Below are 144,179 nucleotides of genomic sequence, written 5' to 3'. Positions count from 1 at the left end.
GGATCACTTGAGCCCAGGAGTTTGAGACCAGCCTGAGCAACATAGTGGGACCCTGTCTCTACAAAAAATAAAAAAAAATTAGCTAGTCATGGTGGCATGCATCTGTGATCCCAGCTACTTGGAAGGGTCAGGCTGGAAAATCTCTTGAACCTGGGAGGTCGAGGCTTCAGTGAGCCATGATCACATCACTGCACTCCAGCCTGGGTGACACAGCGAGACCCTGTCTCTAAAAACTAAATAAATAAATGTAAAAAAAAAAAAAAAAAAAGAGAGAGACCATATGGATATCTTCTTTGTTCCCTCTCCCAAGAATGCTGCTTCCTTCCTCTTCATCTCATAGCATGTTGCTTGTACCTCAATCTAGTATTTATTTCATCTACAGTGGACTTAACTGTTTCCAAGTTTGCCTTCCCCACGAGATGTAGATTCTTAGCAGGAAGAGACCTTGTCCTTCTCAAAAGTGTGTTCCTCAGCCTGCGCCACTTCTGCTCTGTACAAAAGCTGCTGCCTGGGGGGCCTTAGCACAGGCCCATCCACTCTTACCCGGAGCCAGCCTGGACTGCCATCTTTCTACTTCCACCCTTTCCTCTCACACTCAGCCAGGCTGGGGCTCCCAGATTTAACAAGTGAAAATACAGGATGCACAATTAAATTTGAATTTCAGATAAACAACAAATAAATTTTTTTAGTGTAAGTATATGCCATGCAATGTTTGGAACATATTTTTTTTTTTTCGAGATAGAGTCTTACTCTGTTGCCCGGGCTGCAGTGCAGTGGCGCAATCACAGCTCACTGCAGCCTGGACCTCCCTGGCCTCAAGCAATTTTCCCAGCTCAGCCTCCTGAGTAGCTGGAACTACAGGCGCATGCCACCACACTTGGCTAATTTTTTTTATTTTTTGTAGAGACGGGATCTTGCCACATTGCCCAGGCTGGTCTTGAACTACTGAACTCAAGCAATTCTCCCACCTTGGCCTCTCAAAGTGCTGGGATTATAGGCATAAGCCACCACGCCCAGTGCCCACACTTATTCTTAAAAAACCATTTGCTGTTTATCTGAAATGTAAATTTAATTGGACATCTCATATTTATCTGGCAACCCTAATCCAGGGCCTCACAGGTAGCAGGTAAGCTGTGAGTGAAGAAGGTGGGTGGTGGGATGGGAAGGGGACGCTGAGATAAATGGCTCTGCTCTGCACAGTCCTAAGGCTTCAAAAAGTGTGGAATGAGCAGTTACTAGGTGATCGGGGCGGGGGTTCTCGCCGTCTCTCCCAACCCTCTGACTTTCCCCATTCCCTGTGAACAGCTCCTCAATGCACCACCAGAATTCTAAGTACCCTGGCCTTAATGCCATGAGTCACCCCAAAGGGACAATGAACCTTCTCCAAGGATAAGCCTCAGGCTCTTGGCTCCCTCCTGCTTGCTGTTCTCAGGGCTGGTGTGTGCCTGAGACTGTTCATTTCCAAGGATCTACTGAGAGCTTCACATGCGGGGCAGTTAGGTCCAGGCAGGAGCTTTGAAGATAATAAGCAGACAAACGCTCTGCTTCAGATCTTAGAATTTGGGAGAAGTTGGGGAGTGTGGGGGTGAGGGGTGGGGAAGGGCTGTGCTGATGTGGAAGCTGCTGTGGAGAGAAACGGAAAAACCGAAGAGTGTGGGGTTTCTGTTCAGATGGCAGAGCACCCTTCAAGTGCTTCCTGGCCTCATGGCTGCGGAGCGTGAAGGGCAGGGTGCAAGTGTCCATCTCTCTGTGTGCCCTCAGAGGGAGAAACAGAGGGTCCATGTGCTGTTTCGAATGAAACTGGATCTGCACATACCCCACGGCCCTCAACTCACGACCAGAGAGGGTCAGGGACCGCTTGGGATCGCTTTGCACGTGGTTCCCGGGCTGTGCGACAGAGGTGAGAACCTAAGGCCGCCTCGTGGGTGCCTGGCCTTCGGGAACAAAGGAAAACATCTGAAGAGGGAGACATAAGGGAGGGGAAGTATGGGGAGACCCACACTGGGGTGCAGGAAACCAACTTGTACAGGGGGGAACCAGGGGTCTATCAAAGGGGTCAAAGGGGTGTCCAGGCCTCCTGTTGTTATCCAAATAGACCCCCAAATGCTGCCCAAGTAGTATCGGGTGTGAATGTATGATTCATGATCTAAACTGGTTTAGCTCAGCAGTTCCTTTTTTTTTTTTTTGAGACAGGGTCTCACTCTGTCACCCAGGCTGGAGTGCAGTGGTGCAATCATAGCTCACTGCAGCCACGACCTGCCAGGCTCAAGTGATCGTCCCACCTCAGCTTCCTGAATAGCTGGAACTACAGGCACACCATCACACCTGGCTAGTTCTTCACTGGGGGTCCACAGGGGGTCTGTGAACACTTGCCACTGTAAGTAAAATTGTATGTATCCACTCTTTTCCTGGGGAGAGGGCTTCCATCAGATTCACAGAGGGGTCTACGGCCCCCAGGAGGCTTAGAACCATGAGTTGGTGAAACCCGGGGAGCAGCTCCCTGGAGGCGGGCCTGGTGAGCCTGGGATTCTCAGGGTCAGCCAAAAAGGAAAACAGCAAAACATTTCTGAGAGCTGCCCCTGGGCCACACCCCAGCTCCCAACGGGCTCCCACCCTGCCCCCTAGGACAGCTTCAGAGAGGAGCCTGAGGCCTACCTGGCTCTGAATATGCCGGCAGGGACTGTGCACAGGGAGCTCACCACAGAGTGATGCCAAGTGAGGGAAGCCACAAAGCAACATCAGTGAGTGGGTCTCCAGCCACTAGACGCCCCCCAGCCATGCAGCCCAACATCCCTGCAACCTGGCAACACCAGGCAACTCACTAGGCAACTAAGTGTTGGGAGAAACGTGGATTCACTCATTCGTTCCTCCTAACAACCCTACCGCGCAGGCAATTCGAACCTTCACACTACAGATGAGAAAAGCAAGCCTAGAGAAGTGATGAAGCCTGTCCGGAGTTACATGGTGACAGCAGTAACTGGTCCCAGGCAATGTGCCCCCAGTGCCTAAACTCTAAGCTGCTCTCTTACACAACCTCTCAGGGACATGAGTTGTGAGGTGCACCAGTGACCAGAGACGGAGTTAGTAACTCCTTTTGTTCTTCCTCTATAGGATCCACCATACCAAAATCAGCGAACTGATAAATAAGCAAGGCTTTTCAAAATGAACGCCACTAAAACTCATCATGGCAGGTAAAATGGGTTCGTAAAGATGCTATGCTTGGCTCATAAGTTAATTTCCAAAGAACAATTCCAACCCCTTCCCAAACTGCGTCTACAGGTCAGCAATGACCCACATGGCCAAGCCTGGCCAAGCTCATGGCCATTGCCAAGCTAGGGCCAGCACACTGCACTAGCTGCTCCCTGCTTGCGTGTCCCCTTTCCACACACAGGGAATGAGCCCTCCAGGCAAGGGAGGTGGTGGTGGGGGAGCAGCATTCCTTTCTCCTGAGATTCTGCAATGCAGGGTGGGTGGGGGACCATAAGGGAAGAGGGGGAAGAAAAGTTCTGATTTGGAAGTTTCCACTGGCTTTCAGGCCCCTCCAGCTCATCAATGAGTCCTTTCAGGGTTCCCTCTCCCCAGCTGAGTTATCACTTCCTGTCCAGCACACTGCACCCATTGATGGGGTATCAGCAAACCCCACCAGATTACACCGGAATTAAGGAGACTGGACATGAATTGAGGAGGGGAGAGGAAGAAGGCTGGAGGGTAAGGAGTGGCTTTCAATCCCATATTCAATGGGATATTCAATCCCACATTGTTGGATTAAGAGAGGATTTGTAATACAGGAAGCTAGCTCACCCTTGGCTTGTCTCATAGGTAGGGCAATGAGCACAATGAGATAGAATCAGGTATTGGGGGCAAGCACACGGCACCCAAGATGACCTCTCCAAGATGACCTCTCCAAGATGACTGACAACCAAAGGCCTGCCAAGAAAGGAGTGGACCCTGGCTGTGAGGGTAGAAGTGGGTGTCTCTTTGCATTCTTATTGGCCTAAACCAGGCTCACAGCCCCGAGAGGAATCTAGAACATCTTGGCTTTACCTGAAAGGGCTGCTGCTCAACTCACATTGATTCTCCCTTCTCTAGTACTTGCCTGTGATCCACAGAGGTGGGCTCCCTAGTGGCCATGTCTGTGCTAAAAGACCCTCAACTCCCAGTCATACTGATTGGTCCAGAGAGGGCACCTGACCCAAGCCAGACCAGTCAAAATCGTCCCTGGGATTTTTCAACTTGGAACTGGGAAACAGTCAATCTCCCCTCTGTTGGGAGCCAAAAGATATAAAATTCTAGAGCTGCTGACAGCCATATTCCTCAGGGTGTGAGGTAACAGAAGCTGAGGGCAGTGCCAGAGGGAAGCAGAGACAAGACAGAGGGAGAGCAGATCGTGGTTTCAGGCATTCCTGAAGCCTCTGCCTCACTGCCCTTCTCACCATGTGGTCGGCTGCACAGGCTTCCCTGGTCCCTCCTTCCAATCACGTCTCCTTTGTGTCTAAGCCAGTGCAAGTGTAAAACAATCACTTGCAACCCAAAGAGGCCTAACTTAGCTGGCACCAAGGGGGTGTCTGCAGGGGTAGCTGTGGAACTCACTACCATTCCCTTGTGAACATGCCTTTGTGTCTTAGAGACACACACTTACCACGTACACGTACAAACTGGGTGGCAAGTGCCTCATTCGGTTAGACAGACACTGTGGTATGTATGCCTAGTTTGTGCCTGTAGTTGAAAAAATTGCTTATTTTCTGTTTCGGTCTTCCCTGTGTGTTTGCTTTCTTTGCCTGCAATGATGTGGTGGCTTCTGTCTCACCCTGGATGTTTATAGACACACGTCTGTTCAGGCACACAGCACCTCCCGCCATCCTGCCACCTCTCCACCACAGTTTCCTACCCTGCAGGCAAGGGAGGGTGACAAAGCAGGACTGTTAAGACCATCAGAGGAGGCCAACAAAGCCCCGAGTGTCTGCCTGCAGTATGCAAGATTGAGACGCGCCCAGCTCCACCTTCGAGCTTCCCTCCTCTGTCCCTCTGCTTCCACCTGGACTCTGACCCTGACAGCTCTGTTGGGGGCTCCCTGGATAAGCGAGGGTATGAGAGAGGCCAGCCCACCAGAGAAACTCGGGCCACTGTCCGAGCTCTGACCAACTCACCTGCAGGTCAAAGAACTTGCTGTACCTCCGGTAGATGGTCTGGGAGGTGGAGTCAGACCAGGTCACATTGATTATGTATACCTGTGGGAAAAAGGTAAGAGCAGGTGAGCAAGGCTGGATTTCAAGCTGTCTGTGCCAGGCATCATGTAACATGACTGCAGGTGTTCCATATGGCAGGACCACTCTTTTTCTCATCTCATCTGTCCCTAGGGGCTAGCACAGTATCAGTTACCATATAGATGCTACAATATATGTCTAAATGCACACACACACACACCCCTAGAGGGATATTTCAGCAAATGCCAACGATTATCTTAGGAAAGTAGGATTGGAATGAGTGGTTTTAATTTCCTTCCTTTATTTGTATATATTTCATACAATAAACATAAAATTGAGGTTATTACATTTTTGTTTGTTTGTTTTGGAGACAGAGTCTCATTCTGTCGCCCAGGCTAGAGTGTAGTGGCGTGATCTCGGTTCACCGCAACCTCCACCTCCCTGGTTCAAGCAATTCTCCTGACTCAGCCTCCCGAGTAGCTGGGATTACAGGCGCCTGCCACCATGCCTGGCTAATTTTTGTATTTTTAGTAGAGACGGGGTTTTGCCATGTTGGCCAGACTGGTCTCGAACTCCTGACCTCAGATGATCCACCTGCCTTGGCCTTCCAAAGTGCTGGGATTACAGGCATGAGCCACCATGCCTGGCCTTTTTAGATAGCTAATTTCCAGTGGTTCACAAACTTTAGAGTGAATGAGACTCTACAAGAGGCCTTCCGAAATTGCAGGCGGACCCCACTCTCTGAAATTCTGCAGACCTGGGTTTTGAGGGCTCGGATGTTTACACTTTTAACAAACCCCAGCTTATTTTGCTACAGTGGATCCTTAGAACTCACTCTGAAATGCCTTTCAGGGGACCAGAAGTGCTCAGAGATGTGTGATTCATCTCAGCATCCCTGTCTTTGCTCAGTGCCTGGCACAGAGCAGGTGCTCAGAAAACACTTTGCTATGTTGAACAAACACACTGGCCTTCTGGATGAGAAATGGATTTGAAGAAGAGGCGTTAGCACATGGGAGACTGGAAAACTTTTCTCTTTGGGAGCCTCACAATGAAGGCATTTCAGGGCCAGGCTGTCACCCCAGTTCCCAAGTCTCCATCAGGCTCTGCAAGAGCTCATGCCACTCTGGAAGGCTGAACTGACTTAGGAATCCTTGGAGAAGGAGAGAAAGCCCCCGGTCCACACAATCTGGCCTGCTCTTCCCACATTTCTGTCTCTCCTGGGAGAGGCCTGAGTTAGAGGAATGGGTGCCCTCCCACAGCCTCAGGGCTATTCTGTTGAACTTCTCCCTTGGAGGGACACCTGCAGGGGTGTCTCCAGAAGGACAGTTAAGGGAGGACACTGATAAGACACAGGTGAGACCTCTGCCTCCCTTCCTCCCTCAGGAGAGAGGCAATGGCTGTAGGTCCTCAATGGTGGTTCCCAGGCCAGGGCGCCCGTTAGGATCACCTGGGGCCAGAGGAGGGCTTCATAAAAATTCAGATTCTGGGGTCTCTGACCTACAGTCACTGTGTCCTGTAGGTCTGTGGGGGTGGGGCTGGGGGGATTCTACCAGTAAGAACAAAATAGCCAGTGAGGTCAGGGACCTGGGCCATGATGAGGAGGAACGTTAGCAAAGAGAAGTGGCATTTAGACACCTTGCCATCAGACTGGCCCACCTCCCAGGTGCCTGGAACAGGGTTTGCCGCAGGCGTGGTGAGGCTTTGTGCTTGGCTGCTCAGGTAATACACAAGAAAATGAGCTGAATCCAGTCTCTTCTCCCTTCCTATCTCTATGACACAGAGGCAGCCTCATGCCATGGCGAGTTTTTTCTGAAACGCAACCAAGGAGAGGGCCATAAAGCCAAAGCAAACAGGCCTGAGTGCTGCCACCCAGAGATGGGGCATTTATGACATGTGACCCTGATACAGAACATAAGGTAAAAGGCCACCCCTATCTTCATCAGCTCAAAATAGACTATTGGCTATTATTATAATAAATGGGGGTATGCTTTGCTTTACATCATATGTAAATAGGTATCACATGATACATTGTAAAACCATTTTGATAACTTAATGTTACCTAATGTTTAAGCAACTAAACGCAACTAGTTATCAGTACAGCATAAAGCATGTATATGCATTAGCTCATTTAGTCTTCAGCCCAGTGAGGTAGCTGCCACTGTTATTCCCATATTGTACAAAAAGAAGGTGAGGCTCAGAGAAGCTAAGTAACTTACCTGAAGTTATACAGCTAATAAATTACAGAGCAAAAGATTTGAACCCAGGTCTAGCTGAGTTCTAATACCTATGCTCTTAACTGAACTGGACTATCTCCCTGTGTGTAAATTTATCTAAATTGAACTACTTTGATCAGGACTGAATGACACTGTCAACCAAAAAGTATCTGAAACAAGTCTCAATCAGTTCAGAAAGTGTATTTTGCCAAGGTGGAGGACACACCTGCGATACAGCTTCAGGAGGTCCTGATGACATGTGCCCAAGGTGGATGGGGTACAGCTTGCGTTATACATTTTAGGGAAATACTTCAATCAATACACATAAGATTTACATTGGTTCCATCTGGAAGGGTGAGACAACTCTAAGCAGGGGACGAGGGGCTTCCAGGTCATAGGTGGATTTAAACACACTCTGATTGGCAATTGGTTGAAAGAGTTCCTACCATTGGAAAGGAGTGTCTGGATTAAGTAAGGGTTTGTGGAGATCAAGGTTTTATCATGCAAATGAAGCCTCCAGGCAGCAGGCTTCAGAGAGAACAGATTGTAAATGTTTCTTATCAGATCTTAGGTCTGCACTGATATTGATGCTGCGGGAGTATAATGAATCATGGCTGATCCCCACTTCCTGTCATGGCCTGAACCAGTCTTTCAGGTTCAATATTAGGGTGCCCGGGCTGAGGAGGGAGCGTATTCAGATGGTTGCAGGGGGCCTTCAAATTTTATTTTTGGTTGACATCATCTTTTTTTTTTTTTTTTTTTGAGACGGAGTCCATCTCTGTTGACCAGGCTGGAGTGCAGTGGCGTGATCTCGGCTCATTGCGACCTCTGCCTCCCGGGTTCACGCCATTGTCCTGCCTCAGCCTCCCAAGTAGCTGGGACTACAGGCGCCCGCCACCACGCCCGGCTAATTTTTTGGATTTTTTAGTAGGGACAGGGTTTCACCATGTTAGCCAGGATGGTCTCGATCTTCTGACCTCGTGATCTGCCTGCCTCGGCCTCCCAAAGTGCTGGGATTATAGGCATGAGCCCCCACACGTGGCCGGTTGACATAAGCTTTTTAAATAAAGGTGTGGGTGGTCTGAGAAGCCTGCGGTGTGCTTGCTGAGGGAGTGCACCTAGAGGAACATCCAGGAACAAAGGCGACTCCGAGAGCCCGAGACCAAGAAGACACAGAACTGGGGGCCCAGACAGAAGCAAATAGTTAGGAATGCTACAAAACTGACTGACGCCGAGGACCCCCTCAAACTCAATGCTGTGGGATTTTCCTGGGGGTTATAACCTACCTGGGTCCCCCTGTTGACTCCTAGCTCCATCTCCCCTCCCACCTGCATCTCTGCTTCCCACAGGTCCTGGGGCAGGAGCAGAGGCTGAGCCCGCACCAGGTGCTGTCTCTCTGACCTCCACCCCAGGAGCTAAATGTGAGGAGGCCCAAGTGGCCAATCCGCCCCTGGAGAGATGGCTGCACTCGCCTGCAGGACATTAGACATCGGCCTTTCTCCAGAACCAACCAAGCGGAGCCCAGGGGAAGGGCTTAACTGAGGCTTAACACACATCCTCCATCCCACTAGCAATTAGGCTTCCCTTCACCTCCCAGAGAGAATCAATCACAGGCTCACAGCCCCTGGCAGCTGGGAGGATCCAGGGAGGCCTCTCCTTTAGCAGAGGAGAAGCCCAGGGGCCAGGGCGGTGATTTGCCAAGGAAGGGGCATGGCCAGGTAGGAAGCAGCAGACTCTGGAGTCAGCCACATGTGGGTGCAGCACCCTCCTTATTGGCTGCAAGACCCCAGCCCAGCCGCTCAGGCCTTCAGACTCCTTCTCTATACAAAGGACACACCATCAGGGCTGCCAGTACTGATGCAAACATGGTTATCACTGGAGTGTGCTCACATCCATTGGTGGCATAGCTGGGACAGGAACCCAGATGTCCCACTTCCCAGCCTAGCCTAGGACTACTCTGCACGTGACCAGAGCATCCCCCCTTGGAAAAGTTCTTTGCCCTCTACTCTTCAGAAATGTTGAAAACTGGCAGGGCATGGTGGCTCATGCCTGTAATCCCAGCACTTTGGGAGGCCAAGGCAGGAGGACCACTTGAGCCCGGGAGTTTGAGACTGGCCTGCACAACATAATGAGGCTCTGTCTCTATTTTAAAAATAAAAGGGCAGGGCGCAGTGGCTCATGCCTGTAATCCCAGCACTTTGGGAAGCCAAGGCAGGAGGATCGCTGGAGCCCAGGAATTTGAGACTGGCCTGGACAACATAGTGAGGCTCTGTCTCTATTTTAAAAATAAAAGTTGAAAATTCACACGAAGTCATCGCTGTTTAACCCTTGGCCTAAAACCATACTAAAGAAACACCCCGCTGGAGAGCCAGCCGGAAGGAAGAGCTGACAGAGAGCTGTCCTTGTGGCCCTTGTCGGCCACAGCCACTTGGCTAGGATACAGCCACGCTTCCCCCCAAAAAGCAGCTCTTTCCTTGTTTGGCAAAGGATTGTTCCTGTTAACATCTTGCACCCCACTTTCTATGCCCTGAGCAGCCATGAATGTGACTCAGTGTGAAGGATGGGGAAGCGAGCCCCATTCGCAGGTTCTCCCAAACTTCGGGGATTTGCCAGAGGCCCCTCAGCCTACCGCCCTGGACAGAGTCTAAATCTTGGGTTGAGGAAATAGCAAGAGACCTCCCTGGAGATAAGCCCAGAGATACGAGGACAATCTCCAGACCCCTCTCTCTCGTCTGCTTTCTTCCAAACCTTGGACATCCTAGATTATCACTCCAGACAGGTGATGGACACACAAAATTCCACCCCAGCCCATGCCTAGCTCCCTACCTCAACACCAGAGCTTCTTAAGTCTCCCTGAGCTGGCCTTGCCAGCACTGGAAACTTCAGAGAGAAACCGCAGAGAAAGAACAGGTGACAGGGAAGGGGGACAGGGCAGAGGTCATCCAAGAAAGCCAACTCTGTTTACAAGCCTGCATTGGGGGCCCAGATAGACTCTCCTCTGGCCTCAGGAGCAGTCAAGATAACATTACCCGGCAGCTGGGTCTCAAGAAAAGTTTGACAATTAAACATCCCGCTTCCAAATGCTTTACTTGGGGTTATGTTTCACGGGTGGAGTTTCTCTTCCTTCTGGATTTTAAAAACCCGTGGATTCTATTTCCCCTGTCTCCAGCCATTTCAGGCAGATGGTCGGCGTCTATGAAGGCTCGCTAGAGGCCAGCAACTGCTTCCAGCTTCCCCTGGGTCAGCCCAGACTGAGGGGACCCAGGGGCTCAGGCCCTCCCACCATGCTCACCCTTGATGGAGGAGTGGAATCATCACCACAGACACCGCGTGGGAACTCTCGCTACACACCCAGCGCAACGCTCTGGCCCAACCAGTCCCACCCATCCGGAGGTCATCTTGGGCTGCCTTCTGTCTGCTCAGCTCACGAGGCCCACCAATGTCTGAGGCTTCCAAAATCGCCTTCCCAGTGGGTGCTTCTGTCCTCTATTAGCCTTGCTCCTTTCAACAAGAAAATGGCCTTGATGCAAACCAGACTTACAGCCCAGCTCCAGAGCACTGAGAATGAAGCCTAGCCCGTTTCTGTGGAGGGATATCCATGATTTGATCTGGTCTGGGACCAATTAGCAACTGCAAATGTACAGCCCAACCATTCCTAGAAGGCCTAGGACCCGCCTTGTGTTTAATTAGAAAGTGCTGGTAGGTACCTGTTGCCCCCTTGGCTACAAAATGTACAACGAGAGGCAAGGAGTTAGGAGCTATGGAGGAAATTGCATATCTCCATGGTACTGTGGTCCCATTTACTGAGGAAGGCCTTACTTTCCCTGGACTCCTACCAGCTGCCCCTGGCCCCAGGCCCCAGGCCCCAGGCCAAACAGAAACTCAAAGGCAATCTTCCTTCACCTGCTCACATGACCGTGGGGCTGGGATCAGCTGGCTGCACTAGGGCCATTGTATATGGTTGGGCAAGTTGTTCACCGCCCAGTGGTTGCCTGGTCAAGTGGACTAGTAGGTGTGAAATCTAACCTATACTTCACACCCCAAACTGTGCACCCTGGCTCAGGACTGCAGCCACGCCGAGAAAAGCGTGCCTTATTCTAATGTACATGCGCCTTGTTCCCCTGGGTGGGCTGTCAACGCTCTCTAGGGTCCTTGAGGTCATCCGATCTCTTCAGGACCCCCAGCTCTTTAACTTACCCAAATCTTCAGAGTCTGGGGATGCAGGGATAGCTAACATTTGGGACTGACTGCTAAAGCATATGGTCCCAGAAATCAAAATGAACACGATCAAGCAGCCAGAAAGAGGGAGCTCACGTGTGGGGACACGATCACTGCTCTGGCTTCCTGGTGGAGTTCATCATTGTCAGGCTCTTACCCAGGAAGATGCTGCCAGCCCGTCTAAGGTACTAATAGGCTCTAACCTTCTGTTCAAAGTGCCCCATGTACAAGGTTCTATCAAGGGGGGTTGGTAAGAAGAATGCACATATACTCCAAATTAGTCCAGGCTGGTCCCCTAGATGCAGACCACCCAGCAGAGCAGAGGACTCCAGGGCTGCGGCTCCCCATGAGAGTGCCTACACCAAACGCCGGCCCAGTGCCCCATCTCCTACCTGCTGTGGCCCACTGCATACCACCGGGAAGCAGTAAAGGCCCTGGTGTTAAAGATCCCTCTTTTTCTTTCTTTTTTTTTTTGAGACAGGGTCTGGCTCTGTTACCCAGGGTGGAGTGCAACGGCGTGATCTCAGCTCACTGCAACCTCCGCCTCCTGGGTTCAAGCGATTCTCCTGCTTCAGCCTCCCAAGTAGCTGGGATTGCAGGTGCCCGCCAACACACCTGGCTAATTTTTGTATTTTTACTAGAGACAGGGTTTCACCATGTTGGCAGGCTGGTTTGTAACTCCTGGCCTCAAGTGATCCACCCACCTCAGCCTCCCAAAGTGCTGGCATTACAGGTGTGAGCCACCGTGCCCAGCCTAAAGACCCCTCTTGACATGGCTGCACCCAGATAAAAATCTCCCCAGAGTTCCGACATCTGATCTGGGTCCCTACTAGCCTAGCGAGTCTGTGACCATCCCTTGTGGCGCTCATAATATGCTTTCCACGATTAGTCAATTATTATATCTGCCTTCATTTGCTAATTGTTGGCTCAGAACACCCAGCTTGACACAGGCTGTGTTGGTCTCTATTTAACATGGGTGAGTCTATCTTCCTCCCAAGTCTCCCTATCCGCACAAACTATCTTCCTCTTCTCCCCCGAGGCTCTGCCAGTCTGCTGGACACACTGAGATAATGACTGGCTGATTTAATGCCAATCGAATTCACTGGCTCTGAAATGCCAAAGAGGTGGCTAGTAGCAATACTTGGAGACTGTCTCCATTCCCAGAAGCAAATCTCTGGTGGCCTAGGAGCAGAATACAAACACATCTTTGCCAACCCAAAACCCTGCCAGCAAAATCAAGTTCAACAGCCTGTGGCCACTTGGCTAAGGTTTCTGAGCTCAGCCTGAGAATGATGAGGACCCTCAGGGTAGGGCCCTATTAAAATTCCAACCCCTCCTCTAGAGTGGGTGTTCATTCTCAGGGTGGGGAGAGAGGTGATGCTGCAGATTTGGGGAACAACCACCACTTAGAAGCCTGGATGTGGCGGAGGGTGACCTCCATGGTAATATGCATTCACAGGTTGACTATAGGGCTAATGACCAGGCAGCAGGACTTTTCTAGTCCTGAGACCATCTGACAACAGGACTTTGTATTCAGAAGCAGTCATAGTAAATGCAGCAGAAGTGAACCCCAGAAGGGCTCTGGGAGTTGGAGGGGGTATAATGTGCTAGGAGAAGGTTCCTCCCAGAACCACACATCCACCAGTCGCCTCCAAAACACAGATGCTTCCACTGCAGACCTGGGCCAGATGGACCTTCTCTGGGGAAAAGGGTTTTTAAAAGAGACTCAGAGGAGGGGACAATGGCAAATACCTCTGCAGTAGGGAGCATCCTTCGAGAGTGTGCAGCAGGTACCCATCACACCCAGTGCCTGCCTTTGTTTGCAGGAATCATGGGTCTCCTTTCCTCCCTCCCTCTCTCCCTCCCTCCCTCCCTTCCTGCCTTCCTTCCTTCATTTGAGAGAGAGTCTCGCTCTGTCATCCAGGCTGGAGTGCAGTGGCGCCATCTCAGCTCACTGCAACCTCCACCTCCCAGGTTCAAGTGATTCTCCAGCCTCAGCCTCCCGAGTAGCTGGGATTACAGGCATGTGTCACCACATCAGGCTTTTTTTTTTTTTTTTTTTTTTTTTTTTTTTTAGTATTTTAGTAGAGACGGATTTTACCATGTTGGCCGGGCTGGTCTGGAACTCCTGATCTCAGGTGATCCACCCGCCTCAGCCTCCCAAAGTGCTGGGATTACAGGCATGAGCCACCCCATCCGGCCCCACTATTTACTTAAACGGGAGGGTAATGAGTAGGTGAGAGGGTCTGGAGGAAGCCTCCCTGTTGCTGGAGCCTCTGTTTATTACCCTGCAGAATGAAGATCACAGTAGTTACCTTTTGGAGGCTCTTGTGAGGATTCAGGGAGCTGACCCTGTGTCTCCTTGTTAGAATGGAAGCCTCCTGAAGGTGGATCATGGCATGCTAGTGCCCAGCACCACACTTGACACCTAAGAGATGCTCACTTATGGTTCCCTTCATCAGTGAAAGAACAAAGCAACCAACAAATACCCAGTGAGTGCTGACCTCGCGCCTGGTTTAGAGACAAGCTAAAGAGAAGATGAGGCAAAGCATCCAACCTCCAGGCCCTTACACCCCAGCAGGGGCAGCGGGACTCACACTGACAAATCATGGAGGGACAGTGCAAGATGGGTAATGGAGTGCCAAGAAGTGAGCCTCAGAAGGGACCAGAGGCTGTCTTGGCTTCACACAGGAGGAAGATGACTTGAAATTCAAATCTATCCACTTGATGGATTTGAATTTCAATCCATACATGTCCCTGCTCTGTGGGCTTAGGCAAGTGTCTTAGACCCTCTGAGTGAGGGTTTCCTTTGCTGTGAAGTGTGGTTTCTGATAGGAGAGTCCCGTTAAATGTGGTGATACGCATGGGGCACTCAGCACAGGGCCTGGCAATGTGCAAAGTGGCCCAATGAACATGGGCTATTTAGACACTCAGGAAGTGAACTGACTTCTTCCCATTTGCCGTGAGGCTTGGATCATGACGCTGTGACTAGAAATAGGAGGGGAACAGAGAGTAGGGCACAGGGACACGGACATACACACAACACACACAACACACACACACAGACACACACACAGGGACACAGACACACACAGGGAGACACACACATGGACACAGGCACACACACACACACGGCAGTGGTGGAACCACTACTAATACCAAGGCCAGCCTGGGAGAGCAGAGGAGTAAAAAACAGCTCTGCTGCCCAGGGCTGGGAAAACAATGACGGTCCCCAGGAGCGTCCGCTGAAAGGATGAACGTGCTGTGGCTGGCCCCTCTGGGGCTGGACGCTTTTTCTTTTCTTCATGTTTCCTGGAGGGGAAATGAGTGTATAAACTAGGAACTCCCAGGATTCACAATCCTACACGGACCTTTCAAAAGTTAGGCAGTCACAGCTCTGTCTTTACAGCCTCCAGAACGAGAAGAAAAACAGCCCAAAGAGTCAGCTCTGCCAAACCTTCTTACACGCACAATGGGATTGATCGATCAGGAGTAACAGAAACACTAACGGCCATGCCAATGTATTGAGTACTGACTATGTTCCAGGCATTGCTAAGCACTTTGTTCGAATTATCTCACTTACTCTTTACAATAGTCCTATGAGAAAAGTGTTGTTATCGTCTCCAGTTCGTAAGTGAAGAGACTAGGGCCCAGAGAGGTAACTGGTCTACCCAAACTCATCATATCTGTAGCAAGTAATGAAGCTCAGATTCAAATGCAGCCATTCTCTCTATATCCTGAACTCTTTGTCCTCTTTAATAACGACAGCAGACTGCCTGGAGCAAGACAGAGTCCCTGCCACAAGATTTGCCTTGGTGGCTTAATTAGCTCTGTAAATTGGTGACAGAGACAATGATCTATCTGTCAATACTGAGGCCGCCCATGAGGCAGGTGGCTAGGGATCCTTGTGGGGACCAGCACTCTATTTTGCATAGTTTAAAATCAATCAGATCAATTTCATGAAAAGTTATGATTCTCTCTGAGCCTCCATACCCCATAAAATAAACACATAAAATAGTGTTAAGAATACCTGCCTCACAGTGAAGATTAATGAGAACACAAGAACAACCACAGTGCCTTGGACACTGTAGGTGCTTAATAAATGTGACTTCCCTTCCCCTGCAAAGTGCCTAGCACAGTCTTTTGCACTCGATGAATTTTAGTCTCTTCCCCTAGAAGATTCTGGGGCACCCATAAGTGCTGGGCCTGGAAAGGAGCCCACTTTGCAATCACAGAGTTCTGGACATGTCCCCACTGGGACGTTCTCCAGAGTACTTGAGAGCATGCGCTTGGACCTTTGTACCTTCCTCCTTCCAATCCTGCCACCACCCTCTGGTCCCAAGCCAGCTTGGCAGAACAAACAAGTCTGATCACCTCGAGCCAGCAGGCACTCCAATGGAGAGGCCCAGTAGTGGGCAATGGACATCTTGGGTAATGCCCAGGAGCCCAGAGAGGGCGACGGTGTGCCCAGGCTGAGGTGATAAGGCTCACCTTGCAACAGAAATCAGGGGGAAAAGCTCAATGCTCCCGGACATTCAGGAGCCAGAGTCCTAGAAATTAAACAAATATGTCCTCTCCTGAGCCATCAAAAAAATTACACTCTTGGGCTTCCAAGGGGCTTGGAAACAACCCAGTGGGTCTAGGAAAGGGTCAGAAAAGGGGATTCTCATTCCACACACTCCCAAATCAATGACTGACCCAGGCCTACTGACCCCGACCCACACATCCTGAAAATGTGCCCCACTCCATCGTCACACCCTGGAGAGAATGGCAAAGGTTAACACACACAGCTTGGTTTCCTTTTCCTGGGAAACACAGCAGTCAGAGGCCAGCAGCTGCCTCCACACACAGCCTGCAGGGGAAATGACCCCTGGGCTTCCTCTCCACCATCTGACACACTCACACCTTCCTCTCTGCTGTGCTCAGCAAAGCTCAACTTTTGACGCAAGGCAAACAGCTGTCATTAGAAATTTCGTTGCATGAGAGAGATGAGAACAATCTCTTTGGAGAACGTTTTGGCAATTTCTGTCACCAAACTTGCATTCCCTTTGACTCAGCAATTTGACCGCTAAGAATTTATCCACACAATTGTGTGTATGCATGTATGTGTGTGTATATATGTGTGTGTGTATGTATATAAAGATAAGGAATATTGAATGTCTCTCGATAAAAAAGGTCAAATAAATTATGGTTCATATACCTACTAAAGATAAGGTGGACTTTTCTATATTATTACGGGAAAAGGTTTATCGTACATTGAGAAAAGAAAAAAAAGATTACATTGCTATGTATACCATATGATTAAATCTATCTGGGGGATGGATTGTATGGGGGGAAGTTTGCATATGTGTGTGTCTATGCACATTAAAAAGAAAAAAATACAACAAACTGATAATCATGGTTATTTGCACGGAATGAGAGAGAGGAGAAATGGGAACAGTTTTGCTTTCTACTTTATAGATTTCTTTTTTTCTTTTTCTTTTTAGAGACAGGGTCTCACTCTGTTGCCCAGGCTGGAGTGCGGTGGCACAATCATAGCTCAATGCCAGCCCTGACCTCCTGGGCTCAAGAAGTCCTCCTGCCTCAGCCTCCCCAGTAGCTGGTACTAGCGGCATGTGCCACCACGCTTGGATAATTTTTTAATTCTTTTGTAGAGATGGGGTCTTGCTATGTTGCCCAGGCTGGTCTCAAACTCTGGGCCTCAAGCAATCCTCCTGCCTCAGCCTCCCAAAGTACTGGGATTACAGGTGTGGGCCACTGTGCCTGGCCAAAGTTTCTATATTATTTCATTTCTTTTGAACACGTATAGCTTTCATAATTTCCATCTTAGAAAATAACTGAGTTCTCTTAGCCAGTCCTCTGGCTCATGCCAGCTCCTGGATGTTGTGCTGACGTCCAGCATTTGCTCATTCTTGGGGGGCCGTAGGGAATTTCAGGTTCAATGCTGAGCTCTTGAAGCCAAGGTCTACAACCCTGGCTCTACATTACAATCACCTGGGGTGCTTTAAAAACACTGCAGGATTTAAATCAGAATCTTGGAAGGTGGGGTAGGCACTGATAGTTTTAAGAGCTCCCCAGGTGGGTCCACAGGTTGTCCCAGCAACCTGAACCAACATCAAAAAGACCACTGGACTAGCTAAAAAAAAAAACCACAAAAAACAACAACAACAACAACAAAAATACCCTTTTAATAGAAAGCAATATTACAGAGTAATTTGTACTACTAAAAGTCAGCTCTGCCTTTAAGATATCTAGTTAGGGAGTTTGTACTGGGTGCTTTTTCTCAAAGTTCTGCTTCCAGTTTTGGAATTCATCAGCTCAAAGTGGGGAAAGCAAACAAGGAGACTCAGGTTCCTTCGTTCTGAGCTGTGGCTGTGCTGGGGCTTTCTTTGGCAGCCTGTGCCCACCCCATGTCTGGGGGCCTTCATCAGCGACTAAGGGGTCAGAGTCCAGCCCTTCTTGGCTCCAGAAGGAACAGCTGAGAGAACTAGAGGCACTCAGTCCAGAGGAGGTATTTAAGAGACATACGATAGCTGGTTTCAAATATTTAAAGGACTATCAAAATGCGAAGTTCAACTCCAGTTGTCCCTAAAGGAAGGCAGTGAAGAACAAGTGCCAGTGATGGAGAAGCAGGTCTCTGCCCAACATCAGGAAGAATTTTCTAATCATCAGAGTTGTCCAGGGATGGAAGGGGCTGTCTTGTGAAGTAATGGGATGGCTGGGGCAAGGGACGAGTGACCACCTGTGACTGTGATGCTGGTAGATCCCCTCCCACTCAGCACTCCAAATCCATGAGGCCAGAGACACTTACAAAGTCTTAAGCAAAATCCGCTGGGAATACAGCTCGTTTGACCAAAAGAAGCTTTCTGCTCTCAACAAATAATAGTCTGAGCACTGGCTAAGTGTCAGGCACTGTGCTAGGTGCTAGAAATGAAGGCAGTGAGCTAGACGGGGTCTGTTGGCACGGAGCTTACACGGGAGGCAACAGACAACATGTAAGATCATTTCTGATGGCCCCAATAAAATGGGGTGCAGTGACCGAAACTGCAGGGAGGCAGCTGCTTTAGACTGATGGTCAGGGGAGGCCTCCCTGGAGTGAGGATGTTTAAGCTGAGACCCAAATGCAGAAGGCAAAGTGCGACAGGCCAGCTGGGGAGGTGGGGGGCTCTTCAGTTTGACTCAGTACAAAATGAGAAGGACCTCAGATCATACACAAAAATTAACTCGAAATAGATGAGAAACCTAAATGTGAGAGATAAAACTATTAAAGTCTTAGAAGAAAACATAGCACAAATCTTCATGACCTTGAATTAGTCAAGGGTTTCTAAGACATGACACCAAAACCACAGCTCAGAGACAAATAAACAAACTGGACTTCATCAAAATAAAAAACTTTTGTGTTTCAAAAGACATCAGCAAGAAAGTAAAAGGACAATCCCTAGAATGGGGGAAAATATTTTCAAGTCATTTGCAAATATTCTAGACAAAGAACTTATATCTGGAATATACAAAGAACTCTTAGAAATTGTGGTGTATATATAATACGTATTATATATCATGTATATATTATACGTATAATATAATATATATAGTGTATACGTATAATATATATAGTGTATATATTATATATACACACACACACACACACACACACACAAACACACACAGTGGAATATTATTCAACCTTAACAAAAGATATCCTGCCATTTGAGAACATGAATGAACCTGGAGGACATTATGCTAAGTGAACTAAGCCAGATACAGAAAGAAAAATACTGCGGTGGCTCATGCCTCTAATCCCAGCACTTGGGGAGGCCGAGGCGGGCGAATCATGGAGTCAGGAGTTCGAGACCAGCCTGACCAACATGGTGAAACCCCGTCTCTATTAAAAATACAAAAAGTAGCTGGCTGTGGTGGCACACGCCTGTAATCCCAGCTACTCAGGAGGCTGAGGCAGGAGAATTGCTTGAACCCGGGAGAAGGAGGTTGCAGTGAGCTGAGACTGTGCCACTGCACTCCAGCCTGGGCAACAGAGCAAGACTCCATCTCCAAAAAAAAAAAGAAAAAGAAAAAGAAAACTACTGTATGCTCTCATATATGGGTTCTAGAGCCAAATATATAGAAGCAGAGAAGAGAAGGGTGGTGACAGGGGTGAGGAGAAAGGGAAAATAGCAGATGTTGGTCAAAGGATACAAATTTGCAGTATGTAGAGTGAATATGTCTGGACATCTAAGGTACAGCCTGAGGACTACCATCACTAATACCGTATTGCATACAAAAGGTATGCCAAGAGAGTAGAATTTAGTGCTCTCACAACACACACACAAAATAAAGAACTATGTAAGGTGATGGAAGTGGTCATTTGCTTGACTGTAGTCATCATTTCATTATGTATTGTATATTAAAACATCATGTCGTAGACTTGAAATACATGCAACTTTAATTAAAAAAGAACTCTTACAACTCAATAATAAAAATATGTAATCCAATTTTAAAATGGGCAAAGGATCTGAATAGATTTTTCTCCAAAGAGGAGGTACAAATGGCCAATAAGCACATGAAAAGATGCTCAAAGTCATTAGCAATTAGGGAAATGTAAATCAAACCACAGTGAAATATCATTTCACATGCACTAGGATGGCTATAATCAAACTCGCAGATAATAAATGATGGTGAGGATGCAGAGAAATTCACACCTGCGTACACCGCGGGTAGGAATGTAAAATAGTGCAGCCACCTTGGAAAACAGTCTATCAGCTCCTCAGATGGTTAAACATAGCATCACCGGATGACTCAGCAATTCTATTCTGAGGCATCTACCCAAGAGAAATGAAAACTTACATCCACACAAAAACTTGTATGCAAACGTTCATAGTAGCATTATATTATAAAATATTATATACATTATGTCATGTTATGTAATAACTAACATGAAACATGAAAATAACCCAACTGTCCGCTACATGAGGAATGGACAAATAAAATGTGACTTATCTATACAATAGAATATTATTCTTTTTTTTGAGACAGAGTCTTTCTCTGTCGCCCAGGCTAGAGTACAGTGGCGCCATCACTGCAACCTCCATCTCCCCGGTTCAAGCAATTCCTCTGCCTCAGCCTCCTGACTAGCTGGGATTACAGGTGTGTGCCAACATACCCGGCTAATTTTTTTTTTTTTTTTTGGATTTTTAGTAGAGACGGGGTTTCACCTTGTTGGCCAGACTGATCTTGAACTCTTGACCTCAGGCAATCTGCCCACCTCCCAAAGTGTTGGGATTACAGGCGTGAGCCACCATGCCCGGCCTATTCTTCTTTTTTTTTTAACTTTTATTTTAGGTTCAGGGGTACATGTGAAGGCTTGTTATACAGGTAAACTTATGTCGTGGGGGTTTGTTGTACAGATTATTTCATCACCCAGGTATAAAGCCCAGTACCCAATAGTTGTCTTTTCTGCTCCTCTCCTTCCTCCACCCTCCACCCTCAAGTAGGCCCCAGTGTCTGTTGTTTCTATCTTTGTGTTCAGAAGTTCTTGTGCTCTGTCACCCAGGCTGGAGTGCAGTGGCACCATCTCGGCTCACTGCAACCTCTGCCTCCCAGGTTCAAGCAATTCTCCTGCCTCAGCCTCCCAAGTAGCTGGGATTACAGATGTGCACCACCACACCCGGCTAATTTTTGTATTTTTAGTAGAGACATGGTTTTGCCATGTTAGCCAGGCTGGTCTTGAACTCCTGGCCTCATGTGATCTGCCTGCTTTGGCCTCCCAAAGTGCTGGGATTACAGGCGTGAGCCACTATGCCCTACCTGTGTTCATAAGTTGTTATCATTTAGCTTCCACTTACAAGTGAGACCATGTGGTATTTGGTTTTCTGTTCCTGTGTTATGGAATATTATTCAGTTATAAAAAAGAATGAAGTTCTGATACATGCTACAACATGGATGAATCTTGAAAACATTATGCTGAGTGAAAGAAGCCAGACACAAGCAACCATACATTATATGATTCCATTTATATGAAATGTCCAGCAAAGGCAAACATGTATAGGGAGAAAGTAGATTTGTGGTTGCCTAGAGCTGGGGGATGGGTGGGTGGCTGTCAGGGATAAGGAGACTGCTAATGGGGCCTTTTTCTGGGATGATGAAAATGTTCAAAAATGACTGTGGTTGACAGTTGCACTATCTGCGAATGAACTAAAAACCATTTAATTGTACGCTTCAAATGGTTGCATTGTATGATATGAATTCTATTTCAACAAAGCTATTGTTTAAAAAATTAGAAGGGAGAAAATGTACCTCTTGGTTAAGGGGTTCTTGTCAGAAAGAACTCTATCCATCTTCTCAGCCTGTCTAATTCCTGCAAGAGCCAATCACGACCCACCACCTCCTAGAAACCTCCCTGGGCTGCCTCAGCCCTGGTGCTCCCTCTGCCCCCTCCTCCGGTGCACAGCATGCTTGTGTGGGTAGACATCATGCTATGTCCATTAATCTTGGGGAAATGCATGCTGGACCTCTGCAGTCATCTCTGCAGAGATCACATTGTCCATCACCAACTCTGGCACACAGCAGCAGCTGTGCCTGGCTGGTTAAGGAGAAAGCCTGACTTTAAGAGAACACACCTGGTTCCCCAGGCTCAGCAAGAAAGAAACCGGCTCTCTAACACTGAGAATTGGAAAGAACTGATTCCTAAAATATCCTGCTCTCTTTGCCTGGAGAGATCACTGGCCCCAGTAGACCCTGATGTGCAGTAAAAATTTCCCAATCATGCGGCAAAACTGGGAACGCCATCAGCTCCTGTTTGGCCTCCAGGATAGAGAAACTGCACTTAAAATCCACTAACCCTGTTCTGACACTAGAAGATCCCATGACTAGGTGAAATCGGCTCACCTTCTCCGGAAACATATTTCTCCCCCAGTTCCCAGTCCTGACTGTGGGTTTGGCCCAGCCTTCTTCCATGTGATCTCACCCACCCTCCACCCCTTCTCCAGACCTCACTGGGTCCCCCTCTACCCACAGTTCTCCCCTTCTCTGAAACCTTTACAAGGCACCTGAAACCATAGTGCCCACTGCAGCACTGGAGACTCAGATGGCCAATTTCATGCCTGACCGGGACCATTCTCAGAATCATTCTCAACTGGATTACAAAGTCCTTGAAAGCAAATATTTGATCCGGGCTTCCTTTGTTTTCTCTACAATGTCTAATGACTTGGTAGATCCTCAGTAAAGCCATGTTACTTGTCTGATAAAATTCAGTCCAGTCCAGTCAAGAAGGACTGGGCGCTTACTATGTGCTGGGCTTTGTGCTAGACACTGGCAACACAAAGTCAAATAAAATACAGCTCCAGTCCCGGGGAGCTCTGGTGTGGTGAGAAAGAGCAGTACTAAGGGACAATGTGCTGTAAGGCTAGGTCAAGAGCTGTGCATGTTCCCAGGGAACCCCAGGAGAGGCACCGCGCTGGAAGGCTTCCTAGCAGAGGTGATGCCAGAGTGACAGATAAGGAAGGTAGGCTGGGTGAAGAGGTGAGGGTTGTGGTGGTGGAAGGGTACCCTAGGCAAAAGAAACAGCATAGGCAAAGGCTGAGGGCTAGGGGAAGGGGCATGACACAGCCTGAGTTCGCTGGGAGAGCCAGGGCCAGCTGGGGTGGCCGGAGCCTGGAGCCCAAGGCAGTGAGAGGCAGGAGGTAAACTGAGTCCCAGCTCTGAGGCTTGAGGGAATGATGGGGGCAGAAGAGGGAGGAGGGCAAGGGGGCGAAGAAGCACAAGGTCAAAGCCAGCTAAAGTGTTTCTCCGGTGGAAAACTTGGCATAGTTTGGGATTGGAGAGAGAGGCGAGAACAGGCGTCGGGGAGAACTAAGGACTGAAGGAGGAATAGATGAGGATGAGGGAGCCCAGAAGGAGCCAAAGGGCCCCAGAGCAGGGGGCAGTCAGGACGATGAAGCAGGCTTGGAAATGAGAGAGAGTGTGGGCAGTGAAATGCGTGGGGTCCCTAGAGGAGGAGGGGGAGATGGGAGCCCAGGAGGGGCTGTTTGGAGATTAAGCAATCCCACCCCAAAGGCTCTGGGCCCCCAGATGGTCTACAGTCAGTATGCAATGGAGTGACTGGAATAAACTGGGAGTGGGTTCCCCAGGGAGACCCTAGTTCCTGGAGGGGCACAAGGTGCTCCACCTGCTCACTTTTGGACAGTTCAGAGTGACTAAGACCCTGAGGCATTCAATGCAGGGAGCGTTAGTGACTTGAAAAATGAGAGAAACTAAGTGCCAGAAGTCAATGACTTTGTTTTACGCTCAATTCGCTCCCAGGCACCGGATCTGAGAGCAAACCTTTTAAATCTCCCCTCCTGCTCCCAAACTTGGCTCAAAATGTGGAGCAACTGGAATGAGGGAAGGGGATTCTTTTGAGCCCCCAACCTGCTTCTCCCTGCCCCTTCCTTCCGTGTGGCCAGAGGGGACCCTCCTCTCTGCCACAGCCAACTCCAGGACATCATCTGCTCCCAGGTCCCCTCGGGAGGGGAAGAAGGGACCTGCCAAGCTGGCTGGAGAAGAGTCCTGCACAGCGGCCAGGGCAGCCTGCCAGGGGCTGCATCTGGTCGGGCTTCCCGCCCCAATTCCCCGGTTCCTCATCAGGCTGAGGTTGAGGTGAGAGGAGAAATACACAGCCAGCCCTCCTCCTCCAGTGCCCCCTCAAAGTCACGTCATCCAAGCATTCCCTGGGGAGGGCGGCCCCCTCCCTCTGACCTCAGCCTGTTTCGCTTGGCCAGATCCCACCCCCAGTGAGCCTGTCCCCTCCCCACACCCTTGCTCACAACCAGGCCCATGCAGGGAAAGGCGTGAGCTACAGATTCCAGCCCTCCCAGGCTGTGTGCACACCAAAGCCCCCAGATAAGGGGCGGGGGGTGTTGGGCGCCCCTCCCAGCCATGTCTTCTGAGATGCCAGCTGGGCTCCAGAGGGTGGCTGGTGGCTGGGGCACATGGCCAGAACTTCCCTTGTCTTCTACCCTCTAAGTGGCATCTCCCCCAGCTTTAACCAAGGGGTCAGGGACGGGGAGAAACACAGGAAAGCCCAATGTGTACAACCTAAACTAATTCAGGGATTAAATCCTAGCTTTGCCTCTTAACTGGTATAAGATCTTGGACAAATCAGCTAATTTCTCTGACTCTGCATTTCCTCGCCTAGACAATGAGGGTAATAAGAGGGTATGCCTCTGATGGTTTGAGTGAGGATTAAATGGGATAATGCATCCAAAGCACTTAGCACGTGCCTGGCTCACAGAAAACACTTAATATATGGTAGTTCATTCTTTTTTTTTTTTGAGACAGTCTTGCTCTGCTCTGTCACCCAGGCTGGAGTGCAGGTGGTCTCGGCTTACTGCAACATCCACCTCCTGGGTTCAAGCGATTCTCCTGCCTCAGCCTCCCGAGTAGCTAATTTTACACACCCAGCTAATTTTCGTATTTTTAGTAGAGACAGGGTTTCACCATGTTGGCCAGGCTGGTCTTGAACTCCAGACCTCAAGTGATCCGCCTGCCTCAGCCTCCCAAAGTGCATGGATTACAGGCGTGAGCCACTACACCTGGCATTCATTCTTTTTATTTCCTAGATTTCCTGGGAATTCTAACACCAGTGGCAGTGCCAAGGGAGGCTTAATCCCCATCTTTGCAATCTCCATCAGCCAGCTCCAGACACAAGTGGGAGATCTGTTGTTCTTCTTATTATTATTTGAGACAGGGTCTCGCTCTGTCACCCAGGCTGGAGTGCAATGGCATGATCTCCACTCACTGCAGTCTCCATCTCCCGGGCTCAAGCCATCCTCCTGCCTCAGCTCCCTTGCCCCCCACCACCAGTAACTGGGACTACAGGGGCGCATCACCATGCTGGTTAATTTTTTGTATTTTTTGTAGAGATGGGGTTTTGTCATGTTGCCCAGGCTGGTCTCAAATTCCTGGAGTCAAGTGATCCTCCTGCCTCGGCCTCCCAAAGAGCTAGGATTACAGGCATAAGCCACTCCACCTAGCCCTGTTGTTATATTTTATTCTTTATTTCATCCTTCTTTTTTTTTTTTTTTTTTTTTTTGAGACAAAGTCTTGCTCTGTCACCCAGGCTGGAGTGCAGTGGCACAATCTCGGCTCACTGCAACCTTTGCCTCCTGAGTTCAAGTGATTCTCCAGCCTCAGCCTCCCGAGTAGCTGGGATTACAGGCATGCACCACCATCCCCAGCTAATTTTTGTATTTTTGGTAAAGACAGGGTTTCACCAGGTCTCAAACTCCTGATCTTAGGTGATCTGCCTGCCTCGGCCTCCCAAAGTGCCGAGATTACAGGCATGAGCCACTGCGCCTGGCCTTATTTCATCCTTCTCATTTGACTTATTTGTGTAATTATTTCTCTTGAGTAATAGGCCACTGACTTTTTCTGGATGTTATACATACTGTGCACAAAAGCAACTTTATTAAACTTGCTATTTTTTGTTATTTGGAATACACACTCTAAGCAAAGACAGGGTGCTTCCTATGCAGATGTAACCCCTAGCCGTCCAAGTCGCCCGCAGAAATTCTGGAGCTCTCACACAGCTGCACACATACACAGGTTTTTCCTTGGCATCTTGCCATGGCCCCCCATTCCCTAAATCTAACACCAAACTCCTTGTTCAGCCTCACACAAGCTCTGCCCTGATGCACTGCTCAGCCATGAGGGCGTGGTCGGGGGGAGCAGCACTTTCATGCCTGTTAACGAGGACCCCAGGAAGCCTGGAGCAAGCTCAAGGCAGCCTCTTCCCAGGGAGGGTGAAGAAGCTTACTTCTAACTAACCCACAGCCTCAAAGGAAACTGATCTGAATACCACCACCAAGCCCCGTTACAGAATATCCCCTCACTCCAGGGAACAATCCTCTAAACCCAAAGTAATGAGCTGAACCACCCAAAAGAAAAATTTTAAATAGACCAAGAATATAAATAAGCATTTACCAAAGAAGAAATACACATGGCTAACCCATACATGCAAAGACACTCCATCATCTCATGTGTAACTGAAAAAAGCCAAATCAGAACGACAAGATGTTATTTCTTTTCTATCTGGCTGGCAGAAACAATCAGGTTTGGTCAGATCAGTGCTGAAGTTATGAGGAAATAGATAGGTCTCAGACTTCGTGGGAGGGAGCTGAATTCTTTCAGGAGGGCCATTTGCCAACATATATCAAAATGAAAATGCAAACTGTTTGACCCACCAATTCCCCTGCTAGGAATTTACTTTGGGGAATAAATTCACAAAAGTGTGTCAAGTTATATGTTCAAAGATGTTTTTGGCAGGATCCATCAAGTTGTCCTGGGAATCCTCAGAATAAATACTTTGCAACTATCTCAAAATCTAGGTAGCCTAGGTTTGCTGACAGCGATGCCATGAGAAAAGCAGTGTGCTGAAAAATCCGTCTCTTTTGCATAAGCCATCTTGAAGGCAATGCTTTGTGTAAGAAGGTGGCATTCCTGATTCAGGCCAGAGTCGACCCTTAACCCCCACCTTGATTGAGACTGGCTTTAACCACTGCCCTTACGGGGTTGGGAGCATCATTCTGGCTGGCCTCATCACAGGGCGCCACCATTTCATGGCAACCAAGGCACAGAGGGAGGCCACCCCAGCAAGTTCCATGTGCTAGGCTCTGCACTGGAGGCAGCCATACATCATTAAGCCCATGTAACCCATATGCAAATCCTCGGGATGGGTACAAGCCCATCTAACAGAAGAAGATGCTGAGGGTCCGAAAGGATCAGTGACTTGTGCAAGGTCACACAGCTGGGATGTATTAACAGTAGAGCTTGGATTCCAATCCCAGTGGGACTGATTCCAAACCCTGTGTTTTGTCCCTGCCTCATGGCGTGGCCTCACACTACAACTCACAGACTTTGGAAAGCTGAGGGAGCTTGGTGAGCCTGGGGAGTGGGAGGCAGGGAGGTGCCTGCAGACATGGCAGAGATGAGGGAAAGAAGGGCAGCAGGCAGGGGACAGGCTTCAGCTGGGACAGCCATGCCAGGCCAGTCAGCGTGTCAAGGCCGCACTCACTCCTGCAGAGCAATGAAAAGAGACATGTCAGCACCCACACCCTAATGCCCCACTCGAGAGTGTCCCCTGGGATGTGTCCCTCATGTTGTCCCTTGCCAGCTGACAGCCACTCCCCGACCCCTGGGAGGAAGTGTATTGGCTTGTGGGGCTATTTTGAAGCTCTGAGGAATGTGCCTGACCTGGCACTCCCCTGGGAAACCCCTCATCCACTGACTGGCTCAGACCGAGCACCCTCCTTCTGCAGAAAGCTCCAGGCGGCCCCAAGGGGAGAGTGGGCAGGCTAGGAGTTTGGTTCTTTCCGTGGCTTGGAGCTTTGATTTCCTCGTATTTAAAATGGGAATGCAGGAGGAAGGGCAGAGTTGGGAAATGACTGCAGGCTCTCCCTTAGCTTCTAGTATTCTCTGTTCTCTGGGCTTTTCTGCGGCCAGGGGAGGTTTATTTGGAGGAATGCTGAAGCAGTCCCGAACTCAGCCCTTGCCCAAGCAAGTCCAGCTTCCAGCACAGAGGCTGGGTCAACCCGGAGGGGAAGCCACACAGCGTCCACCGAGCCTCTGAGAACATTTTCCTTATCCTGATCTGAATCTACTTCCTGCTAATGCCCGCCCATACCAACTAGTTCTGCCTCTGGGGCCACAGAGAACGTATCAAAATCCTCTCCTGAAAGAGGACATTTCACATAGCCCCTCTCCTGGCATCTCCTCGGCTTGAGGATAACCGGCCCTGCTTCCTGTGGCTTCTGGTGACCAGTCCTGTGTCTCCACCATCCAGGCTGCCCTCCTACCCTGCTCTCATAAAAGGTACACCAGGAGCTGAATCCAACCTTCACCTATGTAGACCAGGTGGAGACAGGCAGAGAGGGCAGAATGGAAGCAAATCTTGCCATGTTGTCTCTCTATTTTTTGAGATACAGTCTCACTCCATCACCCTGGCTGGAGTGCAGTGGCACGATTTCTGCTCACTGCAACCTCCACCTCCCGGATTCAAGCAATTCTCGTGCCTCAGCCCCCAGAGTAGCTAGAGTTACAGAAGTGCACCACCAAGCTTGGCTAATTTTTGTATTTTTGTAGAGATAGGGTTTCGCCAAGTTATCCTGGCTGGTCTTGAACTCCTGGGCTCAAGTAATCCACCGGCTTAGGCCTCCCAAAGTGCTGAGCCATTGTGCCCAGCCTCTCTCTAAACTTTCTAAATCCTAAACTTCTGCAAATGCATTCCAAGAAATGTGAATTCTGTGAATGCATCCCCAGGATTTGGAGAGGCATTTATACTGCTGGCTTCTGCTGGCTCCCAAACAACCCCAACCCTGACACCTCACACACCTGCTTCCATGAAAACCAAACCTCCTGCTGCCTGCACTTGGGCTGCTGATTTCATCAGGGCCCATTACATTTTTCTTTTTCTAGGACAGTATCATTTGTTGAGAATTTACTCAAGGTATAATGGCCGTTAATAGGTGTTGCGGGGAGGAGGGAAATGGGAGTTATTATTTAATTGATACAGAGTTTCAATTTAGCAAGAGGTGGGTGTTTTATTCTTTTTGATGCTAATAAAAATGGAACTGTTTTCTTAATTTCCTCTTTTAATTGTTCATTCAACACTCATTACATTTACACCTGTTCAGTTCTAAGCACTCTCTTTCCTTCCTCCCTGGTCACCTGTAAATGTGAACAGGATGCCATCAAAATATCATCCAAGCCACTGACCAACATTCCAGGTCAGAGACAGAGGATAGAGTCCTGTGGCACGCCCCTAGAGACTCTCCTTCCGGACAGCACTGACACACTTGGCTTAGTTCTGTATGAAGCTAAGAACAGGGTGCTCCTGGGTAAAACACAGCAGCCATAACAAATTTTTTTTTTTGAGACGGAGTCTCGCTCTGTCACCCAGGCTGGGGTGCAGTGGCGCGATCTCGGCTCACTGCAAGCTCTCCCTCCCAGGTTCTCGCCATTCTCCTGCCTCAGCCTCCTGAGTAGCTGGGACTACAGGCTCCCGCCACCACGCCCGGCTAATTTTTTGTATTTTTAGTAGAGACGGGGTTTCGCCATGTTAGCCAGGATGGTCTCGATCTCCCGACCTCATGATCAGCCCACCTTGGCCTCCCAAAGTGCTGGGATTACAGGTGTAAGCCACCGTGCCTGGTCAATTATTTTATTTTTCAAACCATAAGAGGAGCTCCCAATATGAAAGTATTGTCAGCAAGGTTTTTCATAAAATGAGAAATCGTATAAATTAAATCACAAATTGGCCTGCTTTGCACATCCAGAGTTTCATGACCTCTAGCTAATGAAGATGCCCATGTTTGCTCAGGTCACCATGTGCTGGGCTCCTGCCTGGGCATTTCAGGCACATCCATGCTGTCATCATCCCTATTCTCCAAGTGAGTACACTTGGGCTCAGAGAGGTTCGGTGACTTGCCTAAGGTCACACAGATATAAACCCAGATGCATGTCCAGGTCTGTTGGACTCCAAAACTGTTCTTTCCACTATGTGGTGCTGCCTCTCAGGTTTCCTTAAGGAGGCTGCACCTGTTTACATATTCTCTCCAGACTGAGCCCAGAACTCCATCCCAGGCCTCCAGCAGACTCCCCAGCTCCTGCAGGTGATCAAACAGCTTAAGATTTATTGGGAAACATGCAGACCCTAGGAGACAGAGGATCCTAGGATTCTGATGGAACTGGCTCTCAATGCTAGAATTTTCCCCCTAGTGAGTGTAATTCCTTTCAGGTCCCGGAGCACACTTTAGAGCCGGGCACTTCGTAACTCTGGTTAATATCAGTCGTCCCAGCTACTTTGTAACCTCCCTCCTCTCCAGGCATGAAATTGTTTTGGTTCACCCATGAATCTTCAGCACCTGATATGGTGTGTGGCACACAGTAGGCACTTAATAAGTGCTGACTGGAAGAGCAAAAGATCAGATGAGATAACGGACATGGCCGTGCTTTTCATAAGGTTGGCAAGGGGTAGCATGGTCACCATTAGGATTAGGAACCCCTGCCTGGAGAGGGCTTCGGGGCTAATGGAGGGGTAATTTGTAGAATGAGCAAGAGGTAGGGAGATGCACAGGGCATGGAAGTGATCAAGGGATGAACCCAGTTCCTTCCACAGGAGGATGTCCCGAGGCGAATCTGTCATCCTGACAGGTCCACATCCATTGCAGAAGACCACACTGAATAAATTAGCCAGGGAGCTCAGGGTGGATGAGGAGTGGGAGGGAGATGTCACCTCTTCGGAGCCATGGAAACTAGGCCCTCAGCAAGTTCATGTATACCAAGGCGATGTATTTGGGATGGTGATAAAAACTGGGCCACTTGTGGGTGGGGCTGATGGAATTCCTGCTGCTCCTCAGGCCCGCTCCTCTTCCTTTCCCTCAGCCTGGAATGCCCACTCCCTTCTTTCTCCCTTCTCACCTCTCACCCTTCCTTCAAGGCCTTCACTCCCTGGTAACGCTACTGAAGAGGAGTGTCTATCATGGTATCAGGCAAAGAGAATGTGGTTTGGAGTTAGAAAGACATGTGGGTTCAGGCCCAGCTCTACCACCTATGAGCTGTGTGGTGTTGGGCAAGCTACATGACTCTCTGAGCCTCAGTCCTGTATTTGTAAAGTGAACCTCACAGGAGTGCTTTGAGAATTAAAGAGGTCACGGACACATAGGTACATAGCACACCACCTGGCACACCACATGCTCAGTGCACCATGAGTTCCTTCCAGTCCCTTCCTAGACATCCCATGCGGTTTGTGGTACCCAGTTCTGCTGGGCCTGGTGGATTATTTGTCCATGCAAGGAGCTCTGCTCTCTACAACTAGACTATGAGCTTTTGAAGGTGGGGCTATGCCATCTCTGCACAGTCCTCAGATAGAACAGTACTGAAGTCACGGGGCCTAGATTTGAATTCCAGCTCTGCCACACAGTCTACGTGACCATGGGCAGACGTCCCAACACCTGCCACAGCCACTGGTTCCTCAGCTGTAAAACAGGGATGACAAGAGTGGATGAGAACAGTCGTGCCCCTCAGAGGACCACTGTGAGGTTCCAGGAAGGTGCACAGAGCCTGGCCTGGTTCCCTGTGCAGAATTACAGCTCAGTAAATGCTGGAGACCATGATCATCATCCCTGCAGGGCCTGGCATGGCAGGCAGGGGAACTGGCACATCTTTTGGGAGAGAGGAAAGTCTATGTAATAAGATGCTACAGTTCTCTGTTGTTGCATTTTGAGTAATGGAGATGATGGGTAGGTAGCCAGACTCTAGGCAGGAGGTGAATGCTTATGCTAGGGAGAGAAAGTTAGTAAGTGAGTATGAGTACCAGGTCCCAAATCAGCTGAAGGAACAAGAGTCCATTCTCCACACCTGGGAGTTCTTCCTGATGATTCATGAACAACATTCTCATGTTGCAAGTCCAGTGAGCGATTTTACCACCACTCCTCAAATGAGCTTCCCCAAGCTCATTAAAGTGGGCAGCTCAGCAGCTCAGAATTTGGTTAGCTTGGAAGCATCACCCTCCCTGGGGGTGGCCCTGAGATAACCCAACCTAACTTTTTAATTAAAACAAGTTGACTCCTGGGTCTCTTTCCATGAGAGTCAGGCTGCCTGGCCCTATAGACTTTTCAGGCTTCACAAGCTCTACCTGGTGGTGGAAAGTGGGTGGAAGAAGCCAAACTTCTTATCACTTGATATTCCACTTCCAGAGTCAGAGAGCCCTCCTGGCTGAGATGCTGCCTAGACCCCAAGGGCAGGGCCTCTGCTAGAGCCATCAGCCCTACGGCCAAGTGTCTATCTTCATTTCAGACCAGAATGAGGAATCTCTTCCTGTGAATCTGCCTTTTGGATCTTTGGAGAACAAAGAATGTTTGTGTTCTGTACTTCATCCTCTCTCCTCCTAACCTCACGCCCAGCCCGAGTCACAGTTGGATGATTGCTGGGGTGAGCCATGATACATACATTGGTGCATTCATTTATTTCCCAGTTGAAAGGTGGTGTTGGGATTTCTGCAGCTGCATTTGGAATACACACACACTTGCTTTTTTTAATGGGGCAGTCACCCGTTGCAGCTCAAGCTGTCTTGATGGTTCTTCCACCCTTTTGAAGTCTCCACCACATCTTTTGCCTACTGAGTGGGAAGTTCCATGCGGCTGGGTTCTTATTTTCTTAACACAGTGGAAATATTTGGCCTTTTCCATAATATTTGGCTCTCCTGGTACAATACATAGACAGCACTTTTTAATGTTGTGATTTCAAGGGACTGTTTATTTAATAGTGATCTGTAGGATACCACACACTGCTGTGGGAGGCCAGCCCTGCAGACAGGGTGGGGTGCAAACAAAGGAGCCATCTAGAATTCTGTGCTCCTAACCCACTTCTGGGAGGCATGCAGGCATCCGATCTTCTCTTAAAGACTGTAATTTATTATGCCTCTTTTAAGTTAAAGAGGCTCTCTGAGTTACTCCCTTAAGACCCCCTACCCCAGAAAGCAATAAAGGAGACTAAAATGAACATTTGTGAGGGTAGGAAGGTAATGCCACTTTTAAAAGGAAGGATTTTGTTTGTTTTTTTAAATAGGTCTGGTTCTAGCCTTTGAAGATGATGGATTAACATGTAATCCTGTGTCAACCACCCAGCAAGTATTTACTGAGCACCTGCTAAGTGCAAAGCTCCGTGAAGCAAGGCAGTGGAAGGACGGAGGGAGACAGGCCCCGGGAGAAAGGGCAGAAAGACCGTGATGCCGCCTGTACAGAGTTTATAATGTAATCAGAGAAATCAGACGATCACATAACATGCGCATAACACAGGACCTAAAGCTATGCTTAAGCCTTGCTGGAACAAGGCAAGGTAAAAGCAAGGACAAAAAAGGTAAGACTTCAGTAATGGTCCACTCCAGCAATACACGACATCATAGAACAGTTAGGATTAATTATCCATTGAATGGCTCAGGCCAAAAGTCGGTCGCATTAGGTAGGATTCTTTTTCCTATAATTATCCCCAGCAAATAAGACTAATTACTTCCATTTGCAAGCAAAGCTACAGGTCCCAATTTAAACAGAGCTAAATCCCAAAACTGGCTTCTGTGATTGGGTGACATCCAGGGAAGGTCTGCAGCTCCGTCCCCACCCCAGGTAGACTCAGGTGAAGCAATACCTCTCAGGGGCCATTCCTGGAGCAATCCACAAGAATGGCCAGTGAGGCTTCCAGGCCCTGAGCAAAGAGGGGAAAACAAGATAAGAGAGGTTTATTTCGGATTAAGTTAAAAAACAAAGGAGGCTTAGTTTTGAAAAGCTGGCTGAGTTCTTAAGATAATGGAGGAAGGTTTCGGGTTTCTGGTCCTATCAGTGAGAACTGGGTAGGAAATTATAAAAAGAACTTTCATTCCAGACAAGGGAGACAGGCCAGGAAGAAATGATAGGAAGAGATTAAAATTCACTATGTCTTCCAATGTAGGCTGAATCGGTCCTTAGGGAGAAGTGCCAACGGCCTGGAAGGTCTTCCGGGTATTACCAAGTGTTGATGAGGATGTAGGAGAGCTGGGAACCCTCATGCACACAGACTGCATTTCAGTAAATACTGTCATACTGCTTTTCAGTAGCAATCCCACTCCTGGAGAAACCTTTGTGGAGGTTTTAAGGGCTGCAATATATCAGGATGTCTGCTGCTGCAATGTTTGCAGTAGAGGGTGTTGGAGGCAACTTAGCGTCCATCAAGAGGGAGAATGAGTAAGTGTGGTGGACATGAGTATGGAATACCATGCAGCAGTCAGAAGCAATAAAGTAGAGGCATATAACCACTTAAATGGATCTTATAAATATAGTATTGAGTAAAAAGGGAGATCACCAAACAAAACCAATAGCATAACACCATGTATATAGATTATCAACCACACACACCAACAGCACACAACCTATTTTCTGAGGACACACAGGCTTCGGTTAAACAAACTAGAGAGGATGGCTAAAAGGAAAAAGGATAGGAGTGAGGATTAGGGCTAAAAGAAAAAATAAAAATAAGTCAGGATTAGGGTTTGCAATGGTGAAAGTATGCAATAAATTGAAAAATAGGATGAATTTCACCAGTTGGTCAGAAGAACCAACACATGATCTACATTTTTAGGTGGGAACAGCCATAATACAAGACAGGTGCGAAGCATCCTTCCAGTCTGTGTTTGCATGCTTTTACTACAAACATATGTAACCATACATTACACACTATTGTTTTGTGAATAACTTTTAATTTACATAAATTGATCGATATTTCCATAAATAATATTTACATAAATGGTATCAGAGATAATATTCTACTTCTTGCTTTTCATTCAATATTGTTTTGGAGATCTTTTCATGTTGACACTTATAGATCTTATTCACATTAACTGTACAGAATTCCATCAGTGAACATCCCATACCTTATTTATCCATTCATTGGCATTTGTACTGTTCCAAGTGGTAGCCATTAGGGCTGTTCACTGAATATGCCAATTCTTTTCCCTCCCAGGCACATGGTAGAATTGTGCTTCCTCAACTACATGAAGGTATGTGTGGCCAGGTGACCTCTTTGGCCAATGGAATGTGTTACTTTTGGACAGAGCATTTTTTAAAAATTGAGGCATAACTTATATACTATTAAGGTCACCATTTTAAAGTGTACAATATGGCTGGGCAGGGTGGCTCAATAATCCCAGCATTTTGGAAGGCCAGTGTGGGAGGATTGCTTGAGCCCAGGAATTCAAGACCAGCCTGGGCAACATCATGAGACTCAGTCTCCACAAAAATAAATTTAATTAATTAACTAATTAAAGTGTGCAATTCAGTGTTTTCTAGTATATTCACAGAATTATGCAACTAATACATCACCACTATCTAATTCCAGAACATTTTCAACACCCCAAAAAGAAATCTCATGGCAGTTAGTAGTTATTCTCCATTCCTCAATACTTCCAGCTCCCGGAAACAACTAACCAACTTTCTGTTTCCATGAATTTACCTGTTCTGGGCATTTCATATGAATATAATCATACAACCCGTGGCTTTTTGTGTCTGACTTCTTTCACTTAGCATAATGTTTTCAAAGTTCATCCAGGTTGCAGGATGAATCAGCACTTCATTCCATTTTTATGGCAGAATTGTATTTCATGGACAGAAGCATTTAATTGCCACTGCCAGACACTGCTACGCTCTCTCCCCATGCCCCAGGGACCATGGAAGCACTCTAGGCCTTTGCAAGTCTCAGTCTCCAAGTGCCTACAATGAGCAGCAGCCCCTAATGATTCCAATGGACACGGAGTAAGAGCAAGAAATAGAATTTGGGGGCTGTTTGTTCCTGTAACATAACCTATCTCATTCTGACTGATAAACCAATTTGTCTGTCTTACAAATACATAGCAATAAAAATCATTGCACATGTTTTCTCATGTGCACTTGGGAGATATTCTCTATACCCTAGAATCTAAGGTATATGCTTAGAAGTAGAACCTAAAAAGAAAAAACAAAAAAGAAAAGAAAACAAGGTTCAACCAGCTGATCTGGAGGAAATAATAAATTTCTATCTACTCTCTAAATAATATCTAAAATACTACACGCTATTCACAATAGCAAAGACTTGGAACCAACCCAAATGTCCATTAATGATAGACTGGATTAAGAAAATGTGGCACATATACACCATGGGATACTATGCAGCCATAAAAAAGGATGAGTTCATGTCCTTTGTAGGGACATAGATGAAGCTGGAAACCATCATTCTCAGCAAACTATCGCAAGAACAAAAAACCAAACACCGCATCTTCTCACTCACAGGTGGGAATTGAACAATGAGAACACTTGGATACAGGAAAGGGAACATCATACACACACTGGGGCGGGGGGTGGGGGAGGGAAAGCATTAGGAGATATACCTAATGTAAACGACGAGTTAATGGGTGCGGCACACCAACATGGCACATGTATACATATGTAACAAACCTGCACGTTGTGCACATGTACCCTAGAACTTAAAGTATAATAAAAAGAAAAAAATAGAAGTAGAACCACCAGGTCACATGATAAGCACACCTTCAAATTACTAGATATTGCCACATTGTTTTCCAAAGTGGTTAAACCACTTAAACTTCTACCAGCAGTACATAAGTGTTCCTACTTCCCCACATTCTCACCAACACTTAGCATTATTAGGCTTTTCATCCTGTACTTTCTAACACAGAATCACAAACTCTCTTGAACAAAATTGTTAACTATGGCACTCAAGGGTATAGAATATTCTAAATATCTGGTGGTTAACCAGGAAGCCCTTTATGTTACATCTTTTCCATCTAAGCATTATTTTAGCCTGCTGCCCAGCCATAAATGGGAAAAAATGCAAAATAATACAATGTCCATGAAGCGATTCCATAGGTCTGAGGGATCCACAATGGTCTTCACTGTAAACATCACTTCTCATTTGGTGGATTTAGATACAGATGGTATAGGACAATGGATTAAATGTGAACTGACCTATCTGACATAAATCCTAACCTGTCTTATTTATTAATGTCTCTTCAATAATTTATCCTACAAAAATAGTAGCTCTAATTCCCAAAGACATATATATATTTATATCTATATATTTATATTTATATATGGATGTTTAGAGCAGCATTGTTTGAAGTGGCGAAAAAAGTTAGAGACAGTCTAAATGTTCATTAATAGAGAAATCTTTTTTAAAAAATTATAATTCCTTACTGTCTACCTGATCTGCCTTGCAAGTGAGATGATAAATTTCCACATGGCTTGAGATTGTTTCAGCTGGGATTTTGTTACTTGCAACTGAACGCCTCCCAACGATTCACTGGTTTTGCACTGGATCTGCTTTGCTAGAGGAAAAGCAAATGCAGCCTGACTCTTGTGTGTGGAACACTTGGCCACTTCCCTATTAGCTGCCCCCAAGAGAGAAGTCCTATGACCCTGTGTTTTGAGGGAAGACAGCGTGACCAGGAACCCAGCAACTTTCACCAGAACTTGGTAAGGGGACTGGGGAGTTAGTCAACATTAAAAACAAATAAAGATGCTTTTTTGTCTCTCTCTCCCCTCCCCCTCCCGGAAAGAGAGTCCCTGGGGGACGGATCAGTAAAGGCTCTGCCCAGTTTCCACCCCTCCCCCACGTCTCTAACCAGGCCAGAGGAAGCAATGGGAATAAACTGCAGGAGAGTTCAACACTTCCTGAAAGACCCAGCTCTGGCCAGCTTTAAGGTGCTGGGGCAGGGGAGAAAATCCACACACTCTGCAAGGTGGCAAGAGGAAATGCTCTCATGGAACCTGAACTCAGAAGCAGAAGCCAGCCCTGCAAGGGTCACGGGGAATGGCTGTGTCCAGGACCCCTCGACCACCACATGGAAGGAATCCAGCTCACCCTACAAGCCAATGAAGGGGCTGATGGTAGATGAAAACGTTATGCTCGTGAAAGAAGCCAGTCACAGGAGACCAGGTAGTGTATGACTCCATTATATGAAATGTCCAGAACAGGCCAGTCCACAGGGACAGAAAGCAGGTTCATAGCTGCCTAGGGTGGTGGTCACAGGTGATGGCTAAAGGGTACAGGGTTTCTTCGGGGGACATGAAAATGTTCTGAAATTGACTGTGGTGGCTGTGCAACTCTGAATATACTAAGAACTCTGGAATCATACTCTTTAAGTGAATTGGTCCTATGGTATGGGAATTATATCTCAATAAAGCTGTTCCAAAAAGGGAGGGAGCCAACTGCTTCGGCATGGGCCACCACTCAGGGAGCACAGTGGGGATGCCAAGCACCTGCTGTCTCTGGTATTTTTACCACTAACATTGCTTTTATGCCAGCCACCAACTCTAGGAGTTGGTGCTACTTTATCATCCTCATTTTAAAGATGAAGAAACTGAGGCCCAGGCAGATAAGTAATTTGCCCAAAGTCACATGGTCAGTGGTGAACTCCAACTCTCTCCAGCAGCCCTGCGGCCTGTAACCACTACGTGGGCCGCTACATCCTAATCTAAGTCAGTAGACAGCTGAACCAACATGCAAGTTAATGCTGTATTAGGTTAACACTTATCTTAATAGTTGTGGGCCTCGGAATTTATTGCAGGATAATTTTTCAACATTTGTGCTGCTCAGGCTGCCTTGAGTGAGTCCGCCTGCCTCCCAGAGTTCACCTTGGCTGATGTTGGAGCACACAGGTGGGGCAGAGGTGGCCCTTTAAGGTTCTTGGGGACACTGGCAGAAGCTGTCTGCTTTCAAGCAGTTGTTTGGAGTCACAAGCTGGCTAGGTACCAGGAAGCCCTCTCCCAGCAGCTCTGGAAACCAAAGGGTAGGAAAGGCCCAGGCTGGGAGTAAATCCCAAATGCCCCATGCAGAGTTGCATCTGGGATTGCAGCTTCCGTGGGATTTCCCACTGCTCTGACGTGAGCTCGCAGGGGTGGGAGCAGCCAGGCAACTCGGGTGGCCCCATTGCCTCTGTCTGCCAAGAACTCACAATGACGAAATGTCCACCCGCGATCTCTTCCAGGAATCCAGACTGGGAAGGTCTGTTTCTCTGCCATTCCCTTATTCGAAGTGAAATCGCTTAGCAGACAACTGATGGATCTGCATTGCCCCATCCTCACACACCTGGATATGGAACCTCCGCACGGTGGAGAAATCAGACCACACAACAAAAGGTTGACAGGATGCTCACAGGGTATGAAAACTAGACATAAAGTTTTTTACCCAGCTAGAATTTTCTACAGTCTCTTCTCCTGGAGGCCCAGTGGGGTGAACTCAAGGACGTCCTGGTCTTTTGGCCGCCCCCCAAACCCCTCACCAAGTCTTCCCTGATTTTCCACAGTCTCCCTTGCAGCTCTACCCTCCTCTGGGTCACAACAACTTTTCCCTGAAGCAGGTCCTCACAGCACACCTGCACCACTCTATAGTTCATGCAGCCGGGCCTCAGAGCCTTCCGCTCCCTACGCCTCCTCCTTGGCCTTCACTGAAGCCAGAAATCACATTTCTAGAGCAAGTGCCCCGAGTGGAGAGGGAGGCCCCTTTCAGCATGGGCAAAGGCTTGGCCGAATCTCACCAAGCTTCCCCTTCACTGGACGAGGAACCAGTAAAAGATGGACTAAAGGTTGGTCAAATCCCAGTTCCGCATCTTCCTATTTGTGTTACCTTGAGTGAGTGACTCAGCCTTTCTGATTCTCAGGCCCCTTATCTATAAAGGGGAGAAACACAGTCTCTTTTGAGAGCATAAAATGAGGTCTATGGGCACCTGCCTGGCACCAAAGAGGCACTGGAGGAAAAGATCAAAGGTGGTTATTGTAAGTATATGCAAAGATCTATGAGACCCTTTTATACTAAAATCTAAGTATTCTTGGACCCCCTAGCCTGATCATAGGGAGCTCTCAAGGATAAAAGATTGCCCCAGGAATATGCCAACAGCTTTTATTATACACACACACATCCTCCAGCACACACATGCACACACACACTGCACTCACAGCTACACACAGACATGTCCATACACACACAACACATCCCCCAATACACACATTCCACCTTCAAACTCACATACAGACACATCCATACACACATAACACATCCCCCAACACACACAGTCCACACTCAAACCCCCACACAGACATGTCCATACACATGCAACATTCCCCAACACACGAGTGCACACACACTCTACACTCACAGACATGTACACACACACACACACACACACCCCTTCTTTTCTCCCTTTGTTTTCTTAAAGATATTCTCACCATATCTAAAAACACACTAGTGTCTCCACAATTCGAAACACCGTCACAAGAAGCTTTCATGTTCATAATGTCCAATGCTCTGGCAACTAGCCCGATTTTACAGAGGGAATTTTACTACAAACAAGCAGAGTGTCTTGCTCATATATGTCACCTTGCACCTGGGCACAGGAGCTGGCAGCCCCTCTTGGTTTCCTTGGACACTTACTGATGCTGCTCCTCCCAGCCTGACGAGTGATGGATGAAGGTATTAGATTTCTATTATCCCTAAGTCTCTCATTTGTTTCCTGAGCCAAGTCTACATAAGGCCGGGTTCCCTTGTTTCCAAGGCCCGCCCATCATGTTTGCACTGACTGAGCCCCTCCCTGGTGGGCCCCTAGAAGCTGTTGTACTTATCAAGTATTCTTCAGCCCTCTATTCTTTTACCTACTCAGGAAATTGCCCTCTTATTAGCAAGAAGGCCTCATCAAACAAGTTTCTTGTCTGACTCCTCTATAACGAGAAACCCATAAACCTCCAGACAGGCAGCGTGGTGTGGGGACCTGGGAGTCCCAGACAGAGGTTTTCAGTCCTAGCTCCACCACTTGCTAGCAGGAGAAGTTTGCCATCCTAGTTGGGTTCTTCCTGAAGCCGACCCTAAGACAAGGCCTTGGATCCAGGCTGATAACTCCTATTCCCCACCACTTGAGGGTGGGTTCCAGGGATGACAATTGGCCCCCTACCTTCCCCAAGTCTTTCTCAGGTGCACCCACTTGGGCAGAGCAAGCTTCCCTGGGGCCATGGCCCAGGAGGGAGCGCTCACACAGACAGGTGAGGTGGGGAGCTGTCAGTGTGCTGGATGCCACAGCTGGGGCACTGCAGGTGAACTCAGGTGAGCCCAGGAGACATGGGGCGGGCATCAACAGTGCCCACCATACTTCCAGGAGTCATGGACCCTCTCTGAGCCTTTCCTTGTCTGTGAAATAGGCAGGAGAACTGTAGCACTTCCCAGCAGCACCCCTCAGAGAAGGTGTGGATGTGAGGAGCTCTGCAAACTAGGACACAGACAGTACCTGCAGAAGACACCGTCACCTGCCGCACCCACAGCCCTGCACAACTCGGGGCTGCTCTCGAGAGGAGAGTGCAGGAAAGAGCGGGAAAGGCCAGAGCCCACTGAGCCGCCTCTCGAGGCCCTCGCCAAGCCTCACAGCTGTTTGAACGGCCACCGTGAAGGAGAGTGACTACCGGATGCTTCATGGTGTCTCTGATTCCACAGCCAACCAACAAGGGAGGCATGGGCATGGTTAGCTGCGGAAACTGAGCCCCCAGGGTGAAGGACTCCTCACAGACACTCAGCTAGGAAATCCCCTGCTGGCCTGAATCTTTATACTCGCCCTTCCTCTAGAACATGCCACAGGCTCCATCCAAGACACCTCTGTCACAAACACCATGTGGCCCTCTCAAGGGCTCTAAATATATACCTGTCAGGCCCCAGGGGCTCTGGGCTGATAGGAAGCAGACTCACCTGCGGTGTGGGTGCAAATCACGGCAGGAACATGGAGCACTAACTCTGCACCAGGCACCTTAGCAGGGCTTTTGCCATCATCGGCGTTTAATCCTCCTAACGACCCTATGGGGAAGGTACTATTATCCTCATATTAATGGAAGAGGAAATCCAAGCACTGAGGGGGTAAGTGACTCGCCCAAGGCCACACAGCAATAAATGGCATAGCTGAAATTTGAACTCAGGCTGTCTGGTTTCAGAACCCCCACTCTGAACTACTTTGCTGCTTTCCTCTCTAAGGTTCAGACCATTCTCTTCACTTATGTGTCAGAAGGCAGCACCCCAAATATTGGGAATGGAGCTACCATTGCCCTCTCTCCTTGGACAAGGACTGACAAAGGCCAGGGAGGCAAAACAGCACAGGTGGCCACCTCTCCTACAGGACCAGGCTCCTGGGGAGACCGTGTAACAGCTCAGTCCTAAGTGGGGGATCTTTACCAGGCATCGGTGTGCCCACGGCGGCACCTGGCACTGTGGCCCAACACAATCAGGGCCAATGACTTTTTTTTCCTTTTGAGAATAAAGATTTTTCCATTTGGATGTTATAATGGGGGTTCCCAGTATAATCTTTCCAAAATGGAGAGAAAAAGCAAGGAAAAGCCAAAGACAGCAAGAGTTTCCCAGATTACAGAGCCAGGGAGAGGCCAAAATGAGCTGGCCCCAGCTGCTAGCCCACAGGGAGGGTGTCCAGAACATCAACATACATACTGATCTAGAAGAATGTCTTGGGGCGTGCACATCAGCACAGATAAATGGTCAACCCTGCGTGGGATCTGCTCAGCAGCTCTGAAGGCGGCCCTTGGCTGTGGACATAATCTTTCCATTTCTTACATTACATCAGCAGAACCACTAGCAAGTAGAATAGAAATCCCAACTCTCTTTTTTCATGCCTCCAGCCTCCTTCATCACCAGCTCCACCACCACCCCTACACCCTGAAGTGGAAGTTCTAATCACAGGTTCGACACGAGGCCAAGCAAATTAGCTCAGTAGTACAAGACCCAAAAGTCAGGTCAGGAGAACAGCAATTGTGTCAGCTCTGGACATGCACATGCGAAGGATTCTTTCGGGGGATGCTCCGCCTTCTCTGACGGAGAGCATATGCTATTCCAGTCACTGAGCTCTTGCTCTGTGCCTGGCAGTGTTTTGAGTGTTTTCTGTTTTCCGCTAATTAACCTGTGCCATCCTCATCACCAGCCTGAGAGATGTTTTTATTATCAACGTTTTACAGATGAGAAAACCGAGGTGCAAAGAGCTGCAGCCCCTCCCCCAAGGCCACACAGCCCCTCCCCCAAAGCCACACAGCCCCACCCCCAAGGCCCCACAGCCCCTGAGTGGCAAGGCTGGGATTACCATCAGGCAGTCGGCCTCCCACTGGCTGCCTCGACATAATCTTCACAACATCCTGTGATACAGATACTAATAGCTGCCCCAACAGAGAAGGAAATTGAGGCTCAGCATTAAACAACCTCCCCAAAGTCACCAACTAAGCAGCAGAACCAGGGGGCAAATGGATGTCAGATTCTGGAATCCGGTTTGCAACCGCCATGCACACATGCCTCACTACAGGGCCGGAGGGGACAATGCCAGTGGGCAGCCACCAGGCCTGGGAGAGGGCATGTTAGGGCACACCAGCTGGTCAGCAGGGCAGGCTCCGTAGGGCAAAGCTAACGGGCTCCCAATGCCCAGTGCCATCAAATCAAAAAGGGCGAGGCCAGGCAAGAGCCCGGCGCTGCTGACAGACTGGCAGAGGCAGAAATGATGGCGCCAGCAACAGCTGCTGTTTATTTTGGGGCCAGGGAAGAGAGGAAGGACTGGTTAGGACCCATCTCATTCCAACAATAAACTGAACAGGGCAGGGTGGGGAGGTTGCCCCGCTTCCAGCTAAAGCAACAGCCTGGCCACCTGTTGGGTTTCACTGAGTGGAATGGTCTAGGTGTCAAAAACATCTTGCCAGACACCCTAATCTAGCTTCCACCAATAAACACATCGCCACCCCCGCCCAGCCCCTCCCCAGCCCCATGTGCTGCACTTGTAAATGGCCCAGGAGGGCGGCCACATACACCAAGCCCACCCCCTGCAGTGTCAGGTTCCAGAAACAAATGGCTTTTCCTGTCTGGGAGAAGAAAGAGAAACTGCTCATACTGGCCACCCGTGGCTTTTGTTCCCTCACCCTGACACTTGTTAACACCTAATGACAAGTGTCCTGAATGTAAGGTCTACAGACAGCCACCCTGGGCTGTAGCAAGGCTGGCTGGCGGGATTCCCGGAAGGCCAGGAAGCAAGAGGTTTCGCGAAGGACTCTGGAGTCCCACTGCCTGGCTCTGAACCCCGCTCTGCCCCTTCCTAGCTTGTGACCATTGGTAAATGCATCTCATGCATCTCTCTCTGCCTCTGTTCTCTCCGAGTAAAGGCAGGACTGTAATAGTGCTTTTCTCATAGTCTGTTGCAAGGATTAAATGAGTGATGTGCTTAGTCGCGGGCACTTCATTCATGCTGCTGTTGTTATGGTTGTTATTGTTATGTAGCCTTAGGGTTTCCTTCTCACTGTGAACGATGGAAGACAGTTTCCCTGGATGTTACACACAGCGTTTAGGCTCCCAGGTTAGCCTATGCTGCAGGTGAACTAGAGATACCTGGTTGTCAGGAATACAACTCTACTCTGAGGATGAGAAAAGTTTCGGTGGGCTGACTTGAGAATCTTAACACCATTTCCGATATAATACTGATAGAAACATGTGTTTCGAGTTTCTAACAACCAACTTCAGCAACTGTAAGTTAGAAGCTTCGGTAAAAATAGGAGTGTGAGGTCGGGGGGGAAGGGGCTTTATTTAGTAGAATGAAGCCTTTGTCCAGGTATTTATCACACTGATCCAGGACACACCATGATCCAGACCCTCTGCTAGCATGAGGAGGGGGCATTAAAGATGAAAGGATGTGGTGGTCGCTGCTTTTGCAGGAATTCACCCCCCCCACCCGCCTCCTGCCTCCCAGCTGGAGCACTGCTTTCAACACAGCACCTTGCACACAGTAGGCACAAAACTAACGTTCAGCCAGTGAAGCTTCCTGGTGTGTACCCTGCCTTTGGGGCCCTGGAGTTCCTACCCATGACACTGCTGATGGAGACTGTGTTTCCCCAGGAGGTGTCTTTTAGGGGGTCAGGGTCAAACCCCAAGCAGTCCTTGAAGCCACCTCTCTGGCAGTGTTTTGGCCAGTTTCAGTCTCCAGTAGGTCATCATGAGGCCTCACTGCTGAGCAGAGCATGCTGTGCAGGGCGGGGAGGGATACAAGGCTACACGTGACCCTTTTCCCTATCTGACCCCATGACCTGCTGTTCTCCCCTCTCTCACTCCACTCAGGCCATCATACCAGCCACCTCGGGGCCTTGGCGCCTGTTGTTCCCTCTCCCTCAACCACTTTCCCCCAGATAGCCACAGGGCTCACTTCCTCACCTCCATCAAGTCTTACTCAAAAGCCACCTCTACAGTGGGGCTGTCCTTGGCCACCCTCTATAAAATAGCACAGCAAGGCCGGGTGCGGTGGCTCACGCCTGTAATCCCAGCACTTTGGGAGGCCGAGGCGGGTGGATCACGAGGTCAGGAGTTCGAGACCATCCTGGCCAACATGGTGAAATCCCGTCTCTACTAAAAATACAAAAAAATTAGCTGGGCGTGGTGGCAGGCGCCTGTAGTCCCAGCTACTCGGGAGGCTGAGGCAGGAGAATGGCGTGAACCTGGGAGGCAGAGCTTGCAGTGAGCCAAGATCGCACCACTGCACTACAGCCTGGGTGACAGAGCGAGACTCCGTCTCAAAAAAAAAAAAAAAAAAAAAATAGCACAGCAACTCCCACCATCACCAACATGCCTGTCTCCCTCACCTGGCTTTAGTTTTCCCTATGCCATTCATCCCCCATCTCACACACTATGTATTTGACCTATTTTGTTTATTTTATTGTATTCTTATTTTTAAATGATATGTAATAGTTATACATATTTTGGGGGTACATGTGATAATTTATACCTATATACAATGTGTAATAATCAAATCAGGGTCATGGGGATATCCACCACCTCAAATGCTTATCTTTTATTTGTACTGGGAACATTCCAATTCTTCTAGTTATTGTGAAATACGCAATAAATTATTGTTAACTACAATTTCCTTACTGTACTATCAAATACTAAAACGTATTATTTCTACCCAACTGTATTTTTGTATTCATGAATCAATCTCTCTTTATCCCTCCCACCTGGCCTCTGGTAGCCGCCATTCTACTCTTCACTACCTCTGTGAGATCTACTCTTTTTAGCTCTCACCTATGAGTGAGGACATCAATATTAGTCTTTCCGTACCTGGCTTATTTCACTTAACATAATGACCTCCAGTTCCATCCATGTTGCTGCAAATGACAGGGTGTCGTTTGTTTGTTTATTGTTTCCTTTCCCACACCAGAATGTAATCTCTAAACGGGCAGGGATTTTTATCTGCCCTGCTGTGTTCCCAGTGCTTGACACATAGTAAACATTCAAATATTGACTGAATGAAACAATGAATGAATGAATATGAGTAAGTATCAGCTTGCCAAAGGCTGAACAATCCAAGGTCATTCTTGGTAAGTGTTAAATGAGAGGTAAAACAGTTAACATTATAAAAATTCATAGACTGGAAATGTCATTTTAAGATGAGAGGTCAGGGAAGCTTCCAGGAGATGGCAGAAACTGAGCAAAATCAAGAAGGATGATAATGCTGCTGATAGCAATAGTGCCGTTTATGGAACAGTTATCATATGAGTAACAACCATATGGGCTAGGTAGTAGTATTATTATACCCATTTTACTTAGGAAACTGAGGCCCACGGAGGTGAAGAAACTTGGCCAAGTGAAACAAGCTAATGAGTGGCAGGGCTGTGATTCATAGCCAGCTTCAGAGCCAGAGCCCATGACAGCAGCTGCCAATGCTCTGCCCCTATCCTTTTGCCCTCAACTTCCAACTGCTGGCACCCAAGTCCCTCTCTTAGTGCTTACTCTGGTTTCCAGAGCCTGGTTTTGCCTAAGCAAGCATGGGGCTGAAAATACCAGGAACTTAAACTCCTCCATGCTCCCTACCACAATGCCATGCTATCCACCATCCCCAAGAGGAGGATGTGGAGACTCTGGCAGCTGAAACCTCTGAAGGGCCAGGCCTTCAAAAGTGGCCCTGGGCAAGAGTTCAAGGGGAATACAAATTGGAACCTGCAAATAGAGGCCAGACCTTGGCACAGATCTGTTCCTATAGCGAGCTTGTTATCATATCCTAACGTCCGCTCCAACCACATCATGTTTTCAGGGAGGGGCTTAGAGGGAGGGTCACATGGGCAGGTGACCTGGGGTTTAATTCAGCCCCTTGGAGTTTTATCCAGGACCTATCTGACGAGCTCCCTAGCTCCCTATCCCCTAGGGAAGCTGTCGGGCAAAGCCGTCTGTAGCTACAGTCTCTGTTCCTGAAGAGATCTGGGATGCAACCCTGGCTCCCGCCATTGCTGCCAGTGATGGGGCAAGACGCTGCACCTCCCTGAGCCTCAGTTTCCTCCCCTATAAAACACAGATGATGACCAGGGTTTGCTGTAGGGATTAAATGAGACAAGTGCCTGCATCTAAAATGGACTCCACCCATACATTCTCTAACCTGACATCCCCACTTCCCCTGCCTAGGAGCTGCCACGTTCAGAAATAACAAAAAACATGAGGCTGCTTGCTTCAAGTTGCCAATGAGTGATGACTAAAGTCAGTAATTAATCCCAGCTTGAGACCAAAGTGCAGACATTGTTCTATGACGGACCTTAACTCTGCAAGAGAAGCATCAGTTTGCCAGCCCACTGGGGCTGTGACCAGCAGAAATCCCTGGACTGCCACCTCTGGGAATCTCACACTCATCAAGAAGTGATTCTATCCCTTCTGGGTGCCAGGCACTATGCTGAGGGCTCAACTAATCTGTTCCAGCCCAGGAGGCAGAATTCAGGACAGAGTTTCACCCTCTCGGAGCTCCACTGCCAGCCCCATGCCAGGCCGGCCAGGCCTCCTCCTCTGTTGTTTCAGAGAGAAATTCTCCCACACAGGCAAGTCCCTTAAAATAGCCTTTTGGGTCTGGGCCATCAGGAAACGGGATAACACTGGGTCAGAATTGGGCCTACTATGGAAGAGTTTACAAAGCAGCCACTTCAAAGGACAGGGACAATCCCTATACGCTCTGAACACTTAGATGGGCAAAAGCAACCAGGGCAAGTTCCCCACGAGGGGCACCTTCTCACAGAAGCCCCTGTAGCCCTGGATGCCCTGAAAAGGGACCAAGTGTGTAAGACACGGTGATGGTGTAAAACCAGGCGCAGGCTGGGGAAGGGGAAGGAGGTCACATCTGCCTTGGTTTGTGCTTTCTTAACAATGCTAACTGCACTCTCCAAACCTCGGGTTCCATATGAGTCAAATGGGGTTAAAAATGCATACCTTCATGGCCACACTGGGGCCAGAGGTTATAAATCAAAGGCCAGGCAATGCCTGGCACAAAATGGGAATTCAATATGTGGTAGCTGTGTCAGAGACATGTGAATCAGAGCAACTCCATCTTGAATAGGGGCTGGGTAAAACAAGGCTGAAACCTACTGGGCTGCATTCCCAGATGTTTAGCCATTCTAAGTCACAGAATGAGATAGGATGTCAGCAGAAGATACAGGTCATAAAGACCTTGCTGATAAAATAGTATGCAGTAGGCTAGGTGCGGTGGCTCACACCTGTAATCGCAGAACTTTGGGAGGCTGAGCCGGGCAGATCACCTGAGGTCAGGAGTTCGAGATCAGCCTGGCCAACATGGTGAAACCCCGTCTCCACCAAAACAAAATACAAAAAGTTAGCTGGGCATGGCGGTGCGTGCCTGTAATACCAGCTACTCGGGAAGCTGAGGCACGAGAATCACTTGAACCCAGGAGGTGGACATTGCAGTGGGCCAAGATTGCGCCACTGCACTCCAGCCTGGACGACAGAGCGAGACTTCATCTCAAAAAAAAAGAAAAGAAAAAAAGGGAAAACAGCATGCAGTAAAGAAGACAGCTAAAACCCACCAAAACCAAGATGGCAACGAGAGTGACCTCTGGTCATCCTGACTACTACACTCCCACCAGCACCATGACAGTTTACAAATGCCATGGCAATGTCAGGAAGTTACCCTATATGGTCTCACAAGGGGAAGCATGAATAATCCACCCCTGGTTTAGCATATCATCAGGAAATAACCATAAAAATGGGCAACCAGTGGCCCTCGGGGCAGCTCTGTCTATGGAGCAGCCATTCTTTTATTCCTTTACTTTCTTAATAAACTTGCCTTCACTTTACTCTATGGACTCGCCCTGAATTCTTTCTTGCTGGAGATCCAAGTACCCTCTCTGGGGGTCTGGATTGGGACCCCTTTCCTGTAACAGCTCTATGATGATGGTGATACAATACAGGCCAAGGTCTCCTTTAGTGAGAGTACTCCTCAAAAAAGGAAAACAACGTGGGTTCTCCATCAGGGACCACACAGTGATGGGCAAAAGTGCAAACCAGCCCACACTCCATCAATCCCTACCCCACCTGGTACACCCTGCAAGTTCATTCTCAACATGGGGCATTACTTCCGCTCCTGACTCCCTGAAGTTGTGGTCAGATCTGATAAGAGTAATCAGTTTCCGACAGGAAGTTCATGCTCCAGGGATCCCAGAAACAGGCTAAATGGTCCCACACACCCCACTGCATAATTTATGCTGCATTGACACACACACACAGAGTCTACCCCGACCCAGCCATGGGCCTCCGCCCAGGCTTGAGGAGGGTGGTTTCCTCGCCAGCCAAAGGGAAATGACAGCACAGGGACAGAGAAAGCAGCCCAGTGGAGGGGCAGAAACCACAGCTGTTTCCCCTTTGCTAACTCAGCCACTTACATATCACTTCCTCCGCTCAGATAACAGCAGGGAGAGATGGGACTGGGAATAACTCCGTCTTTTCCTGTTCACAAAAAAAGATTGGTTTGGAAAGAAGGAAAACCAGAGGCCGTTTTCTAGAAGAGATCTTCACTAAGAGCCTAAGTACTCCTGAGTCAACTCTGTCTATGAGGCTTCTCAGGAGAGGTGGCTGGGCAGGTGAACCTTGTTTAAAAATTCCCTGGGGTCAGGAACAACTCGTTTTGTATAGCATCCCTGCCCTAGATAATTAACCCAGACTGGGGGATCAAGGGACCCCCTCACACAGCTGTCATCTCTGGGTTCAGTGCTTTCCAAAGCAGCTTTTATACCTGCCCTCCCCTCTGCAAGGCAAGCCTGAAAAGAAGCAGTTGCCCCATTTTCTAGATGGGCGAATGTAGTTCTAGAAGGGGGAGGTGACATGTGGAAGATCTCACGGCTTGAGGAGCCAAGCAACTAGGCCTAAGGTGGAACCGTGGAGCCCAGGCATCCTGGGCGTGCAATGTGTCATTAAGCAGTCTCTGTGGGGACAGGGCAGGCTTCGGAGCCAGCAGACCTGGGTCAGTGCAGGCCCCTCCACATGCAGCTCATCCTGCGTGGCATCTGGCAATTCATTTGAGCTCTCCGAGCCTTTGTGCTCTCACCTGTACGGTATGGATGCTGGCGGCAGCTACATGCTGCATGGGGCTGTTCTGAGAACATCCATATGAAACGCTTAGCGCATAGAAAACATTTAGAAAGGTCAGCTGTTATTTTTATTATTACATTTTCCCTAAGAATAAGGTTTACTAGACTATCTGGGAGTGTAGCAGAGGTCAAATAAATGAAGAGGTAGTTTGAAGCATTGCATTTATTTATTTGTTTTTAGAGACAGGGTCTTGCTGTCACCGAGGTTGGAATGTAGTGGCATAATCATAGCTCACTGCAGCCTCCAACTCCTGGGCTCAAGTGATCTTCCCACTTCAGCCTCCCGGGTAGCTAGGACTACAGGTGTTCATCACCATGCCTAGCTTTTTAGAATTTTTTTTTTTTTTTGAGACAGGGTCTCACTCTGTCACCCAGGCTGGAGTGCAGTGGTGTGATCACGGTTCACTGCAGACTCAACCTCCTGGGCTCCAGCCATCCTCCCATCTCAGCCTGCTGAGTAACTGGAACTACAGGCACATGCCTCCACACCTGGATTATTTTGCCTTATTTAAAATTTTTTTGTAGAGATAGGGTCTTGCTACATTGTCCAGGCTGGCCTGAGCTCCTGGCCTCAAGTGATCCTCCCTGCTTTGGCCTTTTGAAGCACTGGGATTACAGGCATGAGCCACCATGCCCAGCTGAAGCACTGCATTTAAAACTAAAACAAGTTCAGGCCAGGCGCAGTGGCTCACACCTGTAATCCCAGCACTTTGGGAGGCTGAGGTGGGTGGATCACCTGAGGTCAGGAGTTCGAGACCAGCCTGGCCAACATGGCAAAACCCCATCTCTACTAAGAATACAAAAATTAGCTGGGCGTGGTGGTGCATGTCTGTAATCCCAGCTACTTGGGAGGCTGAGGCACGAGAATCGCTTGAACCTGGGAGGCAGAGGTTGCAGTGAACCAAGTTCGCACCACAGCACTCCAGCCTGGGTGACAGAGCGAGACCCCGTCTCAAAAAAATAAAACAATAAAATAAAATAAAAATAAAACAAGTTCAGAAAGATCCTGAAGTAGAAGGCAACATTAGTGTGGATGGTTCAGAAGACACAGACATGCTGGGCTCCCCTCAGGCTGTGAGGTATTGGCCCCCAGACCCTATGAGGATAGGCGCATTCTCGTTCTTGCCACTGGGGGAGTGTGGATGGAAATTACTCCACCTGAAACACTGCTGCATCAGGCCCTCCCATACAGGGCCCTATGCTAGTTAAGACCCAAAGCAGCTGACACCTCACTTCCTGTTGCTCCCTCTTCTCCTCCTCCTCCTCCTCAACCCTTCCTCTCCAAGAGCCCAGGTGCAGTCAACTTTTTATGGGGAAGCCAGACCCCTAGGAGTGAGAGCTGTAAACAGGAGGGGTGGGACCCAGCTGGCCAACTAAAGAGTCCCCCAGGCAGAGCTAGAAAAAGGTTCCAGTCCTTACCTAGCTCTGTTCCAGGCACAGTCGCAAAAACAGCCCTGGAGCCCACCAGGAGGACCTCAAAGTGACTATTTAGCTCCCTCTCCCTGCCACGCCCTTGGGAGAAAAGGAAGATTCCAAGGCGTCTACAAAATAAACTGAATTCCCTCTGCTGCCATCGGAGGCTCTCAGAGCTGGCCCTGAGCTTTCCTGTCATCCTTCTCTCCCTCATCCACCCTCGGCTTTGCCCAGCTTTTCCTTGCACGTTCCACCTCCAGCACCTTTGCTTTTCCCTTTCTTGGAATGTCCTTCCCCAGTTTTCCTATCTAAATCCTACTCTTTCCCAGCCAAATCCTAATTACACCTCAAGGTCCATCATGAAGCTGCCTTCTCCAGTCGGTCTTCCCTGGAAACTCCAGTTCAGAGAGTGCTCTCCCTCCTCTGAACAGCTTCAGGACTTAGTGATTGTGATAGCAAATACTTATGCTGAGCTCCATAAGGCGCCAGGTACTGGTCTAAGCTCTTTACAATTACAAACTCATTTCATCGTCATCATAACCCTAAAAGCTAGGTCCAACTTTCCTCATATATTCTTTTTTTTTTCACTGATGAGGAAACTGAGGCTCAAAGACATAAGTAACTTGCACTGTATCCCACGGCAGTGAGTGGTGGGGCCAGGATATCCCAGTGCTCAGCCAAGGGATATGGCACACAGGTGCTCTGGGACAACACAGCCTCCCAGGTGCACCCCTCATCCCCAGGTAGTGCTGCCTGGACTCGCTGGTTATTTTCTCTCTCACCAAGCCAGCTCTGACGGGAAAGAAGTGGCACTCATAGATGTGGGTGTCAGAGACCAGGGTGAGAATCCCAGCCCTGCCACAGAATTCCTCTGAGTAGAATGACACGAACCCTCCGAGCTTCAATTTCCCCATCTATAAAATGGGGACAAAAACACCTACCTAACCACATGGGGTTGTTATGAGGTTCAAGTAAAATCACCTCTAAAGGCATCTTCTGCATTGCCTGGCACATAGTAGGTGCTTGTATGTTAGTTCTCCCCCTTCTTACGGGGTCTTGACAGCCTTGCCGGACTCTGACCAGCACCATGCACACAGCAAGGGCTCAGTCTCTGTGGCTGATGTGGTGACTTGCCCGGGGGTTACCCAGAGGCACAAGAGGGATCCTCCTGTGACCCCCATCCCCTTCACAGCTAGGCTCCTGACCTTCCATTCACCTGCCTGCCTGTGACTGGCTGCACTACAGGCAGCAGAAGCCCAGGCCAGGCAGGAAGTAGCACGCTGCTCTGGGAATCCGCCTCTGGAAGCGCTGATCACTCTATTGGGCGCTTCCATTATTTTTGGCAATTGTTATGGCAGAGAACACCTCTGGCCCTCACTCAGAACCTATTTCCAAAGCCAGAATCTCCACCTCATTTCCCACACACACCCCTTGTCCTTCCTGTCCCCTGGGTCCCTATCCTCATCCACTATCCCTTTCCTGGATTCTCAGAACTCGAGAGGAGTAAGTGGGACTACCATGTGTATAACTCTATTATTTGTTTCATTTTGTTTAATTAAGAGGTAAAAGAGAACACAGTTGCCCGTTAAACTTTTTCTGGCCAAGAAATAGTCTGGTCAGTGACTCAGGCTAAGGCAGTTAGAAGGCAATTTACAGGGAACTGCTGTGCAAACCCAAAGTCAGAAGTCCTAACAACACTTCCCTAATTCATAGCCTCCACGGTCAGTTAACTCATGCTGGCCCCGGAATATCTCTTTGGAAAACGCAGCAGCTGGGGCTTGTATTTCTGGGCTGGAATCGGTCTCCTCTGACATCAGATAGGTTTATTTTTCCCTTCTCTTCCCTTCCCCTCTGCCTGCCACCACACATGGTAATTTCTACCCTGGTTTGCCCCCCAAAAGCCCTCACTCAGCTCGACACAGGGTTGTGATAAATGGCTGGCTGTGCTCCCTGTTCCAACGGCCTTGAAGGATGTGGTTGGTTGTTCCATGAGCAGGGAGCCTTGTCAGACCCGTGAATCACCCCTCAATCACTTCCCTCCCTAGAGAAGAAACCGTTCCCATGTTTGTGCATGTGTAAGAGAGACACAGGGACAGAGAGAGCAGGGAAGAGTGCTAACCCATGTGTGGTGCTGACCTTGGGGCTAGGATCCTATTTGACCTTGCCCTTACCCAGAGCAACCTCTTTCCTTCTCTCCTAACCTCTGTTTCTTCCCAGCTTACCAGAAAGCCACCACCAGATCCCAATGCTCAGCTCCAGGAAACCCTCCAGGTCTGAACAGCTGCTCTGTGTTTATCTGTTCCTCTTGGAGGCTGGGTGCTTCCCATGGGGCGTGTAACCCACTTCCCCATCAGGCTGTGAAAAGCTTGGCCGTCCTTCTTGCCTCAGTCTTTCCTTTTCTCTCAGATTCACCGATTGGGTCCTAAATCACCTGCAGTGCCTTGGTGATCAGGAACAGCAGATGGCAACTAGTATATAGTGCATGCTCATGGTGGGGTCAGGCACTGGGTACACACTTTACCCCAAATTATCTCAGGCCAACTTCCCAAAAGCCCTGTGAAGTTGTAGGTGAGGAAACTGAGGCTCGGAGTCACAGCCCAAGGTTGCGCAGCTAGGAAGTGCCACAGGTAGGATTCAAGCCTGATCTGCCCAACACCATACTCATTCCATAATGGAACTGGCCCTGAAAAAGACCCTTGCAGGCTGTGGCTGCACATTCTCATTCCTGTGGGGCTGGAGTCACAATCTAAGGGCTGAGAAAAAAAAAAAGAAGAAGAAGAAGAAGGGCAGAGAAATGAATGAGTTTGGGGCCAATTCCTAAGCATGTAGCTCCCAGGACCAAGAATAAAATCTGGGATGATCTAAACAGAGGAAGAATGTATTATTTCCACAGGGTCACCCCTTAATTTATTACCCTAAGCATTACTGGGGACCAGATACCAGCCTGAAGTTGCTCTACTCCTCCTGCCTCACAGTGACCCACCTGCGTTGCCCACCACGAACTCACCTGCAGGGCACATGTTAGATGTCTCCACAGTGAGGCAGTCCTAAAGACAACCCTGCACTGCTCTGTCACCATGCAACAGGGCTGAGCCTGGCGTTCCTGCCCGGATTCTAATTGAAGAGAAGGGCCTCACCTTATATCCACATCCTCCTTTGGGGCTAACCTGACCTGCATTGCCCCAGATCTGCCCTGTGCTAGCTGCGAGACCCTAAGCAAGTTGGTGAATTGCTCCAAGTTGCAGTTAATTCATCTGTAAAACAGAATCCAAAAACCTACCCCATATTAGGGTACATTCAATGACCTGCAGGAATCACACGAAAACACGAGTGTTAAGTATGTTTCACCATCGATGGTAACTGCTAAACTGGCTATTATTTGCATTCCCTAAAGAGTCCTGCAGAGGATCAGGACATTCATGATTGGTATTTGCCTGAAATAAACAATCAGGAAATAAAACAACTGTAAAAGTACAATACCTCCCAAATCCAAATAGATATAATTTCTTGTTTGTTTTAGATAAACGAGCTTTTCTCCACCACCATATGAATTGATATACACCTATACCTGCCTGTGAGCACAAAGAATCTGGTGGACCTGAATTCAAATCTTTACTGAAAAACTTTCAAATGAAGGAATCTGCATTCTGCATCCAGCATCATCAGGACCATTTTCAAGACAAGCGGTCGGATGCCAAAGCCAGTTTACCTAGGGTCTCCCCAGGCACAGCTCAGAAAGCCAGGAAAGGAGCCTAGCTTCATGCCAGGGAGCCTGACCTTAGTAGCAGCTGCCTGCCCTTCTCAACCCCACCCCAAGCAGGGGCCTGGCAGAGAGGAAGGAAGCCAGGGCTGAGTGCCATCCACATGATGGAAGCTACTTGCGTGCCTTCATGAATGGACCGAAAGCACAGGACCCTTCGTGTTCAGGCAGCTCCCCCTCCCCATGGGGATGAGCAAACTCTTTGCAGAATGTCCTGAGAGAACCTTTGCAGTGTGTTCCCAGCACTCTGGAGCCAGCAGAGCTCCTCCTGCGTGGGCCCCAGGCCTCTCATCGGCTAGCTCTGGCTAACACGCACATCCCGTAAAACCTCTCTGCTCTGCAATTTACCAAACCACAGACTCAGAATTCACCAACAGCAGAGGAGAGGCTGGAAGGAGGCTTGCTCCTCCAGCGTACAGGGTTTCCAGAACATAGGCGATGGGTGCAGCATGTCCTGCCGGCTGACCACACCAGAGGGCCTTACCCACAACACTTGAGCTTCTGGTGTGAGGTATCCACCGTGCAAGGGCCAGGAGAGGAAGAGGCTGCAGCCTCCCCCAACCCACTCCTCCTGCCCCTGTCTGTGCCACCAGGCCCTTTCTATTACTTTATTTCCCCCTTTCTATTATTGGATATGCTTATGTTATGTATTAATATATATACAATGCCCCAAATGGGTAGAAACTTTTTGACCACCAGTTATTTGTCCTCTTAGCCAAACCCAACCAGACTTAGGGTACATGCAATGAAAAAAACCCACATGGCGGGCAAAAGGCCAGTTAGACCGAGGTGCTGTGAGTAGCTGTGTTGCAAGTTACTTTACCCAATCTGGCTCTCCATTTCCTCATCTGCAAAATGAAGGAGTTGAGCCAGATGAGTCTTCGGGTCTCTGCCCGTTCCACAATTCCACAACATATAACACTTTCTCCTCTCAGTGTTTTCCAGAACCCTAGTTCAGAACTCTGTATGGCCCCATCTGTTCAGAGACATCACTCCCTGCCCCAAATATAATGTCATCGATTCTTACTCGGGAAGCGGAGATGTCCCGGGAAACACTTTGCCTGTAAAAAGGAAGGAAATGATCATTTCGAGGGAACTGCACAGGACTTCTTTTGTGTTTTCCACATAGAACAAGTTATTATCAATCTTAAAACCCAAAATCTTTCTTCCTTTTTGCCAGACCATTAATAGCTGCTTTTCAAAAATACTTTCTTAGTCAGAATCTCACCAATAATAAGCTACCATTTAATAAGAGCTTACTGCATGCCAGGAACTGGGCTAAGTGCTTTACATAGATGATCTCATTTAATTCTCCCGACAAGTACATACTATTATTATCCTTACTTGAAATTGAGTAAACTGAGGCTGGGGGAGGTTTAAATAACTTGCCAAGGTGGCACAGCTAGTTAGTGGCTGCGTGCCAGGCTTTGAGCAAGACCGTTTAACTTCGGAGCCCCAGCACACAATCTTGCCTTTCAATCCTGTCTGCAGCGGGCCCCGGTTCTAGTTTGTTACCAGTGTGTCCTGCATCTGCAACCTTGGGCACCATCGGTGGGAGCTGAAATGTGATGTTTCATTTAAAATCCAGAGTTGGAAAGGGTCTCAGGGCAGAGAGTGCCATCTGTTGAATGCAGTGCCAAGCTCAACCGAGGACTACAAATGAGAACACTTAAAACTTAGCCTGCAACATTTGAGAAAAATAAACCCTGGGATATACAAAGGGACATCTGTCCACAGAGCAGGTTGACCACTTGGTGACCCAAGCCCTCCAAAAAGAGCTTTCTTGTAACAGCATTAGAAGATGCTTGCTGGACCAGATGACACAAAACAACTCTCTAAGGGTGTCGGGGACTGGACCCGACAGGCACCCACCTCCCTGCCTAGTCAGGAACCTGCCTCCACATTTACCTCCTCCCCAGCCGCATTTGCTTAGCTGTAAAGAAACTCAAAGCTCAGAGCTACACTGGTGACAAAGGCAAAAAGAGTAGCCCGAGGCTGACATTGCCACAAACCCCAGTCCCTTTGCAACAGTGGAAGAAAAGGCACTTCAGAGATCAATGTGCAATCCAGGGCAGCAACCAGCGTCTGTTTTAACTGTTAAGATTAATGCTTTGAGCGCTGGAACTGCTCCTCTAAATACACAATTTGCAAATAACATGCAGTCCTCTGTGCTTGGGTCTCTTCTATCTCAAGTACAGGAGCACAGACGCTCAGAGGGGTCAAGGACACCGTGTTTACTTCCTAAGGTGTGAGGGATGGGAAGACAGGACCGGCTGAGATGAAAGGGGAACTGTCACATAGGCTCCGGAGCCGGCGCAGTCAACCTTAACCCCTTCTCATTAAAGTTTGGGGGAGGAAGGGGGAGGGGCGGTTCCTCGGAGACCGCAGCAAACATTCGCCTCCTCGTGTCTGGAGATGGAGCATCACTTAAGAGGAAATGAACCCGGTTAAGGGTCACGTCCAGAGGAGGGATAAAAGGAAAAGCCACAATTCTCCTCACACCGACGGACACAATGGCTTTAAGAGAGAAATCAAAGCTCAGCGCGGAGGGTGGAGGTTGGGCAAGGGGGCAGCGGCTTCCTTCTGCCCCCAGCCCCAGGCCTAGGAAGGCAGAGACAGAGCTGGCGTGGGAGGCAGGGCGCGAGGCTTCCCTCCCCAGAGCGAGCTCTGAAAGCATCTCGGGCTGTGTGAGCGTGAGCGCCCAGGGCCCCTGGGGAGGGCCGACGAGATGCGCTTTCCCGACGGGGCTGCTCTGCTAGGGGTTGACGAAAGCTCCCCCCACCATCCATCAAAGGCGGACAGATGACTTCACCGTTGTAACAGACAAGGGCAGCCACTTGCCAATTCCAATGCCAAAAAAAGAAACCGGGGAGGGGGAAGGAGGGACAGAAGAGGCTTCCCTGGAGATCACAGCCCTGCGAAGAAACTCCACCGCTGCTGGCTGCCCAGTGAGCGCTTAGCTTCGGGACCTCACAGCTGGGAGGGGCGAGGGGCCATCCGGGGCCCTCCTGGGACCTCGGGCCAACCCCGCAGGGTCGGCGGGGGCTGTACTCACGTAGTGCTTGGAGGGGTTCCTCCGCTTCTCCACGTCCACCACGGTGGCATCCTGCACGCAGTAGGCGAGCATCTTCCCCCACAAAGCGAGTGGCGCCCCCTGCGGCGTCACCTTCTCATCCCGGCCGGGCTCCGGCTCCTTCTCCAGCTGCCCGGGTCCCGGGGCCGCCCGCCACCCCGGCCCGGCGCGCCGAACGCTGCCCGGACTCCCGGCGCCCACAGGTCCGGGCCCAGGGACGGGGGAGGGTCCTGGAGGGAGCGCGGGGTCCGTGCACCCCGGGGGGCTCCCCGCCGGCCTGCCGCGCGCCCCTTCACTCCCGCCCGGCCGCCGCGCTGCGCTCGCCCGCTCGTTCTCTCAGCCGCCCGGTGGGTCCGGCGGGAACTGGCGGAGCAGAGGAGGGGCGGGGGTGTGTCCCGCCGGCGAGGGGACGGGGCGGGGGCCCCGGAGCCTGCTGTCAGCGTCCTGGGGAGGGGCCGGCGGCTCCCTTTCGCCGCTCTCCGGCTTGGGCTCCAGGGGGATCGGCGCTGGCGGAGGCTGTGGGCGCAGGAGGCGGAGGCAGGGCCTGGCAGGCAGGGAAGGGAAGGGAGGGAGGGGAGCGAGGGGAAGCGCGCGGGGAGGGGCTCCGGGCCGGGGGAGGGGCTCGGGGCGACGGGGAGGGGGCTGCAGCCCGGCCCCAGTGGCAGGGGCGGGCCGACGAGCCCCCACCCGAGCCCAGCGCGCAGCCAGCGGCCTGGCGCGGCACCGGGCTGGTTCGCCGGGCACAAAAACTCAGGGTGGCTTCGGGGGGAGAGGGAGCGGGGAAAGTGAGCCCAGCGCGACCCCATCCTGGCTTTCCGCCTCGGAGTGGATTTGTGCCTTTTTGTCCCCACTTTTATGTCCCCCTACCACTTCCACCCCCAGATCTCCTTAATGAGAAGTAGTTTATTACCCGGCTGTTACTGCCCAGGCCCCCGAGGAGGAGATGGGAATGGGGAAAAAGTCAGCTTTAAATCCTTTAAGCTAGAGCCTCTTTGGACGAACCACCTGACCCTCTGCAGGTCATAAAGGGTGAATTCTCCCCGGAAATGTGATCGATTCGTTGCCTGAGTCGTCTATCGATCTGGGCTTGTGTAACTACCCTGTGCCATCATTTACCAATGACAAAGTTACAGACTCTGCATAACATCACTGCCTTAAGCCCAGGGCTCCCCTGGGCACCCTCCCCAGGCTGGCGACAGGGAAAGGAGCATACAATGGTGGGAAAACCCACCCGGTTGGAGGCCAGCTCACCATGAGCCCCAGGCTCTGGTATTCTCACCCCTCCCTCTAGTCTGGAAAACCCACTTTCCAAGCCACTTGTCCATGGTCCCTGGACTTGGAGCACAGTTACTACTTAATTCATTGTAGCTTCCCCACTTCTAGTTCAACATTTTTTTCCCATTCTGCTTTCAAACATTTAAAGGGTAGTGTTTTCACAACTACTCCAGTTGTTTCACAATCACAATCAAGCTTTGTGACTGTGGACCAATGTGAAACATCTGAAATAAGGACAAATAATTTTATGACCTAATTGCATTAATACTTTCTTCTGTGCGTTCTCTAGACTGTCAGAACCCAGGCACAGATCTAAGGCTTTATTTATTCACATATTTGCTCCGTACAGAATAACCCACTATTCCTCCAACCTTCCTGGGGAAGGGCACCAGGATACCAAACGATGGCACAGGGCAAAGAAAAAAAGATTGATGGGCCTAGGGGGCTCAGACTGTGAGAGATCTTGGCACCAGGCCAGAGCTTCTTGGTCAGAGAAGATGACAGAAAACCTTTGTGAATGTTGGAGCAGGAGTCCTGGGGGAAGATGCACCTGGTAATGTTGCTCAGTTGATGGGAAAATGGGAGGACAGGGCACTACCTCCATGAGCAAGGATTATTCCCTGAAAGGATGAGAGGTAGACCTGGAACGGGCCCTCCACATTGAGCCCCCGAACGTGGGAGGGTGCTGGCCAGCTCCAGGTCCTCTCTGATGATGGATCAAGACAGCCTGTGAGTTTGTGAGGAAGAGATTCATCATGGCTCTCGGATAACTCATCTTCTGTGGATGGCAAAGTCTTCTTGAAGTGCTAATAAAGCCTGAGAAGCCACCAGTGAGGGGAGCTGGTGTTTAGCTGTTGTGGGGGGAAGAAGAGGAAGGGGTTTAGTTTGACTTGGGTCCCCGTGTGAATCAAAGCAGTCAGCTCACCTAAAACAGCACTAGTGGTTTCCTTATTACCCTTCTTTCGGACCCAGATCCACAATGAACACACCAAGCACAATAAATTTGTAGGCGAGAGGGCCCAGGTCTTCCCCACTTCCTAGTGGCCTATAAGGTGGTAGCCTTTCTCCTGCCTAAGAAACTCCCTGAAACTTAACATTTTATAAATTCAGGCCTTTAAGCCTGACTTGAGCATACCCCCAACTTCCCCCTTTGCTCCATAATTATCTTTATTGGAGGGAGCAACTGAGTGCTCCCCACTCAACCCCATGGTGCCAAGATCTGGGCAGAAGTTATTTCTACCTGTGGGAGAAAAATGTCTTTTCTGTACTGGGGCCATATGTCCAAGGAGATTTAAGTATGAAATGGTGCAGGCTATCTCTTCTCTGGATACATTTCAACCTCATGCAGATTTATTTCCCACAGTGCCTTGGGAATTCCTTTCTGTTCAATACACATTTATTGAATGCCTCACATGTGCCTGGCAATCCCCCAAAAATGACAGAGACTGGGGGAAGTTTCCTTGGAAACAGGGACTGTGCAGATCATTCATTAAATACCCCAACTATGCGTGGCACACAGTAGGTATATAGGATGGCCTGTGTTGAAAACATCCGCTCAAAGAGCTAGTGCTAGAAAGGATTAGAGAAACCCCAATTTTGCCACCTCCACCCGTGAACTGGAGATGACTCCAACCCAAGGACAGTGTGTGAGTTAAAAATGGAAAAATATAATTGCAAATTTTTTGTTTAAGTTTAGGATAAGTAAGGGAAAGAGAAGCCAACATAAAGATGCAAACTGATACCTGAAAATCTGATTTTCGAAAACAGGTAATTGTAGAATGCTTAGAATCAAAGAACTTTCCAGCTAGAAGGGACAAGAGAGGTTATTTATTTCTCTTATTTTACAGAGGAACAAACCAAGGCCAAGAAAAACTAAGCAAGTTGCTTGATGCCACATAGCCAGTTAGTCCCAAAACAGCTGTCTTTCCCCTCCACGTTTATGTGCCTATACTAGGGCAAGAAGAGCTTGTTTAAAGAGCACACTTAGCACACCTGCAGGTCTAGAATGTTGCATTCACTCAAACCCTGGAGTCCCTGGTTCCAGTTCTCCATTCACACAAGCATACGAACTCGTGATGCCTGGACTTCTCAATAAAGCGGACTGTACACTCCTTTAGATAGAGGCCGTGTGTGTCTCCATGATCCTCTGTGTGCGTGCGAATTCCATCAGCTCCCCTAAAGCAGAACCCGCCCTACCTCCTCTCCCGTGTAGGGTCTTTGTGACCACCCCAAAGAAGACAACATGCAGGAAAGTACTGGAAACCACAGCATGCTATATGAAAGCACAGGAGAACCTTCTCTTCCTCTTCAGAAATTGAATGACAATTGCTAATCATACATTTGTTTACTAGTCATACATCACCCTATGACAGCTCAGCCCTCACTATATTGAACCTTATTTATATCTTTTATTGTTATTTAACTTTCCTATGCTTTAGGTTGTGCCTTCTAAATCAGTAAGAAGCCTTTGAAGGCCTTGAGGACCATGCACTTAGACTTGGACACTACCCTTTCCCTCCCCACCCCCATCATCCAGCACCTCTGCCACCTGCCACCTGCCACACACACCTGCCCACCCAGTGCAGAGCTTTATACATGCCAGGCCCTCAATGAATGGTTGTCTTTTTAAGTTACTGGGATCTCAGCAGATATTTGTAGATAACTGCTGGGGCTAAGTGATGCCTAAGAAGAATTGGAGGATAGAGTCTCAGAGCAGGAATTATCCAACCTGGGTTCTGGTCCTGGCTTAACCACAAACCAGCCTGTGACTTTGAAGTTCTTTCCCACGTCTGGGTCTCTGGTGCTCTTTCTGGCCCTTTCCATGCTGTACAATGGTGGATAATAAACTGAGGTCTAGCCAGAGTCTCCCCCAGAGTTGTGTAAAATTGAGTGAAATTTGGGGCCCTCTTCTGGCCAAAGTGGTTTTAGCACTTTTACCTCCTGCCACAGGGACAGGCAGGAGGGCCTAGGATGAATAACCTGCCATTCTACAGACTGTAACCAGTCCAGCGCTCATGCTTCTCTCTCTGCTTCTTCTCATCCTCCTCCTCCTTTTTCTTCTCCCTCACTCCCTTTCTGTCTCAAATCAGCCCTGATATATTTATTGACTTATGTTTGGGGAGTGTCTTGAGGATGGTCCCGCCTGAGTGTGGAGCAGACAGCAAGGCCAACTGCGCAGCGAAGTAAATTGCTTGTCAGGCTTCTCCTCTCCTTGCTGGGGAACAGGACCAGGATGTGGCCCCAGAACTGCCCCACCACCCAGCCCCACTGTTCACGAATTCTAGCCATACTAACAGGCCCCTCCTGTTGCCAAACCACCAGATGGTGGAAGCCGCCTCTGTCTGACACCCGGCACAGTAAGTTCATCAGCGAAATCTCAACATGCTTCTTTACATGGTCCCTTGAGAGTCTCACTCTCCTGTCTTAGCCTGGATTCTGGTGAGGGTCCGTGTGCAGCAGAAGGTTTTGATAGAACCACTTGAAATTCCAGCCTTAGCAAGTGGCCATGCCCCTGGAATACCAGAGGGAAATCTGGGAACTTGCACAGCCAAAGAGGCCAAGGACATAATTAGATTCACAGAGGAAAACAATATTATTCCATAACTCCAGGCTGCATCCCTAACCCTGACCAGACATCTGGCCCCCAAACTAGTGCATTGTGTTTTAAGACCTTCAGGAATGAGTGTGGATGGTTTCATACAGTCTATCTCAACAATTGAACATAACTTGACGTGTATTCCTGGCTGGGAGGGGGTTGCCAGCATCATCTGGGTATAAAAGATCAGCCTGTATAGTTCTGTTTTAGTGATAAACCACCACAGATTTTCTTTTTCAAAATCCCCTGGATTTTCCAGAATCCAGCAAAACCTGAGTTGGCCTCTGGAAGACAAAAAGAACAGAAAAGAAAAATACCATGGGGAATTCAAAGGCAGTTTCTTTAAAAATAGCCTGAAGCCACAAATAACCAAAAATATGAGTCTGGTTTTGGTTTTATCCTCTCTTTTTTTTTTCAGTTCTCTATTCAGAAATGGCATAGAAATTACTGTTCTTTGTCCTGTTTGAATCCACACGTCTCTTTCAGGTGAAAGATTCAAGACTCTCAAGTCCAGCTTCAGCTCAAGCCCTGCCCTATCTAAAGCAGAAGATATCCCCCTAGTTGGTTCTTTTCTTACCCAATGGGTGAGAGACAGAAAGCCTTAGCAGGCTGGGTTTTGCCTACATGGGTGAATCTGGCTGGGATTTGGATGGTCATCAACAAGGTATTGCCCTAGGCAGATTGCTATGATCTTACCTCCTAACATATGAACAGTGTATGTCTTAGTTAAGACTCGTTGGTTTACAAATACTAAAAATTGAGCTAAGTTAGCTTGGAAAGGGGGAGAGGGCTTATTTCCAATATATAGTAGTGTCTCATGGAATCCACACACATCCTGGCTTCTTGAAGTAGTAGAACCAGGAAGTATCAAATCTTCAAGAACATGAGCAATAATAATTTTCTTCATCTCTTATCTCTGCTTAGCACTGTGTGCCTGATTTACTTGTTTGACTGCAGACTTTTCCCCGTTTCTTCACTCATGTAGCAGGAGCCCCCCACAACACATAAGTGTCTGCGAGTCTCTCAATTCCAGACACGCCTAAAGACTCACTGGCTGCCTCTGGAGTTCAGTTCCCCCAGTTTGCTGGGGAAAAAGAATCTGATTGGCCCAGCTTGGGTCATGCATCCACCCTGTCCAGTCAATTACCATGGGCTGGAGTTCTGTGAATTTGATCATAAACCAACATATTTGTTTAGGGAATCAATTCTAAGAATGAGGGCCACATTGGGGCCCCTTCAAGTTACTATTCTTTAAATATTTATTCAGCATTAATTTAATGAAGCCTGGGAGAAATAAGTGTTCTATTAAGTGTGTGCCTCTTCCTGTACACTTAAAGTAAGACATTTATTTATTTGTTTTTGAAAGCTAAAACAGTTTTATTGGATAGTCTAAAGTGGATTATGTATTGCTACCAATTCATGTCAAGACCAGTTCTTATACAATAGTGATCTTTGTAAATACCTGTGTACTCAAGAAATAATAGTAGTCCTAAATTTGTGCTCAGATGTGAATAATAGCACACTTGTAAGTTGACTTACAATTCTGAAATGATGCTTCATCAGACAGTGTTCCTATATCAAAGACAAGAGTCATGAGCCTGGAAGGGAATAAATAAGGGACAATGACGCAAACATTAGCAGTATTGGTGAGTCATTATCATCCTCTAGGCTGACCAATCCAAGGAGAGTTGGAATCATGGAGGAGAGATTTTCTGGAGGAGCTATAGTTTCGGGGGATGCAAAGACTTAGGATGGGGTGGGTGGGTGTGGTTAGCATCTAAGAATGAGTTTCTCCTTAAATTTCAATGTAAAATAAGGCATTTATTACATGGACTGAAAACAATGTTTTCTGAATCGTTTTTTACTTCATGGTTTTTCACACCTGGATAATGTTACTCACTTGCTTACCATAGATAGATGTAACTTACATGAATACAGCTTCAAAGTCTTTTAAAAGATATCTTAAGGGTTTTTGTTTGTTTGTTTTTACCTTCATGGAGGTGAGATGTTTCCTGCATTTTTGGAGTTATTGCTTTTTATTTTTTATTTGTATTTTTTGCAGGGGAGAGGAATCAGTTTTCTGAACAGTTAACTTCTTGGGAGGCATATTAATAGGTTTGAACTTACTTAAAATGAATCATTCCTTCCAAGTAAGCAGCACTAGCCCATGCATTTTTGCACATTGGCCTTGCAGCTGAGGTGATTGCTGCTGATTTAAAGGGCTATTTGGGGCAGGGGTCAGAGCTGATGGTCCAGGTCAGTCTACAAGTACAAAGCATCCTGCACATGCACACTCCAAGAATACTCCCTGGAGCAGGGCATAGTCACACACACTTGGACTCCCAGCTACTCCAAAGGCTGAGGCACGAGGATTGCTTGAGCCCAAGAGGTTGAAGCTGTAGTGTGCTATCATCGCACCTGTGAATAGCCACTGCACTCTAGCCTGGGCAACACAGACAGATCTCATCTCTAAAAATTAAAATAAATTTAAAAAAGGAAACTCCCTGGAGATGAGAGGTGTTTGTGAGGAAAGATTTTATATTTCCACTTAAGAGTGTTGTTTACTGTTTTGTGCCAGGAGACCCTTGGAAAAATCCCTGTCTTTTGGGCCAAGACTCTTGGCCATTTGTCTATCTTGCCTAACTCATGAGGGGTGGCCACTGCTCAGAAGTTTAGAATTGAAATAGAAAAATCTTGTCGATGGAGAGCCCAGAAACCATGTAGACGATGTCTGATTATTAATTAATGATTTTACTAAAACATAAGAATGCAAACTCTGTAAGTACAGAGATGTTGGCCTGGTTTGCTCATCATGGCACACCCCCAAGTGCTGAGAACAATGTCTGACACATAGCCAGTTTTCACTCAGTGTTTGTTAAATGAATGAATGACTGAAATAGGACATAAAGATAATTATTGAAAAACCTTTCAAATGAAATCTGACTCTTAGAGTTCTGAATCTTTTGCTCATTGCCGTATAAAAAGCGCCAATAAGCCGGCTGCGGTGGCTCACGTCTGTTCTAATCCCAGCCTTTTAGGAGGCCGAGTCGGGCAGATCACTTGAGCTCAGGAGTTCGAGACTAGCCTGGCCAACATGGTGAAACCCCGTCTCTACTAAAAATACAAAAACTAGCTGGGCATGGTGGTGGGTGCCTGTAATCCCAGTCACCTGGGAGGCTGTGGCAGGAGAATTGCTTGAATCCGGGAGGCGGAGGTTGCAGTGAGCCAAGATCGTACCACTTCACTCTAGTGTGGGTGACAGAGCGAAACTCCATCTCAAAAAAAAAAAAAAGAAAAGAAAAAGAAAAAAAGTGCCAATTAATTACTTCTAGATTCTGTAAGGAGAAGAGAGTGTCTCCTGATCTCCTCCCAAATTTCTGCAGCACCAATGTATTATTTCACTAGTTACAGAGACAGAGGTACATGTGTGGAACTCAAGCCACCTGTTATCATACTTCCAGTTTATTTATCACAGTGGTGTTTTTGCAGGCCTTGTGGATTGATACCGCAGGGAACTGACCTGGCTTTGTCCAGTTCTGATGAGTAGTGCTCCAGAAGAAATACAGGGAGCCTCAGGAACACAGAGCAGAGGCCCCATCCTAGGCCGAGGGCAGGAAAGACTCCCAGTAGACACTGACCAGCAGCATGGAGGATGAGCATGCTGCCCCTCTCCTCTTGTTGGATGTTAAGGGTGGGCTGAAAGTCCCAACCCTCTAATCCTGCCTTGGTCTTGCCAGTGACCAGCCCCTATCCTGAAGCTACCCAGAGTTACTGGCCACCAGTCAACTCATTTGCCTACAAAAGGACACATCACTTTGAAGATACCAAATATTTTAGGAGTTTTATGTCAAGAACAGAGGACTAAGGCCAAGTATACTTCACAATATCACAAATGTTATATTCACACAACAGAACACTATATACCCATGACAAAGACAAAACTACTGCTTCATGCAACACACTGGATGAAGCTCACAGACACAATATTGTACCAAAAATAAAAGACACACTCAAGGGTACATACCGTGTGATTCCACCTATATAAAGTTCAAGACAGACAAAATTAATTGATGGTGCTAGAGGTCAGGACAGTGGTTGCCTCTGAGAGGTATGAGCTAGGAGGGGCACAGAGACTACGGTGCTGGAAATGGTCTCCACCTTGATCTGGGTGGAGGTTTTGAGCTGGGCACTGGAGTTGTGTATTCAATGTATGGATGTGATACCTCAATAAAAAAGAAAAGAATGAATGAAGTAAAACTAATCAGCAAGGATAAACGTCTTAGATTCTGGTGAGTAAAAACAATGCAAGCTGCAGAAAGATATGGACAGTATACCGTTTATGTAAATGTTAAACATAAAGAACAATACTATACATAATATAAATATTTTAGGGATACATACATCTGTGGTAAAAGTATTAAGATGAACAGGAAAAGCTGGCATGGCAGTGAGCACCTGTAATTCCAGCTACTCAGGATTGCTTGAGTTCTGGAATTCGAGACCAGCCTGGGCAATATAGTGAGATCCTGTTTCAAAAAATGAAATAAAATTGGCCAGGCACGGTGGCTCATGCCTGTAATCCTAGCACTTTGGGAGGCCAAGGCAGGTGGATCACGAGGTCAGGAGTTCGAGACCATCCTGGCCAACATGGTGAAACTCCGTCTCTACTAAAAATACAAAAATTAGCTGGGTGTGGTGGCGTGCGCCTGTAATCCCAGCTACTTGGGAGTCTGAGGCAGGAGAATTGCTTGAACCTGGGAGGCGGAGGTTGCAGTGAGCTGAGATCACGACACTGCCCTCCACCCTGGCTACAGAGCGAGACTCCGTCTCCAAAAAAAAAAAAGAAAGAAATAAAATAAAATGGACATGAAGGACAAACACCAACTTTAAGGTAGTGCTTTCCCCTGGTCAGAGGGGACAACCGGAGAATTCTGTAATTATAGTATTATATGTCCTTTTAAAAATGGAATTGAATTTGGTAAAATGTTAATATTTACTGTTAAATATTAGCATTATTTAAAATTGTTAAAACTGGGTGGTGAGAACTTATTTTTTGTATTGCTATCTGCACTACGAAGTGTTTGAAATATTCATAATTTTAAAATAATTTATTATTAATAAAAATATAAAATCAATTGGTGGGAACAATTTTGTAAGTGTAGAAATCCGAAGTGGGTGGTTATGGATGTCAGTTTTATGTTAGTGTCAGCAGTTAATTTCCATATTCTATTTTAGGTTCACAGCATCAAGGAAGTGGACTCCCACAAAAGTCCTTGCAAATAGCAAGAATCTTTAAGCAACTTGCTTTGCAGTCTTCTGACACTCGACATTGAACTTATACAGAAGCTTGAAAAAATAGTAATAAAAATTTTCTCTTTCAGAGTTTTATTAGTAATAATGTCTAACAACTGCTCACATTCTCACACTGATTCCATTTCAAGGGAGTCAATGAAGGATTCCCTCTGCTAGTTTTTACCTTCATTGTTTAGGGAAAAAATACCTTTCAGATATACTTTGTTGCCTTATGAGACATCCAATTATGCCATTTTAAAAATTGGGTATCTTAGAGTCATAATGTGTCAGATAGCTTGCAAAATTTCAAATCAGAATTATTATTTTTTAATATGGAATCCAGTCGGTCGCAGTGGCTCACGCCTGTAACCTCAGCACTTTGGGAGGCCAAGGTGGGTGGATTGCTTGAGTCCAGGAGTTCAAGACCACCCTAGGCAACATGGTGAAGCCCCGTCTTTACAAAAAATACAAAAATTAGCCAGGCGTGGTGGTGCATGCCTGTAGTCCCAGCTACTAGGGAGGCTGAGCTGGGAGGATCCCTTGAGTCCGGGGGGTGGGGGTGCAGTGAGTCGTGATGGTCCCACTGCAATCGAGCCTGGGTGACGCAGCAAGACCCTGTCTCCAAAAAAAAGAAGTCAACATCTGCAGAAGAAAATTAAAAAAAAATAAAAATAATACGGAGTCCAGACTTAGCTTTGATTTTGTCACCAACATTTTATCTTAAGTTGTTAATACAATAAAATTTCAATACTGCAACTTTGGCTGGCTTCGGTTTGTAAAACTATCAGCTGAAGCATTCAATTTAAATTTAACTCATTTAAATAGTAGAAAAATTTAGCTAATAAAAGGGTATTTTTTAAACCAGATAGTGAATAATTTCTTATAGTAATTTCTTTCCTCATTTGAAATGGCCATACCAGCATGTTGGTTTGGCCTGAAAAGTAAAGTTAATTGTGGATCTTGCTGTCCATATTATTAATATTACAATAACCCTAAAACACCTGAAGGGTCTGCAGTGTGAAGACTGCACCTCGGCATCATTGAAATGCCATATCCAATGCATTTTAAAATGTAATCTTCTTTCACAATGGCTAATGCTTAATGTGTGTATTATACAATGCGCTTTAACCCTGCTTGGCACAGGTACAACTAAAGAGAAGTCACTACTCCCTTACTTTCCTCCCTCCTTCTTTTCTCACCATTTGAACATCACCACTACATTTTTGCCAACATTTCAGGGTGTGGGAAAAAACATCTTCTTAATAGCTTTTGTGAATGCATAGTGGCAGAAGAGTAGAGTGGGGAAACGTGTGGGCTCTGGCTTCAGACTGTCTGGGTTTGAATTCCTGCTATATTGGCAAGTTGTTTAAACTTTCTAAACTTCAGTCTCTTGTCTATAAAATGAAGATAATAAAACTTCCCTTACGGGCTGACTGCCAGGTGAACATGAGGTAATCATGCCAAATGGTCAACACAGTGTAGGCACATGAGGAATCCTCAGTAGATGTTAGCCATTATTATTATTATTCTTTACAAAAATAAGTACTAGTTGTTCTCTGCTTTTTCTGAATTGTAAAGATTGAACATGAATCTTCAATCATCAAGTTGGAATCGTTCATTCACTCAACAACTATTAAATGCCTATTCTGTGAATATGGTAGACCAGAACCCCACTCTCGGGGAGCTTGCATTTCCAGTGAGATTTGTGCATTTGCGTATTCTTCTCTGGGCTGAATGATCAGGCAGTGGTTCTTGTTGCTCTTTCACAACAGCATGCTCATTCAATGTTCTTATTGCCCTGAGACTATTGAGTCCTCTTAATAATAGCTTCAAGCCTATGGAACACAGAGAGACCTCACCGCTACAAAAAATAGAAAAATTGGCTGGGCATGGTGGTGCACACCTGTGGTCCTAGCTGCCTGGGAGGCTGAAGCAGGAGGATCACTTGAGCCCAGGAGTTCCAGGCTGCAGTGAGCTATGATTGTGCCATGTACTCCAGGCTGGGTGACAGAGCAAGACCCTGTCTATAAAAAAAATTATATATATAATAATAACAATAATAGTTTGAGGTTTCCTAAGGTTTTTCTTGGTACTATTTTCTTCTCCTTCATGTGCAATGTGTTATTTATGCACGGCACTCTAAGTGCATTTTCATCACCAGGCTTCTTTACATATATATTTTTTAAAATATTAAGCTGTTCATTTTCCATGGTTAGAAACAGAAAGCCTTGTTTCGATGCTCCATTGTGTTTAGTCTAAAATGGCACTGCAACTTGGCAGCGTGTATAAAACTAATTTGCATATTTTACTACACAAAACATTGAGGACTTGGGTAATTTTTATTGCCATGAAAAGTGACTTACACAGAGGTTCACAGAGGCCAGGCAATAAGAAAAAAAAAGGTGGAACAATTCAATATCATCATTCTCTTCTCTTTGAGTGGCTTTGCACGAGCATTTCTGGAACATTGCTTCATAAGCTATTGTCACTGAGACTGATATTTTGAAGAGCTGGCCCGAGGTAGAGATATTTGCTATTTTGTTCTTGATCAAACTCATCATACCCATCATTACATTTTCTTCTTAAATGTCCAATTTCTCACCCAGAGAAAGCCATCTTTAGTTTTCAGGGTAATTGTTTAAGGCCACTTGAAGACAATATTACATTAATATACATTAACTACTCAGACACTCATATCTAATGGCTATACAGCAGGACCTTAAAAAACATCATTTCGTTCAATGTCATTTGGTTACAACGTTGATGAAGAAATGAATCAATTCCAGGCCAGGGCCACTGTCTGTGGAGTGTGCATCTTTCCCCATATCTGTGTGGTTTTCTCCAGGTCCTCCCGTTTCCTCTCACATCCTACAGATGTGCCTGCGAGGTGACTTGGTGTGTCATGGCCGCGGTCTGAGTGAGTGTAAGTATGAGAGTACGCCCTGCTGTGAGATGGCATCCTGTCCAGGGCTGATTCTTGTTTGGTGCCTTGAGCTGCCCGGACAGGCTCCGGCCACCCTTGACCCTGAACTGGAAAACTCGAGTAAATAATGATCTTAACTTGTTTTTATGAATCTTTCTTAAAATAAAGCTCACATTTATTTCAATGTTTAATATTAGAAGTGTTTTGGTCTTCATTTGGAAGCTTGCTGATATTTTTGTGATCTGAAATATGCCATAGGAACTTTTTTTCTTTTCTTTTTCTTTTTTTTTTTGTTTTGAGACAGGTTCTCACTCTGTCACCCAGGCTGGAGTGCAGTGGCACAATCTCAGCTCACTGCAACTTCTGCCTCCTGGGTTCAAGTGATTCTCGTTCCTCAGCCTCTCAAGTAGCTGGGATTACAGGTGTGCACCACCATGCCTGGCTAATTTTTGTATTTTTTGGTGGAAATGTGGTTTCACCATGTTGGCCAGGCTGGTCTCGAACTCCTGGCCTCATGTAATCCGCCCACCTCGGCCTCTCAAAATGCTGGGATTACAGGCATGAGCCACTGCACCCGGCCTCTGCCATAGGAACTTAACTCCTGTTTGTATCAATTAGCTTATGGTTAAATTGGTTTTGTTATTTGTTCTTCTGCTTGAAGTAGCAGTTTCTAAGAATCTGTTGATGATGTTAAGTGAGGAATTACTGTAGTAAGATAGTGCCCCAGTGAGAAGTGTAACAAGCAGACTAGTTCTTGCAGGACTGTTGAAATGTGATGAGTGCATTAGTCCTACTGTCACCCATGTGTTCCCATCTGGCATTAAAACCCTTTTGGATGTGGGTAATGTCGTTTGAGGGTGTTTGCTTGTTTGTTTGTTTGTTTCTGAGACAGGGCTTTGCTCTGCAATCCAGGCTGGAGTGCAGTGGTACAATCACACCTCACTGCAGCGTTGACCTCCTTGAGCTCAGGTCATCCTCCCGCCTCAGCCTCCCAAGTAGCTGGGACCACAGGCTTGTGCCACCATGCCTGGCTAATTTTTAAATTTTTTGTAGGAACGGAGTCTCGCCATGTTGCTCAGACTGGTCTAGAACCCTTGGGTTCAAGCGATCTACCCACCTTGGCCTCCCAAAGTGCTGGGATTACAGGCGTGAGCCATCATGCCTGGCCTTGTTTGAGTTTTACACATAGCATGTTTAAACAAGCACGTTTAGTTTTGAAAAACTGATTTTTACCTAATAATATGTAACACAATCCCGTTTGTGTAAAGAGATTATGGACATGTATTAGGTGGTGTCCTGCCCATTCCCCCTCAGCCCATCCCAGAGAACTGTGGCTTCAGAAGAGTTTCCTTACCCAGTGGGGGCTCTGCCCTCAGGAACCTGTGTCCCCATCATGGTTTTCTCTGGCTGTAGGAGTATGTTCAGGAAGCTGTGTCTCAGGAGCAACCCACAACCGTGAGGGATGAGTTGGTGCATACATTTCCCAACTTCTTTGTCCTTTGGCAGGACAATTCTGAGGTTTCTTCTCTACCATCTCTCAAAGGGTCACCATGGGATTGAGCCCCGGTTGCCTAAAGTGCTAACCTTCACTGGATCTCTCCTTTCCTGTCTCACTTCTCTATCCCTCACCATGCTTCTTTACATCATAGCCCCACAAAATTACTTGCAACCAAATCATTGACATGGGATTGCTTTGATGGGATCCCACAGGTAGACACTATTTAATACATATACAAATAACGTGGAAGGATTCCCACTTACTGCTAATGGAGCAGCAGGCACATGTTTGGCTGTAGTTCTCCCATTTACCACGTATAGGCTACTCTCTCCTTTTGAAGAATTGTCCCCCTACCAAATAGGAACTGTCTCCCTGACCATAGTGATTGGTTGGGGTTGGGCATTTGATCCAAGCCATTAATAATACCCCCACCTCAGTCCAGACACAGTGGCTCATTTTGGGAGGCCGAGGCAGGTGAATTGCTTGAGGCCAAGAGCTCCAGACCAGCCTGGGCAACACGTTGAAACCCTGTCTCCACACACACACACACAAAATACAAAAATTATCCAGGCACAGTGGCGTGCGCCTGTGGTCCCAGCTACTCGGAAGACTGAGGTGGGAGGATCACTTGAGCCCAGGAGGTGGACATTGCCGTGAGCCAAGATCATGCCACCGCACTCCAGCCTGGGTGACAGAGTGAGACCCTGCCTCAAATAATAATAATAATAGTAATAATACTCCCACCCCTGGCAATTGTGATTGGTCCATAGAGAGAATATAACACATACTGGACTAATCGGACACCCTCCTTGGGACTTTTCTAACTGGTGCTGTGGGAAGAGAACCTCTTTCCTCTCAGAGCTGTGAAGCTATGAGCCCAGAGGTGACCCCAGCCATCTCTCTGACCACACAGAGGATAATGTTCACAGTGAGAGAGGATACAGCCAAATCTCAGAGGCAGGAAGAGAGAAACAAGAGCATCTTCCCAGCATTTGGATTCCTAGGGCCAATTGACCCTAAACCAGTGCCACTCTGTCCCTCCCCACGGTTTCATTAGGTATTCTCTCCTACACCTTACCACCTTGGCATAAGCTAGAGTAAGATCTTTATCATTTATAACCAAAGACTACTATAGATGTTTAACTCCAGGGCAGAAGGTTGGAATGGCAGTGAAGATGTGAAGCAGGAGATTCACTTTTCAGATAGTATGTTTTTCAGTTCTAGGATTTCCATATAGTTCTTTTTTTTACAGTTTCCTGATCTCTTCTAAATTTCCCATCTCTTTACCCAGTATATGTATCTTTTCCAAAGACTCTTTAACACATTTATCAAAGGTATTTTAAAGCCCTTCTCTGCCAGTTATGACATCTGAGTTGTCTGTGAGTCTGTTTCTATTGACTAGTATATCTCTTGATTATGGGTCACATTTCTTTCTTCACATATCTAATAATTTTTATATAGTGAACATTGTAAATGATGTGTTGTAGAGACTGGATTCTGTTATCTTCCTCTTGGATTCTAATAAACACTAAAGTTCAAGAATGGCTGCCCTTAGGGGAAAGTCATACAAGTGTAGATCTCACCCAGAGTGTCTTCCTTCTTTCAAGGAACAAGTCCCCTTCCTTTAGTCTGGTCATTGTCCAGTGGCATCAAACAGGTTTTTATTTTCACCTTGTCCAGAGTTTGTAATTATGATCTGTAGGAGGGGTTAGCCTTCTACAAATCACTCTACCCTGTTAGACCAAAATTTGGGTATTCACATTTTAGTTCAAATACTATATTAAATATGGTTTGATGTTGTTTACATTCTTTGTCATTTAAAAATAAATTTAAAATGTTTTTAGTTGTACTGGGCATGGTGGCACACACCTGTAGTCCCTGGCTACTTGGTAGGTTGGGGTAGGAGGATTGCTTGAGCCCCAGAGTACAAGGCTATAGTGTGCTATGTTAGTGCTTGTGAATAGCCACTGCATTCCAGCCTGGGCAACACATCAAGACACATATATTTAATTGCTATTTGAATAAAATGTTTGTGAAACCCTGGAAGCACCTTACAGTTTTATGAGACACGGCTTGAAAATCTCTAGTTTAAACCATATGATTGACCATTATGGGTATGGATTAGCATCAACCAGGCATAGGAGTATCTCTATGGCAACTGTCGCCATAGCATCAGGCCTATGACAGAGGTGGAAAATGGGCTTGTGAAGAGTGAAGAGGAATGCAGGGTAGTATCTTCCTGATCCCCATTCCAGGAAATCCAAGAGACTTGCTTTGCACCTTAAAAGAGGAAATCTACAGATGGTGATTAGGTAAAAATGAGCTTTTTGCTAAAAGCTGCCACATTTCCAGCATTCCAACCTATTTTCAGAAGGAGGCTCCTCTTAGCTCCTATGGGCTGATTCATATCCACTTGGTTCATCAATCTGTACCTGTTAACCTGCTCACATGCCCCAAAGTGCAGAGGGTCCCTGCTCCGCAACAAGAAGCAGGGACTCCCACTCAGGAGGAAATTGGCCTCAAGTTTCCCAGTATTTCCACCCTCTCAGACCTATGGATTGGAGAGAAAGTTCATCTAAATAAATCATTGCAGCCTCTCCTTTCTCTCCTCCCCAATCCTAGTCGGACCCACTAGTGTTTTATTCACCAGGGAGCAGACCTGGACCAAGCTTCTCCAACTTTTTGTTTGTTCATTTTTTGAGACAGGGTCTTCCTCTTTCACCTAGGCTGGAGTGCCGTGGTACGATCTCGGTGTGCTGTAGCCTCGGCTTCCTGGGCTCAAGTGATTATCCTGCCTCAGTCTCCTGAGTAGCTGGGACCACAGGCATGCACGACTACACATAGCTAATTTTTTTTTTCTTTTAGAAATGGGGTCTCACTATGTTGCCCTGGCTGGTCTTGAACTTCTGGGATCAAGCGATCCTTCTGTCTTGGCCTCCCAAAGGGAGGCCTGGGATTCCAGGCATAAGCCACAGTGCCTGGCCCTTCTCCAACTTTAATGTGCACACAAGTCCCTTGGGGGTCTTGTTAAAATATAAATCCTGATATAGTAGGTGTCATGGGCCAAACTGTGTTTACCCCTCATTTTTCTTTTTCTTTTTTTTTTTTTTTTGAGACAGGATCTGGCTCTGTTACCCAGGCTGGAGTGCAGTGGCAGGATCTCGGCTCACTGCAACCTCCACCTCCTGGGCTCAAGCAATTCTGCCACCTCAGCCTCCTGAGTAGCTGGGACCATAGACGCACGCCACCATGCCCAGTTAATTTTTTGTATTTTTGTAAAGATGGGGTTTTGCCATGTTGCCCAGGCTGGTCTTGACCTCCTGAGCTCAAGCGATCTGCCCGCCTTGGCCTCCCAAAGTGCTGGGATTTCAGACATGAGCCACCGTGCCTGGTCATACCCCTCAAAATTCATATGTTGAAATCATAATCCCCCACCTCATAATGTGACTGTATTTGGAGACAGGATCCTTAAAGAGGTAATTAAGGTTAAATGAGGTCATAAGAGTGGGTCCTAATCCAATAGGACTGGTGTGCTTATAAGAATAGGAGATGAGGCTTGGCGTGGTGGCTCACGGCTGTAATCCCAGCACTTTGGGAGGCCGAGGCGGGTGGATCACCTGAGGTCAGGAGTTCAAGACCAGCCTGGCCAACATGACGAAACCCTATCTCTACTAAAAGTACAAAAATTAGCCGGGTGTGGTGGCGGGCGCCTGTAATCCCAGCTACTCAGGAGGCTGAGGCAGGAGAATCGTTTGAACCCGGGAGGCAGAGGTTGCAGTGAGCTGAGATCGCGCCACTGCACTTCAGCCTGAGTGACGAGAGCGAGACTCCATCTCAAAAAACAAAAAAAGAGGAGATGAGGACAGATACAGAGGGAAGACCATGTGAAGACATAGGGAGAAGGTAGCCATCTACAAGCCCAGGAGAGAGGCCTCAGAAGAAACAAACCCTGCTGACACCTTGATCTTGGACTTCTGGCCTCCAGAACTGTGAGAAAATACCTTTCTGTTGTGTAAGCCACCCAGTGTGTGATACTTAGTTATGGCAGCCCTAGCAAACTCATACATGTGTGTGGGAAGGCACTGAGCTTTCTGCATTTCTAACAAGCTCCTGGATGCTGCTGATGCTGCTGATTCGAGGACCACACTTTGAGTAGCATGGACCTAGAGAATCTGATTCCTTTTTATTTTATGACATTGTCAGCAGCTTCCTAAGTCATTAGCAGGTGGGGAGGAGGACACTTTTTCTCAAACTCTGCCTTCCTAAAGATAGCTAAGGTAATTGTTCTCTACATTTCTATTTGTGGCACTTTCGAAATTTTACAAATAGAGTGGCACCTTTCAGGTTCTGCAAGTGAATGCAATGGGCTGGATATACCCACAGGGTGTGGCCGGCATAATAGGCAAATTGCGGCACTCACGCCGTGTCTACAGTGGGCAGTTGCCACTCTGTCCCCATGCTAGAATGTGAGCTTAATGTGGTCATATTTTCCAAAACTTCACTTGAAGCCAGAAATTTGAATTTTTATATTAAATCTCTAGATTTTAAAACTTTCAAATGTTGGCACCTCCATCTGCTTATTTTTGAAATAATGTGAAGCAAAGGAGCTCTCTGAGGTGGTGCTGGACATGTTCAATATCTTGACCTCTACTTTGTTTTAGGTGTATACACATATAAAAATTCATCATCCAGGTATAGCATAAGCAAAAATTCATCAAACTGTATCATTAAAATTTGTACAACTTACCACTTGTAAGTTATGCCACAATAAAAAAGAAAAAATATCTGCATGGGAATGATACACATGATAGTTATTACCTCTAGGGGCAGAGACAGGAAAGGAACAGGGTTGGCCTTATGTGTATTTCTAACATGTTTCTTCAAAGAGATAGAGGGCTGAAGCATATAGGCGGATTTCTTTCTTTCTTTCTTTTTTTTTTTTTTGAGACAGGGTCTTGCTCTGTTGCACAGGCTGGAGTGCAGTGGCACAGTTATAGCTCACTACAGCCTTGACCTCCCAGGCTCAAGTGATCCTCCCACTTCAGCCTCCCAAGTAGCTGGGACTACAGGACCATGCCACCACGCCTGGCTATTTTTTTAAATTTTTAGTAAAGATGAGTTATCACTATGTTGCCCATGTTGGTCTCGAACTCCTGGGCTCCAGCAATCCTCCTGCTTTGGCCTCCCAAAGTGCTGGGATTACAGGTGTGAGCCACCTCGCCCAGCCAGGGGAAAATATTAACAGCTGTTTCATCTCAGTGATACTAGGTATCTGCTTTATTATTTTCTGTGTATTTGAAATATTTCATAATTAAAATCAACTATTTTTTAATATTAAAAAAATAAAGCCTAGGAAGATCAACACTGTATGAACCAAATAAAACTCCTCAGAGGCTACTGCATCATTCTCTTGGTCTCCCTGTGGGACTGCACAGTTGTTTATGTAGGAATGCTTACTGCCCTGACCCAGGGCTCCCGCATCTTCAGTAAATACCTGCTCCCTCTTTGTCATGGGTGTGATGTGATGTCACCCCACCCACTCAGCCCAGCGCCCTCATATGCCATTCATCACCAGAAGTGTGTCCTCGGTGCAGCCTCAACTGCGGCAAAAATAACGTTTATATATCAACCCAATTTGAAGACACTTTGTATTGGGTTCATAGTTTAAAGCTACCAGAGAACAGACTTCTCTGATCCTGAAAGCAATTAAAGCCTAGTGGTTGAACTCACGGGGTAGAAGCCTGGGTTTTCCAGTTTACTAAATATATGCCCCTGGGAAAGTTAGTTTCTCAGCTTCTATTTCTTCACCTGTAAATTGGGAATGACGATAGTATCTACTCAGTTTGGCTTATGTGTAGATTTAAATTTGCTGAGTTATTGGTGCATAACTGTTCATTAGTTATTATTAAGTAATTAATACTGGGTTGATTTTACTTTAACTATCTTTCTTACATCATAGATTGTCTGAGGCCACGCCAGTATGAAATCAACAGCTGGCCACCAAGTCTCAAAGGGAAGATATTTTCAGCTGGGTGTGGTGGCTCATGCCTATAATCCCAGCACTTTGGGAGGCTGAGGTGGGCAGATCACTTGAGGTCAGTAGTTTGAGACCAGCCTGGCCAACATGATGAAACCCCATTTCTACAAAAACTAGCTGGACATGGTGGTGTGCTCCTGTAGGCCTAGCTACTCAGGAGGGTGAGGCAGGAGAATAGCTTGAACCCAGGAGCCAGGAGGCGGAGGTTGCAGTGAGCCGAGATCATGCCACTGCACTCCAGCCAGCCTGGGGGATGCACAGCAAGACTCTCAAACAGAAAAAAAGGAAGATATTTTCAACTCCGATTCAAGTGGCAAATGTAATTAAATATTGTCGAGTGCAGGGGCAGTAAAAACTTCTTTCTGCCGTCAATGAATGGACCTGTTTCTGTCCTTCATGAAAAACCCTAAACAGCCAAAGCAACCTTAAGAGAAAATAGAATTGCAGAATCTCCAGGTTGGTTCTTTTCCTCTGGCCTCAAACCTCAGGGGTAGGGCGTTGGCCTCTCCCCTTGGACAGCAGTGTTGCCAGGACAGCCTCCCTGCTGACATGCTCACCTGGGCTGCTTCTGGGGGCTTGTTACTCAAGGTAATCCTCCAGGAACAGCACCCTGCTGGCAGCTTTGCAACCCCAAAAGGGCTTTCGCAATGACTAATAAAGCCATAAAGGATGAACACAGATCCAAGAAAATTCATTCCCTGAAGGAATATGATTTCGACTACTTTTCACTTGGTGCTTCTTTGTCTTTTAAGCCACATGCATTCAATGTCTGTCTGAAATTCCAGTTCTCTCATGTTGCAGTCTCCGGAGGCCATTTTCTCTGGTAAACGGGTGAAACACTCTCGGAGCCTGGAAAGGGGTAGAGGAGCCAATTACTCATGAAAGCCCATTTTCTCTGTGGGTTTTCCCTTACATTTCAGGAGATGTATTCCTTTAGCATTTCTGCTGTCACCAGTTCAGACCCCCAGAAATCTCCTGAGCCCCCTTTTCCCCTCCCATTAATTTAAAAATCCTGTAGCCCTTACTGTGGTCTGCCTTGCAGAACCTGGCAGTTCACCTGACCTTTTCCACTCTCCCCCAAATTGGTTACCTACCTGTTGGTTCTCTTACACTAATGTCCCCTGCCACTGTCTGGTTCGGGCCCTCCCCACCCCTCCCTGGATGACGGCAGCAGATGCGTCTCTCCGGTCTACCCGCCCCTGACATCGCCCTCAAGCAGTGCTCCTCCACTCTGCTGCTAAAATACTTTCTAAAATACAAACCTGATGCCCCCTCTCAGCTGAAAATCCTTTAATGCTGACCTCCCCCAACCCATTTCCAGACGAAATGTTCCCAGTCCTGCTAGAGCTTCTGCATTGTCAAGAATAGCCAGATACCTGGATTTTTATGTGAATTCCCCAATCCTTTTTTATTTGTAAAGTTATTACATTTTACATTTAAAAAAATTATAAAACATTGCAACAAGTCTCTCACCCATTCCTGCTCCCAGGTTCCCTATTTGAAGAGGCCATCACTGTGGCCGGGTTCTTCTGCAGTGCTGCCTTACATGCACACACACCCTACAAACATACACATAAACAAGCACATACTGCCTTTTTTTCCATATAGGTGGTAGCCAATTTTTAAATGTTGGAATAAAGTTTTAAAACCCTGAGGGTCAAACAAAAAACACTTTTGTTCCCCTGAGGGTCAAACAAAACACAGGCATGTGCCTTATGATCTACTGGGTTATAGATCACAGAGGCATGTGTCTTTTGATCCACTTGACTGACAGTTCCCTGAAGACAGGAAACTTTGTCCTGGTATCCTCTTCGGTACCTGGGATGATGCCTTGCACACAGTTGGCACTCAGTAAGCACACTGCCTGTCCATGGAAACTTTTCTTAAGCACCAGCACTGTGTCTAATGCTGAGTCTACCACAGACTACGGGGTGAACTGTGGCGTGGCCACCCAAGAGGGAACACTCAGGAGAGTTAGTTGTCTGGTTAAGTCTCAAGTCCTGTGGAAACAACCAGAATCTGCCTGCTTCCCATATTTCCTGGTTACCTGGGTCAACAACAAATGGACAGAAATAGCAGATTACAGTCCCCGTTCTCAGTTCTCAGTCCCACCCTAATGGGGCATCTGCTCGTGCTGACGGCCTAAGCCGTGGCAGAGTGCTGAAACCAGTACCTCCATGCCAGCTGTCATTCCCAGGAGTGGAGCTTCTAGGTCTCGCCCTCCACCAGGACAAGTCAAGGCGGGACAGAACCAAAACCACAGGCGCAGGCAGAGCTTGCTGATTCTTCCCGAGGCACTGGGCTGGGCAGGGCAGGGCAGGGCTGGGCCAGCCACTGTGATGAGTAAGGCGTTCAAGCTTCTTCATGTTGGGAGAAGACTCATTGCTCAGGTGGTTTTGGAATCTCCTAGAATAGATTCTATTTGCTCACTCTCCTGAGTCCCCTGCTTGCTCCCACACAGCCTGGCAGGAACAGGGCCTGTGTTCACAGGTCACTCTTCCCCTCTGGCAACAGGTGTCATGGTTGTGGAACAAGGTGGCATTGTCATTCATGATGAGGTGGACCCCACTGAGGAATCGCAGGAAGATCTTACATATCTCTCCCCCATCCTTCGAGGCAGCGATGTCCAATCCTGTGTCAGCAGTGATTCAGGACAGGTGGTTCCTGTCGCAGCACACTCCTGAGGGAACGCCATAGGCAGTGTCCCTGGAACCGTACGGTGACATCCTCCCCTTCTCTCTCACTCGAGAGCATTCTGGCAGGGAAGGCCACGGGGAGCACGACCTTAAGGTTCACCTTGAATGTTATTCTAATTGTGGTGCAGTATGAATCTTACTACCAAAACGCAGGTGGGCGAGACTTGTCATAGTCCTTTTTTTCTTTTTCTTATTTTTTTGAGACAGAGTATTGCTCTGTCACCAGGCTGGAGTGCAGCAGCGCGATCGTGGCTCACTGCAACCTCCGCCTCCTTGGGTTCAAGCGATTCTCCTGCCTCAGCCTCCCGAGTAGCTGGGACTACAGGCGGGTGCCACCACGCCCAGCTAATTTTTGTGTTTTTAGTAGAGATGGGGTTTCACCACGTTGGCCAGGATGGACTCAATCTCTTGACCTCGTGATCCGCCCACCTTGGCCTTCCAAAGTGCTGGGATTACAGGCATGAGCCACCACGCCTGGCCCCTTTTTTTCTTTATTTCAAGTTACCTCAGCCTTGATGCCCTCACCCTCGAGCCTGGCACGAAAATTAGATTTGTAGTAACAGGATGGAGCAGGCTCCCCTTCCCTGGAAATATGTGAAAATCCAGGAGGTTACAGGGTACCTGGAAAACAGGGACAGGCCCACTCTTCTCCTGAGACCAAGACCGCTGTGGAAATCCCCGGGGCTCCAGCCTGCATGCACCTCCAGGGAAGGGCTTGTGGCCGCTTCCTTTCCAAGCTGACACACAGGAATCTTGGTGAAGCTGAGAAGCCTAGGCTAAGGCTCTGACCTTCTGAGAGACACCACAAAACCGCTCCACAGAAGTCCTGCCACATTGGCAACTGCCACGGGACTGTCACAGGGAGCACATTCCCATCCGCGATGCCTGGGGGCCATCAATCAATCCTTCCCCAGGCTTCAGGCTTCCAGAAAACATAAAACAGATTGTCAGGCCAGGCGCAGTGGCTCAGGCCTATAATCCCAGCACTTTGGGAGGCTGAGGTGGGCGGATCACCTGAGGTCAGGAGTTCAAGACCAGCCTGGCCAATATGGCGAAACCCCATCTCTACTAAAAATACAAAAATTAGCCGAGCGTGGTGGCACACGCCTGTGATCCCAGCTACCTCAGAGGCTGAGGCAGGAAAATCGCTTTAACCCAGGAGGAGGGGGTTGCAGTGAGCCGAGATTGCACCATTGCACTTCAGCCTGGGTGACAGAGCGAGACTCTTGTCTCAAAAAAAAAAAAAAAAAAAAAAACAGAGAGTCTGTGCAAACAACTTCTGAATTCAGCCCCCAAGCCAAACCTCCCTGAGGCAAGGCCAGCTTCCAGCTTGGAAAGAAGAAGTAAGATACAGGAAAAACAAAACCCACACCAATAGCTCAATATATTATCCTGCCACCTAACTTATATTAGAATAATCATTCACAATTTCAGTACAGTGTAACATTCAGCCCTTGTCACAAATGCCTGTGCCCCACATCAGAGCTCAGGCACCCTGCTGCTGCTTTGCTCTAAAGCAGAGCTGAAGAACTGAAGGATATTCTGTCCTCACCCTGCTTTATTTCCTCCAATCACGGATTGTCCTCAGAATAAAAAATAAATGCCCTCCTCCCCGAGGGAGCAATTTCTAGCCAAGAAGATGATCAAAAATGGTGTTGTGTTGCCCAATGCCCCAATTAACTGTACCAAACCCAGTAAATGATGAAAGTGAAGCCTCAGCTTATGATGATAATTAAGCTATGTTGAGTCAATGGCAGCTGCTGTAAGACCACTTCTATTACTAAAACTACCTTCTCCACTTAATTAGCACTTTCTTAAAAACATCCTTAGTTTTTCACATTAATCTGACCGCGGACAGTGTCACTGAACCAGAGCTAAATGGCATCTAGTCTATGAGAGGTCTGAGTCAATAATATGGTGGCTGGTTTTAAAAAGATTGCTGTCCTTTCTTTGCTTGATGACTTGTGATATAGAAAAAAGAAAAATAAATAAAACCATCGGTGTTGTAATACATTATTATTTTTAATATTTGGGTGGGCATGGGACCAAGCACTTGGAGTGGCAGGTTTGGAATTTTGAGTTTTGAGTTCTTCCGGATGTTTATTCCAGCTGCGTATTAACTGGCACCTTGGCAGCTGCGCTCTGGGCTGGTTCCGCAGTAGATACCACTGCTAGAACACGTGCCTGGCCATCTGCAGCCCTTGCTGGAAGCAATGGCTACTGTCCAGGGTAAAACTTTATCTAAAGGCTCCCATGATGAACAGATGCTCAATACTACTCATACTAAAAAAACATAAATGCAAACAGAAACCAGAAATCATTTTCACCTATCAGATGGACATGGACTAAAAATACTGATAATACAAAGTGTGGGTGAGCTCATGGGCAAACAGTAGACGCATAAATCATTGATAGGAGTCTCTTCATAAATCATTGATAGATCAGTCTTTTTACTGGGTAATTTGTTAGTGCCTAGGCAAATTTTAAAATGCCCATGCCCCTTTTCCTGGCAGTTCCATTGCTAGAAATTTACCATACAAACATACTTTAAACATATACCAAGAAAAGAAAAATGTTTCCTGCAGAATTGGTTGCAATAGCAACAAATCGGAAACCAATTAAATGTTTTTCAATAGGGCCCTGGCTAAGTGCATTATGGAACAGCAATACGATGGAATTATGTCACCATTTTAAAAGATGCTGATTTTGCATGCTAAAGTGAAAAAGAAAAAAAGACTTCCAAAATATAGTATTAATAAAAATGTGAAGTGCATATAAAATGCTGACCTTTTTTTTGGAAGGATACACAAAAATATTGTTAACATGGTTATTTTCCTAACAATATACATATAATCTCAAAAATATACACAGTAAGCCGGGTGCAGTGGCTCACACCTGTAATCCCAGCACTTTGGGAGGCTGAGGCGGGCCGATCACCTGAGGTCGGGAGTTCGAGACCAGCCTGACCAACATAGAGAAACCCCATCTCTACTGAAAATACAAAATTAGCCAGGCATGGTGGCACATGCCTGAAACCCCAGCTACTCGGGAGGCTGAGGCAGGAGAATTGCTTGAAGCCAGGAGGTGGAGGTTGCGGTGAGGCAAGATCACACCACTGTACTCCAGCCTGGGCAACAAGAGTAAAACTCCATCTCTCTCTCTCTCTCTCTCTCTCTCTCTCTCTATATATATATATGTATGTATACATACATCACCTAAAAATATATATATACACACCCACACACACACATATATATATACACACACACATATAGAGAGAGATATATATGTATATACATACATATATACACACATACATACACACAGTATTTGGGAAGTGGTAGACCATTCTTTCCCCTTCTTTGTATTTTTTTGGTATTTTTAAGACTAGCTCTTTACAGAATGATGCTGTATTTATATAAAAGCTGAAAGATATCTGTGAGAGACTGTATTTTCCAACATGACCAGGGTAATATTCCCGGACCTATGTGACCTTCTAGAACCTCGTTACTCCCCATCAAGAGGTGGGGTTTATTCCTCTCCTCTCGAATCTGCATGGGACTGTGATAGCTTCAACAATTAGAAGGCCATGGAAGTGAGGCTGTGGCTTCTGGGGCCACAGAAAAAGGGCCATGTGGCTTCCATGTGGCTCTTGCTATCTCTTGGAAAGCCCACCCTGGAAACCCAGACACCATGATGTGAGGAATCCCAACCTAGCCCATAGTTCTGAGTCTGTTCACAGCGTTGTGCACACATCAACACTATCTAATTCCAGAACATGTCCATTAACCCCAAAAGGAGCCCTGTACCACCCAATCCCCACCCTCCCCATGCCTGGCCACACCATCTACTTTTTTTTTTTTTTTTTCAGACAGTCTCGCTTTGTCACCCAGGCTGGAGTGCAGTGGCATGATCTTGGCTCACTGCAACCTCTGCCTCCTGGGTTCAAGCAATTCTCCCTGCCTTAGCCTCCCGAGTAGGTGGAATTACAGGTGCCCACCAGCACGCCTGGCTAACTTTGGTACTTTTTAGTTGATACAGGGTTTAGCCATGGCCAGGTTGGTCTTGAACTCCTGACTTCAGGTGATCTGCCCACCTCGGCCTCTGAAAGTGGTGGGATTACAGGTGTGAGCCACTGCACCCGGCCTCATCTACTTCTCTGTGTATGTGCCTATTTTCTGGACATTTCATTTAAATGGAATCACACAATATGTGGCCTTTTGTGTCTAGCTTCTTGCACTTAATTTCTTCAAGGTTCACCATGCTTTAGCATATATCAGTACTTCATTGAGTAATATTGCATTGTATGGATAGCCCACCTTTTGTTTATCCATCCATTGGCTGATGGACATTTGGGTTGTTTCTACTTTTTGGTTATTAGGAATAATGCTGCTGTGAACATTTCCTTACAAGTGTTTGTGTGGCCATGTTTTCAATTCTCTTGCGTTGAAGTACTTTTACATCACCTAAATATTAAATGGTAAATACATAATAATCAAATGATACTAATAACTGATACACAATTAATTCTTATTAAAGCAAATTTCCTAAGAGCAGAAACCTGTTCCTTCGTGGTATTTCAGGTTTAATGAAGACCACTGGGTAGACCTGAAGTAATAAAACAGCACTATTTCCAACCCAGATTTTTCACCAATTCACACTGACATTTTCTCAAATCAGTCTGAAAACTGATCGTCTGTTTATTATCTCTATGCAAAAACCCCAGGGCTGTGCTGTGGTCTTCAAAATCCCTCTTTATGTTACAAAATGAAAACTTATCATTTAAATGTGACATACAGAAAAGGACTAGAGCCTTTTCAGGAATTTGGAGTTTGATTAGAATTCTGGGGAACACAGAACCTTTTGCTGTACTGTGATTTACCTATTTAGATTTATTTAATAAATACAGTAGAGGTGAACAGATGATAGTGCAAGTTCAATAGAAGTAGGGTGATTTAAAAAAATTCTGGATTACAATGAAAACTCACTTATGTGGGAGTTTGAGCTCACATTTACACCAGCAGAAATCATGCAAATAAGAACCACTGCAGAGTTCTTTGTCCACAGACACCATCTCCCTTCAGGATGGTCCTGCTTTTCCCCCAGCACCTGTGCGGCATCTCTGGCGAGCCTTATCACAGTCTTTCTGAGTTTGCCTGTACGCTTCACATAAATGTAGTAAGAAAACAATGAGACACTTCTTTGGGGCAACTGCTGTAGAGGCCACTAATGAGAAAGTGTAGATGTTTCCATCACGGAAAATTACAAGTTTACTTGGTTTCAGTCCTTGGCACTAAGTCTTAGGTTCCTTGTCACTGAACAGCCTTCTTTCCACTTGGCTTCTCTCGGCCAGCGTCCTGGCACACCATCAGAGGAGAAAATAATGAGAAAGAAGTGTCTTACAGGGATGGGGAGCACTGGTAGCTTACCATATGGGCATAATCATGGCTCTTCAAACAAATCCTTGACCAGACAGTAGCACTATTTGTCTTCTTGCCTACACAAGCTACATGTGGGGTTCACACCTCCTGAAACGTGCACACTAAGAGAATTGGAGAATGTTTGCTCAGTTTCCCTCCTTTTCAGGGGAACCCTCTGGCTGGTCTTCAGTACATGAGCAGTGACCCAACTGTGGTTAGTTCCAGAGAGTTTTCTAAGAGTCCCTCATGTTCTTAGAGTTCTGATGTTGCTGTAGAAGACAGAGGCCTACCTCATTCTTGGTTTACTCATCCTTCAGGTTACATGAGTGTGGGGTAGGGAGTGGGAAACAGCTTTATAATTTTTGTAGAAATTATATAAGGAGTCAGGAGTTTGAGACCGCCCAGGCCGGTGTCAAACCGCCAACACATCAGTTGAATTCTTGTCCAGCGCCCAAGAAGAATGAGAATGTACTGACAGTGGAAGAGTGAGCACTTGCTAATTATAAAAATGCCAAAGGATAGCTATGTTGGGTAAAAAGTACCTGAGATCTCACCATGCAGAGGTAACATGTGCATCCCTTTGGTGAGCATTTCTAGTAATCTGTCTGATGTGTATAATTATTCATCCAGCATTTCCCAAATATATTTGTGAACATAGTGTTAGTTTGTGTTCATCCAGGAGCCAATCCTGAGACAGAGACTGGAAAGCAAGAAATGCATTTGGGAGGTCAGCATGTGGTAAAGGGGAGCAGGGAAGTAAGGCAGGGAGGGTGAGGCTGGTGGTTATCAGGTTAGCTGCTCCTGTGAGTGGATGGATGGTGCTCAGTCCCACGGAGGAACTCTGGAAGAGAGTATGGAATGTGTGCCTCAGCAATGCTTACCTGAGGGTGAGGGAGCTGGGGCATTTATACCCAAGGTGCTGTTGGCTGAGGCTGCTCCCTGGGGGTGTGACTTCTGAGCACTTCCTGCCTGCACAGCCTACTAAGACGTGTGAGAAAGCACCCCCCCAACCACTCCCCCTAGGAAAGAGGCAGACACTGGCAGCTGGAAGGCAGCCAGACACATACTTATTGGTCGTATTGCTTAGGAGATGTGTCAGGCACTGTTCTAGGTGCTGGGGACATGGAAGGAAAAAAAACAAAGAATTCTGCCATCATGGAACATTCTGTCTATTGGGGAAAAATAATAAACAGGGCAAGTAAGAAACCATGGAGTGTGTTAGGCAGTATCAAGTACTGTGAAGAAAAATGAAGTAGGAAAGGGAGTTCTGGGAAGAGGGACGGGAGGTGGGTTACAAACAGTGAAAGAGGAATGAGGGCAGGCCTCGCTGAGAAGGTGACACTCAAGTAAAGGCTGGAAAGAGGGCAGAGGGAGGCACTTCACATGGTTAGCTGGGAAGAGGAAATAGCAGGAGCACCGGCCCTAAGGCAGGAATATGCCGAGGCACGTGTGCAGCAAGGCCCATGCGGCTGGGCTGGGAGGGCTGGGAGGGCAGGGCAAGCCGGGCCGTGCTGACCTCTGTGCAGCCTCAGGCTCCTACCTGGGGCAAGACCAAAGGCTGTAGGACAGTGGGAGTGTTAACAGGGTGGCAACAGCTGCTGTGCTGTGAACAGTCCAAGAGGGGCCAGGGCGGAAGCAGGGAGGACTGAGGAGGCCGGGAAGGAGGGTGAAGCAGTTGGATTCTGGAGATATTTTGAAGATAGAGCCAAAAAACTTGCAGACAGATTGGATGTGAGGTATGATGGAAAGAAAGAAGCCAATGGATTTGGTTTGAGCAACTGGATGGAGCTGCCTCTTCCTGATTCAGGGACATTTTTCCAATGGAGTGGCACAGGATTTTTTTCTCAGTCACTTTGCAAGCCAGGGACCTCTGGCTGGTGACGCCCCGCCTGGGCCTCGCTTGACCATGCTGCCTGCTGCGAGAGACGGCCCGCCCACTTCACCCGCCTGGGCCAAGTATGGCTTCCACACTGGTTGAGTTCTTGCCCAGCAACCAAGAAGAATGAGAATGTGCTGACGGTGGAAGAGTGAGCAAAGCTGGGAGTTTATTGAGTGATGAAACAGTTTTCAACAGAGAGGGGACGTGGGGGTGGTCCCCCCACCCAAAGGCGGGAAAGTCCCCCTAATATGGCTGAGTCCGGGTCTTTTTATGGGCTCAGAATGGGGGAAGGGCAGGCTGTAGGTATTATTGGAAAAGGCAACATTCAATTGGTTAAGGCGTTATTCAGAAAGAATCAATTGGGAAAGGGTGGGCAAACAGGAACAGAAGTTCCCACTCTGGGTGGCGGGTTTCATCCAGGACCAGTAGTCTGGTCTTTTAGCCTTCAGGCTGTTCTTTGCATGAATGTGGGGTGTCATTTGGGACCCACCCCTCTCTGCCTAGGCATTTGGCTGCCTCATGTCACTATCAGGAGCAAGCCTGGGGTCAGGAGTAACTGGGAGGCTGGCTTTGGGCCTAAGAAGTTTGAGATGTCCATTAGAGACCTAAGTGGAGATGTCAGTAGCAAACTGAATATAGGGGTCTGCAGTTCAGGGAAGAGGCCCATTCTGGGTTTAAATTGAGGAGTTGGACAGCATATAGATGGTATAATCCATGTGGCTGCTGGAGACACCCCAGGGAGCAAGCCAGACAGAAAAGAGGTCTGGGACTGAGCTCTCAGGGAGGCAGAGCACTGAACAAAGGAACCTGAGAAGGAGCAACCAGAGAGCTCGGTATCCTGAAAGCCAAATGCAGAAAGTACTTCCAGGAGAAGGCAGTGGTCGACTGTGTGTGTGTGTGTGTGTATATATATATATATATATATATACACACACACACACGTGCTACATTTATAAAGACCTCCATGTAGACATATACACTCTCTCTACAGATACATACATACACACAAGGAGCTGTAGATAATGGTGTTATACTACAGAAACAGATCTATAACTCTTATCTACTTCCCACTAAATCTACTGGGGACAGTGTGCCATGGCAACACTGTGTGTCTGCTTTCATCATTTTTTTTGTGGCTGCATAGTATTTCATTGTGCCAGGAACCGTAATTAACTTTTTTCCTATAGATATTTTCCCCAATATAGAATTCTAGATTATACAGCAATGAACATCTTGTGCAATCATCCTTTCACACTTGTGTGGCCATCTCCTTGAGATAAACCCCTAAGAGCAGAGTTGCTACAGGCAAGGGTATGCCCCTTTTACCTTCTGATTCTGGACTCCTTCCTGGGCAGCCCCACTAATCAGACGCATTCAACGTGGAACAGCTGCTGACCTCAAGGAAGAACGGCCCAGGACATCATTCCAGGCAGACTCTATTCTAGGGACCCTTCTGTACACACAGAAGATGCAGGGCAGCCGCTACATAATCACTGTTAGAAATCAGCAAAGGTTTGCATCATCACACAAGTCTATGACAGGAGGCAATCTACTGGTCCTAGCTCTCAGCCTGACATATCAAGCTGCAGCGGACTTCTGCATATAAAGACTGTCCTGTTTCCGCGGAGAGAGGAGCAACTCTCCAGGCCTAAAGGATCTCCGGCTGAGCCACGAAGAGCTTATTACATCAAGAGCAAATGCGGCAGACAAAGACAGTGCCTTCTGTGAAATGATTGTAATTAACTCCAAATCTTTCTCCACACTTTATTTTTGCTGGCTAGATTTGTCATTTTGCTGTCAGAACAGGCCTACAACATAGCTCAGATGTTTTTCCTTTACCTTGTCATTCTGAGCAAAAGCATGACTCCATCACCTGTCTGGGCACATACCGAGTCTTTGTCTGGATGGTGTCAGCACATCCTGCACACTCAGCGGCAATCTTGAAAATAACATCTATCGCCTGCCAGGCAATTGGCTGACTGCCTCCGTGATCTTCAGGGGCATCGAGGGACAATGTATTTAGTCATGGACCTCTGTAAGTGCAGGGAAATGTACTGGGACATCTTTTGATTCCCAAGGAAATAAAAGGAAAATGACAAACACATAGCCATGCTGTGGATCCCTGTTTATTCCTATCTCTGGGCAGGCCTGTAAAGAGCATCAACCCAGGTCTCAACCCCACTGCTGGTAACTGAGCCACAGAAACTGTAAGCAAGTGACACTCATCCAGGGAGAACTACTCCCCTAAACCAGTTCTTAGCCAGCAAGAGAGGCCCATAGGAAGGTCTCTGATAACCTGAAGTTTTGAAAAGCTTAGAACTGTGTGATCAGGCCATATGCTCCTCAGTTCCTGAACGTTCATTACCCTATGGTGTCCCTTTGCCATGGTAGAGACTCCAACCACACACGCCAGTTAAGCTGCCAACACTGTTTCCTCCCCATTCTGCTCTGCGAGCAATGTGCAGTCCAGCCAGGAGGTCAACAGGGAGGGTTTTCTTGTTGTGTCATGGCTGAGATCAAAATCATTGTACTCCAAGGACACAGTGGACAGAAGGGAGCCAACAACATTTATGCCAAATCCCATTCCCAAGATGACCATATTTTATAGTTTATTATGAGGTAACTGCCTCCAGACAGATAAGCCCCTGCATGATGCTGAAAGTCAGAGCCTGGGGGTGAACGTCACCTTATCTTTGTCCTCCTCAGCTGGTCTGCGTGTCTCTGCTCAGAACGCTGTGTAGTAGTGCTCCATTGTGCTGACAATGTCACTCTGGTCCTCCAGGAGCTCCAGAACTTGCTGCAGCACAGCTTCACTCAGACCCGGGCGGATGCTCAGGCGAGCGCAGGCCAAGATGTGCAGGAAGTGACAGCCCTTCTCCATGTCTGCAGGAAAAAGGCAGGTGGCTGAGTGTGGACACAACTGTCGGGCCACCTGCATTCTGACCAGATCCCCAGATGATCTTTATGCACATTAAAGTCAGAAATGCATGACCTACATGATCACAAAAACAAAACAGAAACACCTGTTCTCAGGCCCCTGATGTCACCACGGTGACATGGAACCACTGCTCAGGGACTCTGAACTTCAACCTTCAAGGATTCCCAATCAAAGATTTTTTTATCCATAACCTACTGGATTTTTAGTGCTTGATAAACTTTTTTCTCTGGGGTAATTACATGTATAAGTGTAACCTATTCAGTGCCAAACCTCTAGCTTCTCAGAGGGGAGCCCTCTCGAGAGAGACTCACAGCAGAGCTGGTTTGCTGCAGCCACCATATGCTTCCCCCTAAGTCCTGATTTGATGCGGCTGCCTGGTGAGAAGGGATTCCTACCTTCGGCCTGCTCTCATTCCTCTCTTCCTGGCTTCCAAAAGTCTTATCTGTGATGGCTGTATTCCTAATAACCTCTTACACTCTGCCCCAAACTAAGACCATCTAGTAGACAACAATACAAATTCAGAGTTAGTAACCTCTTTCCTAGTTGAAATCAATGACTTAAACATTGGTAATGAGAAAATAAAATAACTTTTATCTGAAGAATGCAAGTCCTTTTAATTATCAGGCCCAGAGAGACAAGACGATGAAACGGCAATCACGCCCTACTCCTACGTATTCACCTCGGAAACTGCTTGCTATTGGCACAAGTAGTTATAAATTAGCCTAATCATGACAAATTGAACACTATAATCCACACCCTATGGCTTAACAATGTATAGCCAGTCCCCAATCAATGTTATCTATAAACCAATGAGAATTCCTGACAAACAACTTTGTATCAGCCCACTCCCTGTCCTCCTTTTTGGCTTTTAAAAATCCACTTATGGGCCAGGCGCAGTGGCTCACGCCTATAATCCCAGAACTTTGGGAGGCCGAGGTGGGCGGATCACCTGAGGCTGGGAGTTCGAGACCAGCCTGGCCAACATGGTGAAACCTCGTCACTACTAAAAATACAAAAATTAGCCAGGTGTGGTGGCGTGCACCTGTAATCCTAGCTACTCGGGAAGCTGAGGCAGGAGAATCACTTGAACCCAGGAAGCAGAGGTTGCAGTGAGCTGAGATTGTACTCCAACCTGGGTGACAGAGTGAGACTCCATCTCAAAAAAAAAGAAAAAGAAAAAGAAAAAAAAATCCACCTATCACTGCTGCTAATCAGAGTGTATATTCGGTGAAACCTGAATCTGTGCTCCCCAGCTGCAATCCTGAAACTTGGCCAAAATCAACTCTCTACTTGTATTAATTTTGCCTCAGCTCCTTCCTTTTAGGTTGGCAGTAGTCAAACTGGGGGTTGTGCCTATTAGAGGATCATGAAACCAATTTTTATAGGTTGCGATCAGCATTCTTTTTCTTACCAAACTAAAAGAGAGCAGAAATAGAACATTACAGAATGTCTTGCATTGTAATTTGGATACATATTAATTCATGAAACTTTATTTCATATATATCTTATGCATTAGAATTATATAATTTATTGGGTCATAATGTAAAATGTATTTCTAACTTTGAGTCAAAGTCAAACTTCTTTACCAAAAGCAAACCCTCTCCAGTTGTCACAGTTTAAAACTCCATGGCAGGGCCAGGCGTGGTCTCTCTCTGCCGTATAGCCAGTATCTGGCACACAAAAGGTGCTCCACACAGTTACTGAAAGTTGTTTTCAGATGAAAAATGCTTTAGGCTTCAGGAAGGTGCTCGAAGAGGTATTGCGGTGTAAGGCAAAGCACGGTTCAAGGTTTGGTGCACTTCTGTAGCTTTGGGCAAGTCATCCCTAGGCCTGAGTGCTCTCAGCTGTGGTAAAAAACACTTCCAAGGCCCTTTCCAACCCTAAGGCTCAGAGACTGCGCCTGGGGCTAAGAAAGATTTGCTAAATTCTGACCTCTAGTGGCTGTGTCCACTCATTACTCCTCCCGACTGGGATTGCTGGCGTCTATACTTCCAGGCTGTTTCTTCAACATTCACTCCACAGACTTCTTGAACACCTACTATGTGTGCAGTGCTGAGCAAGGAGGAGCAAGTAGAGCTTGGAAGACTGAGAGCTGCCACTGGAGTCCACCACACCAGAATTCAAGCCCTGTCTCTACAACTGGGACAAAGTCATTCCGGGGAACAAAACCACCTCCTTCTCAGGGTGGCTGTGTGGATGAGAGACCGGGGGGAACTACTATGATTTGGTTCATCATATCCATAATACAAGAAGATGAATGTAACTTAGTTCCTGCTCTATAGAAGCTTCATCCCTTCCAAAGAAGAAAAGCCTCTCAAGGAGGAAGAGCTGACCAGCAAGCGAGGATAGGTTTGATGATGGAGGGTGAAGGGCTCCAACCACACAGACCTGCACACGGTAGGGAGGAGCACAAGGAATTTAGTGCTGCTCAGCCTTTAGTTTCTGCAAGGCCTGGATGCTTGGACCCAGGGCTCAAGATGACTTACAGGTATCCGTGGGGCCCGAAGCAGTGATGCTGACTGTCTCAGAGGCCTTCAACTATTTAGTCAGAAAGGCTGTTCTGCTGAGGGTTATCTGGTGAGGCTGTTCAAAAGTGATCTCCAGTCACATGGGTAATGTGAACTTAGACTCCTCTCTATTTTTAATTTTTATTTTTTGTAGAGACAGGGTCTTGCTATGTTGCCTAGGCTGGTCTCAAACTCCTGGGCTAAGCAATCCTCCCAAGCATTGGGATTATGGGAGTGAGCCACTGTGCCTGGCCTTAGATTCTTCTCTAGGTGAGAAATTATTAGAAAACAGTAAAAGTAGGAAAGGCCAGCAAGGAGCTCCCCAGTGGTTAGTACAATTACATAATTCGACTCTTCTGGAACAAACCCACAAGCCGAAGCAGACTTTTCTAAAATGTGTTTGCCTGGCAGACATAGTTATCTTATGACGGATCGCTATGAGTGGTGATAACTGTGCCTTTTATTTTCCCAAGAACTTTCACATGCAGCCTGATTCATACTATACCCCATCATACCTCCACCAGAAACCACAAAGGCTGATGTTCTAGAGACCCAAATGACATAAAGATACATTTCAGATATAACCTACTACTATAACTACAAAAAGTTAAACTTCTTTAAGTCTTTTTAAAAAGTTTGTCGTAAGTTAAAAAAAAAAATCCTCCAGTATGAGTAGTGTTATATGGTACTCAGTTTCTACCAAAAGCAGCAGTTCTCTCCAGCTCCGGGATAGTAAAAAACGAACCTGAGCTAAGTACATGGGAGATTTTTGAAAAGCTAACGGTATAAAGTAACATTTAGTGAAAGGCTGCCATTTTGGAACTCATCAAATGTTAATTTTCTTAGGTGTGAAATGATTTGGTGAGAAAATAGGAGAATGTCCCTATGCTTGGCAAATACAAACTGAAGTTTTTAGTCAGTCTAGGTGAAGGGTATATCAGTGTTTATTGTACCAGTCTTTTAATTTTTTTTTTATAAATTGGAATATTTTCAGAATAAAAACAGATAAAAACACGTGTTCAACATAGAGCTCTTTTGGATAATTTGCCATTGTTGTACCCATACTGAAAGCCAAAATCCAGATTTTGTCAACTTTATTCCAACAATAATACAGCAATAATCCACATACAGATTCTATCTGAAACTGCTTCCTTCCAGATCAATATTAAACCAAGTAGAGGGTGAGCCTTCAGGCCACCAGGCTACAGAATTAGGGGCTACCACTTGTGCCATTAGGATAGAGAACTTCACTTTTATTTAACACTTTTCAGATCATAATTAAGCACTGAGTACTCCTCTAACTTTCTAAATGCCAATTCATTTACTTCTTATAAAAACCCATCATGTAGGTATTATTATTATCCCCACTTTGCATTTAAAGAACCCGAGGCACTTGCCCAACGTTACACAGCTAGCAAGTGGCAGAGCCGGGATTCAAACCTAGGCAAGGTGGCTCCAGAGCACAGCTCCTCACAATGCCACCACATTGCCCGTCTTCAGAAAACAAATATCAATCCTTCAGGGAGCTAAGACAGGCTTGATGTACACAGTCCTTTCATCATTGAAGCGTTAGCCTTTGTGAGACACTCAGAAATGACTTCAAGTCCTTCTACCAATCATCCTGAGAAGGAAAAACTCCAGGCTATATTCTGTATGAAAGGCTAGAAAGGAACTAAAGGCCCAGTAGGAATGGTTAGATTGAGGGTCGGATATTTACCTATACGTATAACAGCAAGCTGTCCAGCTAATGAAAAGACGTAGGCACTTTCACGTGTACTGTTGACCTCTAGAAGGCAATGTTAGATCTAAAATACAAGGTGTAGAACAATGTATATCGTCGGCTAAACTTCACTTGTGTTTTCTATCAAGGATAAATAATACAATATGTTTGTAAGTGCATATCTGTGTAGTTTATCCTTGATAGAAAACACATATCCAACAGGATATGCAAGTAACTAATAACAACCACTGCCTTTGGAGAGGGGAACACAGAAGCTGGGGCTCAGTGCTGGGAGGGAGTCTGGCTTTTTGGTGTGGATTTTTGCACTGCTTGGCTTTTCATGAGGGGCGTACATTACTATTCTGAATTGCTATGTTATGACATTATGAAGCGGGGTGGTCACAGCAGGTTCCAAAACAGTCCTTATAACATCTTTTATCAGCATTCTCAGTAACTCAGGCTTCAGAATTCAGCTCCTGGGAGTGTAGTAGTGCCAGGTGATTGGCTAGTGGCTTTTAGAGGCTCCCATTCACAGACTGAGTGGCAGGGCCTGTCCATTTGATGAGCTGTGGGTAGATGTAGATGTTGAACCTGCCACTTTCAGGACACTTCAGAGAGCCAAGTCCAAATGAAATGTGAATTCTTTTCATGTGCTTTACTAGCCCTAGGGTTCAATCCATTCTATTCCTAATGCAGATGAAAATAACCTGGCCAGGAGGCCTGAGAATATGGTGACTGCAGCGATGTTATCTTGGGAGCATCTTCTCATCCCTTCTTGGCTGAGGAATCCCACATTGCACTGCTCTCAAAAGCTCCTTCATTTGTGGACAGATGGGCTTTTCCCTCAACTAAAGGATATTTGCTTTTATTGTTCTGAATGAAGTGAACAAAGTCCATTCACTTACACTAAAATAATATATTGCTTTGAGTTTATTTTAAGAGCTGCTGTCACACCACTCTGGGATCTGACCTCATGGTTTCTTAAAGGCTAACTAGGGCTATCTACCACCATAAACACCGGCGCTGGAAACCTGGCCCAGCTTCACCCACTGACTCAACCTGGCGCAGGTCCAGGCCCCAGGGATGTATGGGCCGAAGGACTGGAGGTGGAGTTCACTGGCAGATCAGGGACCTGGGGTCATTAACAAACCTTTCCGACACTTCTTATTATAGTATGTGTTTGCAAAAGCTAGACTTTGAAAAGTCACCTTTAAGACCGGTCAGTTTACATAGGATTTAAAGATAGACTAATGCTTCCTTCTCTTTCTAACTAGTGTGGAAATGGTATTGTTCCTTGTCAGAGTAGCTACAGTTTCAGTGTCTAACCACTAGAGGCTGAACTAACTCTACCAAAACTATTTTCTAAACCATGTCTTTTGCAACTTAACAGTTTCCAAGATGACCAAATTACACCGTTCATAAACTGTCATGTCTAGAACCATCCCTTCCAACACTGAAAAGCTGTGATGTTAGAATAGAGGGAAATGTCATGTTTGTGTTCAAAGGAAAGGGGCAAGCATGAAACAGGAAATAACACAAATCAGAGAGAACATGAGAAGCAGAATGACATCAAAACGTCCTAGTGTGGTGACCTCACTGTATCAGAATTCCCTGTCTAGCCCCCACCTCATCCTCTATGGAAACAAAATCCCCAGGGTAGAATCTGGGCTCTGACTGTTTAGAGAGCTCCAAGGTTGAATCTTATGTACAGCCAAGGTCACAATAACTGTGCTAGCCTAACACTCCTTTAGAGAGGAGATGGAGGCTCAGGGAGGGCAGGTACTTTGACTATCACCTTTCCAAGTCACTACTGGGAAAAGTCCCGGGTCTCCTGACTCTCCATCCAGTGCTCCCCAGGAGACAGTATCCCCTTCCAGGGCACCAGGGCGTCAATTGTACATTATACCACTTACGATTTGGTTTCTGGCAGTCCTGCTGAATGATCCGGTGGATCTTTCTGTGCAGGTCTTTGTCTTCTCTGGTTACCTAAATAGGAAAAATAGTTGAGAGAGAGAGTGTTCTTAGGTAACACAGCAGTTGTGTCATCCAGACTTCCAAATTAGTATTCAGGATAGTTTCTAAAGATTACATAATAATCATCTTCCCTACACCATTAATGTGATGTTTGATACTTGGCCTAGTGTCAAACCAGTTCTGCCCAGAGGACACGTCCTTGGGAGTTGGTTCACTGGGGCAATGAGGTTAAAACAAAAAAAAAAGCTAGAATTGCATACCTTTAAGGAGCAACTAACTTTCTTCTTCAACACTCATAATACATTTCTCTTATTTGTTATTATAGTTTTGAGCGAGGCCCAGTGATCAAGGGCTCTGATCTCCACCCCATGACTCCTTCTGGGCCCTGACACCTGTCTTGTGTTGCATCAGTTTTCTTGCTTCTCCCAACCACAAGGAAAAATAAAAGGAGAAAAAAAAAAAAAAACAACCCTGCAAGGACAGGCTAGCATGAGAGTAAAGCTAGCCTACCCACTGAAACACATTCTGCTCTCAAAGGCAGACATAACTTAGTCTTTGTCTTTTTCCATTTTTTTTTTTTTTGAGATGGAATATCACTCTTATCGCCCAAGCTGGAGTGCAGTGGCATGATCTTAGCTCACTGCAACCTCCGCCTCCCAGGTTCAAGTTATTCTCCTGCCTCAGCCTCCCGAGAAGCTGGGATTACAAGCGTGTACCACCACGTCCAGCTAATTTTTGTATTTTTAGTAGAGATGAGGGTTTCACCATGTTGACCAGGCTGGTCTGGAATGCCTGACCTCAAGGGATCACCCGACTCGGCCTCCCAAAGTGCTGGGATTACAGGCGTGAGCCACCACGCCTGGCCAACTTAGTCTTTTTCAACCAGCTCAGATAAGAGGGAAGCAGCACACAACGGGTTTCACCTTCATGTTCCACAGTGAATCTACTAACAAAAAAAGAGAGAAAAAAAAGAAAGAGAAAAAGAGAGAGGAAGAAAGGAAGAAAGAAAATAGGCATGCAAACAAATAGCTGTAAGCTTCTTCCTTAAAGATAGCCCAAGAATGCCTGTCTGACCTGCCTTACTGGAGGGGGCATCCTGAGAACACCTGCCTTCTCTCAGCTTACAAGGTTATGACAAAGATTAAATAAGGTCATGTGTGAGAGCTGCTGAACCTAGGAAAGCACTAGGCAAACAGAAGTGTTGACTTATTTTAACCATTTCCCTGAGGTAGGGCTTCAGGAGAAAGGTGACTACAAAGCAGTGGAGGGGTGAAGTCAGAGATGGCGACAAGAGATCTATTTGTGCTTGATCACAATGATTCACAGGAGGAAGTGCCCAGCCCCACCACGCCTTGCCCTGGACTGCTGCTCCTCAGGAAGGGCTGCTCTCTAAAGGCCTGGGAGGAAATGTGTGTCCCAGAGCGGGGCTCAAGGTGAGCTGCCCCCATGAGCATCTCCAACTTCCAGGAAGCAACCAACTCCCACCCAGCCTTCCCATGCCAGGACTCCCAACCTGGGACGGTGTGGGAGGCACTCGCCCTTATGTAGACCGGGATACCTGTTTCAAAAGTTATTTAAATGGTATTGTAATTTCTAAAATCTCTCTAAAGTGGGGAGTCACTAGGGTAAATCAATATCAGAAAATGTCCTATTAAGAAAAGCTCCCCACCAGGAATCTTGCCTGTAAATAGTGAGACTTCTGGAATACCACAGAATTTGATCAGTCTCTGGGAGAGCTGCACATAACGGAGTCCACACCCACTGATGTCAGTGGTCCTGAGAAGGCCCGTTTCCAGCTTAGCTCCTCCAATATTAAAGGTATGCGGCAAAAGGTGAACTTTTAACTTGAAAGAGTGAGGCAAACAAGCACCCATACTTCTGCTGGCAGTCAACTGGTACAGCCTTCAGGCAGGCCCATCACACTGTGTCAGCCAAAAGCTTAAATGGCTATGCACTCTGCTCCAGCAGCTCTTCTTTTAAGAGTCAATCTTACAGAAATACTGACATGAGTTCACAAACATAGCTGTGCAAAAATAGCCACAGCAACACTATTTGTGACAGCAAAAGTTAGAAATACCCTAAGTATCCATCAAAAAGGAATGGCTAAAAAATACACAAGTACCCATAGTATGGAATACCCTGAGGATGTTAAAAAGAACGAGGTAGATTTATAACTACTAATGTGGAAAGGTGCCTGTGATGTGTTATCTTGGTACCAAAAAAGGTACAGAGCATTATTTAGAGTAGCAAGTCTCAGTGGTCCCAGGAGACATCTGGCAATGTCCAGGGACATTTTTGGTTGTCACAATTGGGGTGTTGCTCCTGGTCTCTAGTAGGTGAAGGTCAGGGATGCTGCTAAATATCCTGCAAAGCACAGGATAGCTCCCATGACAATCAATCACCTAGCCCAAATAGTGTTCAGATTGAGAAATGTTGATTTAGAAGATGATCACATTTTTCATAAAGCAAAAAGGCTCTTGCATAAGTCAGGGATTTGAAACAATTAAAAAGCCATAGGAGCACATTTGTATATGTATGCATTTGTAAATGTACAGATAAATGTCTAGAAGGATATACAGTTGTCTCTCGGTATACTCAGTGGATCAGTTCCAGGACCCTCAGGTATACCAAAATCCACACACACTCAAGTCCTAAAGTTGGCTCTGTGAAACCTTTATGTACAAAAAGTTAGCCCTCCTTATACGTGGGTTTCAAATCTGCAAATACTGTACTTTCCATCTGCGTTTGGTTGAAAAAGTCTGCATATAAGTAGACCCAGGCAGTTCAAACTTGTGTGGTTCATGGGTCAACTGTATTATTAAAAGAGATACCTTGGGGAAGGAGAAGGGCCAACTTTCACTTCTGATTTTATGTACCTCCTTAATGATTTTTAAGAATAATCAAGTGGTTATTCGTAAGTAATAAATACATTTGTAATTGAAGCTACGAAGGAAAAAAGTTAAGTTGCAAGTGTCTTACATAGTATAGGTTATCGAAACCATCATCTTTCTGGAAAACAAGTCCTTTTTCCTGCAGCAGTTGTATAGCATTCTTAAATATACTATGAATTGCCTTGGAAGTGGTGTCCTTCTTAAAATTCACCTGTGTAGAGAGGAAAAAGAAAAAAAGAAAAGAAATAAGTCTCACCTTACGGCACCTGAGAACAACTCCTAGACCAACTGGTTCACGAATTTGTCCAACAGGCCTTTTAACTGCTGAGTCAAAAAGATCCTGGTATGTACTGGCCCAGCAGGATGGTATTTAAGGAGGACTAAGAAGTGTGCCCTGGCAGGTCACCTTTCATAACTGTTCCATACCTTAGTTGTGATTTTTTTTTTTTTTTTTTTTAATGAACTCAACACTCTATAGTGCAGAATAAAAAAAGCTACCCTCACTGTTGGACAATCTTTGACTTATTTTTTATACAAAACCAAAACACTGTATATATATATATATATATATATGTGTGTATATATATATATATATACATGTATATATATATGTGTATATATATATATATTAGCCCCCCCATATATATATATATATATTAGCCCCCTTTTACATTAAAATTGAGGCTGTATACAACCTCTTCCTAGGGACTTCAAAGAATTTTATGTATGTTGGAATAATTTGGAGATTCCAGCATGAAGTATTAAATAGCCTCATTATTTTAAATGGAGGACAACAGAGGCTGTGCAGAGATCCACCAAGGGGAGTCCACAAGGCTGAAGGTAGACAGCAGTCCTGGTGAAGCACAGTTCCCACCTAGAAGGGACCTCTGCTGCTGTCAGCTCTCCCCCTCACTTTCAGTGTTTCTTCCCTTCTCTGGAGACAGGTTTGCCTGGGGAGGGTCATCCAGGTCATCCCGCTTCTTATCCCCGAGGAAGCTAGGCTATCAGCTATGTCCCCCCATGCCTGACCAGATGGGATGCTTCTTGAGTTAGGGACTTTGTTTCATCTTGGCCACCTCCTCCCTAGCACATGTTAGATGACTGATAAAGTATCTGTGAGACGAATGGAAACAAATACACATTAGAGAGTGTGTATTCTTCTTATTATTCCATTGGGGATTTTCCATTCCTTCCTAAAACAAAGAAAATGGCGAACAACAATTGCTCTTCAAAGTACAGATCCTTCTTTTTTTTTTTGAGACAGAGTCTCACTCTGTCGCCCAGGCTGGAGTGCAGTGGCGCCATCTCAGCTCACTGCAAGCTCCGCCTCCTGGATTCACGCCATTCTCCTGCCTTAGCCTCCCGAGTAGCTGGGACTACAGGCGCCTGCCACCATGCCCAGATAATTTTTTGTATTTTTAGTAGAGACAGGGTTTCACCATGTTAGCCAGGATGGTTTCGATCTCCTGACCTCGTGATCCACCCGCCTCGGCCTCCCAAAGTGCTGGGATTACAGGTGTGAGCCACTGCGCCTGGCCTACGCCTGGCCTACAGATTCATTTTCAATGTGACAGAAATTTGTCAAGATATTGAAAAGATCAGAGTTCCAAACAAATGTGGCAAAGCTTCCAGAAAAGCATTTGAAGGCCAAGTCCTACCTCTATTGAAAGGTACTTACAAAGGCTATGTGGGGCAGCACCCAGAGGTGCTGAAAAAGAGTGGCTGAGATTTGCTAATGACATTTCCTCAAGGGGAGAGGAAAGAGCCTCCACAGGGTCTCAAGTGTTCACATGTCCATCCCAAGGTAACCTTCTCTTTCTAGAAGAGGCCTCCCAAACAGGCTTTTTGTTACTCTAATAGATCCTGGTGATGTTTCACAAATGTGTTCTCCTGGGCTAACGATAACAGCCTAACACTCTAATTGAATTAACAGTCTAAGTTTTTCCTTAAAAGAACAAGCTGGAGAACCTCGTTATTAGGTCCCCAAAACTGACAAACATTCCAGGTTATGACAGCTTCCATTCGGAAGAGAGAATAAGGCTGAGAAATATTTGACAACTCCCACAGGCAGAAAAGCTCTCTGGGTGTGTTTAGAATAAACACCACACCTAGCAATCCTCAGCCACACATCTTTTTATTCACGAGGTTAGGGCAAAACTGTTTTTAATTTCATACATGAGTGCTCTTAGGGGATGCACCATCAGCGCAATATAGACTCCTTTGCAAACCTTCATAACTACTTAATCTTTATAATTCTAAGGAGATCTATCTTCTTTAGTCAATTTAACATAAGGATTCTAAAGGTTAGGTTTATTACCATCTCTTAGCAAGATAGAAATAAATTGGAAACTAACTAGAGATAATTGTTACATGATTATTCCTGTCTTTGAAAATGACTCTTGGTTATCCCCAAACCATATAAAAAGCCTAGTTCCTCCTCCCAGATTTCAGTCAGATCAAGCAGCAGGAAGTGACAATGCTAGGCCTGGGAGATTAAAAACACAGTTTCAGCTGTGAGCAAGGACTCACCAGAAACGGCTCTCTGTAAATTTAAACAATACTTGAAGCTTCCTTTCCAAAAACATTTGCCTCAGCTGACCCTGGGACGTATTTCCCTGGCCTAGTTATAAAGGCCATGGTCTCAAGGGTAAAGCCACTAATCGTCTCTTCCAGCCAGCAGCTTTTCCTGGACTGGGATCTGTGTCTTGTCTTTTTCAAGAGCAATGACAGACTCATCAGATTTAGGAAACCGAAATTGCTCACAGACAAAAAAAACCAACCAAACAAAAAAAACAGTGACTAGCTAAACGTGCTGAGCCTTACCAAGCCTCGCCTCGTCTCAGGTCAGGAACTGGGTGGATCCCTGAAATATATATAGTCTTCATTCCCAAACAAACTCAACATTCATCCAGCTGTCAAAGAAACAATGGTTTTACAGGCCTTGCTTATCATGTTTCTGGATTTGCTAAGAAGGACTACTATGAAAAAAAGGAGGAAACATTCAAGCCTGCTCTCTCTCTGCCTCTAAACTATAACACCATCACAATGATTTTTTTCTGTTAAGCTTTCATCTGTATGACAACAGAAAGTGCCAAAGGATCTAGGGTTTCAGTCTCATTGTAAAGCACCTTTAGTCTCCCAGGAATCTATTAAACAGAACTCAATTTAATCACACTGACCTCCCCAACCAAAGCAATGTGAGGGACTAATTCATAATTGATAGAAAAAAGAGTTTCCAAAGACAAAACAAATATAGTGCCATATTTGATTCTTTTTAAACATATAGCACTAGGCAGACACAAGTTTCTGCTGTAAGCATTTTCAAAAAGATATGCCAAAGGTTCCCCACAGATCATTTTGAATGGAGGAGTCTTTTAGTCCTCAAAGAGTCCTTAAGTCTCTCTCTTTACTTAATTATAGCTATCACAGAAGAGCTGGCTTCATGTGAAAAATATGGTCTTCGCTAAGCTTTAAAGTTTCTTTCCAAACATGCTGATAGAATCATCAGAAGTCCTAGGAGGTCAATTTGGCTTTGAGCCGCCTCTAAATGATTAAGTGGGAAGAAGGTCAATCTTGCTGTCAGCCGACAGCTGGAGCACCGCAACTGTTTAGAAGCAACCTTGGCAAAGAACAAAGCAGCCAGTCATGACCCTTTCCACCTTGGTGTTTTCTGAAACGATATCCCTCATCTCCTCGTATGAAACCATGGGTCACTGGGCACATCAGGCTGTTGCCCAGAAGAGATAATTAGGAGCATAAACAAAACTGAGAAGCAGTAGTTATGCCCAGGAGTTCAGGATGTGACTCAGTATCTATTCCACCAAAATCAAGAACAACTTATGTTACCTAGCAAGGGTGTTCACAGCAGCCTTGTTGGTAATGGCAAGAGATCAGAAAACATCTAAACAGTCCAGGAACGGAGAGACTGGTCACATACATGATGGTACATGTGACAAAAGACTGTAGGGGCCAACCTATATGTATGGCTAGGAAAGAATCTGTAAGACATACGTCAATGAAAAGTGTGGTCTCTCATAGTATACTACGCCATGCTACCATCTGTGTAAAACAGAAGGGGCTACAGTGACTTAGAGTACACATAAGCACAGACTATCTCCAGAAGGATACTCCAGAGACTAGTACTGGTGCTTGTCTCAGGGGAAAGGGAATGAGAGGGAGGATGGGAAAGAAACTGACCTTTACCTTTACACTTTGTGGGACAATTTGAATTTTTAAAAATCATTCATTCCTTCAATCAGCAAATAATTAGTGAGAACCTGCTTTATGCCAGCCCTGTTCTAGGCCCTGGGTAGAGAGCAAAGAATAAGACAGACAAGGCCTCTGCTCTCACAGAACTTAAATTCTGATGGAGGAACAGGCAGGCAAACAAATAAAGACCAGTGAAGTCAGATACAAAAACAGGGTGTAAGGGTGAGGGGCCACGTGGCAATCAGAGCGGCTAGACGGCCAGGGAGGGCAAGGAGGGACATTTAAGCTGAGATCATTCCCCGGTGGGATAAAGAAAATAAATAAATGAGCCACGTTACAACAACAACAAACCTAAGAACTGTAATGAAAGGGAAAGCCTAAAACCGATGTCTCAAATAATTCTTAATTGCAAGCAACACGTCAACACTAAGCAACAAAACAAGTTACCCAAGTAACACTAGGGGTAAAAACATGGAGATAACTTTTTCTTTTTTTGTTGTTGGGACAAGGTCTCACTCTGGGTGACAGTCAGGGGTCAGGGTCACCCAGAGTGAGACCCTAATTTTTGATTTTTAGTAGAGACAAGATTTTGCCATTATGGCTAGGCTGGTCTTGAACTCCTGACCCCAAGTGATCTGCCCACCTTGACCTCCCAAAATGCTGGGATTAGAGGCGTGAGCCACTGCGCCTGGCCCCTCCTTACTTAATCTTATTATGCTTAATATTTGAGTAGAAAAAGATAATAATAGTCTAAGGTCCATAGTAGTAGGTTGTTAGTATTCATTGGGATGGATGTTTAATCTCAGCAGAAGCCAAGTGACAGGGAAGTAGATGAGAGGAGATAATTATCCATCCAAGATGATTTATTCATCAGCAAAATGATTCGTGAACTTGAACCATGGTTTTTAATGACTTGCTCTGTCTTTTTCAGAATAAGATTAACCCATTGTGTTTTAGGAGTTTAAATAAAGACCGAGTTGTATTCAGTCTTGTTTGTAAGTAAAATTTCAAGGAACACTTAAGTAATTTTTTATTCTTTAATTTTTTATTCCTCTTAGAAAGTTATCTTGGTTAGCCAGGCGTGATAGCACATGCCTGTGGTCCCAGCTACTCGCGAGGCCAAGGCAGGAGAATTACCAGCCTGGGCGACAGAGTGAGACTCTGTCTCCAAAAAAAAAAAAAAAAGATTAAGTAAGGAGGGGGAAGGGGCAGGCCCAGCCTTATGCCCCATTTCAAGTTCTTAGTGGTCAATGACCGTTCCAGAATAGAAATAATGTGTGACAGAACCATTCCCTCTGTTCCCTGGGTCAACTCTGTGAATCTTCATGCCACAGTCACTTTCACCCACACCTGCAGTTGCAGATCTGGGGCAGGGAACCAGAATTTTCACATGGGCATGCTGCACTCACTTGGTCAGAGCAGGCACTGTGAATCACAGGCTGATTGGCAAGGGACAGCAAAGACTCCACCATTTCCAGCTCCTGCTGGTAAAAGCTCTGCACTCTGTTCTCCATGAGGAATTCTTTGGCTTTTTCACTCAGCAAACTCGTGAGACTGGGGAGATCCAGGGCGCCTGGATTGCTGCGGAGGGAAAGTTTTAAAGAGCTCTGCAGAAAACCATCACCTTTGTTCCTTTTTGGTGCCTAAAAACCAGAAATTAGCTAGAAAATGCAACACTATATTGGGGTTTGTTTTTCATATAAAGAGTAATTCATACAGTGAACATCATGTGGTTGTTTAAAATGATGAGGCAGAACTACAGGAACTAAGATATTCATGACAGATTAGGAGAAAAAAGTCAAACTGCAGAACAGCATGTAAGGTATGGTCCTATTTTTATATAAAAAAAATGGAAACCCCACAAAATCTATGGGTGAATATTCATGCTTGTGTAAGCACAGAAGAAACTAATTTAAAAAGACACACATTGGCTTATGAACATTGGTAATCTCTGGGGAATGGTGCTGAGGCAGGAGACAGGAAAATGGAGAATTTTCACTTTTTATATGAGTCTATAGTTGTGCTTTTAATATACTTTTTTGAATATATAATATATTCATGTTAAAAAACATTAAAGGATACGCAGTGAAGTCTCCTTTCTATCCCCTTCCTGTCCTATCCTCTGGTCCCCACCCCCCAGGGAGCTGCTAGTACTGGTTCTCTGTGTCTCCTCTCAGAGTTCTTTTATGCATATATTAGCAAATATGCACACATTCTCATTCCTCCTGGATTGTTTTTCTCCCCTATAAAAAAGTAAAATCATCCTTGGTTGAGAATGACCGGTGTAGGTTTTTTTAAAACAGGTTTTTGATTATGACGTGCTATGGTATCATATTTTGATTATGAGGTGACTTGGTACATTTTTCTTCAGGTTTCTTGCCTTGGGGTTCATTGAGCTTCCCGGATCTGTGAGTTTAAAGTTTTTATCAAACTTGGAAAAATGTCAGGCATTATTATTTTTTCAAAGTGTTTTTCTCTGCTCCTGCCTCTACTCCTCCTTCAGTGACTCCAATGACACACATAATTTCCTCACGACAACCCTAGGACATCTGTGCTATTATTCTCTTCACATTACAGTTGAGGAAATTGAAACATAGAGAGGATTAGAGGGCTTGCCCAGAGCCCCACAGTGCATAGGTGGATGATTTGGGATTTGAACCTAGGCTGGACCCCAGCATCTGGGCTCAGCTGCTTCGCTTTTCTGCCGTGGTCATGGCACTGCTCAGCAGTGATAAGGCACCACTTACCTTAGTGCCTCTTCTTTCTCTAGGGCTGAGCTGCGAAAAGGCAGGTCATAAACTTTCCTGTAGATAGTGGGCAGCTCAAGCATCCTTGCAATTTGAATGTTCCATACTGGGTCGTCCACTTTATCTAACAAGTGACCGGAAAAAAGATGCCACAGAAATTGCAAATTACATTGAGATCAGTTCTTTCCCAGGCCCAAACTGCTGCTAGGACAATAGTAAATGAGGTGCTGGGTGGGCCTCCTTCCTTGTGAGTGCCCAGGGATCACAGTCTAGATGCACTAAATGGCTCCCAGTCATCCTGCATGAGGGAATGAGATGTCCTAAGTGTCATGGGCTTGGCCAGGGCCAAGGAACCAGGAAAGCACATCAATGTATTGATTCGTCTGCTCCTCTGGTGGACAGCAGGGGCTGTCCTTGAGATTTCCAAATGAAAACCAGCCAGCACAGTGCAAAGGGAAGATGATGGGGAACCGTCATATTTCTGATTAGCTGTTTTCATTTAAAGTTAATGGACTTAATGGTGTTCAAGAAATTTCTGGCCAGGCACAGTGGCGTATGGCTGTAATCCCAGCACTCTGGGAGGCTGAGGTGGGCGGATCTCTTGAGCTCAGAAATTTGAGACCAGCCTGGACAACATGGTGAAACCCCATCTCTACAAAAAATTAGCTGGGTGTGGTGGTGCGTGCCTGTAGTTCCAGCTACTCAGAAGGCTGAGGTGGGAGAATCTCCTGAGCCCAGGAATTTGAGGCTGCAGTGAGCTGTGACTGTGCCACTGCATTCCAGCCTGGGCAACAGTGTGAGACCCTGTCTCAAAACAAGAAAAAAAATAAAGAAAAAATAAAGAAATTTCCATTATTTTGAAGAATATTCATATTTTGCCCTAATGGATTGACACTCTGAACTTGAAAGTGCTTTGGAAACTCTATATGTCACCCAAATAAACTTGCCAACCATATATAAAGTAAATAATTCATTTTCTCTCCCAACTTATAATTAGCTCTCTTCAAAATAAAATTAAGAAATGCTGATTTTCTAAAGAAAGCATGTTAAACAATGTAATTCACTCATTAAATAGAGTTATATCTTAACTGAACTTTTTGAAAGTTTGACTTCCAGCTGAACAAGAGGTTTACTGGACGCACATCCAGAAAAACCACCAATTTGGTAGAAATATCTTGTGCTTACAGTAAGTGGTGGCATGAATCTCTCGCTCTTCTCTGTATGTGCGGATACTGCCTCTGACTCGGATTGTGTCCCCAATCTCTATCTTTGTTCTCTGCTCAATGGTTTCTTGTAGCTTCTTAAGTTGTGAGGTTAAGCTGAGCTCTCTTGCTGCACTTGGAGCAGCTGTAGTTGTTTAGAGCCAGAGGGAAAAAGAAAAAGTTATAACACAATCACTCTACCACATCTGTGAGACAGTTTTAGGGTAAGACCAACACAATATGCTTATTTATTCTACTTCTGAGTAATTGTTCTACTGTTGGAAATCCACATAACCTTTTGGAGTCCTCCACTGAGAACAAGGTATAAACTGTAATTATTCAAGAGCGGGGTGAAGGGAACAAAGTCTAGACTGAGGTCCAGCGGGCAAGTTCCGACAGGCTCCAGGGACTTCTTTCCTGCCCTGCATCGCCAGTGCAGTCAAAGGGCTCTGCATGGCCTTGAGACGAATTCTGTACAATGAGTTCAGCTGGGCGTGGTAGCAATAGCTTTAAACAACCTTTCAAATGTCCTTGCGAGGAGACTTGTCCCACCTGAGTGCTCAACATCCCAATTTCTCACCTCTCATCTCTATTGGGAAACGAGGCTAATCTCTGTCTCTCTCTCAAACACACACACACACACACACACACTCTCTCTCACACTTTCTCCACTTTCTCTCTCTCATACCACTTAAAACTATAAACTCGAGCAACTTCATGATGAAAAAAACCCAATGTACACTCAATTCTAAATAACTTCTATCACTATTTTACTTCCAAATTGTATTAGTTAAGTAAGAAGAATCATCACGAATGTCTGGGTACTATAGATGCTATCTAAGGAGTTTACAATGTATTAGCACATTTAGTCCTCACAACCCCTCCTGCTCATTACTGGCCCCATTTTAGAGAGGAAACTGAGTCACAGAAAGGTCAAGCAACTTGCCCAAAGTAAAACAGCTAGTTAGAGACAAGGCTGGAGTTTGAACCCAGGCAGTCTCTAGCTCCAGAGCCATCCCACTTATCCTTTACTCTCTGCTGCCTGCCCCAGGAATATACTCACATTTCCCAGTTATGGCTGGTGGGTGTAAAAGACTGTGTGTTCTGTTTTCCTGTCTAGCATAATTTCAAATACACATATGTATCCAAAGAAGCTACACAGCCAAGCATTTTATGTTTATTAGAGACAGGGTCTCGCTATGTTGCCCAGGCTGGAATTGAACTCCTGGCCTCAAGCAATCCTCCCACCTCAGTCTCTTGAGTAGCTGGGATTATAGGTACAGTTTTATAATTTTTTACTTTGGTTTTTTTCACCAGCACTGTATGGGAGCAGTACAGCTTAGCCATCAGCATTCTGGCTGCTGGAATCAGAAAGACCTGACGTGAATCTCAGTTTGCCTCCTACTAGCTGTGTAACCTTGGGCAGGCTGCTTAACCTGCTTAACCTCACTGTGCCTGTTTCCTTTCTACTCTTACACTTCAGTTTCCTCAATTATGAAATGGAGATAACAGTAGTGTCTACCTCATACATACAGTTGTTGTGCATGATCTAATTGAACACTTACATTCTGCACTTAGCACAATTCCATATTTATAGGAAATACTCAATACATGTAAGCTATTTGTGATAATGAATAATTAAACTTTCTAGAAAAAGTATCTTGTTTTTTGGAGGTCTTTCTTTGGAGATTATTACTGGATAAAAAATTACAAACTGGTTTACAGTTCATTACATATTGTCAGAATGCTTGCCATAAAAAAATGATCAAACCTCTCTGTTTTTAGACAACGTTGTCAGCAATGCATGAAGGCTCACAACTCCTACACCAGCTTCAGTCATTCGGATTTTTAATACCTTAACAAATACATAATTATTCCATACATCTTATTTTGCTTTTAAATTGCAGGAGAGGCTGTGTTTTTACACAAGATGATCTACTCTCTGTATTTCTTTATAGAGAAGCCCTTCATCAAAATCAACCTAATACAATTTTGACAACTGTGGCTCTGTAATGTACAGAGGCATTAATTTTCCTTGAACACACCTACTATACCCAGGGAAATAGCAACATAGGGAGCACAGAGAACTCTGTGCATTCAGTGAGTCCAGGTAGGAACCTGGACGCAATCAGCATTACCGCTGCTCAGAGCTTACTGGGTTTCTTCAAAAAATCCCCAACTGCTACTTTTTCAAAAGGCTGTCCCATCTGCGTTCCTATCCCCAGGTCCTCTTCTACTTAGGCTGAATTTTAAAGGTATTTATAAATCTCATTGTCATTATGCAGACATTATAGGGTCATAATAAATGCTTCACATAGCACCACTGAAATGATCAGACTGATGGTTGGTCTGAGAAAAAGAGGCCCACCTTTCATTTAAAGGGTGAGCCAAACTGCCGAAAGGAGGCTCAAGCTGTGTAATTAAATGAATATAATGAGAAGACTGGAGCCTGACAGAACTTCACTTTCAGTGTCTATTCCATCATGAAAGATAAATCCCCTTTAACATTCTAATACTCAGGGCCAGGAAATCTTAATTTTGCTCATAAGCTAAGTCCAAATGGTACATTCAATGTGACATTTATGGGAGCTAATATTATATTCTTTTACTTGAACTGACTGGAACATGATTTTGACTCAGACTAAATTTTGTTTAAAAAATTAGTCTTTGCTGGCCAACTTCCAATGGAAAGCTTTTAAACTAAGGGCAATTAAATTAAAAGGAGAGAATGGGCTAGTTGGGAACAATTTAAAGACAATGAGAATGATTTTTAGGTTTTCTCCTCCTACTCTTACCTTCTCATTATATTTGCAAAGCAATCTTAAGGCTACCTACTGTGATTGTTCATTTATCTACTTATTGATATTTTAAAAATCTGACTCTCAGTATTAATAGCCATTTTGTTGATCTAAAAAATTACAAAGTATAAGAACTATATATTCCTGATGACGCTATTTCTTTAAAAAGAGTTAATTTTGAAAACTGAAACAATGGCTAAAACAGGGGTCTGCAAACTATAGCCCATGGACCAAATCCATCCACAGCCTGTTTTTTAAAATAAAGTTTTAATGGAACACAGCCATACCCATTTGCTTATGTACTAGCTATGGTTACTTTCTGTTATAATGGCAGCATCGAATAGTTGGGACACACAGACCATAGGGTGCACAAAGCAGAAAATATGGCCCTTTACAGAAAAACTTTGCTGACTCTCCATCTAGAACAAGTACGCATATTCAAACTACACCTTCTGACTGAAGATTGTGACAACAACCAAAAATCTGCAAATGATTTTAATACTGCTACAGTTTGACAAAAATAAGTTTGAATGTTTTTGTCCCCTCAAAATCTCATGTGTTAGAAATGTAACCCCCAATGCAACAGTGTTGGAAGATGGGGTCTAATGGGAGGTGTTTAGCTTATGAGAGCTCCACTCGCATGAATGAATTAAGGCCACTATAAAATGGGTTTGCAGAAGTGGTTCTCATTCTCGCGCTCTTCTGCCATGTGAGGGACAGTTCTCCTCCCCTCTGGAGGATGAAGCATTCAAGGTGCCATCTTGGAGGGGGGACCTGGACCTTACCAGACACCAAAACTTTGATCTTGGAATTTCTGGCCTCCAGAACTATGAGAAATAAATTTCTTTCTTTATAAAATTACCCAGTCTTAGGTATTCTGTAACAGCAGCACAAAACAGATTAAGAAAAACACCTCAGACATACATAAAAATCCAGATACCTGATTGTCTCATAGGTTTATTTCTTGCCTATGAGGTATCTGCCTAAAAACATGTTGTCTCCCTTAAATCTATCTACAAACCTTCCTCACCAAAGCAATGCCATTTATTTAGATGTTCCCAAATTAGGAATTAGAATTCCAAAGTTACATGAAACTGATGGCCAAATTCTAAATGTAAATACATCAGAAAATTAAGCAAATGAGCATTCCATTGATCGGTATAGTCAAAGTACAAAGTTGAGATTCTGACATGTAATGGCAAAAAAGAAGAAATGACTAAGCATTAGATATTCTTACCATACATAATGTAAGTAGGTAGATACTAGATGTTAGATATTAGAGCAGGCAGTGTTTACTGAATAACCCCACTGTGTATGGCACTATACTGTATATGTTGTAAAACACAGGAAAAACAAGGTTCCAGTTTTCATAGCTTCTCTAGAACCAAAAACCATCACCAATATTGCAAGATATTCTTTCATATTATGAACTTAACTTTAAAAAGTATCTAAAAATTGGGCCGGGTGTGGTGGCTTAAGCCTGTAATCCTAACACTTTGGGAGGCTGAGGCAGGAGGATCACTTGTGTCCAGGAGTTTGAGACCAGCCCTGGAAACACAGTGAGAACCTGTGTGAGGATGTGGAGAAATAGGAACACTTTTACACTGTTGGTGGGACTGTAAACTAGTTCAACCATTGTGGAAGTCAGTGTGGCGATTCCTCAGGGATCTACAACTAGAAATACCATTTGACCCAGCCATCCCATTACTGGGTATATACCCAAAGGACTATAAATCATGCTGCTATAAAGACACATGCACACGTATGTTTATTGCAGCACTATTCACAATAGCAAAGAATTGGAACCCACCCAAATGTCCAACAACGATAGACTGGATTAAGAAAATGTGGCACATATACACGATGGAATACTATGCAGCCATAAAAAATGATGAGTTCATATCCTTTGTAGGGACATGGATGAAACTGGAAAACATCATTCTTAGTAAACTATCGCAAGGACAAAAAACCAAACACCGCATGTTCTCACTCATAGGTGGGAATTGAACAATGAGAACTCATGGACACAGGAAGGGGAACATCACACTCCGGGGACTGTTGTGGGGTGGGGGGAGGGGGAGGGAGAGCATTAGGAGATATACCTAATGCTAAATGACGAGTTAATGGGTGCAGCAAAACAACATGGCACATGGATACATATGTAACAAACCTGCACATTGTGCACATGTACCCTAAAACCTAAAGTATAATAATAAAAAAAAAGACAAAAAAAAGTATCTAAAAATTATTAAAATATATTCAAGCAACTCCAAATGTTGTTTCAGTTATAGTCAATGTGTTCACTATACAATTTTAAAGTTCTTTTAATTTATATTACTTAATGGATAATTTCCAAAGGAATCCTATCTTACCTTCTCAATCTTAGAATTCCTGGTATTATTTGTTTGAACACAGAGACTTTAGAAAATCTGGACCATGGCAGCACAGAAGTTAGTGGCAACCATGTGAGAGAAACAGTCTTCAAAATGTTCTTTGGTCAAGTGATATGGCTGGGACGAGGGGATTCAGACCTGACTAGCAATTAGGCGAAGACACCTTGACTTATGTAATAATGGGCATGGTAAAAATGAACTGCTGAAACTCCCTGTAACCTATTCACATTCCTGTAGGCTCAGGAAGCAGTGAGCACCAAAGAGATGGGAGAAAGAAAAGCAACTGGCTCTCCTATGGCATCAGTTTTCAGAGCAGCCAAAGCTCTGGGTATTGTGCTTCAGGTAGATCAATGTAACTCACCAGCAGATAAATGTGAAAATTTAGCCCTATAGCTATTTTGATGAACTACATTGAGTAAAATCCATTAGTTAGGTGAAAAGTACAGGAATGTGGCAAATAAAATTACCTGATACAGACTCAGTATTCAACTTTTTCCAGCAGATGCAGTTTATAACTCCAGTGCTGTCATCCACTGCAAGAGAAAAGTAAAAGGGTAGAAGAGGGATTTGGGCAAGGCTGGTGAATTAGCACGCTGTCATTGCATTCAGCATACTGAAAGATGACCTCTTTCAATAGCCTGGAGAAGCAAATCCCTTATCAAACTCTCCTTCCACCTTTGAAACAACCTCTCACTGTATATGAGTATAAACTGCTTGTCTGCACAAGTCAATGTAATACACAAGCCCAATGGGATATGGTCAGCATTTCACTTATCCTACCTCAAGGTACTAATGATTAGTACCCTCAAGGGTACCCTCATGATGCTTGTCTACACCTCTCTACTAAAAATGGTGGCCTTGGGAAGTTAAGTGCAAAAACTGAATGACCGCTCACATACAAAATCAGCCTTTCTCTCCCACCCTGAAACGAGAGCATCGTGTGGTCTGTGGTTAGAGGCACAGGCACTTAGGGCGCAGCCTTCTGTCACAGTCTCTTTGCTAGCGTGCTGACTTCCCAAGACAAAACGTTCCAAGTCATTTGGCCTGGGTTTCTCTTTGTGAAAGATCTTTTGCCCAGTCCTCACCACTGCAGGGGCTACAAGAAAAGCCAAGCACATCACAGAAGGGCACCGTTTTATTTTCATTATAGAAAATAATTATACCCTGGCCACAAAAACAGTACTAGTCTGGCTTATGTTATTCCTGGCTTATCTCATTTTTGCAAAAAATCAAACAATTCCCATTGCAGTTATATTTACAACTATAGAGGAATTTGGAGATGTTTGCTAGGGAATAACAGGCATTTTCTCTTTGCCTAATTTCTGACAAACTCAGAACAGAGGTTGCCAAGCATGGGGTCAGTGGGTCTCATAATTAAAAAAATAATAATCAACTAGACTGTTGTAAAAGCACACATAATCCTGAAGAAATCTAAGGCAAAATTTTTTACTGCTGGCCTAAATCTATGCTGAAGAAAAAGCCAAAAAGAGTACTTTCTATACTAAAATAAATCCTAGATGGGTTTCATTTTATTAAATATAAAAGAGGTAAACTTAAAATGAGAAGAAGATATGGGTGAATACCTTTAACCCTGGGCTTAAAGTGGGTGGGGTGAGACTTCTTTAAGCAGAATCTTAAAATCAGAACTCATTAAAGAAAGTCTGATAAGTCTAACCACCTAAAAACTAATACTGGATAGCAATATTCCAAATGATAGGGTTAATGATTTAATATATAAAGAGCTCATAGGCTGGACATGGTGGCTCATGCCTATAATCCCAGCACTTTGGGAAGCCAAGGCAGGAGGATCACTTGAGCCTAGGAGTTTGAGACCAGCCTGGGGAACACAGGGAGACCCCGTCTCTACCAAAAAAAAAATTTTAAATTAGCCAGGCTTGGTGATATGTGCCTGTAGTCCCAGCTACTTGGGAGGCTGAGGTGGGAGAATTGATTGAGCCCAGGAGTTCAAGGCTGCAGTGAGCCATGATCATGCCACTGCACTCCAGCCTGGGCAACAGAATGAAACCCTATTTCAAAAAATAAAAAATAAAGAGCTCATATAAATTAATAAGAAAAAGATCAACATCACAAGAGAAAAAGTGGCAAAGAATATGTGATTCATGGAAGATCTAAAAATGGCCAATAAAAATACATCAGTATGCTAAGTTCACTAGTTACCATTAAGAAAAGCAAGTATACATAATTTATCAACAGTGAAACTGACAAATATTAAAAATACTGATACCCTCATATGTTGATAGTGGGAGTATAAATTAGTAACACATTTCTAAAATTTAAATCTTAATGAGCAAGTTTGGAAGCATGCATCGGATTGTGAAATGTAAGCCAGGTGTGGTGGCACATGCCTGCTACTTGGGGGGCTGAGGCAGGATTGCTTGAGTCCAAGAGTTTGGGGCTACAGTGTGCTATGATTGTGCCTGTGATAGCCACTGCACTCCAGCCTGGGCCACACAGTGAGACCCTGCCTCTTAAAAAAAGTTGTTTTTAAATGTATATACCCTTTGACTTAACAATTACTTCCAGATAAAACAAAAACAAGTATACAGATATATACATCTTATGTAAGGCTGTTCACTGTAGTATTCTTTATAATACTGACACTTGGGAATACCTAAATGTTTATAAATATGGAATTGGTTAAAAAAAATTACAATGACGTAGTATATGGGAATAAAAAGATATACATGGCTCATTGTAAAACAGAAATATATAATCCAATTTATGTGCAACATTAAACTGTATTTTGACAGAAATGATTTAAACAGTAGTTTCTCTTGGAGTGTGGGGAAGGAACCCCACATTCAATGTATACGTTGACTGTAAGCCTAATTTCAGAAACACTGAGAAAGAAATATGCATAATAGTACTAAGGAAATAGGCATTTCTATATTTCTTTGATACTGGGAACATGTTTAGAATGAGGAAGGATGTTCACCCAAACACTGACATTGTTTTGCCTAATTTATAGTGTTTCATATGATTTTTATATACTTCATTAAAATTATCTCTAGTCTGAAATTTTATTTTATAATGAGTAAGTACCATTTTAAGAATCCAAAAAACGAATAAGGACATTTTGCGTTAAAAAAAATGCATGACACTTCCAGGCACACCACTTCTCTGCAGTTGAAAAGCTTGATTTATAGTATAATAGAAAGTTAAAAAAAAAATTAGCAGGCCAGGAGCAGTGGTTCATGCCTGTAATCCCAGCACTTTGGGAAGCCGAGGTGGGCAGATCACTTGAGGCCAGGAGTTCGAGACCAGCCTGGCCAACATGGTGAAACCACGTCTCTACTAAAAACACAAAAATTAGCTGGGTGTGGTGGTAAGCACCTGTAGTCCCAGCTACTCGGAAGGCTGAGGCAGGAGAATCACTTGAACCCGGGAGGCGGGGGTTGCAGTGAGCCAAGATCACACCACTGCACTCCAGTGTGGGCCACAGAGCGAGACTCCATCTCAAAAAAAAAAAAAAAAAATTAGCACATGAACATTTGTCCTAGAGAATGCGAGGTCATTCTGGTCTTGACTGTAGCCTTCCAATATTCTAGCTCTAAGCTCGAGTTGCTACCAAGTGTTCTGTGCACTCTGGGCACTGTCACCAACCCCCGGACTTCCCAGGTTTGTGACCTCTCCCAGCAGACCCTGTGCCTTGGTGCCCAGAGGTCTGGCTGCTGGAATGCCCCTGAATGGAGGCACCCTTGCAGTGCTGCACAATGTCCTCCACAGCTACGCAGCACCGCCTGGGCCGCTGGCCTTTTGTTTCAGCTGCGGGATGAGTCAGTGTGAGCAGGAAGCACCCCCAGCACAGGCCTGCGGTGAGTCAGGGGAAGCAGAACCCAGAACAGCAGGGAGCGGCCACCTGGCAGGTGGCCCAAAAGCCATGTTGTGCCTGAGGACAGCCAGGAGAGGGGCAGCTCTCCACAAGAATTAACGTTGCAAAAGCCTCTCTACTCTCAATAATTTCAGCAGTCAGATGCTTTTTATTTTCCCAAAGCCCACAGATGTGTCATGCTCCTCAGACACTCACTCAGAGGGAAATGCTTACTGGAGAAGAGGCAATCATAGTGCCTTAATCTTTTTATAATGGGAAAAGAGGTTAAGTGAAGCTTCTTTACACACAGGCTTAATATCTAGCCTGGTTCTAGGGCCAGGATTTTAAAGTCCTCAAACAGCCTCATTTATTTGATCTAAAAAACAGAAAACTAAAAATCAAATGCAGTTAATTTTTTTTTTTTTTTTTGGTGGGTAGGGGATGGAAGAAAGGAGGAGGAGAGAAAAATCAAACTGAGTTATATGGAGACCACAGAACACACTGGAGTCAGTAAACAGAATGGACCCACAAATCTCCATCAGTGGAATCTTGAGCAAGTTACTAAGCCTTAGTTTTCTCATCTACAAAATGGAAATAGTACCTGTACTTTCTATTTCAAAAGACTAGGGGGAGAATAATGTGAAATTATGCATCTAAAAGTGCTTTGTAAACTGAAAGACGCTATTATTTCGCTGTTGGCACTTGGAGAGGAAGCACTCTACTATACCACAGTGTACTGCCCATAGCTGGATACACCGTAGGAACTTAGTAAATATTTGTTGAGTTGTCTGGAGAAAAACAGGACCAATATCTTTGGTAAAATAAAGCAGAGAAGAGATTCAGTATGGGAATGTCTGACAGGATGATCCTTTATAGAATTAAAAAAAAATATATATATATATATATATATATATGCTGAGAAAAAGCAGAAAAAATAAGAGTTTTTATTTTTCACATGTTATTTTATTAAAAGTACAAGATAATACTCTTCAGGAAAATGAATACATGTAAAGAAATGCAATAATATTGTATCTACAAATTATCAATCATGCAGGGACTGCCAACGAAATGCTCTTGGTCACAAAGTTCAATTGCCTTCTATCTTTCCTCAAGAAGAGTAAGAATACAAATCCAAGGCATAGCACAAAAAGTGACAATGTCAATTTCAGCAAAGGTTTGGAATTTAAAGTTAAGTTTCCCACAAAATATCTAGCTTGGGCTCTTGACTATAGAGAAGCTTGGAGTTGTACAAGGCAATGTATTAAACGCTTAAAAATCAACTCAATGAAAAAAGAAAGACCTATTACACTAAAATAACATTCGAGCAATTCTCTGGTGTCCAAAATATAGAAACCCTTTATTAAGCTTCCAACATAAGGGAAAATAAACTTTCTGATAATGGGTATTTACCCCTTTGAGTATCAAAAGGCTTTTTGTTAACTGTTCTGGAAATAGAGATTTTAAAATTATTTTTCACACCTTCCTGTGTTGTTAAAGAATCTATTTTAACATTAATCTGGTCTTTGCTTTTTAAAGTCATCCACATAACCATATGTTATCACTTTGCTATTTACAGATATACCCTTTGGCATCAGGTGCCTTCCTGCCCTGTCCATCAATGCTCTTAGGGGGCTGTATTTTAATTCTTCCACTTCTTAGCACCTCAGCAGCTGTCACTTCACTGAATTCATCAGTATCATTCCTACCCATTGCCTCATTTTATTCTTAGCCTGTGTCTGGGGCTATAAGGGGCACCCCATAGAGAAAGTACATGCCCTTAGTGAGGGTCCCCAGCTACTCTAAACGGCTGGGGTTGCTGAAATCCAACTTTCAGCCCAGAAGCGTCAGCCTTCTACATCAACTTCATTTCAGACACAATTGTTCTTACCTCCATAACTGTAGAAAGCATCTCTTTCTCTCACTCCAATGACAGTTCCCAAGACATCTACCTGTTTTATTGGATGTCCATTGTATAAAAATATACCTAAAATTTAAAAAAAGCAAAGTTGACATAATGTATGATTACATTTTCTGCTTCATTAAATGTTGACTTGTAGAGGGGAAGGGAGTGTAAAAAAATCAATGCCATGCTGTTTGCTGAAATTCAAGACTTAAGAATCAGTCCTTGATAAATGACAATGCCCCAAGAAATTCCAATGTCAGTAGAAAGCTTGGCATTAAAGCTTGTGCTAGTGCAGACGGGAGAAAACCAACGCTGTCCAACTAGATTTGGTTAATGCACCTCCGTGCAGAATGCTCACAAGGGGCCTGAAAACAGTGATTATACTGGGGGACCAAACACAGGACTATATTTGAAGCAAGTAGAAGGAAAGAGAGAGGAAACCATGAGAAAGTCTTCCTTGGCTTTTTTTTTTTTTTTTTTTTTTTCAAACAAGTGCTTTTCTGAGAAACCAGTCATGATTTCTTTGAACTGGCAATAGTATTTTTTTTAAAAAGACAGTAAGTAGGTTACAAAACGTTGCCTTTTGGGGCCAGGTTACAACCCCAAAACTTCTCTTTTTAAAACTCTGTTTTCAAAACCTAGGCTACAGATGGAGGCAGGCAACTTCCTGCCAGAGGAGAAAGCTGAGAGGGGGAACCTAACCACTGATACCCAGAGGCTTTTTTCTGACTTGGGGCCAGGACACAGAGGGGCTGCTCAGAGCAGGGAGTCCCTGATGGTCCCAGGGCTGTCCTGGCTCCTGCAAGGCCTCCCTTCTGCCTGTCCCCCAATAACCTAACCCGAGCTCCCCACTTCACCTTAAGCTACACGCACTGTGTTCCTGTCATCTGCAACTTAAGAGTTCTGTCCAATCTCTTTTCCAGCCTCTTCCCCCGCCCCCATGATGGCTAAATTCTTTACTTTCAGAAACAGGTTATAAACTTTTATATGGTGATTTCCTTTTTCTTTTTTTTTAAATTAGACATGGGCATCTCACTTTGTTGCCCAGGCTGGTCTTGAACTCCCGGCCTCCAGCGATCCTCCCGCCTTGGTGTCTCAAAGTGCTGGGAGCCACCACACCCAGTCAAGTCCTTTTTAAAATAAATATACGAATTCTAAATTAAGAAACAATGATCACCTCAGGCATTTGGCCATTCTTCCCCTCACATCAAGCGTAGTCACAGCCTCTATTCTCTCCATTCATGGGGGGGACCTGTGGCCTGAATCCCAATGCCCCATAGAACCCCCAGACTGGCCTCTGCTGATGGTTCTGTTTCCCTTGTAGACAAAGGGACTGAGGAAGAGTCCAAAGAATGAACAAGGAGCTTCTAAGCCTCAGTTACAGAGAGACACCAGGGGAGTGAGATGTGGTTTTAAGAAATAAGAGGTGGCAAATTTAGCCAAAAGCAAGACCCTCTCTCTCCACAGAGGTACGCTTCTAAAGATAACCTGGTGGTTGGAGACTGTCCTCAGGACAACCTTGCAGGCATGAGCTGAAGATGGCAGGAACAAGGAGGGAAGGAGCCTGGGTCACTGTGTCACCCCCAAAAGAGTCACCTCCATCCAGGAAAACTTGGATTGAATGGAGACAAAGTGTTTCCAGTCTCAACTCCTGGTCTCAAGCAGAAGCCCAACTAATTTTTAAAAATTTTTATAGAGATGGGGTCTCTCTCTGTCGCCCATGCTGGCCTCAAACTCTCGGCCTCCCAAAGCACTAGAATTATAGGTGTGAGCCACTGCACTCAGGCCATAAAATTTTAAGATGTAGCCAGTTCCAACTGGCTTCTCCCAAGTTCTCACAATTGAAACCTAGTCTTTTCCATAAGACCATTGATGAGATCTTCAGTCCCCTGCCCCTGCCTGCCTGCACTGACCAAATGCAAAAGGACAGGGAGCCTGCAGAGAAGGGAGATCCCTGTGTCCTGTGTAGTCAAGGGCAGGCTTCCTTACGGCAGAAGCAAACTTTAAACCAGGAAAATGAGCCTCACCCAGGGATGCCCTCTACTGCCGTACACCCCACCACTCAGCCTTGGAGTGCCTGTGTGCAGAGCAGGGCTGAGGCATGGTGCTGCTTCGGTGGTCTAGGTTTGCTGCAGGGCCAGGTGGCCTGAGCTCCAGGCTGATCTCTGGCTGCATTCAGCCCTTTCTGCCTCCCCAAATGCTCTATATCACTATTTGCACACTGAGCAGAGTAAAGTTAGAGATAACTGTTTTATAGAACAGGGCTGGCCTCCTCCTCCCCCGGCCTACGTGATGGTCTATCCTGGCTACCAGGTACTTGTTTGTATTAGAGACAGACACTCCACAGGGTCTGTTGTGGCCCACAGCACATAGGCAATCAGAGGCAGAAAGCAGAGCTGTTTGGACCCACAGAGGGCCGGCTGTCCGCCACTGAAATGTCTTTCTAGTGGTTGAGAAGCAGCAGGATGATCTGCTGGTGATGTCTGAAAGTCCCAGGATTCTTTGGGTCTCCAAGGAGATCCTAGCATATACCACTGTCGTGGTTTTAATAAAGAGCAAAAACACTTTCAGATGGGGAAAAGAGTGGAACAAAAGGTATTCTTCCTGGGTTGAAGTCTGGGGGAAAGGCATTGAGAAGACTGGGCTAATGGCACAAGCCAATGAAGTCCTCAAGTCACCTGTGATGGAGGCCAGTCATCCAATGGTACCAACTTTGTATGCGGCAACACTTAATAAAAATCTGAACAGGTCTTCACTTGTGGACACAGTAGACTTTCTTGAAAAAGGACAGAAAAGTGAGCCCTGTGAATTTTCATCTCACGGATTGACAACAATGACTTGCCTTTAAGGACAGACATGGTCACTCAAGATGAAGATGCAACAAAATCCTTCCAGTTCCAAGTGGCTGATGAAAAAAAAAAATCTTAAAAGCATCACAGAACAATGGAGAAAGAGATCAGAAGAATATAACAGATAGTTTGAATTTTAAAACTCAGAGAAAAGCAACTGAGGAGGAAATACACTGCTTAGAAAGAAGAAACTTCTCCAAGTATATAGAAACGTGAACTACACGTATCAGATGCACAGCATCTACAAGAAGATGGCTGAAGACATGGAAAAAAGAATTAGAGAGCCATTTTCTTCTATCAAAGCGATCTTCTATAAGAAGAGAGCTCAAGAAAGTTGGATGGCTGCTCTGTCAACTGAGAGAAAGCTTAATGAACTAAGAAAAGAAAATGGTAACAAATACTAGATAACAGAGCTCATGTTCCAGCCTTTCCCAAGGCCCTTGTGTTCCTGCTGTTCCACATGTAGCCCACAGAGGCCTAAAAGCATCAGAGGACCCCCTGGATCATCAGGCCCCCAAGAAGGAGGAGAGTCAAGCTATAAGGGTTCAGGGATCTAGGGTCACAGGCAGGTTGACTTGGATTTCAAGCAGCCGACCCTGAACATCCACAACCACAGCAAGACATTTGACTGTTTTCTCTTTTTAAAAGTACTTTTGATTGCTCTCTTTTTAGTTTAACTGCTGTTATTTAATCGATGCTATGTTATTTACGTTTGACAGCATTAAAACACCTAAGATAATCTTTTTCAACCAGATTTAATATAATTCTTACGAATATATTATTTCCACTTCATTGTACCCACTAGAATAATAGGATAAGTATTATATGCTGATTTAAATAAAAGAGTCACTATTATTTAACCCATCATTAAAGTTTGACATGGATAGAGATATTTAAAACAATAAATACGACTTCTGTATGTTATGCGCTATTATTAAAAATACATATATATATATATATTTTTTTTTTTTTGAGACAGGGTCTTGCTCTATTGCCCAGACTGGAAGGCAGTGGTACAATCACAGCTTACTGCAGCCTTGACCTTCCAGGCTAAAGTGATTCTCCCACCTCAGCCTCCTGACTAACTGGGACCATAGGTACTGCTTTTTAAAACTCAGACACGGGGTCTCACTTTGTTGCCTAGGCTGGTCTTGAACTTCGGGCTCAAGTGATCCTCCCGCCTTGGCCTCCCAAAGTACTGGGATTACAGGCATGAGCCACTGTACCTGGGATACTTTTTTTTTAATGCAAAAAAAAAAAAAAAACAAAAACAAAACAAAACAAAAAGAACCCACACAAATCTAAATACCACCACAATCAAATTTCACAGTATTTTTCTTAGTTCAACTCTAAATTCAAATTTTGAGGAGCTGACATTTTGCAATCATTTTGCAATGCAATTCTGATGCTAACTACTCAAAGTTAGGTTAAATTTCACAGGTGAATGGCACAGTCCCCCACAATACTGCCCTCATTTGAGTCATGAGTCCCAAGTTTTGTGACAGTCCTCAGGCCACCTGCACTTCTGACCAACTGGTTATAAATTTGGGGGTCCCAACACTCCCTCAGGTTTGATAATTTGCTAGAATGACTCACAGGACTCAGGAAGGTGCTATACTTATGATTATAGTTTTATCCATGAAGGATCCAAATCAGGGCCAGCCAAATGAAGAGATGCTAGGGCAGGGTCTGGGAGGGCACAAACACAAAGCTTCTGTGTCCTTGACACATCGCCCCCTGACACACCAACACATGATTATCAACTAGGGAAGCTCATCTGACCCTCAGTTCCACAGTTTTTACTGAGGTCTCATGAGGTAGGCACAATTAACTGAATTATTGGCCACATAACTGAACTCAATTTCTAGCCCCACTCCCTTCCCAAAGGGTCAGACTGATATGATCTGGCTCAAAACCCCCAACTCTCTAATCAGTTGGTCTTTTAGGCATAGACAGCCCCACTCCAAACTATCTAGGGATCCAGCATGAACCACCTGATTTGCATAAATTCAAGTGTGGTTCCAGAGGGCACCATGAATAATGATGATGCTCCTATCACTCAGGAAACTATAATAATTTAGATGTTACCCCGCAGGAACCAAGGGCAAATGTCACCGAAATTCTTTATCACACAACACATTCATTTCATATTTTATCATTTTTGGGGTTTGTCTTTGTTATTTTGTTTAAGATATTCTTTGCTGTTTAAACAATCCTAAATTTTACGTAGTCAAAAGTTTTGTCTTTATAGTAAATGAAACCAAACACAACAACAAAACAAAAACCTAGGAGTGGAATTCCCCACCCCTCAGAACACTATGGTATAGTCTAAAGCAGTGGTCCCCAACCTTTTTGACACCGGTTTTGTAGAAGACAATTTTTCTGGGGATGGGGGTTGGGGCAGTAGTTTGGGGATGAAACTGTTCCATCTCAGATCATGAGGCATTAGATTATCCTAAGGAGCGTGCAACTATATCCCTCACACGTGCAGTTTGCGCTCCTAAAAGGAATGTAATGCTGCTGCTGATGTGACAGGATGTGGGGCTCAGGCCGTAATGCTCACTGGCCAACCACTCACTTCCTGCTGTGCGGCCCAGTTCCTAACTGGCCATGTACCAGTAGTGGTCTGTGGTCCCAGGGCTTGGGGGCCCCAGGTCTAAATGTATCCAATCTGTCAGCTGATGTCTGCTTTAACCATAAGGTATCATTTTTAAAACACCTTGGAAACATTCTCACCAGTGATAAATCAAAGATCACTGATCCTGTTTTTGTTGGTTTGTTTTTATTATTTATTTATTTATTCATTTTTTTTTTGAGACGGAGTCTCGCTCTGTCTCGAAGGCTGGAATGCAGTGGCGCGATCTCGGCTCACTGCAAGCTCCGCCTCCCAGGTTCACGCCATTCTCCTGCCTCAGCCTCCGGAGTAGCTGGGACTACAGGCGCCCGCCACCGCGCCCGGCTAATTTTTTTTTTGTATTTTTAGTAGAGACGGGGTTTCACCGTGGTCTCGATTTCCTGACCTCGTGATCTACCCGCCTCGGCCTCCCAAAGTGCTGGGATTACAGGCGTGAGCCACCGCGCCCGGCCTGTTGGTTTGTTTTTAATACATCATAAAGTCTTTTGCCTACAGGTAGAGTTAAGCCCCTGTCATGTCCTTGGTACCTGTTTTCTCACCTGCAGAAGATCATTAAGCAAGGCTAGAATTTGGTGTGAATTAATTTCTTCCTGAAGAGATGGGCTATGAAAAAAACCAGACTGGAAAATGGAAAACTGTGGAGGAGGTTGGCTGCCTCCCAAGGGAAAAAACAGACCATTTCCAACAATAATTAGGAAATAAAGGTGTGGCGAAAAATCTGTACAAAAGGCATTAGCATAAGGTCATCCAAATATATTTGTACATTTAACTGGAAACAAACAAAACCTTATCTCATTAAAACTGTGGATGCTTAAGATTCTTGACTACTTCTAACTCATAGTTTGTTATTCAGAAGGACCTTGACTGGAAAGCTTCACTTAAAATAGCAAAGGAAGTTTAACCAAACTTCTCAAATAGCACAGTAAACACGTGGCTATTTGTGAATTATTACACAGCTACGTGAATTATTTAAATCCACCCCAAACTATACTTGTTATATTTTTAGGTAAGATAAGCCTATCTCTAGTAGCCACTATCTAATACAAAAAAAAAAAAAAGAAAATTTAAACTTTACATGTATAATGCCTTGTTGCTTCAACTGCTATTTCTATTTGAGGGCCCACTATATGCCAGGCACTGTTCTAAGCCCTGGGATTACACAGGTGAACAAGACAGATGATGTCCTTCCTCTCAGGGAGTTTATAATATTTTGATTCTGCTTAATTCAAAAGAAAACAAACCCCCATTACATATCAGGAATCAAAAGATTCCACTACACAGGGTTAAGCTCCATGTTTACAAAGAAACCCAAACTTTGCAGAAGGTGAGTCACATGCCCAGACCAGGTAAGTGGCACATTTAGGAAAGGAGCCAGGCCTAGGAATACCTGGCCCAGCGATCTCTCCAACAGAATCAGGGCCAAAGAAAAACAAATGAGCATTTTCAAGTACGAAAGACCCTGAATGGAGGTAAAAACCTCACTATAAAGGCTACTCCCCCAAACACCTACTAAAAAAAAAAAAAAAAAAAAAGATTTAGACTGTATTTTTTTTACCTTGCAGATAAATGAACTCATGCGAAGGTCCAGGCTAGGTCCCTTTCAAAGCCTGCAGCAGGGAAGGCTCTCCTAAAAGCCTCTAATCCCAGCTTTCTGAGACTTTGACAAAGGGTGGCAGATGCAGCCCAGGGCATCCCAGGGTGGCTAGCCACATACCTGGCACCTGGCGGGACTCCTTCATGTCCAGGATATCCCTGATGTAGAGTTTTGCAAAGGCTAGAAACACAGGATCCAAACCCCACAAGAGGGAAGGGGTCTCCTCTTCACACCGGCTGGGTCCAGGCTGCATCAAGAGGCAGGGCTGTGGCTTCCAGCTAACTCTGAAAGGTTCTGCATCACTGAGTCAAGCATCTAGATGGGACACAGAAATGAGGATGCAATGCGTTTAACGTGGGTCAAAGTGGCACGGCCCTGACGCTGCTCCCAGGTGGGCGTCCAGGACTCCAGGAGCGGTGAATGCAGGGATCCAGGGCCCTGTCAAACTCCATGCCACGGGGCGTGTTAAGAGGCGTTCCTCACGTCAGGACGCCTGCGTTCCTTACGGCTCTCCCGCTGTTCTCCTTCCCACAAAGCACCAACTTCGGAACGGCTAAACATCAACTTTCACTCTGGGAAGATACGTCCTTACAGGCGTACCAGAAACCGCTTGGGGTCCCTGGAGGAACGGGCGCCCTCGCAGCCCTGCATGTGTTGGGGCATAGTGGATGGGTCTGACTGTCGCTCTGCCCTAAACTTTCCGCTTTTGGGGATGAGCCAAGAAAAAGAGGAAAAAAGATACCAAAAAATGGACCCACTTGTAGCCCCTCCCGCCGCCTGCAGCTCCAGGAGTCCTGAGACCCTGCCCTTCCGGCGCTCGGAGCCGCTGGCGGCGACCGCCCCGCCCGGCGCAGGAGCAGTTGGCTGAGGTCACCTCGTGAGTTCCGGCCTGAGCCCGCCCCCTGCCCCGCCGGGGACCAACCCCGGTCTCCGCGCCAGCGCATTTCCTTTCTGCTGCGGCGCCTCGCCACCGCTCCGCCCCATCTCCTCCGAAGTCCCGCCTCATCCCACCCAGGCCCCACCCATCCCGCCGCGGCCACGCCCCATCCCATCAGAAGCCACGCCTCATCCCTCCGTGGCCCAACCATCCGCTCGGCCCCATCCAGCCGAAGCCCCGCCCGTTCCTTGCCCCGCCGCAGCGCAGCGTACTTTTGGTTCAGGCAGCGCTGCAGCCCCGCCTTCGTGCTAGCCCCCACCGCTGAGGCCTAGGAGCCGACCTTGAAATTCCTGCAGGTCTAACGCCGCTCTTCTAGTCACCTTTCACCCCTCCTCCTGCTGGTGGCGGGACCCTAAACCTGGGCCTCCTAGAGGTTGGGTTAGGATCAGACTATTTTTCTTTTTGATTCCTGATATGTAAAACAGACAAAAAGTAAGCAGTGCCACGAGTGCATTGTGGTATATTTTAAATGTTCATTTACAGTTGGTAAGTGACCTGACACACACACTTAGGACTCTAGTTTCACTTGGAGATGTCAATATCTAAATTTGAGCCCTCGAGTGAATGTGAGGTCTTGACTCTGCCAGAGACTAGCCGTGCAAAATCATGACAATACATTTTGTCTCCTTTACCCTTGTTCGGTCTACAGTCTGGAAGGTTGTGCACTTAAGAACTTTGAAAAGCTGGCATTTTGGTAAATCATGGCCACCTTGATGGTGCTTAGTCTCCAGAATTTCTATTTTAAAGTGAGGAAAGATAGCCACATTCCACTCACATAAAGAGCTACGTTACCCGAGACGTCAGGAATTCTTCTTAATTTACAGAGACTCTGGAAAATGGCAGGGGAGTACAGATCACCCTGGCAGACCATTCCTGGGGGAGGCAGGTGGTGGCCAAAGAGATAATTGCTAAACTATTTATCAGAGAAGGAACTTGGAGCCGCTGGAATGGAAAATGTGTGTGTCATTAGACCCATGGCATTTAATTACCTCCCCGGCCATTTAAGAAGCTCAAAAACAAGAGTCCTTGGTAAAATACATTGCCCAGATTCTACTGCAACGAACACTAGGAAACGTAGAGTTTAAGATTTAATTAAGAGAAGACACCGGCTGGGCGCGGTGGCTCACACCTGTAATCCCAACACTTTGTGAGGCCAAGGTGGGCAGATCACGAGGTCAGGAGTTCAAGACCAGGCAGGCCAGTATACGGAAACCAACCCTGTCTCTACTAAAAATAACAAAAATTAGCCGAATGTGGTGGCGTGTGCCTGTAATCCCAGCTACTCGGGAGGCTGAGGCAGGAGAATCGCATGAACCTGGGAGACAGCGGTTGCAGTGAGCCGAGATCGGGCCATTGCACGCCAGCCTGGGCGACAGTGTGAGACTCCGTCTCAAAAAAAAAAAAGAGAGAGAGAGAAGATACCTTCTCTTATAGGAGGAAGGCCCTTGCAAAGAAAACATACCCAGTAGGACAGGTACTTCCTGCTGACCTGTCAGATGGGGAGAGACAGGTTGGGTGACACTTTCCTGACTGTACACATCTGCTCCAGGGTGAAACCCAAAGGAGGAAATCACTACTAGGTGTCAGAGCCTGAGATGATTTCAGGAATAATGCTCATGGCTCTCAAGGGTAGAGTGTTGGATGTAAGAGCCCTTCCGGACTCCACGCTTACTGCCAGCCTTGGGAAGGACCACACCCAGGTGGTATAAGCAGAGCAGAATGTCCCAACGTCATCTTTTACAATGAAGGGAGGACTCCTTGGAGTTTGAGGGTGTTCCTTTTGATCTGAGCCCCAAACCTGAAGGAGTAGGTTGTAACTGAAACCTAAGGTGAAATGTAGAAAAGAATTTCCAGACTGCAGAAGCATTTAGAGGAATTTGGGAGGATCCTCTTCCCTTTAGTCTCCATCAACACAGATTTCAGGTTCCCCAAGCCACCGCCAGGACGTGTATGAAGGGACCCCTAAAATCCTCAACACTGCAGGGCTCCTCCGATTGGAATTCTGCAACACTGCAAAGCAGATATTTCAAAACCCAGCAGTTAAGACGTAATGCTAGGAACCCATTCTTATAGCTTCTCAATGTGAAACTTGTGAACTTGGTTTTGAAGCATTTGTGACAGAATAGACAATTCTTTCTAGAAAGTTAAGGTTTCAACAAGTTCTTCTAGAAAATGAGAGGATTGAACTGGATATCTCATAACTCAGAGCTCAAACTATCATGTTTTAAACATGTTTTACATCTTTACAGGTGGAATTGAGTTTGTCCACTTGCAAAGTGGGTTAGATTTTCTGTTTGAAGTTTACAATTGACAAAAGATTCTCTCTTTGACGAAACTCTAATCGGGCTCCTTGAGTCCTTTTCCCAATTTGTCCTCAACCTTGGCCTATAAAGACATGAACAAACGCTACATAGTTTCAAACAGCTCAAGGCTACATTCCTAGAATGACCCTAGATCCCTTTAAAGTGCCTGTGTGAGAAAACTCAAGGCTGCCAAAAGTAACAAACCTGCACGTTGTGCACATGCACCCTAGAACTTAAAGTATAATTAAAAAAAAAAAAAGAAGAAGAATTTACTGTTTGTTCCAGCCAATACCTGAAGGCAAGGCCTTGTCTCCTAGCCTTTGTTGGAGGGTAGGAGCCTAACTCCAATAAGCATCAGTTAGCAAGCCTAGATGGGTCTCACATGGACTGGTCCCCTCCCTTCTCATTTTTTGTAATTTTTTCACTTCGCAGACTATTCTCAAGCACCTGCAATTCTTCCCTGCCCCACTGCCCCCCCAGTTCATTTTCTCTTTAAAAAGCCCAGTGACTTCTCTATGCATCTGAAGGGAACTCAGCTCTTTCCCCTACTGTCAATAGTTATTCAGTAAAGTGTTTTCACTGCTTTAACTAAAGTCTGACTGTGCTTATCTTTGACATAATAAAGACAACCTCTCAACATTTTTCTTATGCTACTGTTATAACCCCAGGAATGGCAGGTGGGGGGCGGGGACATCTTCAGTCATTCAGCATACCTTGAGCTTTCTCTGTGTGCTTTGGCACTGGGCTGTGGAGGAGCAGTAATTATGCCACTGGAGCAAAAAGGGTGATGCATGTAATATATTAAATAACAAAGTAAGAGGCTAAATTGTGATTCAATATGAAAGGAGTAGCATGGATAATTACTGTATGAGTTACAGGAGGTAAATTGAGGGACCTTATTAAGTGAGATAATATATGTAACCACTGGAACAAGGTAAGCACTAAATAAATGTCAGCTATTATTCATATTTACTATGGAGGTGGGATTTAAGCTGGGTGTTGAGATTATGGAGGAGCTGTTCATTCATTCCTGCTTCATTCATGAAGCATATTTTAAAGGCATTTGTCAAGCACTGTAATAGACATTGAGGGTAAGAAAGAGACAAGATAGTGGGGTTCCAGCCCTTATGGAGCTTCCATTCTGTAGGGGGAAAGTGAAGGGACAATAAACAAATTGTTCTCAGTGCTTAGATGAAGTGATGTCAAGTTGAGACCTGAAGGGTAAAAAAGCCAGCCACACAGAGCTAAGCAAAGAGCATTTCAGGCAGCAGTCAAAGCAAGGGCCACTGTGTGGAGGCAGCAAGATACTTCCCTGTTCAAGGAACAGAAGAGAGAGTGGGGAGAGCGGTTGCATATGCAACGGAGAGATAGGCAGGAGGCAGATCCGAGGGACCCTGTAGGCCATGGTTAGTTTGGATTTTAGTCTTAATCTCACTCTGTGTGAAAAGGGTACTGTGATGCTGTAATGGAGTGGGAGCAGGGCATAGGCAGCAGGATGGGCGAGTCATGTTCCTGGGTAAGCCAACACAGCAGCCTGGCTGGAGAGGGAGGCTGCAGTGGAAGCCAGCTGGAGACCAAGATTTTAGTTAGATTCTGAAGGACTTGAGCTAGCTTCTACCTTTATTCCTGTAAACAACGGGAGTTGTTAATTATTCATCAGAGGAATGATTTAATGAATTTAAAAATTGTAGTCAGGCTGGGTGCGGTGGCTTACCCCTATAACCTCAATATTTTGAGAGGCCAAGGAGGGAGGATTGCTTGAGCCCAAGAGTTCAAGACCAGCCTGGGCAACATAGTGAAACCCCATCTCCACAAAAAAGAAAAGCATCAGCAGGGCATGGTGGTGTATACCTGTAGTACCAGCTACTCAGGAGGCTGAGGTGGGAGGGTCGCTTGAGCCCAGGAATCTGAACTTGCAGTGAGCTGTAGTTATGCCACTGCACCCTAGCCTGGACAGCAGAGCAAGACTCTCTCTCAAAAAAAAAAAAAAAAAAAAAAAAGAATTGTGGTATATCTGCCACATCTAACATACTACGGTGGGGGGTATAAGAAGTGTTCTCAATCCAATTTACTAAATCTATCCTAAAAATTGTGTCTTACGGATATTCATCAATTGATGGTGAAGAAACTAGAATAAGAAAACATTTCTGGGCCTAATGCAGTGGGCCTCATCTGTATCACTTGTCCTCCTGCCTCCTTAGCAACCTTGCTCAATCCCCTATGATGTCATCCTCCCTCTCTCTCTGGCTTCCCCTTGGCCCATAAGCACACTTTCCTGCTGTCTTTAACATCATCCAAACTTTCCAAAAACAGCATCTCTGAGGACCCCCTTCTCCACTTTAACTACTGCCCTCCAGCTCACTCTCATCTCCTTTCAAAGCAAAGCTCCTTGAAAGAGTCCTAAATGCTTCCTATCCATACTCCTCTGTGGTAGGTCTCTAATTCAACCCACCATCATCTGGCTTATCTTGGTCTTCAACCCATCCCACCACAGCCCACCACTCGACTGACATTGCTCTCCTAAGACTCACAATAACCTTAGCAGATTCAAATTCAATGAATACTCTTCTTTCCTTATCATTCTGCATCTTTTTTTTTTCTGATGTACTAGTATTTGATGTTGATTTGATCATATTTTCTCTCTGTCCCACCTTGGCTTCCTGATGGGTTTTCTCACCTTTTAGGTTTTCCTCCTGCTACCTCTGTTTCTTCCTTCTCAGTGTCCTCTCCTGTTATCTCTTTCACATGTTGATGTTCCCCAAGGTTCAAGCTCCTGCTCATTTCTCTTCTTACCCTATGTTTTTCTCTGAGTGGCCTCATCCAAATCTATGACTTCAGTGGAAACAATCTTCTGGTGACTCTCAACTCTTCACATCTAGCCCAGAACACTCTCCTGAATCTGCCATGTGAATTTCCAACCAGACTCTCCTGGGTACCTCAAAGTAAACCTCTTCCCCATTTCTCCCTTCTAAGTCAGGATGAATGTCACCACCACCTGCCGATTGTCTAAGTCAGAAACCTGGAATGTTCCAAGGACACCTCCCTCTCTTTCGCCCTGCAATGTAATTAGTCATGAAGACCTGTCAGTTCTGTTTTCTAAATGTGTTTTCTTAACTTAGCCTCTCTTCCCTGTTCCCATTGCCATAACCTGAGCCCAGGCTTTTATCATTTATTGCCTGGGTTACTGACACTACCTTCCAACTAGTTTCTTTGCCTTTAGCCTGGCTTTCTTCCAATTCATCATCTTTGCTACTGCCAAGGTGAGCCTCGTAAAATGCAAATTAAACTATGTTACTCCCTTGTCTTAACTATTTCAGTGGCTTTATGTGATTTGCAGAATAAAGTTCAAATCTCTTAGCATTTCCTACCAAGTTCCTCCTGGCCTGGCCTCTCCAGGCTCATCTCCCATCAGCCCCTCATAGCCATCCTACACTTCAGGCCATCATCTCTCCAATGCTATCCTGAAGAATACATCCTCAAAATATTGAAGAAAGTTTGGCCAAATAAGTTTGGACTTAAATCCAATGAATAGTTTAAATACAGTAGTTCACATTGGAATACACAGCTGAAGCTATTTGGAGCAACTTACAGTTCCTACAATATGCCACGCTTTTTTGCTTCTCCCCCTCTGCCTAGGATGCCATTCACTTATTAATTAATTAATTAATTACAAAAGTCAACTGTTCTATATCTGCTGAGCAGACTGAAAAAAGTGCTGTATCCTGGGCATACAAAAGGAAAAAAGGCTCCAGTTGAGCCAAACAAGTAAACAGACAATTACAATATGTCGTGATAAATGCTGTATAACTTAGCAGCATAAAGTGGGGGCCCTGAGTTGGAGTAATCAGAGGACAGTAACTTTTCCCCCTCCTTCATGTGAATTATCTCTGAGAAAGGTTTCAGGTTTACTTTATGTATTTTGAGCTTAGTTGTTAAAGGCACATATATTTCTAATTGTTATGTCTTTCTGATGTATTGACTCTTATTGTTATGAAATGTTCCTCTTTGTCTCTAGTAATATTTCTAGTTTTAAAGTCTGTTTTGTCTGTTATTAATATAACCATTTCAGTCCTCTAATAGTTACTCTTTGAATGGTATATCTTTTTCCGTCCTCTTACTTTCAGTCTACTTGTGTCTTTGAATCTAAGCCTCTTATAGATACCATATAGTTGGCTCTTGTCTCTTTATTCAATCTAATAATCTCTGCATTTTGATTGGGGTATGTAGACCATTCACATTTAATGTAATTGTTGATATAGTTAGATTTATATTTGCTATTTTTCTGTTTGTTTTCTATATGTCAACTTCCTTTTTTATTAATCGGTTAATCCTTGATTGCTTTCCTTTTTTCTTTTCTTTTGTGTTAAATATTTTTAGGGTAACGTCTGAATTACTCCGCATTTTGAAAAAAGTTTTAGCTATTTCTCAGAGATTGTAGTCTAAGAATTACAATATATATCTTCATTTATCATAGTGTACTTCAGATTAATACTAAATTCCTGAAAAACATAAAAATTTTGCTTCAGTATTCTTCTATCCCTCCCACCTTCTTTGTGCTATTATTTTCATATATATTACATCTATATGTTATAAACACAGCAATACAATGTTGTAATTATTGCTTTATACAATCTCATGACTTTGAAAAAAGTTAGATAAGAAATGAGAGGCCGGGTGTGGTGGCTCATGCCTGTAATCCCAGCACTTTGGGAGGCTGAGGCGGGCAGATCACCTGAGGTCAGGAATTCGAGACCAGCCTGACCAACATGGAGAAACCCTGCCTTTACTAAAAATACAAAATTAGCCGGGCATGGTGGCACATGCCTGTAATCCCAGCTACTAGGGAGCCTGAGGCAGGAGAATCGCTTGAACCTGGGAGGTAGAGGTTGCGGTGAGCTGAGATCGTGCCATTGCACTCCAGCCTGGGCAACAAGAGTGAAACTCCGCCTCAAAAAAAAAAAAAAAAAAAAAAAGAAATGAGAAGAAAAATTACTATAGATGATTTTGTAATAACCTGTATTAACTATTACTTCTGTGCTCTTCATTTTTCCCTTTAGGAATGGGTACTCCAAATTGAATGAGCCCCTTTGACTGTGGTAGAGGTGCTGCTTGCGCTGACAGCTTGCCCTTCCCAAACAGAACATCTACATTAACCAAGCTGGGGTCAGCAAGGGGAATGAGAGAGGCCCCAGGCCAAATGCATTAGATGCTCACTGTTCTTACCTGGAGTTCAGTCATTTTCAAGCATAACTGCTTTCAGACTGTTGTGTGTCTTTGATCTTAGAGTGCTGAAATTGTTGTTTTGGTCAGTTTTGTCCAGTTTTATGTTTGCATTTTGGCAAGATGATTTGCTGATCTTGTCAATCACCCATAACTAGAAGTTATTAATGATATAGCTTTTAGTTAACAGCAAGTCCATTTGGTAAGGGGGAATAAGGTGGCTCAAGAATTTAAGGAGTGAAGGACTGAATTGTAGAACAAAGTCAGAAATTGCCTAGTTGTAGATAACAGTTACTCACAGCCCATCCCGCCCCATGGACTTTGAAGGAGATTCCTGTGTCAGCAGAAGACCCCAGGTGAACCAGGGTGCAATTCGCATTTCTGCTTCTTCTCATTCTTGGAATGAGCAGAAGCAGACATGAAAGGGAGAGATGGCTGAGGGTGGGATACCCTCTAGGTCCTTACACTTATGAGACTGACAGTGCTGCCTACTGAACCAAGAGGGCTACTTGGGTCCTTACAGGTAAGTCAAATAGCTCCTCCTTCCTGTCCAAATGGCAGGAACTTGACCAAAGGATCATGACCCTTGCAAAGATGAAGAGGGCAGGAGGTAATGGGCTAGGGTTCATTCTGGAGAGCAGAGAATGGCTTTAATAAAGTCACATAAACTACCAGTAACCATGGGAACTTCCAAAGTTGGCAAGACATTGTGGATTTATGACTTAAATGACCAGGCAAAATGCAGAACACAGGCAACTGTCATAAAGAAAATCAAAGAATTTGTTGCCCTGTGATACAGGCTTTCTAAAAAATTTCTAAAAATTTCTAAAAAATTCTTTGATTTTTAGTTTATGTGATGGGTGAACTCCCTTTTTTTTTTTTTTTTTTTTTAACTGGACTCAGGCTCATAATTAAGTGAATGGAAACAATCAACCAAGTCTTGATGCACATGCACTCTTCTGAGAAAGTCCCAGAGTATTGCTGTGACAGATGACAGATGTCCTGACAGGGACAGAGTTGGCAACACATCGACCTCCCTAGTGGCCACCAGCTGCTAGTGAATCCACCAGCTGGAAAACACATTTGTGTTATTCTTATATTTCTCTTCTCATAAAAATGCTACAAAGATTGTAAGGCATTTGGAACTGGGTAAGGGTTAAGTTTTGGTGAAATTGGATTAATATTCATTATAATAGGCCAGGATAAAAGAATTAATAATCATGTCAAAAAGAAAAAATAACTTTTCTTTTTAGGCGGGACATTTATAAAAGTTTATAGTCTTGGTCAAATAAATTGTGTACAGACATACATACGATTTTTTTTTTTTTTGAGATGAAGTCTTGCTCTGTCACCAGGCTGGAGTGCAGTGGCACGATCTCGACTCACTGCAACCACTGCCTCCTGGGTTCAAGCGATTCTCCTGCCTCAGCCTCCCGAGTAGCTGGAATTACAGGCACCCGCCACCATGCCCAGCTAATTTTTGTATTTTTAGTAGAGACGGGGTTTCACCGTGTTGGCCAGGATGGTCTTGATCTCTTGACTTCACGATCTGCCCACTTCTGCCTCCCAAAGTGTTGGGATTACAGGTGTGAGCCACCGCGCCTAGCCCATACATACAATTTTAAAAGTAATCTGAAGTAATGTTTTCCAATTTTTTTTTTTTTTTGGTAGAGATGGGGGTCTCGCTATATTGCTCTGGCTGGTCTTGAACTCCTAGGTGCAAGTGATCCTCCCATCTCGGCCTCTCCAAATGTTGGGATTACAGGCCTGAAACACCGCACCCACCTCCAATTTTTAAAATGTTGAGTATATATTAATTACAAAAGCTATTTCTCTTGAATCTCTCAAATATGATGTGGAATGAAAGAAGGCAAACACAGAAGACAGTACATATCATATGATTCTATTTATATAAAGTACAAAACCAGTCAAAGCTGTTCTATGCTATTAGAGGTAAAGAAATCAATTACCCTTTGATGAAAGGTGTTGACTTCAAAGGAGCATGAACAGGGCTTGTGGGGCTACTGGTTATTTTGTGTTTCTTGATCTGTAGCTGTATTTCAATAAAGTATTTTTTTCAAGTTTGCATTCTTCTTAGTATTTACAGTTACATTTAAAGTTGAGAGGAATTAAAAAGTGAGTGTGTGAATGTGTAAGACCCCACATTTTGCCTTCTTGTCACTTGTGTAGAAAAACTGATCATTTTTCACGAGGTCAGGAGATCGAGACCATCCTGGCCAACATGGTGAAACCCCGTCTCTACTAAAAGTACAAAAATTAGCTGGGAGTGGTGGCGCGCGCCTGTAATCCCAGCTACTTGGGAGGCTGAGGCAGGAGAATCCCTTGAACCCAGGAGGCTGAGGTTGCAGTGAGCCGAGATCGCACCACTGCACTCCAGCATGGCAACATAGTGAGACTCTGTCTCAAAAAAAAAAAAAAAAAAACCAAACTGATCATTTTAAATGTTAATGTGATTCCAGAGAAGACACAGAGCATTATTTTGTACTTTGCTTTATTTTTCAACATGTGCCTGTAAACCAAAGAGTATCTGAGACAAGACTCAATCAATTTAAGAAGTTTATTCTGCCAAGGTTAAGGATGCACTCGTGACATGGCCCCAGGAGTCCTGAAGACATGTGCCCAGGGTGATTGGGGCACAGCTTGGTATTTTACATTTTAGGAAGACACAATCAATATACATAAGACGTACATTGGTTTGGTCCAGAAAGGCAAGACAACTTGAAGTGTGGTGGGGGCTTCCAGGTCACAGGTAGATAAAGGACAAATGGTTGCATTCTTTTGAGTTTCTGATGAGCCTTCATTGAATACAGCAATTTACAGGAATAGTCACTTAGGCCTTAGTCTGGGTTAGTGAAACAATAGGCCGAAGGCAGCAGTCAGATATGCATTTGTCTTATGTGAACAGAGGAATGACTTTGAGTTCTGTCTGTCCTTTGTCCACAGGGAATTTTCTTGTGGGCAAATTGTAAGGGAGGTGTATAGCTTTTTTATCTTTGTAGCTATCTTATTGAGGAGTAGAATGGGAGGCAGGTTTGCCCTATGCAGTTCCCAGCTTGACTTTTCCCTTTGGTTTAGTGATTTGGGGGTCCTGAGATCTATTTTCCTTTCACATGCCTATAGGTTCAAGTAGCCATGACATTTCATGAGCATTAGCATAAAGCTGGGCGACTGAATAGAATTTTGTTTCTCTTATCAATTTATAATTTTCCCCAGGGCTACCTTCAATCTAGGAAAAATTTAACTCCCCAATGATGTCAAAGACAGCATATTCCAGAGATTAATTAACGAGTCACCCAGAGATCGAAGTGCTATTATGCTGACATGTCCAAGGGCTAATCGGTTCTGATGATGTAATTTGCAGTAGTGCTTGATGTATATTAGCCTGATGGGTGACAGCTGCTCTGGGCCCAGATGATTAAAGTGTGAAGCACGAGGGTGGGGTGGAGGGTCGTCAGGGTGTGGTGAGTGCTTTCAAATGGAGAGAGAGATTTTTTTATAGAGCCAGAGTGAATACAGCCTGGTTATGCTGGTTACCTCACCTACCACCTGGAAAGCCTGTTTAATCATCTCTTTATCTACACAGACTTTATCAGGCCTAACATAATCTCCACTCCCGCCTCCCCTCAGCCAAGACCGCCCCAGGCAACACTGGCTGATGCTCTCTTCCCCAAACTACTGTGGAAGGGAGCATTACACACTTTAGCACCTATTTCTTCAACAGTTATTTCAGGAATGTGTACCATGTTCTCCAACTTAAGGATAAGCTACTTAAGAACATCATTTTTTTCTATGTTCTCCACAGCATGGGGGATAAGCATAAAATTTCAATAAAAAAAAAACTGGAGTAAAATTTTGATAATTATTCAAGCAGAGAGATGGTTACACGTGGGTCTATTCTACTTTCTTTCTACTTTTGTGTGTGTTTGAAAATTCCCTTGATAGCAGGGCTGGCAGATTTAGCCAATCAAAATGCAGGATGTTCAGCTGCATTTGAATTTCAGGTAAACAATGAATAGTTTCTTCTTACTAAACACTTCTATTATATTTTATTATAATTACTTATTTATGCCTATTTGATGTTATCATTTATTTATAACAGTATTATTCATATCTAACATTACATTACTATTATAGTATGTTTTTATATTATTAATATTTTATGGTTCCATGAGATATACTAAAAAGCTATTTGTTGTTCATCTGAAATGTGAATTTAACTAGGTGTTCTGTATTTTATCTGGCAACCTAACTTGCTAAAACTTAAGAACATAATTGGTGATTAATCAATGGGCTGAAAGAAAGTAGATGGTAGAAACACTGCAGTGCCTCTTAGAGTGAGATCTGGTGTCACTTGCATTAGTATCTTCTATGGAACCTGTTAAAAAGGAAGCCTCCAGTGGCCTCCTGTCCCGATTCTGGAGCCACCAAATCAGGTTATTTCTGCTGGTGGGACTCTGCATTTGCAGTAAGAGCCCCAGGTGGTTCTGATGCTGTTGCTAGCCAACCTGATGCCTTTGATGTTTCTAGTTTTTCTGATGTGATCTTTTATTTCCTTGCAACTTGTTTCCTTGGCCTTGTTTCAGCAACTTCTACTCCATTTTTATGTCAGGGACAGGACCTAAGAGATGTTAATATTCCTACCCAATGACTCGCTAAATATTACAAATCAAATATAGTCACATAGTCACAAATCTTCTAGCAGCATTTTTTAGTTGAGCTACTCCTTAGAATGCATCCAGTGGCCCAGCATCTTAACTACTGATGTATATTCTATTCATATATATTCATTTTGTTGTTGTTGTTTTGTTTTTTAAGAGACAAGGTCTTACTCTATCACCCAGGCTGGAGTGCAGTGGTGCGATCATAGCTCACTATACCCCTGACTGGCTAGGCTCAAGAGATCCTCCCACCTCAGTCTGCCCAGCAGATGGGAGTACAGGTGTGTGCCACTATGCCTAGCTAATTTTTCAATTTTTTTTAGGGATGAAGTCTCACTGTGTTGCTCAGGCTTGTCTTTAAGTCCTGGCCTCAAGTGATCCTCCCGCCTTGGCCTCCCAAAGTGTTACGATTACAGTAATGAGCCATCATACCCAGCCACATATATTCATTGTTATTGATAAATTATAATTGACAGAATCGCAGCTCCCTGTAGTGTATTTTAAGGACAGGGCTTATGGACAGATGCTGTAGAGTGACCAAACATTCTTGGGTGCTTGGGACTGTTCAGTTTTAGCGCTGATGTTCTCATGCCCTAGGCTGTTCCTCAGTCCTGGTTGCTCCTGGTCATCCTACCTGTAGGTCAGGTTCCCCACTCTCAGACTCTGAGGATCCCCTGTAGGGGAATACTAGCAAACGCTTTCAGGAGCTGAGCCCTGACTGGGTGAAAGAAGCAGGATTGAGTAGAGGGAAAAGGGGCTTTTACCAGCTGCTTTCAAGGTAGGGTGAACTCATCCAAAATTATGCCCTGCCCTCAGGGACAGTAACCAGTTGACACATCCCCAGACCTTAGTGCATGACATTTCTGATTAACTATCCCAGCTCTAGAACTTTCTGTGGGATCAGCTGAGGCCTCTATTGTAACTGCCCTTCAATTCAACTTGTCCTGTGCAATCCTGCTTTCCTCATGCCCTCAGGGCTCAGCTCCTGAAAGCATTTTCTAATATTCCCTATCAGGCAAATCTCAGAGTCTGACAGCCCAGAGGAACCTGACCTACAACAGCAGGCACAAGGGTAAAGTGGTCCTAGGAAGCAGTGCCTAATGTAGGATTTTGAAGCTGGGTCGCTGCTGACTGGCTGGTGATGAGAACCCTTCCCTAGTGGTAGATGGAGTTCCTGGTGGGGCAAAACTTTCACCAGTGGTAAACTGGAATGGGTTGTAGGCCCATCCAGAGGTTTGGGGAAAGTAGTAATTAAAGGACAATAAAATGGCATGGTTGTTACTGGCCACTCTCAATGCATTGGAGAGAGACGATGAAAGGTTGCGGGTGATTAATCACCAATTTCAGGCTGAATGTAAAAACCAGAAGATCTCTTGACAGCACAAGAGACTCTCATCTCCTGCAGTCAGAGTTTGGACCTCCTGAAGATGAGACCCAGAACTTAAATTAGAAAGCCACAGCTGGGCGCTGGGGCTCATGCCTGTAATCCTAGCACTTTGGGAGACGGAGGAGGGAGTATTGCTTGAGCTCAGGAGTTCCAGAACAGCCTGGGCAACGTGGCGAAACCCTCTCTCTATAAAAAACACAAAAATTAGCTGGGCATGATTGTGCGTGACTGTAGTCCCAGCTGCTTGGGAGGGTGAGGTGGGAGGATTGCTTGGGCCTCAGGAGGCTGAGGCTGCAATGATCCGTGATCGTGCCACTTCACTCCAGCCTGGGTGACAGAGTGAGACCGTCTCAAAAACAAAACCAACCAACCAAAAAAACAAAAGTCGCAGAGCTCCAGTGAAGGCAGAATTCTCAATGTTAGTGAGCTGTCTATGTCAAAGTCACAATCCTAGTTGGTAGGGAGTGGGATCCTGAGATTTGGGGTGAGGACATCTGGGCAAGTGTCCTTGTAAATTTTGACTTCCCAGATTTCCTCTGAATTCTCTGCGCCTGCAGAAGGGGCCCATTCTCCTGGTTGGTTAAAGATTAACACTCCCTACTTTTGAAGTCAATACAGAGATTTTTGCCTTGCAAGAAAACAGCTTCTTTCCCCACAGAATCTCAACGTCTCCCTTCATCCTGCCACCAAACCAGTAATGAGGGTGAGGTTACAACATAATTGAGGAGCCTGCTCAGGGAGAAAAGAGACCATTCCTCAAAGGAGCTGCAGGACCTGGACAACACATGTTGTCAGAAGCTGGAAGAGTACATAGGGATCCTGTTAAATTCAGTTTAGCCTAAAGCTGCCTCTTCTCATATTTTAAGTTCAGCCTAAAGGTTTTTCTGTACATAGTGAATTAACTGTAACCTAACTGGATGTGTAAACAGACTGTAACCTACTCTGTAACAAGTAGCCGAGTCCCAGCCAATCACAGAAACCACACTTCCACCACTCACAGGCAGCCAACTGTTCGAACAGTATTCAAATAAGGCAAACATTGAGCTGTAACCAATCCATCTGTTTCTGTACCTCATTTCCATTTTCTGAACATCACTTTCCTTTTTCTGTCCATAAATCCTCTCTGGTTGGGAGGGGAGGGAGACGGGGTTGGGGACAAGTGGCTGTCTGATTTGCAAATCATTCTTTGCTCAATTAAACTCTGTTAAATTTAATTTGTCTAAAGTTTTTCTTTTAACAATCCCGAGTATGCATAATCGAGGGAGGTAGAGCATACAGTTGGATAAAGAAGAATTCATTGATAAGAGAGCACTTTCCCATGATGTAGGAGTTCACCTCGGCAAGGACCCAGGAAACACTAGCTGTTGCACTGCTAGAATACCTCTTGGGAGTTAGAGAGAACATCACATCAAATTGATCTACTATATCAATGATACCATGTTAATCATACTGGGTGAGCAAGAAGTGCAAGTACATTGGAGGCCTTGATAAGACAGTTGTGCTTCAGAGGCTGGGGCTCTGCCATGTCAGTGAAATGTTTAGGCCACACAGTGCCACATCAGTACAGAGCCTGGGTTACCCTGGGATATCCCCTTCAAAGTAAAGGACAAATGTCTGCATTTCTTGCCTCCACTACTGAAAAGGAAGCGCAATGCCTGGTAGGGTTCTGAAGGCAGCATCTTCCACACTCAGAAATACTGCTTCAGCCCTTTTGCTGGTAACTGGGAAGACGTCCAGCATTGATCCAGGCTTTGAAGCCGGTCCAGGATGTAGTGAGAGCAGCCCTGTCACTTGCAGCCTTGTAGCCAGCAGGCTTATGCATTTGAAGTCATTTGCATTGCCATGTAAACTCCTCCATCGCTCTCCCCAAATCTTTTTCATTGTTGTTTTGAGATGGAATTTTGCTCTTGTTGCCCAGGCTAGAGTGCAGTGGCGCAATCTCGGCTCACCAGAACCTCTGCCTCCTAGGTTCAAGCGATTCTCCTGCCTCAGCCTCTCGAGTAGC

The 144,179-nt window shown here is 45.7% G+C and overlaps 2 protein-coding genes across 8 annotated transcripts in view; both read right to left on the bottom strand.

Annotated features, from left to right (window-relative positions):
- SH3PXD2A (SH3 and PX domains 2A) overlaps window positions 1–59,241 on the bottom strand; it is a 286,817-nt gene extending 227,576 nt beyond the window's left edge. Inside the window, exons 1-2 of one of the 2 annotated variants that reach the window (XM_032178540.2) lie at window positions 58,824–59,241; window positions 5,148–5,228 (exon numbers count right to left, since the gene is read on the bottom strand). In XM_032178540.2, coding sequence (XP_032034431.1) covers window positions 5,148–5,228; window positions 58,824–58,895 — 153 coding nt within the window. In that variant the 5' untranslated portion in view covers window positions 58,896–59,241. The remainder of the gene's footprint in view (window positions 1–5,147; window positions 5,229–58,823) is intronic. The other variant, XM_032178549.2, reaches the window with a different exon arrangement.
- Window positions 59,242–63,844: 4,603 nt separating this feature from the next.
- On the bottom strand, window positions 63,845–128,513 carry STN1 (STN1 subunit of CST complex). Of its 6 annotated transcripts, XR_009212711.1 has the most exons (13): window positions 128,407–128,513; window positions 127,769–127,963; window positions 120,556–120,651; window positions 115,303–115,368; window positions 109,628–109,789; window positions 108,443–108,566; window positions 107,105–107,276; window positions 101,575–101,697; window positions 98,535–98,607; window positions 92,143–92,339; window positions 80,019–80,310; window positions 65,251–65,309; window positions 63,845–63,995 (listed from the first exon to the last, which is right to left on the bottom strand). XR_009212711.1 is itself a non-coding variant. In XM_032178482.2 (11 exons), the coding sequence occupies exons 2-10, from the start codon at window positions 127,899–127,901 to the stop codon at window positions 92,182–92,184; spliced, it is 1,107 nt and encodes a 368-aa protein (XP_032034373.1). In that variant the 5' UTR covers window positions 127,902–127,963; window positions 128,407–128,513; the 3' UTR covers window positions 79,762–80,310; window positions 92,143–92,181. The 6 variants fall into 6 exon arrangements, 3 of the variants coding, with proteins under 3 accessions (XP_032034373.1, XP_032034400.1, XP_032034359.1); XR_009212712.1 differs by lacking the exon at window positions 65,251–65,309; XR_004252399.2 differs by lacking the exon at window positions 80,019–80,310.
- Between the last annotated feature and the right edge of the window lie 15,666 nt (window positions 128,514–144,179).

Source organism: Hylobates moloch, unplaced genomic scaffold (genome assembly GCF_009828535.3).
Source record: "Hylobates moloch isolate HMO894 unplaced genomic scaffold, HMol_V3 SCAFFOLD_3, whole genome shotgun sequence".
In the NCBI taxonomy this organism is placed as follows: Eukaryota; Metazoa; Chordata; class Mammalia; order Primates; family Hylobatidae; genus Hylobates; species Hylobates moloch.
This window is presented reverse-complemented; position numbering and strand designations above follow the sequence as displayed.

Excerpts from the sequence above, each read along its gene's own strand:
- STN1 (XM_032178482.2), bottom strand. The coding sequence starts at position 127,901 with ATGCAGCCTGGACCCAGCCGGTGTGAAGAGGAGACCCCTTCCCTCTTG. Across the intron at positions 120,652-127,768 it reads GGAGTCCCGCCAGGTGCCAG|GTATATTTTTATACAATGGA; the intron begins GTATGTGGCTAG and ends TTTAAATTTTAG. Across the intron at positions 108,567-109,627 it reads GATTCATGCCACCACTTACT|ATAAAGTGGACGACCCAGTA; the intron begins GTAAGCACAAGA and ends GTCACTTGTTAG.